The 144179-nt window shown below is 33.7% G+C and overlaps 11 protein-coding genes, 3 long non-coding RNA genes and 1 other non-coding gene across 22 annotated transcripts; 6 read left to right on the forward strand and 9 right to left on the reverse strand.

Annotated features, from left to right (window-relative positions):
- Nucleotides 1–3900: 3900 nt before the first annotated feature.
- Nucleotides 3901–3971, reverse strand: TRNAG-GCC (transfer RNA glycine (anticodon GCC)). The gene has a single exon. It is a non-coding gene; the product is annotated as a tRNA-Gly (tRNA).
- A 2603-nt stretch (nt 3972–6574) lies between these two features.
- On the forward strand, nt 6575–18563 carry LOC144558262 (putative polyribonucleotide nucleotidyltransferase 1, chloroplastic). The gene is made up of 26 exons (XM_078307067.1): nt 6575–7008; nt 7579–7647; nt 8512–8618; nt 8699–8741; nt 8859–8942; nt 9056–9120; nt 9518–9674; nt 10171–10227; nt 10383–10496; nt 10610–10829; nt 11968–12011; nt 12100–12174; nt 12422–12535; nt 12766–12858; nt 13173–13351; nt 13960–14143; nt 15231–15278; nt 15387–15459; nt 15858–15931; nt 16163–16270; nt 16440–16534; nt 16934–16997; nt 17132–17185; nt 17284–17325; nt 17677–18023; nt 18306–18563. The coding sequence occupies exons 1-25, from the start codon at nt 6721–6723 to the stop codon at nt 17944–17946; spliced, it is 2721 nt and encodes a 906-aa protein (XP_078163193.1). The 5' UTR covers nt 6575–6720; the 3' UTR covers nt 17947–18023; nt 18306–18563.
- A 10124-nt stretch (nt 18564–28687) lies between these two features.
- On the reverse strand, nt 28688–30359 carry LOC144558350 (zinc finger A20 and AN1 domain-containing stress-associated protein 9-like). 2 transcript variants are annotated; one of them, XM_078307178.1, is made up of 2 exons: nt 30202–30359; nt 28688–29462 (listed from the first exon to the last, which is right to left on the reverse strand). In XM_078307178.1, the coding sequence occupies exon 2, from the start codon at nt 29440–29442 to the stop codon at nt 28918–28920; it is 525 nt and encodes a 174-aa protein (XP_078163304.1). In that variant the 5' UTR covers nt 29443–29462; nt 30202–30359; the 3' UTR covers nt 28688–28917. The 2 variants fall into 2 exon arrangements, with proteins under 2 accessions (XP_078163304.1, XP_078163305.1); XM_078307179.1 differs by having other exon boundaries at nt 30100–30346.
- A 5277-nt stretch (nt 30360–35636) lies between these two features.
- On the forward strand, nt 35637–39873 carry LOC144558213 (branched-chain alpha-keto acid decarboxylase E1 beta subunit). 2 transcript variants are annotated; one of them, XM_078306998.1, is made up of 13 exons: nt 35637–35887; nt 36125–36236; nt 36380–36415; nt 36508–36567; nt 36979–37036; nt 37236–37333; nt 37638–37727; nt 37929–37997; nt 38292–38378; nt 38494–38589; nt 38773–38850; nt 39135–39221; nt 39640–39873. In XM_078306998.1, the coding sequence occupies exons 1-13, from the start codon at nt 35721–35723 to the stop codon at nt 39673–39675; spliced, it is 1074 nt and encodes a 357-aa protein (XP_078163124.1). In that variant the 5' UTR covers nt 35637–35720; the 3' UTR covers nt 39676–39873. The 2 variants fall into 2 exon arrangements, with proteins under 2 accessions (XP_078163124.1, XP_078163125.1); XM_078306999.1 differs by lacking the exon at nt 37638–37727.
- Nucleotides 39874–44339: 4466 nt separating this feature from the next.
- On the forward strand, nt 44340–50356 carry LOC144558403 (HNH endonuclease). The gene is made up of 7 exons (XM_078307251.1): nt 44340–44875; nt 47544–47598; nt 48053–48127; nt 48265–48356; nt 48765–48846; nt 49468–49551; nt 50043–50356. The coding sequence occupies exons 1-7, from the start codon at nt 44538–44540 to the stop codon at nt 50166–50168; spliced, it is 852 nt and encodes a 283-aa protein (XP_078163377.1). The 5' UTR covers nt 44340–44537; the 3' UTR covers nt 50169–50356.
- Nucleotides 50357–51120: 764 nt separating this feature from the next.
- On the reverse strand, nt 51121–55972 carry LOC144557744 (YTH domain-containing protein ECT4-like). Of its 2 annotated transcripts, XM_078306313.1 has the most exons (9): nt 55732–55972; nt 55156–55232; nt 54925–55069; nt 54759–54808; nt 54001–54519; nt 53282–53818; nt 52561–52773; nt 52139–52285; nt 51121–51647 (listed from the first exon to the last, which is right to left on the reverse strand). In XM_078306313.1, exons 1-9 carry the CDS (start codon nt 55757–55759, stop codon nt 51432–51434), a joined length of 1932 nt encoding a protein of 643 aa, XP_078162439.1. In that variant the 5' UTR covers nt 55760–55972; the 3' UTR covers nt 51121–51431. The 2 variants fall into 2 exon arrangements, with proteins under 2 accessions (XP_078162439.1, XP_078162440.1); XM_078306314.1 differs by lacking the exon at nt 54001–54519 and having other exon boundaries at nt 55732–55948.
- Nucleotides 55973–62412: 6440 nt separating this feature from the next.
- ZKT (protein containing PDZ domain, a K-box domain, and a TPR region) lies at nt 62413–66347 on the forward strand. The gene is made up of 7 exons (XM_078307142.1): nt 62413–62911; nt 63549–63655; nt 63952–64046; nt 64306–64382; nt 65033–65153; nt 65259–65318; nt 66085–66347. The coding sequence occupies exons 1-7, from the start codon at nt 62535–62537 to the stop codon at nt 66223–66225; spliced, it is 978 nt and encodes a 325-aa protein (XP_078163268.1). The 5' UTR covers nt 62413–62534; the 3' UTR covers nt 66226–66347.
- Nucleotides 66348–67140: 793 nt separating this feature from the next.
- On the reverse strand, nt 67141–69425 carry LOC144558325 (putative galactose-1-phosphate uridyltransferase). Its single transcript, XM_078307143.1, has 3 exons — nt 68895–69425; nt 68152–68445; nt 67141–67509 (listed from the first exon to the last, which is right to left on the reverse strand). The coding sequence occupies exons 1-3, from the start codon at nt 69381–69383 to the stop codon at nt 67237–67239; spliced, it is 1056 nt and encodes a 351-aa protein (XP_078163269.1). The 5' UTR covers nt 69384–69425; the 3' UTR covers nt 67141–67236.
- Nucleotides 69426–78323: 8898 nt separating this feature from the next.
- On the forward strand, nt 78324–87111 carry LOC144558326 (casein kinase 1-like protein HD16). Of its 3 annotated transcripts, none has more exons than XM_078307144.1 (17): nt 78324–78526; nt 79334–79755; nt 80296–80421; nt 80915–80988; nt 81087–81156; nt 81556–81611; nt 81947–82018; nt 82104–82198; nt 82416–82479; nt 82563–82692; nt 82937–83155; nt 83850–83980; nt 84120–84294; nt 84558–84648; nt 85142–85299; nt 85686–85874; nt 86788–87111. In XM_078307144.1, exons 2-17 carry the CDS (start codon nt 79411–79413, stop codon nt 86845–86847), a joined length of 2055 nt encoding a protein of 684 aa, XP_078163270.1. In that variant the 5' UTR covers nt 78324–78526; nt 79334–79410; the 3' UTR covers nt 86848–87111. The 3 variants fall into 3 exon arrangements, with proteins under 3 accessions (XP_078163270.1, XP_078163273.1, XP_078163271.1); XM_078307147.1 differs by having other exon boundaries at nt 78336–78526; nt 79318–79755; XM_078307145.1 differs by lacking the exon at nt 78324–78526 and adding an exon at nt 78928–79025.
- A 5785-nt stretch (nt 87112–92896) lies between these two features.
- On the reverse strand, nt 92897–95690 carry EMB175 (Pentatricopeptide repeat (PPR) superfamily protein). The gene has a single exon (XM_078307324.1). It carries the CDS (start codon nt 95656–95658, stop codon nt 92950–92952), a length of 2709 nt encoding a protein of 902 aa, XP_078163450.1. The 5' UTR covers nt 95659–95690; the 3' UTR covers nt 92897–92949.
- A 4375-nt stretch (nt 95691–100065) lies between these two features.
- Nucleotides 100066–100530, forward strand: LOC144558615 (uncharacterized). Its single transcript, XR_013512951.1, has 2 exons — nt 100066–100241; nt 100337–100530. It is a non-coding gene; the product is annotated as an uncharacterized LOC144558615 (long non-coding RNA).
- Nucleotides 100531–110935: 10405 nt separating this feature from the next.
- On the reverse strand, nt 110936–115337 carry LOC144558327 (glutamate dehydrogenase 1, mitochondrial-like). The gene is made up of 10 exons (XM_078307148.1): nt 115258–115337; nt 115034–115162; nt 114267–114380; nt 113469–113690; nt 113112–113186; nt 112756–112872; nt 112414–112664; nt 111829–111904; nt 111657–111743; nt 110936–111299 (listed from the first exon to the last, which is right to left on the reverse strand). The coding sequence occupies exons 2-10, from the start codon at nt 115139–115141 to the stop codon at nt 111114–111116; spliced, it is 1236 nt and encodes a 411-aa protein (XP_078163274.1). The 5' UTR covers nt 115142–115162; nt 115258–115337; the 3' UTR covers nt 110936–111113.
- Nucleotides 115338–120388: 5051 nt separating this feature from the next.
- On the reverse strand, nt 120389–122793 carry LOC144557736 (uncharacterized). 3 transcript variants are annotated; one of them, XR_013512773.1, is made up of 4 exons: nt 122189–122793; nt 121746–122062; nt 120580–121356; nt 120389–120527 (listed from the first exon to the last, which is right to left on the reverse strand). It is a non-coding gene; the product is annotated as an uncharacterized LOC144557736 (long non-coding RNA). The 3 variants fall into 3 exon arrangements; XR_013512774.1 differs by having other exon boundaries at nt 120580–120917; nt 121126–122062; XR_013512772.1 differs by having other exon boundaries at nt 120580–122062.
- A 2589-nt stretch (nt 122794–125382) lies between these two features.
- Nucleotides 125383–127514, reverse strand: LOC144558669 (uncharacterized). The gene is made up of 4 exons (XR_013512960.1): nt 127376–127514; nt 127124–127199; nt 126371–126452; nt 125383–125442 (listed from the first exon to the last, which is right to left on the reverse strand). It is a non-coding gene; the product is annotated as an uncharacterized LOC144558669 (long non-coding RNA).
- Nucleotides 127515–131398: 3884 nt separating this feature from the next.
- On the reverse strand, nt 131399–133265 carry SDH2-3 (succinate dehydrogenase 2-3). Its single transcript, XM_078307149.1, has 4 exons — nt 132937–133265; nt 132478–132716; nt 131869–132078; nt 131399–131767 (listed from the first exon to the last, which is right to left on the reverse strand). The coding sequence occupies exons 1-4, from the start codon at nt 133228–133230 to the stop codon at nt 131608–131610; spliced, it is 903 nt and encodes a 300-aa protein (XP_078163275.1). The 5' UTR covers nt 133231–133265; the 3' UTR covers nt 131399–131607.
- Between the last annotated feature and the right edge of the window lie 10914 nt (nt 133266–144179).

The following is a 144179-nucleotide window of genomic DNA, read 5'->3' on the forward strand; positions in this document are numbered from 1 at the left end:
TATTGAAAAATTTGTTACAAACATATAAACCTGTGTTTACAAAAATTAAAAAATCTGTGTTACAAACATATAAACCTGTGTTTACAAACACATTTTAAAGCATATAAACCTGTGTTTACAAACATTGAAAAATCTTCATTTAATGGATTACTTGTTCAAAATGGAGACTGTATTTTTAGTTATTAAATATCAAAAGTTGTTAATTTGCATAATTAAAATTAGAACCAATCCCCCATCGCGTCCCCGAGCTAACTGGATTTAAATTGTACTTTAAAGTACTTTAAAGTACGTTCAAGTAAGTAGTTAATTAATGATTACATGCTTGTTAATAAGCTGGGGGACTAGCTCGGGGATTAGTGATTACAACTCCTCCTAACAGATTGTCCGCGAAATTAAAGCGCAAGACAAAACCGTGCAAAGCTAACATTTAAAGCAATCAATGTAAAATAGTAATGCGTTAAAACATCGATACGTTAATTAATGACAAATTAACAAATTTTCGTTATTAGCGGACAGTTAAACCCAATTAAACCAGTTCGGGGACAAGATCGGATTTGATGGCTCGAGTACCAGAACATTTCTCTTTTTGATATATTATTTAAAGAGAATTAAATATTAAATATTTATCAATACGTTGGAACGAACTTTTTTTTATCTATTTTTCTTTGAATTGCAACTAATTAAAGAGAAAGGAAAAAAGTTGACAGTAACTGTAGAAAATTAAACGTTCAGAAAAAAAAATAACCTAACAAAAAGAGTCTAAACATTTAATGCAACTAAATAAAACTGGCCAACAGATACAAACCATTATCAACTATAATTAAAGAAGAAGTCAAATTTTTGAATATAGAGATTAAGCACACATTAAAAATTAATTATATAAAACACTTCTACGTAAAATGAAAATAAATTTTACATTATTATGATAATTTATTCTAAATTATATATAAATGCAACAAAATTTATAAACAAAATAGAGGTCAATTGACCATTCTCTCTACTTTAAATCCGCTACCGAACAATATGTGAACAAAAACAAGTCACACAAACAAATATCAGCTACTACCAAGTTTAAAAAAAAAAATCAACGGAAGGGAAAAAATATTAAATAAATTTATTAAAAACCGAAACGATTTAACTAATACAACTTGTGATGACAAAAAAAATTAGGCAAAAAAAAAAACAAATAACAAAATAAACTAAGAATAAGAAATACAACAAAGGCCCAAAAAAACAAACTGAACGAACCCAATACCTATGTAGCACCTTGGGCAATCTGAAAAATAAAAGAGAAATCGATGAAATTACACCAAAATACACCAACAGCAGTAAAAATCATAAAGAGGCCCACAAAACGAACTAAACTAACCCAATACCGAGACATCACTCTTCAAAATAAATAAAAGAGTTAAAGAACAAGGGAGGCCCAAAAAACCAAACCAAAGTAACCCAATACCGAAAACATTATAAAAAAAACAATTGGGTCTTGTCCAAAGGGTTTTGGATAAACTTAATCCAAAGCCGAGCTTAGATTGTTTATATGTATCGAGATTCTTAAAAATATATTTAAAATTTAATAAATTTTAATGATATCGTAAATCTAAACTGTTCGCATAAATTTTATCAACATCAAACGATTTTGATCTGACTTCGAAAAATCCTTCCCAATAGAAGTCGAGAAATGAAGCCCTCAGCAGCACCACACCACAGTATGCATCGTGAACAATACAGGAAATAAATCTACTGCGATTCTATAGAATCGTAGGATCCTGCAATTCCAAATCACACCGTTCATTGGTTTGGGGATTCATGCATTAAAACCAACTGGTTTGGAAATTCGTGCATTCTAAATGGTTAACGGTTTGATTTGGAATAGCAGGGATCCTGCGATTCTATAGGATCGCATCATATTTATGTCCGAACAATGCAATCCAAAATTTTGTCGCAACAATAACAACTACCGTGTATTTGAGAACAAGCCTTTAGTCTAGTGACAAAAATAACTTTCATGTGAAAAGTCATGGATTTGAAACTCACAAAGTGTTTTTTTTTTATAATATAAATATAAGAAAGCCAGTAGGTTAAATCTCCACCATTTATTTTAAAAAAAAAACACCTTGTATCTTATACACATAAAAGAAAAACACTAATCAAAATAACATATAATTTCCTCCCAGTATAGAGTATAGATCATAGTCGCAAGATTTGCGAATAATTTGTTTTTTTGGTGATGACGAATCGAACGCTGAATTATTCGTGAATAATTCGCAAATTTTACAATTTTTTTCCGAATTATACGAATTATTCCGAAACTTTTCCTAAATTTTTCTCAAAACATCTATTTTTTATTTAATTTTGCTTTCTTATGGGACTGAGATCTCTGATCAAAATAATTTTGAATCATTCTCGAATTATATTCGAATTATTTTCGAATCATGAATTTTTAACCTTGCGGAATTATTCAATTGTCGCTGTGGTATAGACTACTCACCCGATGAAACACAAAAAAGCTAAATAGACCACACGAACACGAAATACATAGCAAAAATTGGAGAAAAATCGATAGAGCTGACAAGCTGTCAGTGGTCAAAATTCCAGAGAAGAATTCGTAGAGAGTTTTCTTTTTTTAAATTCGTAGAGAGTTTGATTCGAGAAAAGCCTAATTCTGAATTTTTTATTAATATTAAAAAAATATATTAAATTTCAAAATTTACATGTCTAAGAATTTCAAAATCTTTCCAAGTCGGAAATTAATTCTCAGTTCTAAGAACCGGAGATTAAATTTTTGGTTTTAAGATATTTTTTAAGTAAACATAAATGTTTATAATTTTTTATTTTTTATTGAAATATTAGAAATACTTTATATATTTATTTGAAAATAAATGGAATATTATATAATTTGATTTATTAGAAATACTTAAGTGTGAACTTTTAAAAATAAATGGAATATTAAGTGTGAAAAATATATGAAGAATTTCTAATATAATAACTTTTAAAAAGACCTATATAATAACTTTCTGATTTTAGCAAATAAAATTTCACACTTAATTTTTTTATTCTAAATCATTTATACACATAAAAATTAAAGTTATTCAAAACTTAAATAAAATCACAATTGTATATTTTACATAAGCAAATAATAGATGAGAATAAATATGGAGAAGGAAGAGAGAGGGAAAGAGAGGGAAAGAGAGGGAACGTGTGGGGTTTACAAGGGCATTTTGTTAAGAATTTTGGAAGGAGGGTATTTTGTTCTATGTTTTGAAAAAAAAATGGTACTTTGTAAAAAAATTCTTTTTTTTGGTTTTTTCAAAAATAGAAGAATTCAAATATTTTATGTATTTAATTAGAACTAACTTTTGAACCGAGATCAATAACTCAGATTCAAAACATTTTTTTTTCAATAATACACATAGTAATATTTTAATTTTTCTTACAGCCAAAAAAAATCTGACCTGAAAAATATTGATCCGGATTATTTGTCGCAGTCTTTCTAATATATTTATTTATTTTTTCTAATATTTCAATAAAAAATAAATAAATTATAAACAATTCAATTTAATTAAAAAAAGATACAAACCGAGAATTTAATTTCCAGTTCGGCAAATTAGGAAAAAAATTCTGCGGTTTCGAAATGCTTAGAATCAAAAAAATATTTGCAAAATATTTTTATGAAATTGAAAATTTAATCTTCGATTTGGACATATTTCGAAATTCCTCCACATGGATTAGATTTTAAAATTTAATATTTTTTTTGGATATCAATAAAAAGTTCGGGGAATAGTTCTTATATCCATATAATTAATGGATTCTAAATATCAAACCATCGAATTAATTCCTGGGCCGGGACGGGGAAGTAGGGACCTAAAATTCAAAAGAAAACGCTTGACCAAAAAAGGTTGCACCAGCCGGGAATCGAACCCGGGTCTGTACCGTGGCAGGGTACTATTCTACCACTAGACCACTGGTGCTTTGTTGAGCCTTTTCGTCTTTAACTTTCTGATATCTTAATTTACTCTTCACGATTTGCCGAAGGTTGATTTTTTATGAGCAAACCCTTCATTTAATAATTAATATTCAATTATATTACAAAAACCAAAAGGCCGCTAAAAAAAAATTCTGGGAAGCAACGTTTTAAATAGTGATTATCAGGAAAAACGCTACGAATAGCGATAACTATTGCACAAGTAATCATGTAGTATAGCAACGATTAATTGCTGTGATTGTGTAAATCGCAGAACTAACACAAATCATATGAAGAAAAATAAATTTGAACCATTTTTTCCTCCTGCAAAATTAGTACCTCGTTGGCCATGGGGACACAGCATGAAGAGAGATTAGCAATTGATTTCACTGACAATTATATAATTTGAAAAATAAATAAATTAGACAGTTGATTTAAATTGAAATAAAGAATTCCAACCAATTACCGATCAAGAGAAATAGAAATGATTTTAATTTAGATATGCATGTGAGATCAATGAATTAAATTAAAAGTGAAACATATGGATGTCCAATTCGGACGAGATATATTAATAGCGCGTCAACTTTTGAAAAGAAAAAGCATGACGAAAAGACACGACAATTCAATACGTGACGATGTAGTATTAGATTTTCATAAGTATATATTAATGCTTAGAGCTAACTTTTAGACCAAACTCATTTCCTTGTTGACCCATTTTGATTAAAAAGGAATTTTGTTGGTTTTTCCAGATTGCAGAGACATAAAACAAGCTTCAAAAATAAAAACAATTGACCAAAGAATATTATGTACCATATTATTAGCTATTACAACTACGAGATAACTATAGTATTAATGTCGTCAGCTATAACAGTTGTAGATATGTCTAAGTAATTTTTGAACACATCGCAGCGTTAAAGATCTGAAAATTTTATAGAATGACTATAGTTATTTATTTAAAAACACTAACGGCAAGTATTCTAAATAGCACGATGTTCCTGTTTTATAGACAATTTGCTATTTACAACTAAATAACTGTTTCACATATATAATATATTTAAAATCAAGACTTGTCGCCTTTTTTTTTTGGACAGTGATAATTAACCCCGCAATTAATCCCGCACAAAATGTCAAAAAATTCCAGCTGTCATTTTTTTTCATAAGGTATTAATACTTATGTATAGAAGTATTTATCTCGAAGAACGAAAGTATTTATCCCTAAGCACGAAAGTATTTAGGGGACCATGCACATTTTTTTCATGGAGGGTGGGGGGAATCTCAAATCACATGGGGGGACCATGCACATTTTTAGAGGTGGGTTTTTTTTATCTCATTTCAATCTCGTCCATATTTCTCACGATCTATGAGAAATTTTGCGAATCTAAAATCACGAACGTTTTTTACGTAATTTTCTCTTTCAAATGAGAACCATGATGATATACTTTCGAGCAAGTCGTTATAGAAGTATTTATCCCTCATCGTGCAAGTATTTATACCTATACTTGAAAGTATTTTTTTGCATATAATACTTGTAATACTTGATATTAATACTTTCATATGTCAGTATAAATACTTATAATACATGATATTAATACTTTCATATATCAGTATAAATACTTATAATACTTGATATTAATACTTTCATATATCAGTATAAATACTTATAATAATTGATAGTAATACTTTCATATGTCTGTGTAGGTATAAATACTTGCACGATGAGGGATAAATACTTCTGTAATAACTTGTCCGAAAGTATGTCATCATGGATCTCATTTGAAAGAGAAAATTACGTAGAAAATGTTCGTGATTTTAGATTCGCAAATTTCTCATATATCGTGAAATATGTGAACGAGATTGAAATGAGATAAAAATAATTTGAAATGGGGGGATGGTGGGGGGATGGAATGGGAGAGAGTAATATAATTGTTCTTTTTTTTTAGCAAACCGACAACTTGTAAGGCAAGAGAAATTTAGTTGTTGTTGCCAAAAAAAAGAAAAAATGTGTGTGTGTGTGTCTGCAGTTGAAAAGCTGCATGAAGGTTATTTCTATAAGATGGCATTTCATAACGAGGGGATAATTTGACTTGATATATGATCCAACTTGTCAATTACATTAGGCTGTATGAAATTTTGTTCACTTCGATTAGTTTCGATAAGAATGCTATTTCTATTTCTAATAGTCAATTCCATTATAAGGCATAATATCAAAAGATGAATTGAGAGTAGATCCGACGCCCATTAAATTTACTTTGATTCGATGATTTTAATCACTGTCCCATTTTTTTAATATGTGTGCGTTTTACTTTAAAATTTGTACTTATTTGCTTTAATTTTTGTACACAGAGGTCTGAAAATGAATCCGGCAATATTGAAACTCATTAGATCCAAAAATAAATTCAATAGACAACGAACCTATTCCGTACTTTCAAAAAATAAGTAGACTACATTTCGCACGAGCATGACTAGGGCCATTGGACCTGTTCCGTTTTCTCAAAAAGGTCAGTAATCTACCTTTCGCATGAGCATGACTTAAAAAGCTCAATCAATTGTAAATTCTGTAAAGCAGAGGATCTCTTTGCAATTTTTCTAAAACCTGGTCCCTTTTAACCTTTTGGCGGACTGGATAAGCGCAATAGCGCCTACATTCGACTCCTAAACCCTTCAGTCTTACTTCCCACTGTCCTGCCGCTCGGAGACATTTCGACGAACACATTGCGCGCATTCCCTAACACTGTACCCACTGCTTGAAAGAGATAATGCTCTCACAGCCTAGCCTCTGGGGGAGACCGTCTGCTTCGTATCCTCTACTTCACCTCCCATCCCAAGCTAGCACCTGCCTCTCCACCTCCTCTGCTTCATGCCGCTTCTTTCTTCCTCGGCAGGCCAGGCCACCCTCTCGCTCGTTTAAGCTCAACAGTCTGCCATGGGAGACCAAGCGTTCGAGACATAGGGTTTCAGTAGAGGCGACCAGTTCGGTGGAGTGCACAGAGTACAGTGTTGGTCTGAAAAAGCACTCCGTCAAAATTCCTTTTGGCGACAGAGATGTGAGTTCTATTCATTCCGTTGCTTAGAATCTTATTTTTCACGCTTACTGGCCTGAGTTATGGGTGCATAATGTAATTTGCTAAGAATTTTCATGGAAATATGTTTTTTTTTTCTTATAAAACTTTGAATTTAGTCGCAGTGCTTTCATGGAAAGAGAAAAGCAAAGGCCTTGTGAAATAGGCTTTTGTATTCTGGTCAATGTATCCGACCAAGTGACCATTGCAGTTACACTGTACCAATTACCTCCATAATTTATATTTGCATCATGGTAGTAATACTTGCGCGGAATATAATAACCTTTTCTTCCTAATTGCAATTGGCATGGATAGCTCTTATGAAATAATTTATGTTGAAATTTGGAGTTTCTAGTGAAGAAGTTGTCATCACTTGTCATTTGTTTGAAGACCCACAGTTAGTCTGTTTAGAACAATATGCATAACTAAATGGATTGTTAGGGGCTGAACACCTAAAACAATATTCTTCAGTTATTCATTCTGTCTCCTCTTTCCCTTCTTAAGAGTTTGTACTAATTTTAAGAAAAGCATGCTTGTAATTAAACTTTTGTGTAGATTTTGGTGGAGACAGGTCATATTGGGAGGCAAGCAAGTGCTTCAGTGACGGTCACTGATGGGGAAACTGTAAGCGCTAAATCTCATTTGTTTTACAATGTACATGTTGCGTTTTCAGGTTATGTGCTTTTTCATAACATGCCCAGTTCAATCCTACATCGTACTAGTGAACCTTTGGAATTTTTATGGCTCGAATATACAACCATTACTTCTATCTTCAGATTAAATATTAATTTAATCGTATTCTATTGGTAGTTTTGTTTTTCCCAGTCTGTAATTACTGTTCTTTGCAAATGGCGCCTGACATTCATCTTATTTGCAAATAAAACCCCAGGATCTCGTGTTTTGGACAGAGTGCCTATATTTTTATTGTTGTTTTCAAATGCTCCTAGCTGTTAAAATCAAGTTTAAATTAAGCAAACAAAATTTACTGAGTTGTTTCTATATTTTCAAGATAACTTTGTCAAATGTTTGTTGCCAATCTGTATAATTGTTAATTGCTACATCTGGAGCTTAAATTCCCATTATTTACCTCAAAATATAACCTGATCAATGCTGTCATGTTACCAAAATCTGATATTTGAGCTAATTGGAACTGATATTATAATAAAATCTGATAAGGCAATAATCCTTTGTAATAGCTCCATGTGTTTTACACTATTAGTGTGCTTTATGAATTATCGTGCTTCGAATTTAACTTTTCTAATTGCCAATAGGTCTTATTCTGTCTAATCCGTTCTGATTTCAAACTTAACTACCTGCCAAGCAGTTAATCTAACCTTTTGAGAAGACTGGCTAGGCATCATTGAGTGTTACCTCCATATTTATCTAATGCTGGGTTGTATTTATGAAAGCTCTCTTAAATGTTTGAAGCATGTGATGTTTGTTCACTCATGGATCTAATTTGGAAGGTTGTAACTTTACCTTTGACAGATTATTTACTGTTCGGTTTGCTTGGCTGATGTGCCGAGTGACCCTTCTGATTTTTTCCCTCTGTATGTTCATTATCAAGAGCGCTTTTCTGCTGTAGGGCGTACTAGGTATAATACTTTTTCCTCAACTTTTTTGTTTATTTTTCTTATTTGGTATCACAACATGACATCTAGGATCCTATTTTCAGTGGAGGTTATTTTAAACGCGAGGGAAGAGCAAAAGATCATGAGGTATAGTGTACTACTACAATATAGATGAACATTTTTTGTTGGTGTTTTTTTACTCATTTGCATATTTTTTTTTTAAATTATGACAGTGACTGACAAGCTTTTCTTGTTTTGATCCAGGTTTTGGTTTGTCGATTAATGGACAGGCCATTGCGACCTACAATGCCAAAGGGATTCTACCATGAGACGCAAATTTTATCTTGGGTAAGTGAAATTCTGTGATTAGTTGTACTTTATTCTTTGACATAAGATTTGGCTTATGCACTTGAATACTTAATTCTGGGCCCAACTTTGGGTTAACTAATAATTTGTGACAGGTCTTCAGCTATGATGGTCAACATTCTCCTGATTGCTTGGCTGTGACAGCTGCTGGAATAGCTGTGTATGTAAATAAAGTTCATATTTTAAAATACTTAAATTAAGCAAATAATTGTACCTTATTTTTAAAATTAGCAAAAATTGGACCTTCACCTTCAGACTTACCATGCACCATTCAGGTCTTATATGGTTACGTGTTAATTACAGGACCAGATTTATACCAATGAGATGCCTGCAAGATTTTTTTTTTTTAAAGTGTGGATGGCTTTAATGGGGTTCAGTCATGATCCACTAAGAAGTTTTAGAAGATATAATTGAGCCATACATTAGCTTCTGTTTGCCTGCATGGAATGAAACAAAATCTTAACTAACTGAGAAAGTTCATAACCTGGTTGAGTGTTTTCTTGAAAGACAAAGCTTTTACTTGAGGATTTGGATTTGTTTTTTTATTTTTATTGAAGGGCTCTTTCTGAAGTTCCAAATGCAAAAACAGTTGCGGGAGTAAGAATTGGGCTTATAAATGATCAATTCGTGGTCAATCCCACTAATAAGGAGATGGAGGAGTCTGAATTAGATTTAATTATTGCTGGAACTGATAGTGCCGTTTTAATGATTGAGGTTTGCCATTACTGCTGGTTGCCCTGAATATCCAACAAAAATTTAATCTAAGCTTCAACCTGAGCCGATTCTCTATTGTGCAAATTAACCTTAGGTATAGTGTCAGTGATCCAATTTTGAGTACCTGTAGAACTGAAATCCTAAAGACCAAGAGGAAATAACAAAAAGACAGGAGGAACTACCATGTTGTCAGTACCAAATGGTTTGCATCTGACTAGTTCTGTATGTTACCAAAATCTGATGTAGTGAAAATCCTTGAACAGTACCCACTTATAGATTTGGGTCTTTTTAATGCGTTTGATAAGTTTGTCGTTCGTCAAATTAAAATTGAAAATGTTCCAATAAGTCAATTCTGTCTACTAGGACATTGGTATTCAACTCAACACTGTACTCCGTTTGAACTTAATTAACTTAGCAGTAGCGAAGCACATCTTCTGGGAAAATAATTAATTGTTCAACAAAATTGAATTATTTTAGTATACCATACTTTTCACAGGGCTATTGTGACTTTCTCTCGGAGGAGAGGTTGCTTGAAGCTGTGAAATTAGGACAGGTGTATAGCAATTTTCTTATTTGCTCCTTTTTCTTCATAATTTGTATTTTTATACAAGTGCCATTAGTTCTGTTAGAGTTATAATTCACAATGAAAATATTGCTTTAACCGCAACTAGCTATATTTGTTAACAATGTACATTTATTCAATTTTAGCTTGCAATAAGGGACATATGCAAAGAAGTGGAAAAATTAGTGAAGATATGCGGAAAGCCCAAAATGACAGAAGCCATCAGATTGCCTCCTGCTGAACTATATAGGCTTGTTGAAGTACGGCATTATTTTTTGTTTACTGTCTCTTATAGTTTCTCTTGCATAATTCATGCTTATTAGTTGTTTAAAGCTATCATCATTCTCATTTATTACTTCTAATTACATGTTAGGAAATTTCTGGAGAGGAGTTGGTGAAGGCACTGGAAATAAAAGAGAAGATGCTGAGAAGGAAGGCGCTCTTAGCATTGGAAGAGAAGGTATTAAATATATTATCTGAGGAAGGATACGTATCAAAAGATGGACCATCAAATGCTAATGAAGGGCTAGCTGATTTAATGGAGGTTGAAGATGAAGACGAGGAAGAAGTTAGTGATGGTGAAGTTGATGAAGGTAATCCAAAACTATAGAATGATTTTGCCTTGCAACGTAAACCTGATTTATATTTGGGGTATTGCCGTCCTCCCCTCTCTCCCCCCCGAATTTTTATTTGTGATTTTTTTTGAAGGTTTTTTATCTGTGATTTTCAACCCCTGAACTTTTACTTTTGGCAATTAGCCCTCCCAAACTTATCTTCAAGTCAAATTAAACTTATCTTAGAGATAAACACTTTGTAGTTTTCCGTCAAATTAAACTCTTTCTCTGTTATTTCTTTTCAAATTTGGCTTATATATGTGAGAGCTTCTTTTGTAATGGAAACAAAGCATCTTCTGCTTTGCAAACTAAGCATATCCTTTAGGTCATTTAAAGACATTTATACTATCTAAAACTATGTTATCATAAATTATACTATTCAACATAAACTGGTTGCTTGTAATAAAAAAAAGGACCAGCAACACTTTGGCTTGTATAGTTCAAGTGAGTGAGTTTTTTTTTGTTATGGTAACGAATGCATCTTGTGCTTTGCAAACTAGGCATATCCTCTAGGTCATTGAAGACATTTATGCTATCTTTAATCATTTAAAGAAAAAGGACAGTAACTTTTAGATTATGTTATCATAAATTGTACTTTTATTCAACATAAAATGGTTGCTTGTAATACAAAAGTAACCAGCAAGCTAATTGCTGATGGGAAAGTTTCGATAAATTTTAAATCTATAGGTGATGATCAATTTTCATCATTTTATCAAGATATTTGTTCTTACAAACACTTTGGTCTTTATTAACATTTTACCAATTGCCTAAAAGAAATATTAATTTTAAGTTCCCTATCTCTCTTAACTTTTCAGAAGAATTTTTTTATAGAAATATGTGCCTTGCCATAAGTTTGAACTATCACTGTTACTTCTGTGCAATATTTATCACGACCCAATGAATTTGTGCCACTGGATTGAGGCAAGTTATATGTCCAAAATTACATTGGACATGCAATGTAGCAACTCAACACAAATGAATAAAAGAATTGGAACCCACAGGCTGGATGTACCTGACCAGCTTTATTCTTACCCCTCCCGAGATAGTAACTTCTGCTTCATATCCTACCAATTCCTATACTGGTTTAACCACACATTATTTCCAATGTTCTCAACAGGTGATGTTCACATAAAACCAGTTCCACGCAGTTCTATCCCTTTGGTAAGGTTGACACTCCAATTTTTAGTCAAATCCTATCCACTTTAACTATTCTTCTGTTCTTAGATATGTTTATTTATCTTTAACACAGTTATATTCTGAAGTTGATGTGAAATTAGTCTTTAAAGAAGTATCTTCAAAATTCTTGCGCAGAAGAATTGTGCAGGTATGATATCTAAAATTGTTGTGAATTATATGTTTTTATTTTATGGATCTCACTAGTGTTGTTATTACATCTGTGAATTATTTTAGATTGTGAAATGTCTAGATTTTATCTGAGTGATAGTAACATTTTTTTTTATTCAATTGTGATTCATTCGATATAATCCAAGACTTGTATATTTGTCTAGATGTACAAGTATTATTCATCTATTTACTAATGGTGTTCCTATTTCGTCTTGTCGCGACTCTAGGGTGGCAAGCGGAGTGATGGAAGAAGTCCAGTAGAGCTTCGACCGATTAACTCGCAATGTGGGCTTTTTCCAAGGGCTCATGGAAGTGCTCTTTTTACAAGAGGAGAGACACAAGTAACTGCTTTCATTTTGTTTTCCATAATTATTGAATGTGTAATTATTATTTAGATCCGGTATTGTTAACTTTTTCTTCTCATAATCCACTCCATAAGGCCCCAGTAGAGGAACTAATCAACTAATTAAACTGTAAGCATGTATTGAAATTTGGGACAATCAATCCATGATCTCATGCACTAACAACAGGCTCTCTCTCTCTCTTTTTTTTCCTTTATATGAAACTGCAGTCATTAGCAGTGGCCACTCTTGGGGATAAACAAATGGCTCAGAGGATAGACAACCTTGAGGCCTCTGAGGAAGTAAAGAGATTTTATCTTCAGGTAAATTATTACTAATATAGTTGTTATTTCTGCTGCTGGTGCTGCTGCTCCCATTTGTTTCATTAATACATTATTGTACCTTTTATTGAGAGGATAAACTGTCTTTCTCTATCATTTGCAAGTTTAAAGGGCTACTGCTTGCTTACTTTGTACAAGAACGGGAAGTGCCTATTCCCTAAATGAAACAACCTTACCTATTAATTTATATTATCCTGGCTGGCACTGGTTCCAAACAATATAGATTACTAAGCCTGCCTTACTTGGTTTGTTTAAGCTTTTAGACCTGGGCAGCTAACAAAACTGACAAATGGCAGTACACTTTTCCTCCATCAAGTGTTGGAGAAGTGGGTCGAATGGGGGCTCCAAGTAGAAGGGAGGTAGGCCACGGTACCCTTGCTGAGAGATCTCTAGAACGTGCTTTACCCCCTGATGATGAATTTCCTTACACCATTCGTGTCGAGAGCACCATCACAGAAAGTAATGGCTCATCAAGGTGATCCTTTTTCTCTCCAAAGCGCTTTTTTCTCCATTTGGTGTAAAAGTCAAAGGCAGGTTATAGTTTTGAGCTCTGTAATTAGTATACATCTGAGATTTTCTAAATGAGCAATGCTCCATTACACCACAGTTTATGAGAGAATTCAGTAATTAATATTTACCCTCCAATCTAGCATGGGTAAAAAGTGAATTTTTGCTTTCCTTTTAAGACTACTAGTTACACTACTAAATATAAATTATAACAAAGTTACTTTGATTCTAGGAAACCTCAATAACATAGCATAGCAATCCAATAAAATGAAAATGAATCATCCAACAAAAACTTTCACGTACTGGTTTGAATTTTCGTTCTAATTGGAACTTCTGTGCTTTTCAAATGTTATGCCTCAGATGTAACACCAAATAGTTAAAATGGGATTGAATTAGTTTATAATAGATAAGTGCTGAGATTCAACTTAGGACTCTGGCTTTCATAAAATATTAATTAACTAGTTTGCAAAAAGTTTTTTTATGATAGATTAGGAAGTCATTTAAGTATTAGAAGTTTCTTGTTAAATAGCTTTCGAGAATTAGCGCCCTTAGGCCAATGCTTTTTTTTTTTATCAGTATGGCATCTGTCTGTGGAGGCTGCTTAGCCCTGTTAGATGCCGGAGTACCATTGAAGACCTGGATAGCTGGTATAGCAATGGGTTTAGTCTTAAATACTGAAGAAGTTGGTGGTGATGGCCAACCCCTTATTCTCTCTGATATTAGTGGCTCTGAAGATGCCTCTGGTGATATGGATCTTAAGGTGGTTCCTCCTATCCTTTTGCTTTGCTTTGTTTTAAAATTGTGTGGCAATGTATTTTTTTCAAGTAGCACATTGCTGTACTTTATTCAGCATAAAAAATGTATCATGATGTTTACAGGTGACAGCCAAGTAGGGTTATTTTGATGGAAAAGCTAGATGCTGTTAAATTTTGATGCTTTTACTATTTACTTTATCAAGCCCCCCTTCTTTTCTTTTAGTACCCAAATTGAGTTGTAGGAAAGCTGAGATGATTTGCATGATGCCTTACATGCCTATCTGAGCTAATTATGACTAAACTAGTTTTGTTTAGTATGAATATATGGTGGCAAGTTGGTTTTTTTGCTATGCTATAAATGCTGGTTTTTTTTTTTTTCAAATATAAATTTGAAGAGTGCGGCTACTATGCCATTCATAGCATTTCAGGCTAAGTGTCACCAACCTCCAAAACCTATCAAATGGGCTTCAAATGACGAATCCAAACCATTCATACCGATCTACATCATGATGCAAAATTTATAAATTTTCGACGGCATTTAGTATCAAGTAAGCGGTAAAAAAATGATGAAAAATGAAAGCATTCAAAGTAACTTAAAAACCTTCTTTTCTTTTTACCGCTTGACTTCATAATAAATGAATTTGAAAATTTATAAATTGTGGATGTAAGCACATCACTCATGAAGTAGACCGGTTTGGATTCGTCATTTGAAACCTATTTCATAGCTTTTGGAGTTAGTGACACTTAGACTGAAATGCCACTGATTTCATAGTAGCCGGACTCTAAAGTTGAATAAAAATTCATGTGGATAAATGAAGAAACCTGTTATTATCAACACATGCTCATGGGGTTGAATCAAGCATTTCTATACTATGTTGCTACTATAGTACAAACCACACTAGAAGAATTGGGTACTGATCCTAAACCAATTTTTCTCCCTTTTTTGGTCTTTTATTGATTTTTTGTGTCCACCTTTTGGTTTCTTTGTTATTTATGCTTAGCTTCATACTAGATTCTAATACTTATTTTCAAAGTTGGTGAAGATTCTGGTATTTTAGTAGTATATTTTTTTTTTTATATTATCTTTTGCAGGTAGCTGGTAATGAGAAGGGCATAACTGCTTTCCAAATGGATATTAAGGTCATCTAGTGCAACACATCTTTATACATTCTGCAGAATGTTTTTTTCCATGTTGGATGAACATTGATGATGAGATGGTGTAAGCTTTTATATTTTTCTGCACGGCAGGTGGCAGGAATAACTTTACCTGTAATGGAGAAGGCACTGTCTCAAGCAAGAGATGGTCGGAAGCTTATTTTAAGTGAGTTTGCATTATTGCATTGCAAGATATTAGATTTAATTTTGTGGTTGGGTTTAAATTAGTTTTTAGTTCTTTTTTACTTAATATTTGCAGTGAACTGTTGCAACTTCCAATTTTACAATTAAACACTCAATTACCAGAATTCTGAAACATCATAAACTTCTCTGCTATTAACATCAGAATCCGGATCATGCTTGTATATTATTTAGGTACCACTGACATCTGCTAGCTATTATTTAAATAGGAAAAAAAAAAAAACTGAAACTTTGGTGGCTAAATCCTAAACTCTTGAATAAATAAGTGTAATTTCTGAATAATAATTAACCGGCAGAAGTCATATTTGTCCGCTTCTCTGAAGCTTACTAGTTATGGAGGTTAATTTTTCTCTCTGTTCCCAGATGAAATGGCCAAGTGCTCGCCTCCACCATCTATGACGATCTCTAGATATGCTCCGCTAATCCACGTCATGAAGGTCGTTTTGTTATATTTTTTTACGTTGATATTTATGACCATAACTCATTTTTGTGCCTTGTATCTGAACACTTTTAGTGAAAACTGAACTAAAAGGTCACTCATTGGATACTTACTGAACTCCTCTGGTAATATGTTGGTCAGGTTCAGAACCTCAACTGTACCAATACAGTTGTGTTATTACCTAACATATCTATATCGTTTTCTTAGAGGTTTTTTGCATTAATTGTAGATCAAACCGGATAGCGTTAATAAGATTATTGGTACTGGAGGAAAGAAAATAAAGAGCATAATAGAGGAGGCAGGTGTAGAGTCAATTCAAGCTCAAGATGATGGCACTGTGAGTAGCAAATATTTGTACATTCTTTTTAAGCTGAGTTCCTGCTTTGGCATATGTACCGGGTTCTAGTTGAAAAAATACTTTATCAATATGGTGCTGAACTGATATGGGACAGTCCTTTCAAGTTCTTTTGCAACATACTAATGTTTTATTGGTGCAATTTTTTCAGGTTAAAATAACTGCAAAGGATCTTTTGGGCATAGAAAAATCGAAAGAGCTAATAAATAACCTTACCATGGTGCCTAACATTGGTGATATTTTCAGGTTTTATATTTATCATAATTTTTGATAAATTATGACTCCAACACTTCAGGCCTGATAGACATTGTACCAAACTGTTGTTTATATGTTGAATCTTAAAATCCTTGACCAACAGATTCTGAGAAACAATTCCCCGTTCTCTGCTAAATTTGTATAATTTTTTTGGAATGTCATGTTGAGCATAATATATTGAAAGAACTAACAAGTGACCTTACTTTGGTGCCTAGTGTTGGTGATATCTTCAGGTTTTCATCTTTCTCATAATGTTTGATAAATCATGATAGGCATTGTACCAGACTGTTGTTTTATGTGCTTAATCTTAGTTAATCATTGACTAATCTGAGAAATGATTCCTCATTCTGTGCTAAATATTTACATTTTCTCTTTTGGAATATGGCATAGGAACTGTGAAATCAAGTCGATTGTACCTTATGGAGTTTTTGTGGAATTTGCACCTGGGCGTGAGGTACAGTTATTTAGAATAAATTTTCCAATAACATGGCTCGTGATATCTCCAGGCAATAATTCCAAGCTACTTTGCTGGCTCAACTATTATTTTCTTCACTTGTATATGTTTATTCTTTTTATCTTCCTGGACAGGCTTTATGTCATATCAGTGAGCTGAGCTCAAATTGGCTGGGCAAAGCTGAAGATGTAAGGAAAAATCAGAACTACTAATTCATACTTATACATATAGAACTACAACAAATCAGAGTTAATTTTGTGTTTTTTTCATCATCTCGTATTTGTAGCTTGTCAAAGCCGGAGACCGTATCGATGTCAAGATAATAGAGGTTAGTCTATATATGTTCTTTTTTTCACATTTCTTTCCTTGTATTGCAATACATTCTAGACCAATAGACAGTAGTTAATTGCACACGATTGCAGTAGGTGGAATACCGTTTGATGTCAATAAATGCTGGTTCATTGATGATTATTTTAAGTATGTTGTTTGGTGTGCAATTGATCAACTGAGGGCCGCTTAGTTTGGCTCTGAAATCTATGTTCTGGCTGAGAAAATAAATTTTACAAAGCACCTAGCTTTGACTTGTTTGGTAGCTTACCAAGTGGCAAGTGTGATATATACTTTTCATCTTTTCTCCCAAAGCATTAATTATGGCTCAAATTTTTTTTTTTTTTAAAAGATAAATGAGAAGGGTCAACTACGCCTGAGCCGTCGTGCCTTACTCCCAGAGTCAGAAACTGAAAATGCAACAGCCAAACAACAACAAACTCCTACTGAAACAAGCATCCCAATGAAAGAAAATATAGCTCCATCAAAAAGACCCTATATTAAGAGCAAAACCACCCCTGCCATTTGGAAAGCCCCAGCCCCATTAAAGGAGTCAAACAAGTCGAGGCAAAAGAAAGCTGATGAAACAGAGCCTTCTGAGATGGCTGCTTCCAAGGACTGAGTCGAGTAATTAAATTGAGTTTCTGCATTCATAATCATGCGAGGCTTTCAGCAAGTCAAAGTGTCTCCATGCTTTTGGTGGGTCTTTCTCTCTCCCTGTCAAACACACAAACACAAAATTTCATGACTAGTGCTTTCAGAGACAAAATAGGAAGTTCTGTAAGAAACGGATAACATTTTTGGGAATCTAAATATACCATTGACACAAGAAGTTGCGCAGATTAACCCAATTGAAAACTAAATATAAATATTGGGAGAACCTGTTTGTGATGTGAAAATGGAAAGGGGATATATGTGCTTGTATCTTTTCATGCTACCGTTCTCAATCCTTACTATTTGTGTGCTTGTTGTTTTTTGCAGATTTAACCTTGGTAGGTTTATCTCTCAGTGAATTTACAACGGGATATGTACATAAACAATAGAACAGGATTTTGGGTTTATTTTATTTTATTTTAGAGCTATCGGAAATTTTAGGTTCTTAAAATATTTTTCCCATATTTTTTAGTTCATTCGATCTTTATCCATGATGTCCTTATAATCCTCATGTTTTGGGTATAATTGTCAATCAATCTTCAAGCCGTTTAATTTTTTTTATTCATATTATTTTTCATTTGTTGATATTGGATGTTAGTTTACTCATTTCTTTTGAGCTCGTATCTGATCTTTTTCTTTAATTTCATAATGCAAATGTTGCATTGGGTTCTGCCACGTATTTGTTTTGGGCAGTGCTTTTTTGCTTTAATATTTCAAAATTCAAACCTAAATATAAAACCTAACTGTTGATATTTTTTTATCGTTGGAAATTATGAACGTATAAAAAAAAAATTGTCAACCTTTTCGTAATTTCATTTACAATTTTTTTGAGTTTCTGCCCAGTTTTTGTCAACAGCTGCTCGCTCTATGGGCTTCCTGTTTAAATGGGGTTTTCAGCGTGTAACGAGTTGTATAAGAACAATTTTTTTGTTAATTGATCATATCCGTTAAAAATGGAAAACAATTCTTGAATCTCAATAATTTTATTTTTAAAAAATTATAAACTCTTATATGCACCTAGATATGTGCTGTTAAACTTATGTTGTGTTGTAGGTCGTATATGCGCTCAGCACAATAATTTCAAACTTAATTATTTTTAAACTGAACATACAGATTAGTTTTGAAGATAGTTATAGCTGTGTTTTTTGTTTGCACTAATAAGAATAATTAACTGATGGATATATCAGCAACCACTTTAAACAATGTACAGTACCGAAATCTATCACAATGCCCAACAGTCGGGATACATTACAATGTCAAGCAGTAACAAAATTGAGGCACCTAATGGAGATTGCTGCCTAACAAATCGATTTAACATCAGAAATCAAAGGACCGGAAAATGAGCATGCCTAACATCCTCACCCGCTCAAATAGATGGGGAGATTTCTGAGTCAGTCCCATTTTGGGCCAGCCCATCAAATGGTATACAGGAGTAAAACAAATAATGGTGACGGTTAGAGAAGCCGGAGATCAGACGCTTCGGACAAAGGAAACAACTACGCCTTCGCACAGTAGAATTAGGGGTGTCAATGGTACCTTTTTAGCCGTTTACCCAACCCGTATTGTATTCAATAAGGCGGGTATGGATAAAGTTTTTTTTCTCGTTAGTTTATTGGGTATGAGTATGAGTAAGAATTTTTTTTCGTTAAATAAATGGGTAAGGGTATGGATAATGACTATTTCGTACCCGTTACCCATAGGATAATTATAAAATCCAAATATATATTCAATTCAATTTCCAACCCACTTAAATGTATATTCGTGTTTTTGAATCTTTATTATTTATAAAAAATAATTTAGTTGGATTGCACATTTATTTTATTTTTTTTATTAGAAATGCAATTATATATGTGTTAAAACTAATTATTATACTAGTATTATCCGTTATTCACCCGCTATTGTTTCGTTACCCGATAATATTAACGAGTAAGGGTAGGGTAGGGTACAATTTTTAATGGGTATGAATAGGGTATGAGTAAGGTCAATTTTAATGGATATGAGTATGAAAATATCTTCACCCGACCCGTACCGTACTCATTGATACCCCTAAGTAGAACCCACAATATAGATGCCATTTAGTAATGATATAAGATAAAAGTTTTTTAGGCTGTGTACTTGGATCTTGCGGCCATTTTTATTAATATTCCTAAAACAAATCAAAATTTTAAAAATAACCCTGTTCCCATTTTTTTTTTTTAAAAATGCCCTGACCGCCTGGGCCCAGGGCGGCCCAAAATACCATCTGAGGCGCCAGCCCCTGGGGCGGCCCACAAGCCAAGTGAGGCGCCACACCCTGGGGCGCCTCATTAGGCCTGTGAGGCGCCAAACCCTAAACCCTAAACCCTTAAACCCATTCGTTTTCTGCCTCTGCACTTCCCGATTTGAGAACTTCTCTCGAGGCGAGAAGCTGAGTGAATAGGTATTTTTTAATTATAATAATTAGTCATTACTTTTTAATAATAATTAGTCATTACTGTTGCAAGTACTGTAGCGTACTGTACATTTAATGTAGGAATTTACTGTTGCAAGTACTGTAGCGAACTGTACATTTACTGTTGCACGCACTGTAACGTACTGTACATTTACTGTTGCACGCACTGTAACGTACTGTACATTTACTGTAGCAATTGCTGTACACCTACTGTAGCAAAATTTTAATTTTTTTAATTTTTTTTAAAATATTTTTCAATTAGTCATTTATTACTGTACCCATTATTATGTCATGTAATACTTGTAAATTTTTTTTTTAAATGTAGTTTGTTAAAGAAGAGATGTTAGTTGCACTGTATGTCGGCGGCAAGCTAGAAAGGGATGAAGATGGCGTGCATTACACGAAAGAAGTCGCATTTGGCTTCGAGATTAATGAAAATACCACATTTGAGGAACTGAAGCAGCTAATATACGAAAAGACATCTGTAAACCCCAACAGGTATGAAATAGAATTGGCTACACGGATTGACAACTCACGTGGGGGGGTAGACCTTACTTTGTTAATTTTCCAATAACATATGCCAATTTGTGGAGAGTTGTGTATACTCAATTTGTAGCTTGTGGGGTCCCGGTAATGGACATATATTCGAAGAGGGTTCCCCGAACGAGGGCTGGACCTTCAAGTTCGGCTGGGGCTGGACCTTCAGGTTATGACAATTCGGGTTATGACAACCAGGGGTACCACCAGCACTCCCCTTGTGACAACCAGGGGTACCATCAGCACTCCCTTTATGACCACCAGGAGTACCACCAGCAATCCCCTTATGACAACCAGGGATATCACCAGCACTCCCCTTATGACAGCCAGAGGTACCACAGCCCCGGTTATGACAACCAGGGGTACCACAACTCCCCAGAAAATACTGAAGAGTTACCACCACCACCCAGACAGACACCCATAATCCCTAGATTTCCAACTATGCCAGAGTCAGGACCGGTACCCGTTAATCGAAATGATATTGATATTGATGTTGATGCTATTGATGCCATACCAGAAAGGGAAATGGAAACGGGGGATGAATACCAAGGGGTTTGGGAAGCTGATGACTTATCAGATGGTGATGCAAATGTACCAGGTTTATCCAGGGCAGAAAAATTCCCGATTACAGGTCGGGGAAGTAAGCATCCAGTCGCCACATTCAACGACACCACAGCTTTTGAAAATGCAGACATTAGTTTCTTCGGTCCTTGTGTTGAATACAATAAAGAACTTATCGCAGGGCAAGTTTATACCAACATAGACGAACTTGTAAAGAAAATAAATGAGACTCATGTTCACGGAAACTGAGAATGTATAATACACAAAAGGGACCGAACAATGTTAGTTGTGCTGTGTAAAACTCACCCGCGCTGCGAGTTCCACCTTTTTGCAACCCCTGCGGGTTCAGGGGAAGCATGGATGATTAAGAAGTGTGAACCACCTCATACATGCAAGTCTGCGTCCACAAGGAGAGACCATGCGCAGCTGACTGCATCACTAATTGCCGATGCAATTGAGGAGAACATTAAGTTGGATCCATCGATGAGCATCAAGGCGGTGGCTATGACCGTCAGACACAAATACAAATATGTAATCCCAAAATACAACAGGCTGTAGAGAGGTCGTGAACTTGCGGTTTGCAGAATATTCGGTAGTTGGAAGGATTCATATGGCTATCTGGCACCATTGCTCCAAGCCATGGCAAGTACAAATGTCGGCACCGTATATGAGCGATGACATGGCCCTTTTTTTGATAAAGACGGAGTACTAATAGAGGGAGCTAAACAATTTAAGGGCATAGCATGGGCTTTTGGTGCTTGTATCCAAGCTGTGCCATACATCAGACCCGTTATCAGCATTGATGCATGCTTCATGTCTAGCCGTTACGAGGGGAGGCTACTCATAGCATGCGCATATGATGCTGAGAACCAGCTATTGCCTTTGGCGTTTGCAATTGTTCATAAAGAGGACGGCGAGAACTGGGGATTCTTTATGCAGTTTTTAAGAAGACGGGTGATTGGGAAAGGGAAGTTTTTATGTGTGATATCAGACCAGCACAAAGGAATAAAATATGTTTTTGATCGTGAAGATTACGGTTGGTCAACCCGTACTGGCCAGTGTGTGCATAGGTTGTGTATGCAACACGTTGCGGAGAACCTTTCCAAGGCAACCGGAGGCGACAAGTGGGTTACTGATACATTTAGATGGAATTGCAGAAAGAAAAAGCCGAGAAGGGTGGTAGAGATGACTAGCAGTTTTGCAAAGGTACATGTATTTCAATTGTTTAAATATATTATTGTACTTTAAGAAAACAAATTTTTTTACTACAATTGTTTACTTACATTATTCTATTTTCTTATTTTTTATGTAGTACATGCCAAAGGCAAATCTCTACTTAATGAAGGTGGGCAAAAATAATTCCCGAGATGTCAACGAAGATCCAGCATACGAGAAAATATATCAATCCCGTGATGGAGGTTGGCGTTGGGGAATTATGACCACCAACGGATCCGAGTCGCTGAATGCAGTATTCAAGCAGAGCCGGATGTTGCCTGTGGCTGCAGTTGTAGAGGACACATTCTACAAGTTAAATGCCTGGTTTCAGGAACGGCGTGCTAAGGCCGCAGAATTAATAAGGATGAACCAGTCATTTTCAACAAGGGTGGAGGAGAAACTAAGACGACACAAGGACAAAGGTGCAACTATGACCGTGATCCCGATAGGTAATGATGGAACATAATTCGAAGTGCAAAATCCAAATGAATACGTTCCTACCAGCCGTAAACCAGACGGCACTATGGCGTTTGTCAAGAGGCCTTGCAAGTACGTGGTTAAATTCGGAGATGCCAGGGCGGTAACCTGTACATGCCAAGGACCCCAGCTAAGTCACATACCCTGCAGTCAGCTGATGGCGGTATGCCGAGTGAGGAACTACTGTGAGGATCACTATGTTGCTGACATGTACCGTACCGATTACCTTGCTTCCACTTGGGGTGGATCTTTCCATTCTTATCCCGATCAGCATGAGTGGCCTGCATATGTCGGTGATAGAATACTCCCTTCAGAAGGATGGATAAGAAAGGGCAGGAGGAGACACAAGCGTATTGTAATGACCATGGACGAGATGGGTGGTAGGCGACCGTCGGGAAATCGGACTCGTCGTTCTGTTTCCGACAGGCGCAGGGCAGGTACGTAGAATTGTACAAAATTTATTTATGCTTTAATTATATTACTAACTGAATTGCATTGTTATATTTAGATGCAATAAACGAACACAACGAAAGAGAAAATGCCAGAGTTGTTGCTGAAGCAACCGGTAGAACACTACCCCCTCCTCCTGTAAGCCAATCATCTAGTAGCCAAGCCTCTACAAGTAATGTCGCACTTGCCACTGGTACCAGAAGAACTAGTCGTTTGTTAGGTTTATTCAGACGTGGTGGCAGATAAACTTTCTATTTTGCTCATGTGAATTGATTTATTTGGTTTGAACTATGTTATGAACTTTAATTGCGCTTTTGATTGTACTGTTGAACTTTTTATTGTTGAACTATGTTAAACTATTTTTAGAACTATATATGTATATGTGTATATTATACATATAGTTCACCAAAAAAAAAAAAATCAAAGTTATAAAAATTTACAACATCACTCCGTAAATATATCAAATATTTTATTTTTTGGCATACACATACACATATACATAATATTTTATTTTTTGACATACACATATACATAAACCCTAAACTTTTTTTCACAAAATTATTCAAATCAAAATACTAAGATTTCTCTAAAAAAAAAAAAAAAAAAAACACATGAGGCACCCCAGGGTGTGGCGCCTCACTTGGCTTGTGGGCCGCCCCAGGGGCTGGCGCCTCAGATGGTATTTTGGGCCACCCTGGGCCCAGGCGGTCAGGGCATTTTTAAAAAAAAATTGGGAACAGGATTATTTTTAAAATTTTGATTTGTTTTAGGGATATTAATAAAAATGGCCGTGGATCTTGTGACAATGTCAAAAATATGTTGTAAATTTCAATCTGCATTCATAAACTTGGTCCATGAAGCCACACAGGAAGCTTCCTCCGACACTAACTTCTAATATATGAATTATATAAAAAAAAAGGTTCTTTAAAGGAACCAGAAACGTAAAGTAGTTATGAATCATTAACAACAACTTTTCTTCTTTTTTGACTTCATTACAAAAATAAAATAACTTTCTTCTTTTTTTTGGGCCATCAAGCCCGTAGGTAATTATGACAATAACAATTAATTGTCAATTGCAGAAGCAACCTTTATTATATTTATTTGTTACTTTCTGATTAGGCAGAAGGTGCCTTTACATTATAGCTAATAAGCTAAGATCATGGAATTAGTGAAGAAGCGACGAACATGACTCTTTGTTTATTTAATTAATTCGAGTAAATTCTTCTGTAGCTGAGATGGGGCAAAATAAAATAGGATCATTTTTATGTTTATATCTTGATGAATGACATGAAGTTTTTGATATAAATAAGTTGCAAACTAGTTGTACCAATCTACTTGCTAATTTAGTTTAGAAGTTGTTATGTCACTGTTGGAGAAGTAGGGACTAGGGAACCCATTTTTCTAATTAAACTAACTGTTTCCTACCGGAAAGATTAAAAAAATGGCTGTTCTTCAAAGCTTGTAATTGGAAATACAAATTATTTAAAAGTATTATTTTTTTATGAATATAAACAAAAAATTTGACAACACTCAGACTTCAATTAATAAATAACTCATAGCCTCGCGTTCTATATAATGGTTTGAATTATGGCTATTTTGTATACAATATTACAAGGAAAATTAATGTTACATGAAAAAGGTTTATGATATGTTGAGCATGTGAACAGAAGAACCGGAGAATAGAGAAAGAATACAACGAAGATCCTACAGCAACCACAAAAATATAAATAAATAAATAACTCTCATGTGTGTGCATGATAGAGATGTCTCATATAAAAAAGAGAATCTCAAAAGATCCAAGTCCAAACTAATTAAATACACATCTAAAAAGCTTTAATTTTAGGTTGGAGCTGACAAAGGATGTTAGAGTTAAAATATGAGTTTATAAAACACAGGAGTGCAATTAAGAATAGATAATTTAAATAAAATATCCATAACAAATTATATAAATATTTGTGAAATTAAAATGTGTTTATCTAGACAAGTCAACTATGTTATAAGGTGTATCCTCCTTATGTTTAAGGCTTGAAAAACATTCAAAAATACCATCAAATTGTGCTTCTTTTTTACCGATGGATATCAGGCCTCTTCAGGCTCGATGAGCTCTAGGTCCATCTGATTCGCTTTACAATCCGTGCGCTCGCATCAAGTTTCGTGTGCACAGGCCCAAAAATAAGTCCGATGCCCATCCGTGACCTCCTGTTTTTTAGGGGCACACCCATACAGGTACTTGTTAGCTCGAGGCTCCTTATATCCGGCATAACAATAATATAGTGTATATTTGTATTTTGGTTGTGGGATATAAAAGAAGATAGAGATTTCGAGTGTAATTTTTCTTTGTGGCCTAAATGGTGATTTATGGAGGCCATAAGACATTTATGCGGTGCTTAATGATGATTATATATTACTACCATTCAGTTGGCAAGTTGCGTTTTGATCAGGCCCAAAGAAATAAATTAGATATTTAAAAGAATATGTTACAAAATAAAAAATTATTACGGTAATTACCTAGCAAAGGTTTCACATATATCTTATTAAATTTTATTAAATTTTGAGTTTTATAACATTTTATACCAACAAAAAAAAACTCATTCTACTCAAATAAAAAATAAATAAAAAAACCTCATTCTACTGTTTGGTATTAGCCTTAGCCTGCCCTAGCTTTAGGTAAATAAATCTGCTACAATCCTAAGGGGATTGTAGGGTCCTAAAATTACAAATCCATCCTTTCATTTTTTGAATTGTACGAATCTCTATAAAACTTGTTTTTTATACACGAATCTCAAAACCAATGAAAGGTTGAATTTGGAATTTTAGGACCCTACAATTACTTTAGGATCGGAGCATATTTATTTCCCTAGCTTTAGTCCAGCTTTGCCATTCTGTGCATGCTAAAATTTTGAAAAGGCTCAATCATCTTCTTTTTCTCAATGAACTCGACATAGATCTGTCTTCACAGATCCGAATCGTCTAGTAATTTTTTTTTTTAAGATGAAAAACTAGGGGCACTAGGAGATACGAACACCATGGAGTTAATGCATATCCTCTGCATTAACTCAAAAAGGAATATTTTGTGTTAATGAATCTCAACCGTCTGATTTTAAACAGAGCCAATCTGGCCCCTGCTTATGATATAGGGAGTCCTTTAATATTAGTGCAGATTTAGTCTACATGAATCTTAAAGCAGATTAGATGATCAATATTCATTAACTCAAAAGATTCCCTTTTGAGTTAATGCAGAGGATACGAATTCGGTGGCAGGGAAGTGGCAACAATCGATCCAGAAAACGGTTGCTGCTAGTGAAGCTACGAGAAATAGGATCCCAGAAGAAAGTCGATTGGTGGAGGTTTTAACGAAGAGAATAAAGACTCAACGATGAACTTTAACTAAACCTTTTTTTTTTTTTAATAAAGATTGGAGGTCAAGCCACCCAACTATTTATTACCTTTGTAATATAACAAAAAATTTCCTCCATCTTAATTTCGAACTCATGACCTTCTATATAGAGACCATGTGCATTTGCCACTAGACCAAAGACTAGTTCTTAAAATAACACAAAGTTGAAGAGAAAATCAGAGGTATTAAAGGTGGTTGGTGGGAGCTAAGAGTTCAGCAAAAGCTTTCTTGCATTAGGAGTTCAGCAAAAGCTTTCCTGCATTACAAATGATGATTGGCAATGCAATAATTTTTAGAATATTATGTATATAGTATCTAATTTCTCACCTCTAAATTTTTTTTAAAAATTATAATTGGTTATGATTTTTTTTTAATAAAATAAATAAAAAAATAAGTATTCATTGACATAATAACTAAAGATGTAATACTCAAATGTGTATTTTAAGACATAATAATTTTTACCCACCAATACCATGTCAAACATTTTGCAAATATATGACTTTGTTACCATTGAGTATGGAAATCAAATTCTTCTTCTTTTTTGAAGTGGTAGGCGAATAATTTGCAATATTTTAATAATTAAATAAAAGAGTTTCTAAATAGAGGACAGAAATTGATGTATTTTTCTTAAATTTTTTTCTGGTTTTATTACAATTCCAGAGTACTGTTTTTTGTAAATAAATCTCCTGTTATTCTTGGATATACAGGAACCTGTTATTCCTTTGTCAAAATTCGTACTTAAAAAAATTACTTTATTGAAATTCGTGTATAGAAAAGTTTGAACGGTTCAAATCGTAACATGTTCATTCCCATGTAGTGTTCTTTAGACACCCACTGTATTGTTCAAACCTAAGCGCCTATCAAGTAGAATATTTCATACATCCGTATATTCAAACTTCTTCATAAACCTTGCAACTATAACATATATACTATTATGAGGAACAGCAAGTCATACAACTATACCTCCTAATTGGACAGACATCTGGTTTCGTACAACAAAACATACCTAAAAAGTTTGACTCAGAATCCCCCAATCTTATTTTGACAAATGCTGCTTGTTCAAATCTTTCCTAAGATTTTATTTTGAGACGCATCAGCGCGTACGCGTCTAAAATAAAGCATCTTTTGATCATTTCCACAGCTAAAAGATAACAAGAAAAGGGGCACAATACCTCTTTGTAGCTGTTTAACATTACCTTTTTTTTTCGCTAGTTTTTAAAAAGACAACTAAAAAGTCTATATGTAGCTTCGTATCTGTACGAACACAAATTAGGTAGGAAAGGTATTAATTCAGTTGGGTACGTTGGCACAAATGATTTAGCATAACTCTTTACTAATAAAAAAGAGAGTCAAGAATGCAAAGACTAGAAATGCTGATAACAACTAAAATCATTTATCCAACAGAACACAAATCTCTGATGAGAAAGTATAATAATGCACCATGTATGCAACATCATATTATTTCGATTTTGACGATATTTAGTAATATGACACCACAATTTTATATAATTTAAAAAAAAATGCACTCTTATTTTTCACATGATGCGATTATAAACTGCTAATAGCAAAGGTAACTAGTCTACTATTTTAAGGTGACAAAACCAAAAAAAAAAGAACTGATAAGAAAAGGTGACATATCAATGAACTGATAAGAAAAGGTGGCATTCCAATGAAATTTGCATATTTACATTATTGCATTCTCCAAACTCCAAAGAAACACACACCGCACACCTAATCCCCTATCACCACCCAACTAATCTTTAATCACTAAAAACAACCACCACCACTAAACGAGAGTAAGAGAAATAGATTTAGAGAGGATGAAGAACAAGCATCCATCCAACCAACCAAGGCCATCAAATTTTCTTTTTTCAAATCTTGTCAATTTTTTCAGCCATTACAACCGGATTTTCCTTCGCAATTGCATCTCTGCCTGCTGTTTTGTAGTCGAAAGTGCATTTGTGGGACTCGTAGTACCGATGGGACGGACAATACGTACCACCGCACCGGCATTTAAATCCTGTCAAGCCTACCTTTTTCTTGCAAAGGAAGCACCGGTTAGAAACTGGCTTCTTTGGTTCAACCTCAATTTCTACCTTTTTCTCACTGGATTCTACCACAATTCTTTCAGAAATGCTGGAAGTTTTCAAAGTTTGTGAAATTGGTTCAGAAGGGGCTGCTGCTGAGGTAGAAGAAGAAGAGATAAAATTGGGGCTGTTTTCCATTAGGGATTGAATTTGGGTTTTCATGATAAAATCTCGGTAGCACTTCGAGCAGAGATTGTTTGTACCAGGGCTACCGAAAAAGCCACAATTGTTTATGCATAGAACCGGAGCTTCAGGTTTTTGAAATTCGGTCTCATCAGTAGTTTCCTTTTTCCAGCTCTCTTGTGCCATTTCCGATGCTCTTTTAATTCCTACAAGAATGAAAAGTAAAAAATAATTATATGAAACATTTCAATACATAGAATCCCTTTAACTTCTTCCGAATAGTAAGTTATTGATAATAGTAATCGAATTAGGTACGGTACAGGTATTGAAAGGACAGAACAGATTCTTCGTAAAACAAAAGGCGAGGGTTTCTGTTCAGGAGGAAGAGTCTGTCTCTGATAACATGTCCTTTTTATAGAGAAATTTTGGACGTCGGTAGAAAATTTGAAGGCTATTTTTGGATTTTGTCAAATCTGAGACTAAGAGGTTGGATCTAATTTACAAAATTCATACCACAAAATCTCCCAAAAATAAATGGCATTTTAGCGGATATCCTAAGAACAAGATTGATAAATTAAGTCCTACGAACAAAAAAGGCTATCTAAAAAAGAGGAAACTAAATAAGTAACGCCACCATAGTTATAGAAAAGGAAAGAAAAATTCATCAAAAAAAAAAAAGGAAAGAAAAATTCATCAAAAAAAAAGGAAAGAAAAGGCACGTGCTTCGCTTCAACTAAACTTTCTAATGATAGTTGATATATATATAAAAAAAAAAAAAGCTTTCTAATGATAGTATGATTAAAAACAACAAAGCTAATACAGGAAAGGGCGTAACTAAGAGACCTTTTCGGAGAGTTTCGCCTCCAAACCAAAAAAACACCAAACAGAAACCAAAATTCGTCTCGAAAATTATAAAATGAAGACGAGATCAAATTTCAGAATTACCGATTAATGTAATCCGGAAGGATCGAGAGAAGGCGAGAAGCTGATCGGCGAAATCGGTGGGCAAATTCAAGTGGTTTTATTAGAGAGAGAAAGAGAGGACTTTTCGAGGACTCAACCAGGCTGTGGTTTTAAAGGCCTCGAGGGGTTCTCTGTTGGTTTGCTATTGGTAGATTAAGTTCCTAATTTAAATTTTTGAAAAAAAATAATGAAAGAGAAACTAGTTTATGGGAAGAAAAACCGTAATAGAATAGAAGTCCGACGTGGCCGTTTGTAGCACGGTCTTTCTGGTAAAAGGAGATTGGGAGTTCTCCACTTGCAGAATCTACGCACGTTTACAAAACATGCTCAAGCAGGACCAGAAGGTCCGGGACCACAAATGATTAGATCAGTATTTTGGACCGGAATGGGGGGGTGGATCGGCTGAATTTAGAGGCTTTTTTTTTTTATTTGATTTGTTCAGACACAATAATTGAACCGGTCAAAATCAAATTAATTAATCACAGTAAGATTCCGGCGACAAAAATAGTTTATAAATTCGATTTTTAATAAGTTAATTTTTAATGTACATAAATTTCTTGTCTTTCTGTATAAATCTCTAGCTCATTTGAATTATTTTTCTTTTTTTCGCTTATATATTACTAAAATAAACGAAGAAATTTTAATGTAGACCGATTGGCACAAATAGTTATTTTATTGTATTTTGAAAACAAGCAAGTAGCCCTATCCTTCCAAAGGATTGCAAAAAAAAAAAAATGTTTTTTTCTATATTAAATTGGATAAAGAAAGATGTCATATTAAATGGGTATGAATGGGTGATTAATGAGCGAGCATGAGCGAGTTAGGTATGCTCATACTCGCTCATTAAGTAAATGAGCGGATAAATGAGCGAGCTTTTAATGAGCGACTCACGAGTTATAACTTATGACTCATAACAAAATTATATAGTATGCCCACGCATAACAAAATTTGTTAAAAGTCATCATAACAAAATCCAACAAATTGTCATAATTCATTTAAATGAGCGAGTTGTTATGATTATTACTTGTTTTGGGATTTAGGCGAAGGTTTTGGTTCTGCCGATTTACAAAAAAAAATGAATATGAAACTATGAATATTAGTATATTACACAGGATTAAATGTTACATTGTGCTCACTATATTACACAGGATTAAATATGAAACTATGCTCACTATCTATCAATCTTAATGAGGCAAGGTTGATGTTACACATAATTACATAGGATTAAATGTGGCAGGGATTGGATGTGGTAAATTCTTAATGAGCGAGTTATGAGTGAGTTGGGTCATGCTCATGCTCGCTCATTAAGTAAATGAGCAAGTTGTTAATGAGCAAGTTTAAATGAGCGGATAAATGAGCGAGTTTAGGCGAGCTTTTAATGAGCGAGTTATGAGCGGCTCACGAGTTATGAACGATTTACTCACCCCTAGGTATGATGACAACAAATCAACTTGACAATTTTGACCGGAAAAAAGTAGCATATATTTCTAAAATACGAGGAGTAAAATTTAACCTATACATTATACATATCATATATGTGAAAATGCTTAAATTTTTTAGATATTTTACCATTCATTAATTAAATGATATAAAATTTACAACAATCCATGTATAACAATATTTGATGGAACGTCTAATGGTATTGCCATTGCATGAAAAAAAAAATATAAGGACAAACATGTCCATATGTTTTTAATATCTCTAAAAATTATTTTAGCATGATTTTAGAAGGTGTTTTCAACATTGTCAAGAGCGTCAGTCTGATTATAAATCATACTTCTATATTAGTGCATTCCTTTCATTTGTGTCAACACAATGTCATCATGTCTTTGATTCTCATATTTTATATCCTTTTGTTGTGTTATAGGACTTATTATCATGTTACAAGATATTTCAAAATAGAAAGAGCTATTTGCAATATTCTTTTAAAATAGTTTAAACATTGATTTATTTTAAAAATACCGGACTATTTTAATCTTTTGTGCAAATATATCAGGTGATTGTATTTTTTTTGCCATAGTTTAGATTATAAATTTTGAATTAGAGTAGCCTTTTATGGTGAAATATTAATATTCCGTCTTTTTGGATAAATTTGAGTAAAAAAGTAAAGTAAACATGTTTAATCATTTGTTTGCACAACGATCATTTCCATCGTTTTCTTTTTGGAAATGTCAAATTTCCATTGTTGTTAAATTGCAGAGAAATATTTCTTTAGATCTAAAGAATGGTCAGCAGTTAGTTAAGAATTAAAAAAAAAAAAAAAAAAATCTCACAGTGGGTTCGTGTCCAAAAATCAAATATTTTTCAATAAAAAAAATGAAAAACAAAATCCCTACTATTACCTTTATAAAAAAAGGTATTCTATTGTGTTTTTTTTTTCATGAAATGAACGAGAGAATCTAACTTCTCGTGAATAAAAATCATTTCCTTCTTAATATTTTAAGTGGAAATGAAAACTTTTTTTAATTTGGGTTTTTCTGTAATGTAACAACAGTAACCTCGTTCTCAAATATTCAGCAACTTTATATATATATATATTAACGCATGTGATAATTTGTTTAACAATTGTTAATTTAATAAAATTTTCTAATATATTAAACAATGCCACATCATCTTACAATCTATTCACAATTAACAATTATAGGGTGAGAATTTTAAAATTTTAAAATTATTAAATATAATTGAAATTATAATTGATTGTAAATACGAAGATAAGATAAAATTTGTTGAAAAATAATCGATCAAGTTGGCGATGCGACAAAAAATTATTAAACTGTTAAGATACTCTTAGAAGAAACAGCTTCCTCCGGCGGCCTAAAGAACTTTGTTTTCCTTGGACAATTACTATTTTATCCCCAAAATATGACATGGCCACGTGGGAAGATAGTTTTTGCGTATGATAACGAAAGTGCAAAGATCATCTCGAATGAACAGCTCTACAGCCTAATGAGATCACCTGCTTCTGGTGCAGGAATTTTCTGCTCTCTAAGAGCATCTACATCTCTAAAACTCTTTGAATTTCTAATCTGATGTGACAGTTTCTAAATCAGTTTCAGGGATGCAGATGGGTTTCTTATTTAACAACTTTGCTCCAAAGTTTCTTAATAAGAAACCGTTTATAAACTCTGACGTGGCCAAATAATTCGCTGAAATTCTTTTCTCTTGTAATTTATTTGCTGATGTGGCAATTAAGAAACTCTAATTTTGAGTTTCAGGGATGTGAGGGTTTAGAAACTTTCAGAGATAAAATTTCTAAAAATTAGTTAACAGTTATTTAGAAACTCCAAGAGTTTCAGGGATGTAGATGCTCTAAGTCACTATCGGGTGAGACCGATCACTTTTAATTTTTGAACTGGAGGTGCACCAACTTCTGGAGGTAGAAATTTTCTGCTTTCCAGAGAAGCAGAGACTCGGTCTCCTATACAGCCTTCAGGAGTGCGTATCCTCTGAGATATCTCAATTTTTGCGTGACCGACGTGTCCGGTGCCTATTCGGAGGTGGTGTAGGAGTCAGTGCTATGTGTGCTCTGAGATTCATGCAGAACGTATTTAAACGGTTGGGATTTTCCATAAAGTCACGCAAAGTTTGAGATATCTCAGAGGATACGAATTCAGCCTCCAGTGTCCAGTATTAAGCCGAGCTCTGTTTGAACTCGGAAGATTAAAGAGCCACATCAGACGAGCGTGGTAGTGAATAGTGATGATATATATATATATATATTTTTTTTAAAGATAATATGGATCTTCTGTTTTTCGAGCTTTTGGTTCTCAATATGGGGTCATTGTGGATTTTCATATCACCCAAGATAACGTAATTATTTCTCTTTGTATCCAGACCATTCAATCAAAATTCGTATAAATATTAAAGAGTCTCCGTGTATTATATTATAGATTAAATTGGTCTGAATACTGATTGTATCGTTCAGATCTAAACATAATTATGTTGTTACCTCAGAGAATATGGATTCGTTGTTATCTGATCGTTTCTTTTTAAGTTTTATAGCGCTCACATTAAAGTTCAAAGTTCAAACGCGTTTTTTAGATAAATTATTCACTTGATAATAATATCTTGTAGATCTTAATAATGAATTTTTAAATTAATATAAATAAAGCTAAAAATAAAAAATAATTTGTAACGTATTATTGGACATATAAATAGCGTAATAACCAGATTCATATAGTTTGAAGAAAATCATGTCTATACTATTGATTCAAATTTAAATTTTATTTTGAAAATTGTTAAATTTATCAAAATGAATAATTTTGAAGCGATTCCTCGTGTTTTATATACCAAATAATCACTTCATGTGCATGTCCAAATTTTTATATATAATTTTCATAAAATAATCTTCTATAGAGATTGCTTTAATTTAAGCATTAAATTTATAATATAAACATGAAAATAGATTACGAAAAAAGAAAATTCTCAATAATAGAGAGATGAATCAAGACCACATGGGACAGTACTAATGCACAAGCATTATAATTGAACAAAATAAATTACGGAAAAAATTCGAATACATATTATTTGAATCAAAAAGTTCTGATTTGAAAATAACAACCTTTGCTTTAATTTTTTTAATATAAAGTATATGATTTGATGTAACTTCAATTTGCCACTAAAATGTAAAATTACGTTAAAAACCTTAAATATTAAAGATTGTATGTTTAAAGTTCAATCTTGTAAAAGTAAAACCAGTCTTATTTTGCCTTAGCACTCATTATGAGGATGAGGGTGTAATCCCTTCATTTTTCGTGTCTCTATCGTACCTCTATTTTTTAATTTTCTAATAGCAAAAAAATTATAAAATGTATATATCAAAATAAAACAGTTAGATGTTATCTATATTATCCTCTACAAGTACATAAAAAATTATAACTTTTTGATTTTGGTTTTATATGTATCAATAAATTAAAAAAAAAATCAATATCCAGAATTTATCCACATTGGTGTATTTTTTTGTAAGCTCTTGACACTAATCAAAACAAAACCGAAATGTCGTGATCTTTTACGTTATGACATTTAAAATTAAAATATAAGTTACAATAGTTCTAAAAATAGAGACACAAAAAATAGAAGTATTTGAACTCTTCTCTATTATAAATGAATCATAGTGATAAAGTCTATATAACAAAATGCAATTTTCTCAAACAACCAATTATATTGCACAGCAATAAAATATTATTGTCAGATAACTTTACTAGAATGAAACTATAAATTATTATTAAAAAAATTAATTTTTAGTGATTAAGAATATATTATGATTTATGAGGGAACATTACCAGATTTTCATTTAAAAACAAAAAAAGGGAAAAAAGATGAAAGACCCATCTCACGATTGCCCTCATCGCTTTGATACAGAAAATCCTTTTCTGACACTAGCCATGTATGTTTTCTCATTTTTTTTATTCTAGGCTCATCTTTCGTTGGATAAACACACACAATAAGCGTGAGAATATAAAACTGATACATCACTTGATCACTTCGACTCGTCCAAGAAGATGGCCATGGCTCTAAGAAAATTCGGGAGGGGTGGGGTTTCAATCTGGAGACGAGGTTTCTCCAGTACGGGCGAACTGGAGTCGTCCAGCTCAAGGGATGGGAAGTCAGTTAATCTCTTCACCGCCGTAAATCAAGCTCTGCACATTGCTCTAGATACCGATCCACGGTTACTTTTTGTTATTTATTTTCTAGATACCGGTGATTTTACTAGGATGACTTCCTTGTAGTTAGTTCTAACCCAAATCCCAAATTATAAGTGAATAATGGTTTGCAAATTCCACATATCATGAAATACTGGTAGATTGATCATTGATACAATCAATTCACGAACAATGCTTGACTGCTTAGAATAGTTGCATGCACTTCCCTCGAAAGTATATTTAATCTGATGTCTATGATGTAGATCTTATGTATTTGGGGAGGATGTCAGCTTTGGAGGGGTCTTTCGGTGTACCACTGGATTGGCTGAGCGGTTTGGCAGACAAAGGGTTTTTAATACTCCTTTGTGCGAACAGGTTGAATGTGTTTTTCCTCTCTTTCCAATATATAAATTCAGGCTCAAATCTCATTTGTGTTCTTATATTATTCCAATTCAATTGCAATTTTCTTATCACCTCTTTAAGATGTTGCTTATCAAGAGATAGATGCTTGTTTACAGGGAATTGCAGGGTTTGCAATTGGCCTGGCAGCAATGGTGAGAACCTTTACAAAGCATTAAGTTCTATTATTACTTTTTTTTTCAATGTTTGAATAACATAATAAATAAATTGTTTTTCTTATATTTAGGGAAATCGAGCCATAGCGGAGATACAATTTGCTGATTACATTTTCCCTGCCTTTGATCAGGTATGTTTGTACCTGTTTATTTTTGTTTATTTTATGTTTTTCTTTTATTTAATGCATGCATTGCCTGGTTGTGATATCCTATTTTTCTTGGAAGAATGACAAGGTTCTTATGTCAAACCCTCAACGTAGCACTTTTGCCTGCCTAAATCTCAGTTGATTAAATCCCAACTTCAAATTACAACAACAACAACCAAGCCTTAAATCCCAACTTAAAATTAAAGAAAAAAAATCATTTTAAAAAGGACAAATTGAATACAGATTTTCCAAAAAATGCAAAAGTTTTTTGCTGGAGCTTATTTGGTCCTTGTACCGCAATTGAATTGAATTATAATTATGCTAGAACCCTTAGTTTTAATTGTTTTTCATTATTCTCTACAATTTATTGACTCCGTGATTTCCATTACTCTTTAGCTTGTGAATGAAGCAGCAAAGTTCAGATACCGCAGTGGTAATGAGTTCAATTGTGGAGGTAAATTTCTTAAGGATCCACTTTGTCTCTATGCTAAATTCCCCATGTCTGTACCAAGACTGTCAATTAGTTCTATGTACCAATCAAATCCAACTAAACACATAGAAACAAAGTAACAGTAGAATTCCTATCCCCATCTATTCTAAATGTATAGTAGAAACTTTCTTTATTTATTTGTTGATTTCATTATATGAAATAGGTCTGACTATTAGGTCCCCGTATGGGGCAGTTGGGCATGGTGGCCATTATCACTCGCAGTCACCAGAGGCTTTCTTTTGTCATGTGCCGGGACTTAAGGTTGTAAAATCTTTCTCCTTTAGAAATATAGAACATTACTTATATATGTTGAAGCTTTACCATTTGTTTTTCGGTTCCTGTGAAGTTCCCATTTTGTCCCTGGACATTCCAATTCTAGATTTTTTGTCCTGTCTGAAAAATGGTTAGTGTATCATAATCAGCATTGATTTTAAGTGAGTCATGTTTTCATACGGGCCTTCCCATCACGCTGAGTACAATATGAAGTAGCTCCTGTTGTTCATTTTCACATCCCATAATAGAGATAATTGTTAGGTCTTACTTGTTGTTCACTCACTGATTTCAGGTAGTGATCCCTCGAAGTCCTCGCCAGGCCAAGGGATTGCTATTGGCCAGCATTAGAGATCCAAATCCCGTTGTATTTTTCGAACCAAAGGCAAGTACATTGAATTTTATATTTCGACAACTATGCAAAATTTACCAGTGTGTTATCAATCATATACAGAAAGACACAATTAATTAATTGGTTTTATCACCTTGAGTATTGCACAGATATTCCGGATTAAATTGTTTTCTCTTGATATAAACTCTGCATTTCATTTCATAGTTAAAAATACTCTACATTTTTTTTCTCCAGTGGTTGTATCGACTGGCTGTTGAAGAAGTCCCTGAGGATGACTATATGCTGCCTTTATCTCAAGCAGAGGTATTCACCTTTTGAAACTCTTATTGTCATGTTTATTTAAATGGTGCCAACCAGACCAGTGTATTGACGTTTTTCTGGTACAAATGTTGGGACTTGGCATGGTTAACCTATGCTGGGTTGTTCCACTAAGTTCTGCGAGTGCCCCAACTTAAATAGATAAATTAGAATTTATTTTCGATTGGCTACTGTACTTTGTCCATTCAAAACAAGCAACAAACAAACAAAAAAGAAATGGAAATTAAATCTTAGAGATGAATTTCCAAAAACTAGTGAAAATTTTGAATTTGGTGCCAGGTTATTCGTGAAGGAAAGGACATAACTGTTGTTGGTTGGGGAGCACAGCTTTCTATTTTAGAACAAGCTTGTGAAGATGCCGAAAAGGTTTGGATATTTTCTTTAGCATTCTCCCTTGACAAAGTCAGGCAAGTTTGTTAAACCTTCCATACCAGGATTTAGGATTAATAATAATTTATAAATACGGGGAACACTATTGCAGGAGGGAATTTCATGTGAACTGATTGATTTGAGAACACTAATTCCTTGGGACAAGGAAGCAGTAGAAGCCTCTGTTAGCAAAACTGGAAGACTACTGGTAAGCTAATTACATTTAGTTGATATTATCAGTGTAATGTTCATTATTGTAGGATTGGCCTTGCTTGAGCTTAAAAGTCCATTTGAGTAGTACCAAACAAGTCTGAAAAAAATAAATAATACTTTAGTTTCTTTCTTGGTTCATTTAACATGGGAGTTCATTGAATTGCATGGGAGTTTGCAGGTAAGTCATGAAGCTCCTGTAACTGGAGGTTTTGGAGCTGAAATATCTGCTTCAATTATTGAGCGCTGCTTCTTAAGGGTAAGATAAGATTAATTACTAATCCTATCTTTTATCTTAGCTATAGCAAAGATTTTAGTTCTTTCTATTGAAGTTAATACGTATAACATTTAGTAGCTTTTCAATTGGGATAATTTTGTCAATTATTTGAAGAACTTCACATTTTCTTTTTTATAGTTAGCTTATAACTCAAAATAAGCACACAACAGAACATGGAGAAGAAAAGGCAGGCAGTTTTCTATCTGGTCCATTCTATTATTTGATTTCTATATTTATTTTAGTTCTTTTTTTTGTTATTTTACCAGTTGGAGGCTCCTGTATCTAGAATTTGCGGCCTTGACACTCCATTTCCTCTCGTTTATGAACCTTTCTACATGCCCACTAAAAACAAGGTATTGCATTGCATTACACAGTATCAGTCACTAGTACCAATACCTTACACCTGTCAGGCTGTCAGCTCCTTGTGCTGGCCTGTACCAAGTCATCTGTGTTTTTGTTTCTTTTCTTTTCTCCCCATGCATTTTTTAAGCAGTCTTGTTTTCGTCCATGCATGCGAGAGAGAGAGAGAGAATACAGCTTAATGGCAAAATGCCAGTATAAAAGAATTGCTTTTAGTATGTGGATTTTATTTCAACCTGTAAGTTGGTTTTCTCACAGGAAAACAACCAATAAGGAAATCGGGAACTCATCATTTCCTCGCTTTTCAACTTAGGGAAATACACTAAAGCAATTTCTTGAAATTCAAGTCAGATCGATCATCATTTTTTTTTGTTTTCAAAGATACGGGCATTAACTTGAGCTTTTGCGCAGATATTGGATGCAATCAAATCGACGGTGAATTACTAGAAGCAAAGATATGATGACAGAGAATATGCAAATAAATCGTTTGGAAGTAAAATTGTAAAGTGTCGCACAGATATGTGGTGTACTAGTTGAAGGTCAAAGAAAGTGCCGGAATAAGTTGACCTATGGTCTACAATGCACATATGTAACTAATTAACTGACAATATGAAACAATAATAATTTTCATCATTGATTACTAAATAGCATGCCAAATTTTTATTTAATAATTGGTTTCTTCCATGTTACTTACATTTTCACCTTATTTGCCTGTCTTTTTTTTTTTGAAAATACTGACAGCGGCTGTCAATGTTCCAGTACCCGAAATTATAAAAAATAAAAATAAAAAATAAAAATAAAAAACAGGAAAAAAATACATCCAAATAAGTGTGATAAACACTTCGGTTAAAATTATAACAAAGGCCATGGCTATGAGGCTATAGTCGGTGTTACCAAGCTTGGTTTCGAACAGCCAGATCGCTTTCGTAATCTTTCGTAGTTGCTACAGAATTTTTATAATCATGCACTAAAAGGAAAATTCCTTCGGTTTTGTACAAAGTGGATTTTGAAAAGGCTGACACAGTCAGTTGGTGCTTTCTTACAAACTTGCTAATTGAAAGAGGTTTCCCTCCGAAGTGGACCTCTTCAATACTGTTAGTGCTCAAATTATCATACTCAACGGTCCGGGTCAACGAGAGCCTAACTGCATTTTTCAAACACGAGAGAGGATTGAGACAAGGGGACCCCTGTCTCCTATGCTCTTCAAGACTGATCAAGCCTGACTACCTGCCTCTCATTGCAGCAGTAGAGAGAAGGGTGGCCAGCTGGAAGTCAACACTTCTTTCATTCGGGGGGAGATTGACTCTCGTCAAGGCGGTACTCTCGACAATCCAATACACTTCATGCAGGTGCTGAAAATACCAAAGTGGGTATTCAAGCACACAGACAGAATCAGACATAATTTCCTATGAAAAGGCCACCAGACCTGTAAGCCAATCAACTGTCTAGTTAATTGGGAAATGACCTGTTCTCTCAAGGAGGAGGGAGGCTTAGGAATCATACAATTACAGACACAGAATAACACATTGTTGTTGAAATGGATATGGGTTTTACAAGCAAAACCACAGAGTAACTGGGCACAAACTTTGAGATTACTTTACGAGATAGAAACGGTAATAGACCTAGCAAATTCAGGGGATCAGTCATTGTTCTTAAGAGAACTAACAGAGTTTAAAGATTTCTACATGGCTTCCACTATCACAAACAACAATAATCAGGTGGTATGGAGATGGGAGGCGAGTGGCCAGTTCTCAACTTCCTCAGCCTATAAAATGCTCAGTCGGAATGGTGTCATCTGTAGATATAAAAAAAGACTGGAAAATTAAGGCACCGCCAAAAGTGAGGTTCTTTATATGGGTGTTATTGAAAAACAAACTACTAACTAGGGCGGTCCTAGAAAGACGAGGGTGTCAAACATCGGTAGGATGTGTTTTGTGTGGGACAGATCTAAGGGAAACTGATGTACACCTTTTTTGGTCATGCAACTTTACCTCGGGGTTTTGGCTAGCTCTGATATCTAGATTATGGGGTCAAATACCAACATCTGCGGTGAACTCACACATTCGAGCATGGAAGAGCAATATGTTGATTACTAACAAGGAATTCGTATGTGAGAGATTGTTTGGGCGACAAGCCTATGGTTAATATGGAGAGAAAGAAACAATCGGGTCTTCAATGACAAAACAAAGACGGTCCTAATGCTTACTAACGAGGTGATGACGGATATGCAACAGTGGATTCAAAACTGTTGAGAGAGAGTGATTTTTATTGCATTAAAGAATAGATTGAGCGGTGTAATTAGTGTACATATTAGTTATAGAACTATACCCGTTGGGCACCTATAAATAATTTTTTATCAATCAAAATTGTAAGATGGCAAGTTTCCACCTTACCAAAATGCTTAAAAATTAAACGTGCATATGTGTATTAAATAACTTTTAAGCTCTCTGATGTATGGAATTAACTCACTATTCTCAATCTTAGAATTCATTATAACAAAAAATTGAATTAGCTCTATTCTCATTAACCCACCCTTCCATCCAAATGCACTCTATTTGTGATGTATGTATCTAGCTTTTTGTTCGTTAATAACATTGAACTGCTAAATGGGTGCCAAGGAAACAATATTTTATATTTGTAGTATCTTAAATGTTCGCAGTTTTATAATCCTGATTTTGCGGGCTTTATGTATTTTATTGAAAATTTCATAGGGCTGTCTCTCTCTCTCTCTCTCTCTTCTTTATTGCAAACAACAAAAATTCCCAAGTTTTGTCTATCCAAAATTTCATCGAAAGTGGTCAAAGATACAAGAAGCGTAGAGTTTTATTTGTAAATAAAGTAATACAAATTTTTAGATAAAATTATAGCCTTTAAGAAATGTTAAATTCGTACATCACCAAGTAAATGTGTTAAGTTGTATATCTGATTGACATCATGACAATTGACACGGCATTTTTTGTTGGGATCTTTTCGGGTCCCCTTCAAAGCCAACCGCAGTAATATCTTTTTTTTTGTAAAATAGGGATAAGCCCTTTCATTGCAATTAAAAAGTTCCTTACAGATGCAGAAAACTGAAACCGCAGTAATACCAAGTATTACAGCCTAACAAGAACCGGGTTATTGGGTGATGGGAGGAATCCTAAACCCAATATCTGATGCGATTCTTTGAAATCGCAGGATCTGCTATTTCAAATCCATCAGTTTATTTTTTTGAATGCACGAATCTCGAAAACAGTTAATTTTTATGTAAGAATCTTAAAACAGATGAACGGATGGATTTGAAATAGCAGGATCCCTCAGATTTATTTCCCACGAACAGAGGCGAAAGCTCAATACAGTACTAGGGACCGAACTTTTATATGACACTAAAGAAAAGTAAAAGTTAAATTCATAATGAGCTGAATAAAAAATGCAACGTGGATTAAAACATATATTATGAATATATATATATGATTAGTGATTAATGTTTTGATAATATGATATATGTTTTGTAATTAACAAATTTATTTTGAAAAATGTTTTATCTAATTATGAATGAAAAACTTATTTTTAATTTATGTTATTCTTTACTATAATGTTTTATTTTTAATTATCTGAATTATATTTATATTCGTATTTGTCTAATATCCAATCTGTACCCATATTCATTTAATATTCAAGAGTATTCGTATTCGTATTCGAATCCAAAAAATTATAACGGATAAGAATATAGTTGAACCACTATCTGATCCGTTTCCAACCGTTTGCACCCGTAGCTTGAAGGCACATTTCAACATTGGTCAACCAATGGAAGACGCAATAGTAGAGATTTGGTGGAACCATAAGAAAATCCTAGACCGGAGGAGAAGAATCCACTGGGACACGACACGAGCGGCAGAAACATGAGCCATTTGAATTTTGAAGAGAGCAGAATAGACAGACATTCAGGGGTATAAGCAAACCCGTCCATATCTTAATCAATGATATAGTCATCAATATACACAACTGGTTATAGTGGGGGTAGGACTCAGAGAGGGGGATGGGATCATGCGAGCATCTATTGCTCCATGCTATACTTTTGTGAATTGATAATTGTAATAAAGTGTGCGAAAGAGTGGATTGTAACATAGACAGTGTAAATATTTTTGTTTGTTAATGAAATTATTAGTTGCTTCAAGCCATAATGCAATGAAGTATATTTAAAATACTAACAATTTTATCAGGGGATCAAATAGGAACAACTTAAAATGAGTCCTTTGTATTCAGACTTACAAAGTCCACAAATATTTCGGATGTAGAAAATAAATATATAATAATGATACTAAAATAAATTTAAGTGTACGAATAATGAATGCTAACTTAGTCTATGAAATGGGCTAATGACCTAATGTATATTGTGAATTAAAGTTCTTGTTAATTTGTGTTCATATTTTGCAATGTCAAGGTTCAAACAACATATATGAACTATATATTCAACATCTCCATGTTCAATTGTGCTTAGAGACCAAATTTTATATTTCTGAAAATAATTATTATTATTTAGATAGAGATACGAAATCAATGTTTTAAAAAAAAAAATAACGATTGTGCATCTATATAAAAAAAATAGTAAAATATTTTTAAAAACTGTAAAATTTGGTCTTCACACAATATAATATGCAGATTAAACACAAGTTGTTCGTATTGATAATTTAAACCTTAAAATTGTAAAATATGGATGCAAATTAAAATATGAGATTTAATTCGCGATGTAGTGAAATACAGTGCTCATCGAACATGAATATAAATTGTGATTTGTGAGTTTTCGTCCTATTTTACGTCACGAATTTAATTTATAATGTAATGTTGTAAGAAAAGGTTCGTGATTTTTTGGAGCAACGGGAATATCCCTCCTTCCGAAGAATTCAATCACCTAAGGTAACAGAAATATTCTGTTTAGATCCGGACCTTCCGATCGGGATACCCACGAAATTAAAGGGCCCGTACATTACGCATCGGACCGGAATTAGCCGGAATTCTGATCGGACGGTTCAAATCTTAACAGAAATATTACGTCACCTCAGAGCATACGGATTAGAAATATCAACATGTGGCTCAAAGACAGTCTCAGCGCTCTCCTGTTGCCACACTCCACAGGTTCGTCTTTGATCAACCTACCATTTGCTCTTCTTTCCCTTTTCTATCGTATTTCACATGCGCGCGCATATAGACCCACACGACAATCCAAATTTCGAAAAATCCTTTAAAGAATAAGCGATTAGAAGAGAAATAATTAAAATCAGAGGATCTCATCGGAGCTTTAAATTTTGGCCCTGCTTTGTTTTACTCTAATGGCGAGAATTTCATCCCAAGGAGGCCTTGGGTTGCCTTTCAACTGCGATCTCTTTGCTCAATTTAAGGGCATTACTAAGAGTAAGTTCTTGGAATGTCCAGTCCTGATCTCGAATGGAGGTCATAGAAGTGGGGTGCGGTCTGGTGGTAAATGGAGGATTGGTGCAGTCGGGAAGAAGAAGAAGCAGAGTGGACGATCGAAAGCTGAAGAGAAATATACTGAAGAAGTAGACAAGTTTGATCGAGAACTAATAGATGAAGTCATAGAAGAAGCATCTGAGTTTGAAAGTGATGAGCTTTCTTGTTTTAGAGGCTTGGTTTTGGATTTTTCTTATAGGTTAGTTAATTCATAGTCTTACCTTTTTACTTGAACATACTACTCTAGCACTTATTTAGATTAATAGAAAAGAAAATAAATAATTCAGTATCCAGTACTTGATTGAGAATTGAGAATTGAGGATTGAGGATTGAGGGGACCGATCTGCTAATGGCTGTGTAGGGAAAAATATATGCTACCCATTAAAAAAACCTATACTAAAAAAAAGTCAATATTATATATATAGAGTACGGCTAACGCGCTTCCTCTAGTATATGGGCCGAAATGCTTCCGGTGGAAAGTTGAAATTTCAAAATCCAAAAAGTCGATCTGAACCGTTCATCTTCTTCTCCATATTAATATCTGCTTGGAGACCAAATTTTACATTTTTCTGAAATTTTTTACTATTTATTAAGCCATTTTGAAAATCGCTGATCCAACGGTAGCTTCTGATTTTTACTGTTTGGTAAGCCACCGTTGGATCAGCGATTTTCAAAATGGCTTAATAAATAGTAAAAAATTTCAGAAAAATGTAAAATTTGGTCTCCAAGCAGATATTAATATGGAGAAGAAGATGAACGGTTCAGATTGACTTTTTGGATTTTGAAATTTTAACTTTCCACCGGAAGCATTTCGGCCCATATGCTAGAGGAAGCGCGTTAGCCGTACTCTATATATATATATATATATATACATATATGAGGAGGGATCCAATTACACCCTTTTTTGATGACACCAGATTACATCCTATGTTTACAAAGTCTAAACAGTCGATCCAAACCGTTCAACATGATGGACATGTTAAAATATGCTTGCAGATCAAATTTTACATTTTTCTGAATTTTTTTACTATATATTAAGATGGGTACAAAAATTCAACGGTCTGAATATAGTGATTTTTTTAAATACTTAATAAATAGTAAAAAAATTCTAAAAAATGTAAAATTTGATATGTAAGCACATTTTAACATATCCATTATATTGAACGGTTTGGATTGACTGTTTGGAATTTGAAAACTTTGAAAATAAAGAGTGTAATTCAGTGTCACCAAAAAAGGGTGTAATTGAATACCTCCTCATATATATATAGAGAGAGATGGGCTATGGTGCATTGCAATGCATAGACACCCTTGTGCATTGAACCATAAATTATCGATTCAAAGTCCAAATGACCGATCCAAGCCGTTCATCTTGTTCTCCATATTAATATGTGCTTGGAGACCAAATTTTTTTACTATTTTTTTAGATTTATTGAAAATCTGAAAATCCAGATGAACAGTAAAAAAACAGTAAAAATTTCTGGACCACCGGATCAGCGATTTTCAAAGTGGCTTAATAAATAGTAAAAAAATTCCAAAAAATGTAAAATTTGATCTCCAAGCACATATTAATATGGAGAACAAGATGAACGGTTTGGATCGGTCATTTGGACTTTGAATCGGTGATTTATGGTCCAATGCACAATGATGCCTATGCATTGCAATGCACCATAGCCCATCTATATATCTATATATATAGAGAGAGAGATGGGCTATGGTGCATTGCAATGCATGGAGGGGTTTGTGCATTGGACCATAAATCTAAAATCCAAAATTCAAATGGCTGATCCAAACCGTTCATCTTGTTCTCCATATTAATATGTGCTTGGAGACCAAATTTTATATTTTTCTGAATTTTTTTTACTATTTATTAAGTATTTTACAAAATTGTTGATGCAACGGTGGCTTAACAAAACAGTAAAATCAGCAGCCACCGTTGGATCAACAATTTTGTAAAATACTTAATAAATAGTAAAAAAATTCAGAAAAATGTAAAATTTGGTCTCCAAGCACATATTAATATGGAGAACAAGATGAACGGTTTGAATCGGCCATTTAGATTTTGAATTTTAGATTTATGGTCCAATGCACAAACCCCTCCATGCATTGCAATGCACCCCAGCCCATCTCTCTCTATATATAGAGAGAGTTAGGCTGGGGTGCTATGGATAGCATAGTGGCCTCTATGCTACGGCTCAATATTCGAGTTTTCAAAATCCAAACGGTCGATCCGAACCGTTCATCTTATTCTCCATATTAATATCTGCTTGGAGACCAAATTTTATAATTTTCTGAATTTTTTTACTATTTATTAAGCCACTTTGAAAATCGCTAATCCAACGGTTTTACTGTTTTGTGCAGCCACCGTTTGATCAACAATTTTGTAAAATACTTAATAAATAGTAAAAAAATTCAGAAAAATGTAAAATTTGGTCTCCAAGCAGATATTAATATGGAGAATAAGATGAACGGTTCGGATCGACCGTTTGGATTTTGAAAACTCGAATATTGAGCCGTAGCATAGAGGCCACTATGCTATCCATAGCACCCCAGCCTAACTCTATATATATATATACGGAGTTGAAAACAGTAGAAAAGTAAAGTGATGTAAAATGTATGACCACACTAACATGGTATGGCTGTGGAGTGGCAACTGCTGATTACTCCAAGGCCCAAATGAAAAGTAATTCTGGGCTTTTAAATTTCTTCTCAACCAATTTTTGCAATTTCAGAAAAATAGGAACAAAAATCACAATCTTTTGTTCTTCTATTCACTTGTAGAAGAATTACAAAGATAGCTTAGCTATTATAGGGATCAAGTAAATTATGGCGCTGACCGAGTGTTTTTTTTTCTTTATTATTTTATGTAGACCTGTGAACATTGTTTGTTGGAAACGTGCAATCTGTCTTGAATTTATGGAGAAGGTTAGATTATTCATTTTGTTTTCTATAAGAAAAATAGAGCATTTAGAAAATAAGGGTCTCGTGCCACAACATTTTGGTGTCACAAATTGATCTCATTCTCCTTCATGAGGAATGTGTCCACAAAGAATATTGTAATATATTATTTTATTTCATACAAGACCAATAACTCCTAATATAAATGGATCAAGTTAACTGAACTAGATATGCATTTATTGTTAGGTCTCTTGATCTTGTACACAATGTACTAAAAAAACTGAAATTTTACATGGATGAATCCCTCAAGAAGAAGCATAAATCAACTGTTGATTCATCATTTTGATTTTAAAATAGAAAAAGGAGATGGCGGCAACTTTTTGCACCAGAACCCTCTTAAAAACTTAAAATTTATGTTTTCCATGCTATAGTATGCTTCTATTATCTGTCTTTTTCTGTTTTGTTTTTCCCTTTTTTTCAGGCTGATGTATTGGAATATTATGACCAAACAGTATCATCTCCTAGTGGATCTTTCTACATTCCAGCTGTGCTGAGAGTAGGAACCCTTTTTATCTTAAGTTAGTTATTGCACAGTCTCTGGAAGTCCTTTTATCCAAATTTTGAAAGTGAGACTTGATTATTAGAACCTTTTTTCAATGTGGAAGAACTCTTTATTATATATTTCCTTTACAGGTTCCAAATTTGCTTCAAGCAGTTAAAAGAAGAACGGTTACGCAAGCCCTTAGTAGGAAAAATATACTCTTCAGAGATTCATACACCTGTCAGTAAGTGTCAGTTTATGGAAACAACAACTCGTTCCATTTTGTTTATATATCCATAAGCTATGTGCTCTCCTTTGATAAATTTCCATATATTTATTGGACCTTATTGTAGAACGTTGACAGGGCAAACAACTGTGTTATTTTTGGTTAAATTAGACCTGAGTTAATGCACAATTAAGGTTTAAGTGAGACTGAAACTCAGTCAATTTAACAAAATTTTCCCAAATAGAACTAATGGTTCGAATAATAGACTAGTATAAGTGCCTTGTGAGTTGTGAGGATAAGAGTAGCACAGAATGGTATAAAATTAAACTTACTGACGGCTTAATTTGCAGATTTTTAGGTCAAATGTGGTCAAATTTAGCCTATATTTATTCAAAGTGAGACTTAGTAAAGGGTTGCAACATGTAGGTATTGTTCTACACATGAGAACTTGACAGTAGACCATGTGATGCCAACTTCACGAGGTGGCCAATGGACTTGGGAAAATCTGGTATAACCCTCTCTATCACTGAGCTTGTTGCTTGAAGTTTCAAAAAGTTATTCCCTGTTTAAACATAATTGCAACAAAATTTTGAAAGTATTATTTCATAGTTAGATGAAAGCTTCAAATATTGGGTCTCGGTTCTTCTGGTTGGTTGCACTAAAGTTTGTTAAATTTTGACGCCATAACTATTGGTGAGTTGGTAACAAGAAAAGTAGGGCCCTACAATTCAAAATCAGGCCATACTATTGAAAATAGATCAGATTCATATAAAAGAGACCCTTTGAATTTCAAACCAGATCGATCCTGTTTGTTCGTTTTATATTAAATGGTCTGAATGAAGCCCTACTTTTCTTTTTAAACTGGGCAATAAACATATGTTCATGGAAAAACACAGAAAAAGTTCCAGAAAGCAAATATACCTGGTTATACTGTACCAGGTTGTACAGGACCTTCCAGGCTCATACTACGAAAAAGGCCGGTTCCTAGAACTAAACTGAGTTTTCAATCCTTGACTTTATTTAATTTCATCTGAACAAGTTTCCTAATATTTTCCCTTTTTTCTCTTATTTTGTTTTGTTTTCCCAATTAAATTATTTATTTATTTTTTAATAAAATTGTTTGCTTGAGGTGGCGGCATGTGAAAGCTGCAACAGAAGAAAAGGGCGGAAAACCCTGGAGGAGGCAAACTTGAAATTGCTCAGAACTCCAAAGGTAGCCATTAAATTAACCTCTCCTTTTCTTTCAGCAAAGGATTAGTACCCACTACCTGCCAAGTTGTAGGGAACTAGCACAGACCATTATAGGTGAAGATAATTTGAGATAGCCAAAAAGAATGATCGAAAGTCAATATAGGAACGTACAACAAAATATAAAATAAAATAAAATAAAAACTTATGCTGGTAAAGTACTCATTTGTAATTGTATCAGTCATCATTGGTGCTTCTATTGATTCCCAAAGGTGTACTGTCTTGGATGTTTGTTTGATTGTGAATATGGCAGAAGTGGAGATGTTCCTTGTTGGTACCATATATGTTGATGGTTGCTGTAAATGAATTTCTTTCGGTGTCCCTTGTGTTTAATTACTACCAAGTAGTTGGTTTTGTTGAGACATGAAAGGCACAGTACCACTTACTACAACCTAGCTACTTCCCAGTGATAAGAAGAATGATTGGCCTCTTATTGTTCAATTTGTATAATTGCAGGCCCCTAAAGATTTTGACATAATGGCAATACCGCTGACGTTATCAGCAATGAAGATGCTTAGGTCGAGGAAAGGTGTCCCTGATGAGTGGGCTGCGTATCTTGGAAAGCCTAAGTTTACCTTTTGAACTTTGTAAAAACCTACTAATTCATTTGCCATATATAGACGGATGATTGCTGCTGATCTGCTCGCCAAAAGTAATTAAATAATTAGTTATCAGAAACCCTATAAATTAATATTCAGAATCCAACTGTTCTTTCTCCCTCTTTATTTATATATTTTTAATGAAGGTTGGAGGTCTAAGTCACCTAACTATTTAATACCCACAAGGCATTTCTTATCCGGATTTCAAGCCCGCAACTTTCCACACGGAGGGAATTGCCTTTGCCACTATACCAAAGGCTAGTTCTCTTATTTTTCTATATTGATTCGAAATAATTGTAGAATACTCATCAAAACATAAATATAAATGACACCTCACTAGTCACTAAGAAGAGCTAATTGTGCATCAATGTATGATGAAAAATTTAATGTTTTCATATTGAAATAGGCAGAAGCCTTTTTATCTCTTTTTACTTGCAAAAAGAACAATAGTTAAAACTATATTATATCGAAGTACCAAGCTAGTAAGATTATCCATAACATCTTCAAAGTGCCTTTTTCTAATTTACCTATAATTTATTTAATAATTCAGAAAAGCACATGGGGATTAAGTGCCAAATTAGAACTTCTCATTCCCAGGGGAAAACTATATCGACTTGAAAGGACGCAAGGATGAACCAATATCAAAATATTTCATGAGAAGATAATGCAGGATTAGTGTAAAAAGTAATGGCAACAGAAGTTTAAATGGAAAAGTTTAGACAAGTCAAAGAGGTACTATTGACGATGCTACTCAGTTACCAGAGTTAGGGGTTCCGACATCTATTACTAGTTATGATGTTTCAAAAAATACTTTTACTGAGCGCATGATAAACATGATCCCAAATCTGTATCGTCCAATCTGAAACAAACACTCAAGATTGCAACAAGTGCCTATTCAATTAGCATTAGCAGTTTGGCACAAGTACCTCGACAAATGCAAGATAACTCAAAAACTTTACCTCCACAAAAGCCACTAAAACACATCCCCGTCCTTGCAGGCACTAAATCTCATACTAATAACACATTACACAAAGCCACTAATGGAACTAGCATAAAGGAACACTGCGAATGCAAAGACAAAAACAAAAAGCTATCCTCAGAGAAGAGGATGAACTAAAAGAACAAGGCTACTTGATATTTCTACCTCTAACCACTACTAAACTAAACCAACTTATAATAATATTAAATCAAAGGATCTAAAATACCCCTATTGAAAATTGCTAACTATGCCTCAAAAACCACCAATCTAGCAACCATTGGCCACAACTTTGGCAAAGGGTAACTTCTCTGGCGTTGGCTTGGCATCTTTTGATGCATTGACATTTTCTTTTAGTACATTTTGTTCTCCATTTGTAGCCTCAACAGACTCTCTTTGTGACACACAACTTAGTTCTGAGGGCTTCCAAGAAAGAGATTTAAGGTTTGCAACGTCCTTCTCATTTCTTTCCCCATCCGGTAGGACCTGCAAAAGAGTTAAAGTAAATGAAAATGAGGTAAAATTGTGCCTGCTATTACTATTGGTAATAAATGATGCATTTAATTTTGATCTGAACAACCTTTAACTTAATCTGATGGACAAGATCAAATAATTGCAAATTTACAATTTTCCAGTAATAAGAGAATCTCTACAAATCAGGACGAGCCGGGATTCATGTATTGCAAATTTCTCATTTCAGAGGTATCCTAAGCAAAACAAGGGCTCGGAGTGACCTAAAATTATGCATATTTACCTCCATCTAAAAGCACAGAAATTACAGCTAGAGAACTACGACGGTTAAATCACGATCTACTTGTTGCAAAATTTTCCATTTCAGAGGTTTCCCTTGCAAATTAGGCTCAAGTGACTTAAAATATGTAAATTGATCTAACCTAACCACACAGAAAATGCAAGTTGCAAAACCACAAGAGTCTGCGCTGTCAGAAGATGTGAATTCACCAAATTAGCAAATGTACCTTCTTAAGAAGCTGCTGTTGCTTGGCCTTTCTATCCCGCATGATTTTCTCGCGGGTATCATAGAAGGGAAAATCTTCTACAATAGAAGTTTTGTTGGCATGGCTCTTGAATAATTTTAACATCTCAATTCCTTGCTCTAGCTTCACCTACAAGCCAAAACATGTAATTTTTCAGCATGAAATCCCAACTGCAATATAATATTAAAAAATTAACCTAGCAATACCCCCAAAAATAGACGATCACAATCAAACAGATCTAGACTGAGTTCAATTATCCAGCAATTAATCTCTAGTGGTTAACTGAGCCCCAATTTAACTAACTTCACCCTAACCTCCCTCCCAATTGAGCAAAGAAATGATGCAACAAGTAATACTAAAAAGACAACAAAAAGACCAAACTTGTTATTAACCCCTATTCTAACCTCCTGGGTATCTCTGCTGTTGGTAACAGGCTTATTCTCATTATTCTCAAGAATAATGTGCTTGAGTATGTTATTAGGAACATCTTTGACTATATGCCATTTCAGAGGGAAGCAACCACTCCACTTGTCTTGTTGCCAATACTCTAAGGTCTTGTTAAAATCGACAGGGCCCACCATCTCTGCTACCCCCACAAACTGCCCACTTGTGTTCACCTAAACAAAAGAGAGGAGAGAAAAGGTAGCATCACTAATCTTGGAAACAAAACAATATCTTTTATCTTTTGGGGTCTACTGATTAGACTAGGAGACGAACTAAAGAAACTACATTTTTACAAAAAAACGGCACAAATTTCTTGAAATCTGAGCACACAATTTTTTGGTGTACATGCAGATATAACTCAACAACAAAACTATAATTAAGTTGACAAGTACAGCAATTACTACTACTTTTCTATATTAAATAAACAAAACCTTTTCACAAATGCTAAGCATACAGATAAATATAGAACCAAATCTTATATGGTAAACTTAATTCAGATCTACCAAAATAGGTGAAAAAAAGATGGAAGGTACTTATTTGCCAGGCATCAGTTGCAAATGTTGTATTTTGGTAAAATACTTTCAAGTTAGTGGGTATTATTTGCCAAAAGAAAAAAAAGATATGAATTCTGTGTGTGCGTGTGTGTGCGCGTGTGTACTCTTGAACAGCTGTCATACTAACCGAAAAGAAAAGGAACACCGGGCAGCTGTCAGCTTTCTCTTTATAGGCCGCATCAAGCTTTTTATTTCCATTAGGTGTGCTGGCCCATACACCATACTTCACACTCTTATGTACATCATCCTCGCTATATGACTTTATCACAAAAAACTTGGCATCCACATAAGTTTCTTCAAAATCCTCCCTGTTGTAGCAATCCTTCTCAACTGGAAGAGCAGACCCATTTTCAGTACCCCCATTCACAGACAGACCAGTCTGAGAAGTTTGGATTTTGGGCCTGCCAGTCCTGGGCCCACGATTGAGCTCACTAAGCCCGTCAAAGTTTTCATTGCCAAAGTAATTAAAACCATTACCCCAGCCCTTGGGCTTCTGCTTGTTATTTACACCCATTAGCGGACCCCACCCACCTGCTAGCCTAGACCCATAAAGGTTGGAGCCAAACCCAAGACCCGGGGAGAGGGTATTGTTGGTATAGAGGCTCATGGCATTGTATGGGTACATCCTGTTCATGTACCCTGGAGTCGTCGGCCTAGAGGAAGGCTGAAGAAATATAACAATATTTTATTAGATGTGAAAGTTCAAATAACATGATAAAAATTATATGCAAATATATATTTTTATATCAGTTATTGCCAGATATGCTAAGTACTAAACACCCCCCCCTCCCCGGCCTCTCTCCCGTGCACACACCCAAATCACAGAAGTGAAATTTGCAAACTTACCATGTAATGAGGAATGGGACGAAGATTTTGATTCCTCCCTTGCAACTTGTTACCACTAAACCCAGTAGTAGAACCAGTACTAGTCGCAGATGTTACATTTTGCTTGTCAGAGAAATTATTTGCCCCAGACCATGGTGAGTTCCTCCCTGCACGTGTTTGGTTTTGATAGCTTGAGGAAGCAACCCCATTAGCTGAGGCAACTTTTGCATAAGAACCCTTTCTCATATTCAAATTTCCATTCATGCTATTAGACCCAGGATTGGCCGCATCAGCAGAAAGAGTGGGTGTGTCAGACACCTGAGAAGTGGATACCTCACCTTGAGTAGAAGTGTTGTTTTTCTTGGTGTATGTAGCTTTCTTGTGAATCTGCGGCTGGTAAAATGAACCGGGAAACTGGTATTGTTGGGTTCCATAATAGGACCCATCATGACCCAGTGAGGGGGCAGGGGAACCAGGTGACGTATAAGGGGCATAAGAGGCATAACCGTACCCGCTGTGGTACATATCTCCATATACTCCCTACCAAAACAAGTAAACAATAAAATGAAAATGAAAATTTGGATGTGCGTGTGTGTGTCTACGCAACAATATTGACCTTAATTAAATCATAATATTGAGGCAATGTAAAAGATCTGGTCAAACCGAAGCCACTAGTGAAACCATTGTACTACAGGTACTGAAGCCTGATACCTTATTAGTATTTTGTAATCTGCAATATTAAGGAACTCAAACAAACGATAAATATTAGTTGGACTTACCGGTGAAGGTAGCTCCCCATCACTCCACATATTTCCTGAAGCACCATACACTGAATTTCCAGAAGAAAACAAAACGAAAAGTAGAATTAAGCTAACCATTTGTCTATGGAAATAAAAAAGGAAAAAAAAAATTACGACAAGCCATATAGTAACAGATATAACTCACTCCCATAGTAATAAGTTGCAGCTGGGTACCCTCCTGGCACATAATACATGCTTGAATCTGCAGACCCTTGGGTTGAAGGAGTCAGAGACCGGTCAGCTGGTACTGGTGGAGCTGGTATAGTGCTGCCACTACTAGTATCAGCCGGCTGTTTGGTCAAGAGGAGAACAGATTAGAAAAGAGAAGTTTATTATTATCAGCTGGGAATAAATATAATAGAGGGTATTTTCTTGCCTTGTCAGTTACAGCTGGAGATTCGCTCTTTTGGGTTTTAGTGTCCAAGGTCAGGTTTTGTAGCAGATCAGTGGCTTCTGTGGGAAGATGGTCAAGGTAAATCTACAATACGCAACTTATGTCACAATAAAACTAGTAATGGTTCATGGCTTTCAATACCAAATCATCCTAAAGCAAAGCTAACCATGCAATCAACCATTACCAAAAAGAAAATGCAGCGAAGTAATATCAAATTAGTTAAAATACTGACAATACAAGTTTATCAGGGGATCAAAAAGAAAAAACTTAAAATTAGTCCTTTGTATTAGTTTTAGCAAACTCGCTTCAGGTGGGATTCGAAATCCACAAATATTGCGGTTGCAAAAATATAAATAACAATGAGAAAAGGAGAAACTATGGAAAATCTTTTTTACTAAAAACAGCTTAAAAGGTATAGCATGCAGAAATAGATCAAATATGATCTAGCTGAATAGCTAAACAACACGAGATCTGGCAAACTCCAGAAAAAAACTGAGAAGTACGAGAATGGTCTAAAACCCTAAATCTCTGATCCAAGTAGCTCTTAAAAAAGGATACGATCTGAAGAAGGAGAAACAGTCGCCATGGTAGATCTCTCGAGAGAGTTGACGAGCTCGAAAAAAGAAACCCGAGTCAAGTTGGCGAGGAAGCGTAGAGGAGAGAGAAAAACCCTAGGAGTAAGAATAGCAGGAAGGGACTGAGCAGACGACGCGCCGCCACTTGAAAGGAGAGAGACAAAGGAGGGAAAGAGAGAGAAAGATGTTGGGTAATATAAAAGAGCGCTTTGGTCACGGAGAAATGGTGATTCAAAATTAGCACACGGCTCTCGTATTGTCCACCGATCCTGTGTGATCACAATTCGTGCAACTCTTTTTATGTGTTAATATATTTCTTGGAAAGTATATTGGTTTTTTCGGTGTGGATGTCGACAGAATTTTTGCAGCGTGATATGTGGCTCTCTGGATTAAGTGTGAATTAGCCTTGGAGGGTAATACTAATACGTGCCGGGAGACGGGGAGAGAGCGTATTGGTCGTTTCGGTGGGTCCCCCACGGAGAAGTTGATAGGGCGTTTCTTATCAGAGAGATTTGTGTCTGAACCTGGAGTCCTGGACCACCGGGTCCAGGTGGAACTTAAAATATTGTACGATATTAAAACAAAAAATTATCCTTCAATTAATTATATTAAAAAATAATCAATATTTCCCTGTTAAAATTCAGAAGGCCATAATGAAAATTTTGATTGCCTGTGACGGTATATTACGGACAAAATTTATTTATACCACCATCGAAATCAAATAAATTGTTCGGATTACGCAGAAAATGCATGATGCATCGGTTCAAATCAGTGTTTTAAATAGCGCGCTATAGCGCCGCTATAGCGTTTTCCAACCAAAAAAGCTATGGCGCTATGCCCAAATAGCGCCGCTATAGCGCGCTATTCCGCGCTATAGCGCCGCTATTTGAGCATAGCGCAATTTTTTTAACCCGTACGCTATTTCGCGATAAACGCTATTTAAACCATTGGTTCAAATTGTTATTGCTCCCATCTAAATTAATCGGTCATTTCATATCTTTTGTTGCCAGCTAGTTGTTGAATAATAAAAATATATTTGATTGGTGAATTTTTATGTGCGGATCTAGCCCGTTAAATTTTATCGAGATCTATGCAAACTCAATCTCAAAAATCTCTCCTTATAAATCGACAATTGTCCATCCGCACCTAATACGATGATCACTCGTAAGTGGTGTCTAAAAAGTAACTTATTATTTGGTTGGAGTATTCATACACCGAAACATATAGTATTTAAAGTAATTTTGAAATTCATTAAGAATAGATTAATGTGAAATTTTTAATAGTATTTTTCATGTTAAGTAAAAAAAAAATTGTAAGCATGTTATTGTTGGTTTTATAGATTTCTCGTATATTCAATTTAATCTAATTCGAGTGTCATTTTACATACCATCAAGACAATAGGATCTGGACGCCAAGGTAGACCACCCATCCGATCCGAATTCGGGTCAGATTCTCTAAGTAACTCAAACTTTACTTTGTGTTTGGCTGGGGACAGTCCGATTAGAATCTGAATTAATTCGGTGCAGATTAAAATTCACAGAATTTCTGTAATATTCGGACGTGTGAATTCCAAAGTCGGACGGTCCGGATGCAAATCCTCCAAAGTCCAGGATTTTAGGAATATTTCATGTGTGCAGTGTGCGAATCTGCATCACCCCAGGTACCTGAGGTGCAAGCGGTGAATCTAGACCATTCATTTCACTTGACACGAATCTCAAAGCAGACCCCCTCTAGCCTCAACATGCACCGGATTGAGTTTGATATGAATGAAATTGATCTGGGCCGTCCATTGTTTTGAATTGCACCTCTGGTGCCTGGGGGGATACGGACTCGCAGTGTGCCCTCCCGAAAGCAAGTTTTTTGTATTGTTTCGGTGTAGCGAATAATTTTACAAGGATTTTACCTCAGTTAATCTATTCTCCCCGTATTATTTTTCGAATGAAGATTCTTCTTAGAATATTTGATGGTCACATCTTGTGGCGAGTGTGACGAAAATCAGAATACCGATTTGGACTCGTATTCGGACTCGAACTCGGTACGGGTTAATTATTCTTCACTCTTCTTGAATAGCTAGGCACAAGTCTCAATAATGGGTCTCACTGGTTTATCATTTCCTGTGATAATTAATTGTATAATTAAATTATGTTGTGTTTTCTATAAAACTTAATTATGTTACTATTTTTTAGGTTTGACTATTTTATATTTTCTATGTTGCTTTAATTATGTTAGAGTTTTCAAGAATTAGTCATTATGTGTTGTTAGTTTTTAAGTTGGACTTTTTGGTTTTTCTAAGTTATTTATTATAATAGTTGTATTATAAAAGAGATGGCATGTCATCTTTTTTAAGGAAGTTAACTTTGATCAATATATTTTTATATTCTCACCTTTTGCTATTTAGCATTTCTTTATTTCTATTCCACTAAACTGCTTTCGAGATCTAACACTAGCGAAGTCAAGATTCAGGATCGAGATTGAGTTAAGTGGTATTAGAGCAAGTTCGACAACCATCTTCGCGCTTGTGTGAAGTTGTATCCCCAACAACTTCCTCGTTTGACAACCACTATCATCAACCGTTCTACTCAACAATCTCAACAACAACAATGACATATCCGAACCTTGTTGCCATCCTCGAGCGAATGCAACAAAATCATAATGCGTTAATCGAACAAATGCAGAAAAAGCATAAAGTATTGATCAAATGCATTACCGGAGTCAAAGAACGCCTTAATCCCAACAACATGACAGACCAACCTCAACCGCAACAATCCATCTTCACCTCCAAATCAAATGTCAACCATTATAATGAAAGAGTTCCAAGAACAACCAAATGAGCTTGAAAATAAGCTTGTCACATGTGAAAAAAGTCAAGGTTTGTTATTTAACACTCCTCCAATATTTGATGAATGCTCCGATGATGAAGACAACAACACTTTGATGGATGAATCTGAGTCAAAAATAGATACTGCTGAGAACTCTTCAAACTTCAATGAAGACTTTATTGGTGATTTGCGGATGATTTTGAGTAATCTTGCAAATGCTTTGTCCATGGAGGTTAGAACTGATCTCTTGTTGCAAACAAAACATGTGTGTTTGATCAACAACGGGGTCATGAGTTCTGGCTACAATGATCCATTCTTACAACTAAGTTTCAAATCAGAAAATGCAAAGTTTGTGGTCAACAACACTTTTGCGTTTACCGTGAAATTTGAGTGTGTCATGCTGGACAAAGAAACCAAATACAATCCATTGAAAGATTGAAGTCGACTCTAATTTGTTGATTTCAAAAGTGATGCAACGAACACATGGCGATTATTGGCATTTTATATTTGTATCAAGGATCTGATGAAACACATGCATAGAAAACCCAATTTGAAAGATGATTACAAATATTTATTGGTGTTTGATATGAAATTATATTGTTTGAAAGAGATCTACAGGAATAAGAACAAGAAGAGTCGAATTCAAGATGAAAATTACAAGCTCGGGGTCAAGCTTTCATCAATCAGGGGAGTATGATGAAAATCAGAATACCGACTTGGACTCAAACTCAAACTCGGTACAGGTTAATTGGTCTCCAATCTTCTTGAATAGCGGGCACAAGTCTCAAAAATGGGTCCCACTAGTTCATCATTTCCTATGATGATTAATTGCATAATTAAATTGAGTTGTGTTTTCTATAAAACTAAATTATGTTACTATTTTTTATGTTGTTTTAATTATGTTAGAATTTTCAAGAGTTAGTCATTATGTGTTGTTAGTTATTAAGTTAGATTGTTTGGTTTTACTGAGTTGGACTGTTTGATTTTTCTAAGTTATTTATTATGATGGTTGTATTATAAAATAGATGGCATTTTATCTTTTTTAAAGAAGTTAATTTTGATCAATATATTTTTTTTTAGAGAGATTTATTTTCGTCGTTTTGCTATTTAACACTTCTTTGTTTCTATTACACTAAACTGTTTTGTTTTCGAGATCCGTAACTAGAGGAGTCAAGATTTGGGACCAAAATTTGCGTCAGAGTGATTCATGTAAATTGATCGCTTTAAAGACCTTTGTCGGCTTTAAAGCTGATGGGTCATGGGTGGATAAATTGATCGCTTCATAGAGTCACGGACCGAATAATCTCATGTGAAATGTGCCGCAGTCAAATTACCCTTATATATTACATTGAATTATGAAATGGGATCATGAAGATGTTACACGTGCAATAAATAAAAAATATAAGAAATGGGATCATTAAGATGTTCAGTTGTGGGGATGTTTATCAAAAAAATCATTCAGAGATCTCAGTTAATCACATGGACAAATAAAGAGAGGTATAAACTGGACGAACATATGAACTTTTTAAAAATGAATTTTTGAGACGTGCTAAGAAGAAGCTTGTTATTTATAATTGCTAATGCCAAAGATAATGTTTTAAAATTTTCACAGTAAAAGGCAAGGATTTTTTAACTGAGAAAACAGCAACCTCCTATGTACGTAAAGAGCGTTCTCTTTTGACACTAGAATGTTCTTGTTGAATATAATTTTTAGAGTAGAACTAGAATGTTCTTGTTGAATTTTAATAATAGAGGAGAAACTGCATGTGAAATAATATTGATTTCTATTGAATTATCAGAGTTGTATTTCTATGTATTGATATTGATATCGATCTCGACTTGATTATCATTTCTGTTCTCTATTTGTAATACATATTGTCTTTTTTCTATTTTTAAAACTACAAGAAAGGACAGACGTTTGCTTGATTAATCTTATCCTCTTGATCAATGACGAACGACTGAGATCACACCAAGTCTCTGAGTAGGATACAAATCTGCTGCTATTATGGAGGATAGCAGGACCATGTTATTTTATAGAGAGACAGAAAAGAGAGGAGAGAGATAGAGAAATTGTAGCTAATTTGAACTTTGTTGGATAAGCTTAATTCTAAAATATATTGTACTGATTTCAAATAACAAATTTAAATTGTTGAAACCGATATGCTTCATGACCGATGCGCTGACATATCAAATTTATAATTATTATAAACATATTTATGAAAAATGAATGCATAAAAATTAACTTATAAATTATATATTTTTGACCGCTTTAGTTTATACTAATTAATTCGGAAAATTAAGAATTTGACATGTAAATGTATCACTCGTGAAATAGATTGGTTTTAACTGTTTAGATTTGTCATTTGAAGTCAATTCGATAGGTTTTGAAGTCAAACTGATTAAAGAGCTTGGTGAACTTGAGAACACGTAGTTCTACTATTTATTTTAATATAAAATATAAAATGAGGATAAAAGATGATTTGTGAACACAAAGAGAGAAATACATAATTTATAATTAAGATTAAATACGAGAGTTTGTATGGTTTAAAAGGATAGAGACGTTATTTAGAATTTTAAAGGAAAAGTATATAATTTTTAAGTTTAAATTGAGAATTTTTATATTTTAAAAAAGAAATATAATAGTCTGAACTTTAAAAAGATGCATACTATTAAAATTTGAAAATACCCGTTAAAATTTAAAGACTTTTTTTTTTGCCCTTAATAAATTTTACGAGGTAAGATTATAATTTTTTTCTACAGGTCCACGTGCGTAAATCCACGTTTACGGTGAATTCATATCGCCTAAAGTAACCCAAATCTTGAGTTTAGATCTGCACTGTGAACTGTCAGATTTGTTTTGGCACGGATGTTAAAGAGTCCCGTTGCTTCTATTTTGGGTCGGATTGATCGGATGGTCTAAATATAAACACAAAATTTTACTTGCTTCAGTTCAGAGGATCCGGACTCTGTCTCCGGTGCGGAATGAAATCTGCTCCTTTTCTTGAAAAAAGGAGGACTCTCCTATTCTCCAATCCGAACCGTTGAAAATCGATCAAACGGGTTTAATTACATCTGATTTATTTATGCTTTGAGATTCGTACCATGTTAAAAAGAAATTGAAGCCGTTTGATCAATGTTGAACGGTTCGGATTGGAGAATAGGAGGGTCCTCCTTTTCTCAAGAAAAGGAGCAGATTGGCTTCCCTCCGGTGCGTGCGGTTCCACGTAGAGGTGTTCATCGGGTCCGATTTAATCGGTTTTAAATTGAATCGAGAGAGTTTGAATTAAATGGTTTAGTTTTTTACAGTTAAATTGATCGGTTTAGTTCATTTTTTAAAACTAATTTAATTGTTTAGATTAATTCGATTTAAAAATTTTAAAACTAATTAGATCGAACCGATTGAAACTTTTAAATATGTCTCCATCCGACTCACAAATATTTTACAAAATTTTTAAATTACGACACAATAATAATATATACTGTTTGATTCAATTTAAAACTCGTTAAATCCAAAAAAAAAAATCTAAATCCATCTTAAAAAATAAACAAAATTTATTTATTTTTAAGAATAATTTTCTTATTTCGATTAAATCAAACAAACTCCAATTTAATTTATTCGATTCGATTTTAATTCAGCTAATAAATTTATTTTAAAAATTAAATAAATTTTAATTTATCTATTTTATTCAGATTTTAACCGAACTAATGAACAACCCAATCTCCACGCGGCAAAATAAGGTGACATGACGACTTCGGATCCAGAATATGCCTCCGTTGGTCAGACTCCAGCAATTCCAAAGACAACCAAGTGCTTCTGTGGTCTTTATTTCAAGTTTTCTTGGTGCTACCACTAAATACTAACCACAGAAGCATGCTCTTCTTTGATCCTCCCTCTTCACCATACCCGAAAGGAGAAAGCTACACCTAGGAGGGGAGAAGAAGAAATCAAGGAGGAAAAGAAAAGGCAATGCCTCTCACTTCTTCAAGCAACGCATCCCTCTGTTCTTCACCTTCTCTCTCTAAGCCAAGATTTCACCTCTCTAGGCACCACTCCACCAAATTATCTCAGTCCCTGTCCCCCCAGCTGTACATTTCATGTACCGATTTGCCAAACCACTCAATCTTCGCTGTTAGAGCTTCACCGGCTACCGAATCGCAGCCTTCCAAATCAGAAGGGGAAGGAGAGGATAATTTCGAGGAGTATGAGGTGGTGATAGAGAAGCCGTACGGATTGAAGTTTATGAAAGGGAGAGATGGTGGCACGTACATTGATGCAATTGCACCGGGAAGCTCAGTCGACAAGGCCGGCGTGTTCTCAGTTGGAGATAGAGTGATTGCCACAAGGTTTCTGCTTTGATTAACAATTTATTCTGTTTCCTTTAGTCTTGGCTTACCTATGAAGTATTCCTCTATCCTTTTATGCTGGTAATTACTGGTTTCCACTGATCAAATGGCACAATATGAAGTTCATGCTATTTATAATTATTAAGGAGCTGATACTGTTTTACTTCTTTCGAAGCAGTGACAATAGACATACCAGACCATCCATTTTCTTAGTGCTCAGCCCTCGAAAATTTTCAATTTTAGAAATGAGCTGCCTGAGCTTTATTGTTATGGTAACCGTTGAAAATGGCTGTTAGGATATAGTTTATTCCTACATAGCTAAATAAGTTAAAATTAAGTAGCTCTACTTTATAAAAAGAAACAGTAAGTGGTTAAATGCTTAATTTTCGGAAGCTAGGGAGTTCAATTTGCCAAAATTGAGTTGGCTGATCACCGGAGAAATAAATTAGGAAAGAAAAGAGTTAATAAATTGCTTTATTCGTACATGCCTCAAAGGACTTTATTTGTCAATTTGTTCATATGCTGTTTTGTGTTTAACTGTGTATTGATACATTGTTCCCACCTCCAATATAAATAAATGTAACCTCGCTTTTAAATTTTAATTGGGTAGTAGTAAAGTGTGTTTTTTTTAAAACAGCGCTGTCTTTGGGGAAGAGATTTGGCCTGCAGCAGAGTATGGAAGAACAATGTACACCATCCGTCAGAGAATTGGACCTTTGTTGTTGAAAATGGAAAGAAGATTTGGTACTTGTCTTTTATCCTTTGCTAGAGCTTATTATGTGCCATATAAATATCTAGCACAATTCCATGCACCAGTATCACCGTATCACCAACCTGGACAAAACAAAACAATTCCGAGGACTACAGAGCTAACAGTAAATATATGCAGATAAAACTTTTGCATTCTTTCATGTTCTAAATTGTGCTTCGATTTTTGTGTTTTTCATGGAGCTAGGTGTCACTTTCTTTTAAATCACGAATAATTTGTCAAAGTTTGAAAGATCACTATTTAGCACTAAGTTCTGCAAATGCGAAAACAGGAAAAGGGGATGGCGGAGGTGAACTTACTGAGAAAGAGATCATAAGAGCAGAAAGGAACTCTGGTGTTATTAGCAATCGAGTTAGGGAAATACAAGTGAGTATAATTTTACCTAGTTATATTTGTTACCGGTGTCGTGGTGCTAACTCTGTACCTGTGAGAGTCGATGTTTCCTTCTCTTTTTTCCTAGGCAAATTGAGCCCGATACATTAAATGAAGGCCAAGGTAAAAAAATCCTTTAGTTGCCTTTAGTCTGGTTACTGTTGATTCAGGGTAATATGGTGATTTAGTGTACCACCTACTGGGGATTTAGTTTGATTTGATTTGATCTTTTGCACTTTTCAATAATAATTAGATGCAAAATGCCATGAGGAAAATGGAACAGAAGCAGAAGCGGGCGGAGAATCTTCGCGAAGGTTTGAAGCTTTACAAGTAAGAGTTGAAATACATTTTTACACAATATATTTTAGTTTTTTAATATCTCAAATTAAATATAGCTCAATAAATTATAATATCTGAAGTGCAAAAATGGGCTAAACTTAGTTAGCTCATGATAAGGAACATTTGTTTAACCCCTATTTGACATGGAGAATATCTGAAGTGCAACCACAAAATGCGGCTTTAGTTGACTTCCAAACAAGTTCAGGAATGGTGTTTCCAGATTTTTTGTTAAGAACTGTGTCTAGGAAAAACAGTTATTGTCACATGTGAGTTATTAATTTGATTCTTGACATCAGCAATTTCAGTTAAATAATGGCATCAGTCTTCTTTATCAGTTGAATCATGTCAACACTTCTAATGTTGCACAACATATGGTTTCTTTCAGAATTTCGAGAAAAGTAGTTAAATATCATACAAATTTTAATAGAAAGGAACTCTACGCCAACTTTATTAAGACAACCATTTTATTATTTGTTGTTGAGATGTGTTGTACAGGAGACTTTATTTGTTGTTAAGACAACCAAGCTATTGATTTGTTGAAGTTGAGACTGTTGGAAAGCATCAAACTTGTGTTGAAAAATGAAAGCAGAATTTTAGTGACATTTCTTATGCTCTGTAATATCTTCTTTGGTTATCACAAGGGCCGGCAAATATGAAGAGGCATTGGAGAAATTTGAATCAGTTTTGGGATTAAAACCAGAAGGTGACGAGATCTCTGTTGCAAGTTATAATGTAGCTTGTTGTTATTCCAAGCTTAACCAGGTAACAATCTCATTTTACTCGCTCAATCTTTTCAAACGGAATAAATAAAGTAATAATTAAACGGAAAAATAAGTAATGCGGAATAAAATTATATTCATATGTCAGTTGCAAGCTGGACTATCTGCACTTGAAGATGCCATGAAGGCAGGATTTGAAGATTTCAAGGTAAATGTCCACTGGACTGAATTCTTGGTTTTTCTGTTGGAAAATTGTCATTGCCCCTACATGAAAATATTATCAGTGCCTCTTTATTACCACAAATCTGATGCTTACCTTGAAAGCTCAGAAAAAACCCATCTCTTAGCTTCTTCAGATTCAGAAATGACCAAAGACCCCTCCCTCGTTTATAGAGAGATGCAGAGTAAGGAAAGGACAGGTGGAGGATTGTGCCTAAATATTAAGAAGGATAAGCCCCCTTCCTGGCGGTTTTTGGTGATACTTTCTAGTGTTTAGGAAAATTTTACAGATATTGCCCAGTTGGAAACCCCCTCAAAACTCGTCCCTGAATTTATGTTCAAAATTTCCTCAAATGATCCCAGACTCCCATACTTGTGGTATAATTGGTTAAAACAAATTAAAATAATTCATGGTTCTCAATTAATCTGTGATCGAGCTATATGGCAGAGATTTCTAGCTCACCCCTTGGAAGAGGATTTTGTTTGATTATCCTAATAAAACGGGAGAAGAGGGATGTGTGCATGTGCGTTTGTTTGCCTCACATGCTATGAGACATTTATGTCTTGTATGGGTGTTGTGTGATTTTGATTATTGAAGGGTCTACCCCTTCCGAAGAGGAAATCCCTTTGGTTTTGACGGCCTTGTACTTTGCAGCTTCTTGAATATGTGAAAAAGAGGATTTCTAAAAGATGCAAAATACAAATCATGTCTATTTGTCAAAATAGTATCTTACAATAGTATTTGCTTTATTTAGGCCATTAGGAACGACCCTGATCTGGCAAACTTGAGAGCTTCTGAAGAATTTGAGCCTCTTATGAAGAAATTTGATGAATCTTTCATCAACGAGAATGCTATCAATGCCATCAAATCATTATTTGGATTTGGCAAGAAATGAAGCACCTATTAAGTTAACTATCTGTTCAACAACATTTTTGCCTTGCGGTGGTTTCTTTTTAGCCTGGCATGTACATTCAGTTCAAAATACATAGTCCGTGAGAGGAAAAAAAAGTTACTCCAGTGGTATTTTTCCATGTCTAATAAGAAAATAGAAAAAGAAAAAGGTAGGCGTCAAAAATTGAGAACAAACAGGAATTTTTTTTTTTTTTTTGATGAAAACCCGTGGGGCAAACAAACAGGAAGTTAACCTGCAATAGATGACATATTCGGCAGAAATGGTTTAATTGGGCAATAATGCCTAGCTTATTTCGTGCCACTACACCAGTTCTATATTTTTCTCATTTACGATGTTTATTGATTTTCGTTATTATTATTTTTTTGGATAAAAAAATCTGTGGTCAAGCCATCCATCTATCCAATTATCAACTGTTTAATGTCACAAAAATCTCACATCCGAATTTTGAATCTATCAACTATTAAATATCCACAACCACCTTCCATAGACCAGTCCCATCCGAGGATTTTGAATGTGGGAGTTGGGACTGCCTTTTGCCACTGGGCTGGTTAATTGTTATTATCTATTTTTGTACATTCGTATTTATAATTTTTCCAAACACAGCCAGTTCATGATGTCATCATATATTAAGGAAATTAGAGCGATCACATGTCACTCAGATTCAGGAACCAGTGCATGAAGCACCATTTTTGAAGCACGAAATCAATTACACATTCAAATTTTAGTTGATGTTACTCACATATTTCGGTATTAGTTTCTTGGAATAATTTATTCATCAATTTTGTTTTATACATGCACTTATAGCGATACTCATATTATACATCAGGGCGAGATTGAGAACATTCACGAAAAAAAAAAAAAAAGATTGAGAACCGATTAAACTTGTGCATACATCCATTTCAAACTTGACAAAAGAAAATATATAATGCAAAATCGTGTAGTCAATAAACAGCCGTATTTAATCATGAAATTATTTATTTGAATAAATTATGCTTAAAATTTAGAACCTATCTTGCAGTCCACTTCCCGCAAAACCTTGGCAGCATCTTCAGGAAAAACTGGGTTTATATAACAGCCTGTACCAAGCTCAAATCCGGCAGTGGTGCCCAAGTGGGGCACTATTTGAAGGAACCAATGAGAGTAAGGTACACAAGAGGGAGAGAGGTCAAATGGGGCAGTATGAATTACAAAATTGAAAGGAGGGTCGTTTAGCTGCTTCGCCAACTTTTGAAGCATGAGCTTTAATAGACCCCCTAGATCCATTGCCTGTCAGAAAAAAAAAATGTATGTAAATATTTGAGAAAATAATTTCACTAAAGTCCTCGAGTTCAGAAATTGAATGTACCGACCAGGAACCATGTAAAAAACTCTGTTTTTATTCCTTCAATCATTTTAAATTGTTACAAGGCTCACAGGGTTGACATGCAAAAGATCACATTAAATACTGCATACTCAGAAGCTGTACCCTGAGCACAAGTGATAAAAGATCTCATAGACCTCTCCAATTTCTTTTGAAAACCATCATAACTAAAAACTTGGGGGTACAGGTGGTCCTCACTGTATAGTATTGGTACAGCATGCTATTAATTTGCATTTACACCCAAACAAACCAAATTTGCAACAATTAAATCTAGTCCACCATTCAAAAAGAATTTTCAGTTTACAACAGCAAAAAGAAAAGAAAAAAACAAGGACATCAAATTGTCAAACTATCCCTATACTATCCAGTGCATATCACACCATATGAGTTACAGATAGGCCTAAACAGTATCAAAGCATATTGGTGGTATGTATATTCTTTACTGGTACAAAACAGTAACAGACTTGGTATACCAATCCAAATCAAACTGGAAATACTCTAGAAAGCCAAGACAACATAATATAACCTAAAAGAAAAGAAGCACTGACCTTAGCACAGTCCAATTCATGGAAATATGTACTATGCTCCCTAGGCACAATCCAAATCTCAAAAGCATATGAGGCTGCAAAGGGGGCCATTGCGAAAAAATGGGTCGACCCATTTATCATCAAGTTTTGATCAGACTGAAGGTCACAGACACTACATTTTTCAGTTAGGTCAAAAATCTCCTTCATGCAACTAAGCCGAGCAGTGACTGAAGGTGGAATTACAGGAATGCCCACGATTTGACTGTGTGAGTGTGTCATCGATGCCCCTGCTGCTGCTCCGTGGTTTTTGAAAACCTTCATAGGTCAAATAACAGGAAAAGGGAACCAAAACAAATACATTTAGAAGTAGCATGGCTATTATAGTAATTAATAACTTAGTTCAATATAAAAAAATCTATTTTCTCCAATTAAAAGCCATTTGGCATATTCAGGAAGAAGAATCTTAATTGCATGATGGTTTATGCAATTTAGCAATGAACATCTTATAATAAATGGCAGCAATTTGTGCTGAGAACCTTCACATGTTCATTAGCAGACTGATTGATCTGCGAACAGTGTGTGGTATCCTAAAATTAACAACATTCTAAGATTAACAAATTGACTATGAAATATGCAATTAAACTTCTTTGAAACAGCGAAAACAACACTCTACTCGCGATTTTTGAACTCTAACTAAATCTTAGTAGTTAGCGCATGAACACCCAAAACCAAGAAAACAAAGCTAATATACGGATCAAACAGACCTGCACATATTTAACGGATCCAAGAGCTTTCAGCTGCTGGACGCGCTCCACATATACAAGCAAAACCTCACCAACGGCCTCCGGTTCAAGATCACGCATGGTAACTGCATGATAAGGGGTCTCTATAACCACATCATGGAAACCAAAACCAGTGACCTGACAAGGCCCCACTGCATGATCCGACCCGGTATCAGGCGGATTCACATCGCGGCGCAGTGCCGGATATAGATTCTCTATAACTCGAATTTTCCAATCGGACACTAGAGGAGGGACGCGAAAGATCTCTGGGGCACACTCGTTCTCGCGTCCAATGCAGAAGGGGCAAGAACTAGGGTTGGGATTTGAGTTGGGGTTCGCGCTTTTGGATTTGAAGTCGGAGGGGCGGCGCGATCGGGCGGGAGAGAGGACGACCCAGCGCCCGAAAACAGGGTCTTTTCGGATTTCGGAGCTCCGATTTGGAAGCTGAGCCTCCCCCTCCGACGACGACATCAGCGTAGAGAGATGGGTCTGGGATCGTCAGTGATTGTTAATTTTTTGTTGGAGCATATTCCGGAGTATGGCTAATATAACGCTAATATATTTCAGTCTATGCAAAGCTAACTTCAAAAACTATCAAATCGATTTCAAATGATGAATTCAAATAGTTCAAACCAATTTATTTTATGAGTGATGCATTTACATGCAAACTTTTTATATTTTCAAGTTATTTTAGTATCAAATCAAGTGAAATTTTTTTTGAAAAATAAATATATTAAAATTAACTTAAAAACTCAAACATTTGACCGGACTTGATATCAAATAAACTCAAAAACTTATAAATTTACATGTAAATACACAACTAATGAAGTAGATCGGTTTGAACGGTTTTGATTCACTATTTGAACTCGATTTGATAGGTTTTGGAGTTTGTGTTATATAGACTGAAATGACACTGATGTTATATTAGCCATCGTCTGCATTAACTCAAAAGAGCATCTTTTCAATTAATAGATATGGGCCGTGCGATTGTAAACGGAGCCCCATCTGATCCCCGCCTAAAATATGGGGGTCTTCAATATTAGTGCGGATTTAATTTGCACGAATCTTAAAGTTAATCGGATGGTCCATATGTATTAACTCATAAAATTTCTTTTTGAGTTAATGCAGATTTTTAGGCTGTGCTCCAGTATCGTCTCATTAAAGACGGCCATTTTTTTTAATACCCCGAAAAGAAAAGAAAAATATAAAAATAACCCCTGTTTTGGGTTTTTTTCATATATGCCCTGGCCGCCTGGAAATGGGACGGGCCAAAATTTTAGCAAACCGCCCATCGTATGGGCGCTCATGCCATTACCAAACCGCCCATATAATGGGCGGTCCACTTTTTCTTTTCTTTTTTTTAAGTTTTTTTTTTTTTTAAACAGAAATTTTTTTATTTTTTTTATTTTTTGTATTGAAATATTAGAAATATTGAATATATTTCTTTAAAAATAGATGGAATACAATATAATTTGATTTATTAGAAAGACTACAACAAATAACCCGGATCAATATTTTTCAGGTCGGATTTTTCGCGACTGTAAGAAAAATTAATATATTTCTTTATGTGTTATTGGACAAAAATAAAAATGCTTAGATTCCGAGTTATTGATCCCGGTTCAAAAGTCACTTCTATGTAATCTAGAAAATATTATAATCCTTCTAGGACATTTAATTTATAAAAAGTTGTATCTATTTTGAGAATTCTTTTTGAATAACAATTATTAAATAACTTAAAGTTTTTATTTTTTTTTCAAAAATAGATACAACTTTTTATAAATTAAATGTCCTAGATGGATCATAATATTTTCTAGATTACATAGAAGTGACTTTTGAACCGGGATCAATAACTCGGAATCTAAGCATTTTTATTTTTGTCCAATAACACATAAAGAAATATATTAATTTTTCTTACAGCCTCGAAAAATCCGGCCTGAAAAATATTGATCCGGGTTATTTGTTGCAGTCTTTCTAATAAATCAAATTATATTGTATTTCATCTATTTTTAAAGAAATATATTCAACATTTCTAATATTTCAATACAAAAAATAAAAAAATTCTGTTTAAAAAAAAAACTTTCAAAAAAAAAAAATGAACCGCCCCAGGCTTGGGCGGTCTGGGGTTCTAATCTTTTTTTTTTTTACGTTTTTTTTTAAACAGAAATTTTTTTATTTTTTTATTTTTGGTATTAAAATATTAGAAATGTTGAATATATTTCTTTAAAAATAGATGAAATACAATATAATTTGATTTATTAGAAAGACTGCAACAAATAACCCGGATCAATATTTTTCAGGCCGGATTTTTCGCGGCGGTAAGAAAAATTAATATATTTCTTTATGTGTTATTGGACAAAAATAAAAATGCTTAGATTCCGAGTTATTGATCCCGGTTCAAAAGTCACTTCTATGTAATCTAGAAAATATTATGATCCATCTAGGACATTTAATTTATAAAAAGTTGTATCTATTTTTGAAAAAAAATAAAAACTTTAAGTTATTTAATAATTGTTATTCAAAAAGAATTCTCAAAATAGATACAACTTTTTATAAATTAAATGTCCTAGAGGGATTATAATATTTTCTAGATTACATAGAAGTGACTTTTGAACCGGGATCAATTACTCGGAATCTAAGCATTTTTATTTTTGTCCAATAACACATAAAGAAATATATTAATTTTTATTACAGTCGCGAAAAATCCGGCCTGAAAAATATTGATCCGGGTTATTTGTTGTAGTCTTTCTAATAAATTAAATTATATTGTATTTCATCTATTTTTAAAGAAATATATTTAATATTTCTAATATTTCAATACAAAAAATTAAAAAAATTAAAAAATTTCTGTTTAAAAAAAAACAAAACTTAAAAAAAAAGAAAAAAAAAAGTGGACCGCCCATTATATGGGCGGTTTGGTAATGGCATGAAGCGCCTATACAATGGGCGGTTTGCTAAAATTTTGGCCCGCCCCGTTTCCAGGCGGTCAGGGTATATATGAAAAAAATCCAAAACAGAGGTTATTTTTATATTTTTCTTTTTTTTTGGGTATTAAAAAAATGGCCGCATTAAAGAGAAGGGAGGGAAGGAGACGAAGGAGAGGCTACCCTCGTTCCTATTTGAGGTAATATTCTCATTCCTATTTGAGGTAACTTTTCCTGTTCTAACTCTGAAGAAAATAATTGATTCTGCTATCTCTAATCTCATCTTTTTCTTTTATTCCTTTCTTTCTTATCATGCACACACAGATTTTTTTTCTAATATTTTTTAATGAATTTTGTTAATGTGGTATTCACCAAATACTAAACCCTTAAATTGTACAACTTTAAACAATACTAAATTCTCTAAAAAAAAAAATCCAATTAGCTAATTTCTCCAATTTTTTTTTTATAAAACTGAGTTTTCAATAAAACAACAACCCTTTCTTTTTTATGATCCTTTTACAAAATATTTTTTTTATTGAAAATCATCAAACAAAATATCCTTGTGGGCCCAACTTTCTCCTCCCTCACATCAGCATTCTAATACTTGCAGTTATTATTGTAGCGCAATGAAAGTCTTGGCATAGTGTGTATTGTGCCAAAACATCTCTGTCAGCATATTAGACATCTTTACTATTATTTTATCTTCAAAAAAGAAACTACCAAGAGGATTAATTTTATGTACTTAGTGAAAAAAATATACGCCAAACAATCAAAAAAGAAAAAATAGCACCTGTTGGCTGTTTGGTGCCAGGGGTGAATTTATGTATGTTGTAAAGGGTGCTAAGCCACCCTATGATTTTAAAATTAGTAATTATGTATATTAAAATTTAGTTGAACTTTTGAGTTTTTTAATTTTTATATACTCTAGCTCCTCTCATAAAATAACAAATATGTGATGGTAGTCTAGTGGTTTGACCTCTAATTAGTGGGTAGAAGGTAATGGGTTCAATTCCTACTAACTACAATTTTTTTTCCCTTTTTTACAATATTACATTTTATAAATTAGCCTCTCTTATTCAAATTTTATAGTTCCGTCCCTGTTTGGTGCAGTTTGGTATAATATACCGATGAATGATATGAATTTTAGTGAGCAAAAGTTCCTTAGTATTGAAATAGTTTAACTAAACACCTTGGCTACTTTCCTCTTTCTTGGCACCATTTGGTAAAGGTATTTGGTACATAATCAAAATCAAGACTTAATTAATTTCAAAGGTCAACATTTAAGCAATGAAAAGGTCAGGTGGTCAAATGAAAAAAATTATGGACAAGTTGTTTATATCAAGAGTTGTTAGTTGTTATACAATAATTATCTTTTTCTTAGAGGGATTTTATATGTATTATTGACAATCAATTAAAGTTAAGTTATAGCTAAGAGTACAGTATTAATATTATTAGTACATGATATATAAATAAGAATTTAATATTAATGATAAATATAATGAATATTTAGCCAGAATATGATATTGAGGAACTGAAAATTAATTGACAAGTGGGACCCATCAATTATTCATTTCAATAAATTTGTTTGTCCGTGAATCGTGATCTTTTTCTTAATATAAGGAATTAGATTATTATTAAAGAAGTCATCATGCCTTTTATTAGGCAGTTTTGTCTTGGCAATTTGAAAAAAAAAAACATGCTCTACAATTGCTGTTAAAATAGAAAGAATTAAAACAAAACTCAACCCGTTAATTATTGAATTAGTTTTGCAACTTTTCTAACTCATGACGTAAGTAAGATGCACAGTGACAGAGGAGAGCAATTAAATCCAATTTAAATGGACTAACTCCGTACAATTTTTAATACAAACACATGCAGACTATTTGCATACATCTTGAATATTATATATAATTACCACTTTAATACTTAATGAGTTACACGATTCATCTATGCTTGACAGCAAATATAATGATTTCTACCATATATTTGTTTGACGCTAGTAGGTCAATCAAAATTTTATAGAACATTCGTGATTCGACAAAAGACAAGAGACTGTTATTTTATGAACTTATGATACACGAGCAGAGTTAAAATGCACAATTAGTTTTTTGTATCCAATTATATCTTATATCTCTATTTTTATTTTTTAAAGTTCAAACAGTTTATTCAAACCGTTTAATATAATATATATATTAAAATTTACTTAAAGATCAAAATTTATATTTTTTGAAACTTTTTTATTATTTTTTTAAATAACTACAAAATTATTGTTTTTTTATGACCCAGAAGCATTAATTTTGTATCTATCTAAAAAAAATAGTATTTTTTTGTTTAAAATATATAAAATTTGACCTCTAAACACATTTTAATATGGAGATCATTAAAACGGTTCAGATCGACTCGACTGTTTAAACTTTAAGAACATAAATAAAGATGTAAGATATAATTAGAACACAAAACTAATAAACTAATAGTACATTTTAACCGTAATATAGTATGGTGTAATTCTTTGAACCACCGGGCCCCTTAATTATACCATTTCTCTAAAATAAAGTAAATTATATATATATATATTGCTTGCACTGTATGTATGCTCAGATGCCATTAAATAAAATATTTATTGATATAAAAATGAATATGGCTCAGCTCAACCGTGGCACCATGCCAATAAATAGCAAGGAAGTGTGTATTTGCTGTGGCTTGGGGTGGTAAACTTTAGTACGAAATATTTGTATGATTATTAATTTGGCGTGAACTATAACAAAAGTATTTGGGGTACTCAGTTGACGGAAGGAACGACCCGTCACCCGACCTATTTGGACTTTTTGTTCGATATATATATATATATAGAGTACGGCTAACGCGCTTCCTCTAGCATATGGGCCGAAATGCTTCCGGTGGAAATTTGAAATTTCAAAATCCAAAAAGTCGATCTGAACTGTTCATCTTCTTCTCCATATTAATATCTGCTTGGAGACCAAATTTTACATTTTTCTGAAATTTTTTACTATTTATTAAGCCACTTTGAAAATTGCTGATCCAACGGTGGCTTACCAAACAGTAAAAATCAGAAGCTACCGTTGGATCAGCGATTTTCAAAATGGCTTAATAAATAGTAAAAAAATTCAGAAAAATGTAAAATTTGGTTCTCCAAGCAGATATTAATATGGAGAAGAAGATGAACGGTTCAGATCGACTTTTTGGATTTTGAAATTTTAAATTTCCACCGGAAGCATTTCGGCCCATATGCTAGAGGAAGCGTGTTAGCCGTACTCTCTCTCTCTATATATATATATATATATATATCTTTTGGAAAAATTTGCCAACAGAAAAAGGCGAGGCGCCACTTCTTTTAGAATGAATTTGTGAGGAAATTTTACAAATAGTCTTACTTCTCAAAATTTTCAAACAAAATATCATTTTAAAAAAAAAAAAAACTAATAAAAGAGAAGGATTCAAATGCCTCTATTTTTTGTGCCTCCATCGTGTCTCTATTTTTTAAAACTTTAATAGTTCAAAATTTAAAACTTAGAAGTGAAAATAAAACCGTTGAATGTGATCTACATTATTTTATCTATGCACGTATAAAAAATTATGACATTTAAAGTTTATTTTGGTTGTCATCAAGAGCTTGAAAAAATGTACTAATGTGGATAATTTAGAAACGTTTATTTTTCAACTTATTAATTCATATAGAAACAAAATTGAAATGTGATAATTTTTTATTAGCACATAGAGAAAATAACATAAATCACATCCGTCGGTTTTATTTTGACTTTCAAGTTTTAGATTTTGAACTATTAAAGTTTTAAAAAATGGAGACACAAAAAACAGAGACATTTGAACCCTTCTCTTAACAAAATATCTTTATGGGATCCCTATTTCCCCTTCTTTCTCCTCTCTCCCTCCCTTCTATTTGCTGTCATCAAATTTTAGAACCTTTCACTTTTTATGTCTGTCTCTTAATCTCTAAATTTAAAATTTGATGACATATTTGCCCCTCTTAGCATATGTTCGTCCCTCTAAGCACCCGATAAGTTTTCGCTTGATGATGGATGGAAATCACAATCAGTTAGTATCTCTATTTTTATATTTTGTATCAATTTATTACTGGTTTATGATATTTAGTTCTTATCTGCTTGGAATCTCATATGTGATTATATTTATAATCATTTTAAATTTTAAATTTTTTTTATTCAAAATATGTAGTCAAACGAAAGGATTTAATACTATGTTATTTTCAATCATTTTCAATCTATAGTCTAAAGAATTTAATCTGTAGATTTAAGAGTCAAAGGAAGGGCCAAAAATTTCCATTTTTCGTAAAATCTAATAAACAACGAGAATATATCTATAAAATTTAGAGTGAAAAAAGATTTCTAATAAATTTTTTTCAAACGAAAGGACACATAAAAATAAAATATAAGCTCAGTACATGATTTTGTATTGTAATTCTTTTGATTATTATCTACTTTCATAACAGTATAATAATATTTATATTTTATCTTTATTGGCATTGGTTGTTACCTAATTGAAAACATATATTTGATAATATTAATAAAAAAATTGTTGCATGTTATGCGCTCATTAAAGTCCAATGAGAGAGGAGATGTTAAAATTTGATGAGAGTAAATAGGAGGGAGGAGAAGAGAGGGGGAAGAAGGGAAGTGGGGACCCACAAGGGCATTTTATTAATTATTTTAGAGGAGAGGTATTTTGTTTGAAAATTTTGAGAAGTAAGGCAATTTATAAAATTTTCCAAATTTGTGCTGTTCAGATCTCTAGCAGATAAAAATATCGATCAACAATAGGAAGCGAGGCGCCACTTTTTATAATTTGCTTCTCTCAAATTTCTTTAAAATAATTCTGTTTTATCCCTTCGTCTCTAGTCTCCAGCCCTCTAAAAATCTATTGACTACAAGTCAACGATGCTAACAATTTAACCATTGTTACCGGTCTCTGGCAAACCCAGGATTTTCGTCAGGGGGCAAAAAAATATCGAATCGGGTTTAAGTAACTAATTAGATTTAAATCCATTAACTAATTAGGTACTTGATAAAAAACAATGGTTTAATTTATACTTTCTAATACTCTGATTTGTAATTTGTAATTCTCTAACCTATAATATTATTTACTAATCATAATTCAAAAATTAACTCGAATTACAAATCAAACATTCAAAGGAGAGTAAAAAAAATTTCAAGAGAGAAAAATCGATCGGAGCATCCCGATCTCCACTAAAACTCAAATTCAAGGGGAGCAGCTGCCCCTAGGTCTCTCTCTTCTGAAAATCAAACACCTCCCTTTTATCTTCCCCAATCGACAAAAAGAGAGAGAAACAAAATCTAAGACAACACATTCGGAAAAAAGAAGATCAAAATCTTATTAGTAGAATACAATTTGTCAGATACGGAAGAAGAGGTGAGATAGATCAATCCAATTAGACAAAATCCATCCTCCGCTAGTGCTCCGCTACTAACGGTCGTGATTGGTCTATTTCGCCTCTTCTTTTGAATCTGACGAATCATATTCTTCCGCCTCTTCTTCCAGAAGATAGAGAAGATTACATGGAATTGTCACGAGTCAATTAGATATCGTGATATAGCATATTACTTTAATATTTGAAATCAAATCTACTATTTTTCTAGAAAAGTGAAAACATGTTTTTTTTCATCTCACTGTCCAAATGTTTTTCAACAATTCAGATTTGAAGATAAAATCTGCTATTTTTTTTCTCTTTAAAAAAAAATATATATATATATGAACTGTTGAAAATATTTAAACACTTAGATGAACAAAAAAAAGTTCCTACTTTTTGAAGAAAAACAACAGATTCTCACACCTAATACCTAGCTAAGTGTTAATTGGATATTTATAAATGTTAAGAGGGACTAGCGACTATCTAGTTGTTAAATAAACCATCATATACGTCAAATACATATGTATTTTTAGAAACAACTCAATTTTATTATTATTACATTTCTAAAGTTGCTAATTTTTAAATTTATTATAATTGACAAATCACAAATATATTCATTTATTTAACAATTCAGTACTCCTCCTTTGTAATTAGACACTCATTTTTAATAATGATTAATATCTAACTAACTACAATGAAAAATAAAAATATTCAGAAACAATTTGAGTGGACAGTACTCCTAACCCTTTCCTAATATAAAATGCGATAAATAGATCAGAACCACATACAATGCGATGCATGCGCTTTCATTCCCGTGCTCCAATTGTAACCATTACATGTGATTTAAAGCTGTTAGATTTGGATCGAACTTATCTAGAAAAAACTGTCTAATAAAATTGTTTAATTCGAAATCAGCGTTTAATTTTAATCGGACGGTTGTCACGATTTTGGTGCATTGTTTAATTTTAATCGGACGGTTCTGATTGTATTACATAATCGCTAGTATAGATGTAATTTGTGCGTGCATGAGCTGTTCCAGTGCCAATAAGAAAGACGGAAAGATCCCATTCTGAAATTATTTTTCTTTTGATATTTCTTTCCTCACAGCGGCGGGCAGCACACCAACACACCATACAACCAACACGAAAACAAGAGGGACACAACACGACCTCTCTTGTAATATAATCCAAGAACTAAAATCTCTCCACACGATTTTCGATAGAAGTCTCCTCCACCGATCGCTCGAATCTCCAGTTCGATCCAAACAATCCAATGTAATAGTCTCCGATCCCTCTTAAATTTCCTCCGATCGTGTTTTTCATCGGGTTTTTTTGGTGGGAGAATCGACCTTTTTTTTTAGATATAGCTTTGCTGGGTTTTGTAGTTCATCGGATGTGGAATTTGATGACTAGTAACTGGGATGAAACACCTCTGATGTTATAGCAGACTTCGTTTCTTTGTTTGTGACATTTTTTTTTTGGGTGAGAGATTGATTTTTGCTGTAAATCATTTAGAAATATAAGTGGGTTAGTTGAGCTAATTTGGTTTTCTTGTTAATTTTCGAAGGAAAGTATGCATTTTCGATTTCTTTGCCTATAGATTTACTTATGATTAAGGAGATGAGTGATAAAAGAGATAAAAAAGATTAATGGGTTATTTCTTATTATGATAAAAGGCTACAGTCTTCATACATCCGTGAAAATTTCAACAGTAGTTGATGGGGACACTCTTTCTTTTCTCCTGTATTCGGTGCATTCGATTCGTTGTCAAAAGGTTACTGTGACAGAAAGTATCTCTTTCTCTTTATAACAGTTATAGGGAAATATACCCCCTTTGATTGTTCAGCTCCATTTTCTCCTTTCATGGTCAGAACTGATGTGTTAAATGTGGCATTGTTAAAAAATCGACCTAGAATGGTGCTATTGTTTTGCTTAATTTTCATGTTTCATGCCTTTCATAGTTCTGCCTGTTGCTCAAGTTACCGACAACGGCTTCTTTGCAAGGGTCATATTAATGTTTTTGCGTGTCTCCAACCTCAGCAAATGCTTTTGTATAACCCAAGCAGTTTCGGATTGTTGCAGTTAAAGATCAGGAATAGAAGGAAACAAGGGGATACAAAAATGAGATAACGTAACCCAAAATTGCATGGGGAGAGACAATGCCAGAGCTGAGAAGTGGGACCAGACAAGCGCGGTTACAGTCTAACAACAGACTTGATCAGCAAACGCCACCAACAGCCAATAATAAGCGGCCACCAAGGCGCGGGGCAGGAAGAGGCACAAGTAAAGCAGCCGCACCTGCTCAGACCAGAGCTAGAAGGGGCGGGAGAGGTAGAGGCAGCCCGGTTATTAACTTGGAACCCGTCCAACCCATTAGCAGGGCCCAAGACCCAGCATTGAACCACGAAGACCAAGAGAGGAAGGAATTGAGGATGGACGGTGAGAGTCCCGAGAAAATTGTAGGGGCTGAGGAAGATGCAAGCACCGTGCCTGTACCAGAACGGGTATGCTTTTAACTGAATTTTAAATTTGATTGATCTTTAACATATCCTTTTATTTCAAAAGCAACCTGTAGGATTGACCTAAAGAAAGAAAATGGAAAGATGGCTTTATATTTATACCTGTATAAACTAGTACAAGAATTTTGATCTTTAACAGTCTTCATTTTAAATGCAATGCATACAATAGAAAAATTACAGCAAGTTGGTTATATGCCATTTCAGGAAGGAAACATTCTGTATTATTATATTCTACATATTTCTGATCTAAGGCTGATCTAAGGCATGCTTTTTATTAAGCAAAAGTTATTTGCGAACCATGCTACCAATACCATGCTGATCAGGTTTGATACAGTATGTAGCCAGATAAACTTGACCCGGATCTCATTCTTTCAGTTACTAATTCCTGCCTTCTCTATTTTGTTTGATGTTTAAATTTCATTCCTGAGGCTCCATTGAAAATTTGTTTACTTAATTATTAAATTTCTCTTTCACATAACCCAAATGAGAGGATAATTGTTTTCTCTCTCTTTTGTTTGCTTGCAGGTCCAAGTTGGAAATTCACCAGAATATATAACTGATCGGAAGTTAGGTAAAGGAGGTTTTGGCCAGGTCTATGTAGGAAGGAGAGCATCAGGTGGGACAGGTCGCACAGGCCCTGATGCGTATGAGGTAGAACATCCATTATTAAATTAATTTGAAGCAAATAAGAAAATAATTAATGACCATTCATTCTGGGAAGGGCAGTGCTGGCGGGATTAAGGGGAAATTCTTGTTTTGATGTTCTTAGTCTGGTGGGATTAAGGGCAGTTCTGGGCGCTTTATTCCTGCTTAGTTTGCAAATCAAAATGCTAAGCTTCAGTAGGTGCCTTTGTATTCCGAGTTCTGCAGAGAATTTGGTGGCTTTAGTCTTAAAATTCAAGGTTCTAAATAGCGATTATTGTGTCATCGCAGAAAGACTAAAAAAACATCTATAGCTAGCTATAGCGTCGAAAACGGCTGATAGCGCTATAGCTAGCTATTTAGAACCCTTTAATATTTGTAATTCTACTACACTGTTTATTCCTAGTCAAATTCCCTCAAGAATACATTATTTTGAAGTTCCAGTTGGAAAAAATATCTATGCTTTTCATACCCATTTTACAGTAGCATTATCTTTGAACAGGTTGCGCTGAAATTTGAGCATAGGAGCAGCAAGGGGTGCAATTATGGTCCCCCATACGAGTGGCAAGTTTATCAGTGAGTATTATTGTACATACTTCTCTTCTTTCCTTTTATATCTAGCTGGGTTTTCCATTGTATTTCTGATTGTTTATTATTATAATCTTTGTTTGAAGCACACTTAATGGGTCTTATGGAGTGCCTTCAGCTCACTACATGGGCCGTCAAGGGGACTACTACATTATGGTAAGTATCTGTTTCCATACCTGTACATTTTAAGAATCCAGGAAGTGATGGCAAATCTGGAGGAAACCTGATTGAGGCAAAGAAAGAGGCTTCAAGATGGTTACCATGGTGAACAGATAGCTTTTTACTTAATTAAGAAAAGGAAGCGCATAGGGTACCTCATATCTATTGCTGGCCTACTTAAAATAAAAATAAAAAATGTACCTCATATCCAATAGGTATGGTACCAGCGCACAAATTATCAATTAACAAACAACTAAGAAAACAATAGTAAATTGAGTTGAAAGGATACTGGCACTGGTGGAGGCATTACCTGATGATTTTGGCCGGTATAGTACTGTGGTTTGGCGGTAGCTATTGAGTTGACTGACTTATAACTAACATACAATTATTTTTTAGGTTATGGATATGCTTGGACCCAGTCTATGGGATGTATGGAATTCAGTTGGTCAATCGTAAGTTAACATCTTAATTCTTAACTCAGAACATTTAACTTTTATGATTGTGGGCTGCCACCATGAAAAATATTATGTATGCGGGTCATGTAAACCTTCTCCGTTAAAAAAAATAATAAATCAGGAAAATTTATGATTTGGTATGACCCACTCTTGTTCAGGCATCAGGAAAAAAAAAGAGGTCATGTGAGTATATATGTTGCAAATGTTGAGAATATTCCTATCCCTAATCTGTTTTGAAAGCACAAAACAGGCACGGCAAGAATATGAAAGCATATATTGTGAGTTTGAAAATTGTTGTTTCTGAAGGCATATTTTCTTAATTCAAACAATAGGATGTCACCTACTATGGTTGCTTGTATAGCTGTGGAGGCAATATCCATCCTCGAGAAGCTTCATTCCAAGGGGTATCAGCTATAGTTTTGCTTTTGTTTCTCTCCTTTTTTCCCTTTCAATTCCTAAATCAAACTGAACTTTAATTTATTCTGTCAGATTTGTGCATGGAGATGTTAAACCTGAGAACTTTTTGCTTGGTCAACCGGGCACACCTGATGAGAAGAAACTTTTTCTTATTGATCTTGGGCTTGGTAAATCTTTTACCATGACATTATTTGTTTATTTACTTTTTATCTTATTGTTTTTAAGCAGTGAAAATATAAGCAGGACGGCATTCCAATAACCTTAACCTTGAGTCAACTCTCACCTGCATTTTTGCTATTTAAGTGGTTCTCTTTAATTAGGAATCTCAGAAAATTTCCTCTTTATCTGATTAACTTCTCTTGGAATTTGTGGGACCTATTTCAGCCTCAAAATGGAAGGAAGCATCAGGTCAACATGTCGAATATGACCAGAGGCCAGATATTTTTCGGTTCGTTGTGCTTTTTCTGGATCATCCAATATGATTTTCCTTTCTTTATTTTTTCAACTTTAAATTTTACTTTCTTCTTTCAGGGGAACTGTAAGATATGCTAGTGCTCATGCCCATTTAGGCCGTACTGGTAGTAGGAGAGATGATTTAGAGTCCCTTGCATACACTTTGGTTTTTCTAATCAAAGGAAGGCTTCCTTGGCAAGGTTATCAGGTAAAAATTAGTTCTTTGGCACTGATTTTGGTATATTCCGATTATTAATATATTGGTGTTTTTATGCTAATATGGCCATTTGACATGGAAATGGTATGGCAGCTGGGTGTAAATAAAACGAAAAAAAGGAAAAACGTCCAACTGTTTATTTCCTTTTCTTTTTGAATTACTCTTTTTCTTCATTTGTGAGTAAGGTAGTTCTAGTTAATATCTTGCCTAATTTCTCTTTGAATTTGATCTGCAGGGAGACAACAAGAGTTTTCTTGTCTGCAAGAAGAAAATGTCAACTTCTCCTGAGCTGTTGTGCTGTTTTTGTCCTCCCCCATTCAAACACTTCCTTGAAATTGTAACAAATTTGAAGTATGATGAGGAGCCAAACTACACCAAGCTTGTATCCCTTTTCGATAGCTTGATTGAGCAATGTGCTGCTTCAAGGCCTATCAGAATTGATGGTGCTTTAAAGGTTCTCTCTTGGTCTTGCTATTATGTTTTAGCATGAATCAACATCTTGACATTGTGTTTACAAAAGGAAGGAAATTTAGTCCTTGAAATTGAGAAATTCTCAATGATTAATTGACAGGATTAGGTAATTCTGGCCAATTAGTTTTTCTTACTCCGAAGACCTTTGCTAGTGTTATTCCATTCTTTTGAGACCAATACTCTCTCCTAAGTTTCTAAATTAGCCTTCTTATCTCTCTCTCTCTCTCTCTCAATCTTTTGCCATATCTTATTTCTAGTATGCTATGATGCGCCGTTATGAAAGAGGGGAATACATAGGAGTTAACATGGGTTTCTGTGTTCATAGTTCCCACCATATTTTCTACCAAATGCAACCAATAGAAATGAACTCCAGGAGGGGGTTGGGGAGGGGTCATAGTGACAATTTTAGCATGTACTGCCACATTTTCTGTTCAATTACTCTTGAATAAAGTTGATTTCAAGGACATTATGCGAGTGGACGTCGTGAAGATGTTTAACTATGAAGTGTTCCAATATAAAGTTGCTGCTTGCTAGAAAAAATTAGGAAGAAGCCAATGTTAACCTTGCTAGTGTTAAATTTCCCAACTTAACAGTCCCTAAGAGTTGAATAAATATTGTTTAATCTTTCTTGCTCCCTTTTTCTTACGATTTATGTTCTTTGGGAAAAAACATTGTAGGTTGGTCAGAAAAGAGGACGGCTCGCGGTAAACCTCGAAGAAGATGAGCAGCCAAGGAAGAAGGTCCGATTAGGTAGCTCTGCCACGCAATGGATTTCTGTTTACAATGCTAGGCGTCCCATGAAACAAAGGTTTGAATTCGGTTTTCGTATTTTTCATATTGTTGCTCTTGTTAATTTTTAAATTACTATGATTACTATTTCTTCAATATTGGAAACAAAGCAAATTGTTTTCATTGGGTAGTCTTTTTACTTTTTCATTTTTTACAAGGTACCACTACAATGTGGCTGATTCGAGGCTACAACAGCACATAGAAAAAGGAAATGAAGATGGTTTATATATCGGTTGTGTGTCTTCTGCAGCTAATTTGTGGGCTCTTATCATGGATGCCGGTACTGGTTTCTGCTCCCAGGTTTATGAGCTGTCCCCTCTATTTCTTCACAAGGTGAGATATACTGGCAATACACTCCTTTTCTCACTGTATACAGCAGGACTTAAGATATAAACATGTTATTGATTAAATGCTGATATATTTAGTTTTGGTAATATGTGCAATCTATTAAGCGATAGTGCGATGAGTGATGACCCCATTTGACATTACTTTGGTCAAATCAATACTAATGGTTTTATTAGGTATATATGACAATACAATGGAAATGTCCTAATGGATCCAAGATAATCTTTCTGCATCTTTTGGAATTTGAACAGGATTGGATAATGGACCATTGGGAGAAGAATTATTACATAACTGCTGTTGCAGGTTCTTCAAATGGCAGTTCATTGGTGGTCATGTCTAAAGGTATGTACAAGTAATATTTTGAAGATGAATATCTGAAAGCCAAACTCTTCAAGGATCTAATTATGCTCACAAAGGAACAAACTAAAGGCAGTTGTCATCTTTATTTGTATATATGGATGCACTCCAATAACCGCAAGTGTGGGTAGAGGAACACACTAGCTCATGACCCTCAGCAACACACGTAAACAGAAAGTTGGCTGCTAGCAACCACAGCTGGATTTAATAAATAAAAAACAACAACCACAGCTGGAAAACCATTAGTGTACCTCCAGGGTACCATATGTTTAAAAGGGTAGAATAGGTAATAAAGGGGTGCCATCTGCAAAAGAACTATGGTGTTGCTGTGGTTTTTAGCTGCGGCAAGCTCCCCAGCCCCCCTTCCCCCCACCAAAAATATACATATAAATGATAAAACTAAAAAAGTATCATATGCATGTTTGTTGTACTCTACCGATGTTTTAAGCTATTCTTGAAGCGGGTGTTATAATTGTAGGAACTTCATACACACAACAGTCATATAAAGTGAGTGAATCTTTTCCTTTCAAGTGGATAAACAAGAAATGGAAGGAAGGTTTTCACGTCACTTCCATGGCAACAGCTGGCAGCCGTTGGGCTGTTGTCATGTCTCGGAACTCTGGTTTCTCTGACCAGGTACCACTTATTGCCATTGCTTTTCTTCACCTTTAAACCACATTGAATAATTTAACGGGCCTATGTGAATATTGAGGTCGCAACTGGGATATTTTTATGTCTAGAACCAAGTTTAAGCAAAGCAAAAGATATTAAGACCCTGAACCTTTTTGGACAAACTTAAATTGGTTGTATCCATAGTTATTGCTATTGTTGAGTCTTACTTGGAAGAATAAAATTGATGGATGGTTGTAGCACTTTCTGTAAGATACCTTTGCCTTGACATAGTTAATTGTAAAATAAAACAGGCAAATGCTAAATTAGGCTTCACATACCTTAATCCCTTCCGACATTCCTAGTTTTTTTATTTTTCTTACTTGACCCTTTTGTGCTAAAATATAATGAAGGTAGTAGAGTTGGATTTCTTGTACCCAAGTGAAGGAATTCACAGAAGATGGGAAATGGGTTACAGGATTACCTCAACTGCTGCAACACCTGATCAGACTGCATTAATTTTGAGCACACCTAAAAGGAAACCTGTTGACGAGACTCAGGAGACTCTTCGAACCTCTGCCTTTCCTAGTAACCATGTGAAGGTATCTTTAGCAATAAAAATATCTTTGATGGTATGGTTAGCTAGTTATTGTGATCATACTTGACCAGCATGACATATATTAATTCTGTTAAGCCTCGGAAAAGAAGAGTAAATATGGAAGGGTGAAAAAATAAGACAGCATGTTGTAAAAGTGGTATTGCATGCTGGCCATTTAAACCGGTCTGGCACTGGCTATCAAAGATGGCAATGAAGGCAGAAAAGTGAAATAAAGCTCAGAACTCTAATAGTTAGATTCTGGACCTTTTGCCTGTTACTTCAAAAAAAAAAAAGGCAGATTCTGAAAGTTAAAAGAGAACCAAAAGTAAATTTAAGAACTTTTGGCAAATTAGGCCCAACATTTGTGGTTTGTTTCTCGTATTTGCAGCTGACCTCCAGTATTCATGAATTAGCACATAGACCCAACTTTTTGGGGATCATTTATTTTCAATTTAATAGCCTTTTTCAATTTGAATAGTGCCATCATATTATTGTCATGGATATGGTAAGGTTTTGAAGATTTGCCTTTACTTGAATAGTCTGATAAGCAATTCTTTTTTTGCTGGAACCAACATAGGTGTTAAACCAAACATTGTCGTAGTTTTGTTAGAAAGTGATTTTTATAATTTCGCTAACAACAAGCTTAAATTCCCTTTAATGATCTGGCGTTGATTTTAAACCTTGAGTAGTAGGGTGAGTGGCAAATATGAAAAATGTTGGGTTTTTGCTAAGTCCATCAGAATATTGGATGTAGTTTGCAAAAGTCCTAAAAGTAAAGTTCCTTAAACATGGAGGGATACATATCTTGTATTGACTACTATGTAGTATAGATTTGTGCATTTTAATTAGTTTTGGCAATAATTTCTGTAAATCCACGAGTTAGAAGCAACATCATACTTGATGAAATATTTTTTCAGGAAAAATGGGGCAAGAACCTTTATATTGCTTCAATCTGCTATGGTCGAACTGTCTGCTAATTACAGATAAAAATGTTTCTTCTCAACTAGAAGAGAATATCACTGAAGACCATCAATATTTTGCCAAGGCAGTATGTTCTCCAATGATTATTTGGATATCACATTAGAGCCTTGGAGCAAAGGCCTTCTTAAAATTTTCTTGAGTTGTAAAGAAAATTACGGAAGTTCCGTAGTGTGCAAGTATAGCTCAGCTGTTAACATTTTTCTCTTCAACATTTCAATGCAACTTCTTTTTATTATGGAATACAGGTTCATAATTTCTTAGTCGATAAATTCATATAATATGTCCGAATTATTTCTTGCTCCATGTCGGCATTGAAGGGCAAGCATGGATCGTAGAACGGGTAACAAAAACAAAAATCCAAGTATCCTATTGTTGTTGTTTGCGTGTAAAGATTAAAAAAAGTAGAATAATTATATGAAATCCTTCACTCCCATTCTCTATCATTCTCCTATCAAATAGATTTGATAGATTTTAAAGGTAGGTTTTTTTTTTCAATGTCGTTCACATTTTTCACGATTTATGAAAAATTTTGCGAATCTAAAACCACGAACGTATTCGACGCAATTTTATCTTTCAAATGAGATTCATAATAACATATTTTTGAGCTCATCGTCACACAAGTATTTATACGTTATCGTGCAAGTATTTATACCTATACTTGTAAGTATTTATCTCTAATCATGGATCTCGCATCTCCTCATCGTCTCCCCATCTCTTAAACATCTTTTAACTTCCATAAACTAACTAGTTTAATTAAATTTATTCAAAACACTGTGGTCTTCCAAGTTTAATTAAATTCATAGGTATAAATACTTAGAAGATAATAAATTAATATTTGCAAACTAAGATATTAATACTTGCATGTCTAACTTGATATGACTATATGGAGGAACACTTAAACTACATGGGGAAAAGAATCATACATGTTTTTAGAGGTGGATTTTTTTTTTCAATGTCGTCTACATTTCTTACGATTTATGAGGAATTTTGCGAATATAAAACCACGAATGTATTCTACGCAATTTTATCTTTCAAATGAGATCCATGATGGCATACTTTCGGGCTCATCGTCACACAAGTATTTATACCTAGAGTTTTGCTAAACCCGTTAGGGGTTCAACCCGTTTTACCCGGTCCGTACCCGTTACCCGAGGTACCCGTACCCGTACCCGTTGCCCGGGTACAAACGGGTAGACGGGTACGGGTAATAAACGGACCGGACAACCCAATTTGAAAAAAAACCCGTTGTACCCGTACCCGTTTACCCGTCTACCCGGACCCGCCTACCCGTACCCGTCTACCCGCCTACCCGTACCCGACCCGTTTCAAAATTTGAATTTCAAAATATTTTTGGCGGCCTACTTTTAGAATTCAGATTCAGTGCAATACCTGACTGAGTAGAATGAGATCTGAGCCGTCAATTTTAATTTGGCATGAATCTCAAATTGACCCCTATAGAATTCAGATCCAGTGCAATACCTGACTGAGTAGAATGAGATCTGAGTCGTTAATTTTAATTTGGCATGAATCTCAAAACGGACTCCTATATCTAAACGGACTTCGGGATATGTCCTTTAACTTGGCACGAATCTCAAAGCATAAAAATTCAGAAAAAACAGAAAAGAAAAAAAAAAAAAAACCCGCCCGTACCCGGGATACCCGTACCCGTCAACCCGCAACGGGTACGGGTAATAAACGGGTAGGGTAGAGGTTTTGGGAAAACTACCCATCTACCCGTTGCGGGTTGTACCCGTACCCATCCTACCCGTCTACCCGCCCTACCCGTTACCCCTAACGGGTTACCCGGAACGGGTCACGGGTAACCCGTTTGCAAACCACTATTTATACCTCATTATGTAAGTATTTATACCTATATTTGTAAGTATTTATCCCCAATTGTGGACCCCGCATCTTCGCATCAACCTTCCCCAATCGTCCATGCGTCAACCTTTCTCTAACAAAAATAGTTGATCATATAGATATAAATACTTGTAATACTTGATATTAATACTTTTAAATGTCAGCAGTGTCATATGTGATAAATATTAGGTATAAATACTTGAATTACGAGGTATAAATACTTGTGTGATGATGAGCTCGAAAGTATGTCATCATGGATCTCATTTAAAAGATAAAATTGTGTAGAAGACGTTTGTGGTTTTAGATTCGCAAAATTTCTCATAAATTGTGAAAAATGTGGACGAGATTGAACATATAAAATTGAGAGAATAATGGAGAAATGAAAGTGGGGGGACAATTATCAAGGCCAAAAAAGTAATGCCACGGGCTCGAGTTGAGACGTTTACTCTTTCTAACGTGAGAGGTAAACAAATGTAAAGTGAATTGTAGTTTGAAAACTTTTCTTTTATTTCCTTTTTATGTGGTTTTTAACAAAGGATATTCTTATGAAGCGTTAGTGGTTTGACAATACCTTAGTCGGGTAGCTTGTGCCTTGCCTGCCCGTACCCTATGCCCGGGGTACCCGTGTCCGAGCCCGGGTATAGGTCGGGTAAACGGGTACACGGGTATGGGCAAAAAACGGGCCGGTCACGCTTTTTTGGGCAAATACCCGACCATAGCCAGGCCGACTTATACCCGTACCCGTATACCCGACCTATCCCTACCCGGGTACCCTACCTGACCCTCTTTATTTTGAAATTCAAAATTTTCAAAAATCCCTCCACTTTATTTTTAAATTCTGTTTTTTAAATTCTGTTTTTATTTCTGTTTTTTAATTTCTGTTTTTTAAATTCTGTTTTTTATTTCTGTTTTTATTTCTGGTTTTTAATTTCTGTTTTTTAAATTCTGTTTTTATTTCTGTTTTTTAAATTCTGTTTTTTAATTTCTGTTTTTTAATTTCTATTTTTTAGATTTATTTTTGAAAATGGTAGATTTATTTTTTAATTTCTGTTTTTTAAATTTATTTTTAACCTATTGAAAATAAATGAACGTTTACAAAATATATTATCAATTTAAAATGAACGTTTAGAAAATATATTATCAATTTAAAATGTAAACTAAAAATTTCGAGATATAAATAAATTATGAAACTATATAATTAGAATGAGAATTTGAAAATAAAATAAAATGACTCGTGTAAAGAAATAAATAAATACATTTGTACTTAGCCGAATAAACATACAAATTTTCGCAAGAATAATTGTTATATATAAGTTACAAATTTTATTTATGTAGGAATTATAAAAAAAGAGTTTGGCTAATATAACACTGGTGTCATTTTAGCCTATATAACACAAACTCTAAAACCTATCAAATCGACTTCGAACGACTAATCCAAACCGTTCAAACCGATCTACTTTAGTAGTTGTGCATTTACATACAATTTTTTTTATATTTTCAAGTTATTTTAGTATCAATTCAAGCGGTAAAAATATTGAAAAATGAATGTATTAAAATTAACTTAAAAATTCACACATTTGACCACTTGACTTAATACTAAATAAATTCGAAAAGTTATAAATTTTGCATGTAAATGCACAACTAATGAAGTAGATTGGTTTGAACGGTTTGGATTCACCATTTAAAGTCGATTTGATAGGTTTTAGAGTTGGTGTTATATAGGTTGAAATGACACTGATGTTATACTAGCCAAACTCATTATAAAAATGTGACTTGATAATTTTATGTATATATATATATATATATATACTATTTGATATTGAACTATTTAGATTTTAAAAGTCGAATTATAAACACGAAATAATATTTATACGACACTTTAAAAAAAAAAAAAAAAATACCCGAGACCGGACCGCCCTACCCCTCAAGGGTACAACGGGCACGGGTATAGGACGGATAGGGCACGATTTTTGAAAAAAATACCCGAGATACCCGTCTACCCGTGATACCTGTGCCCGACCTCTACCCGTGCCCGTGCCCGTGTATGCCCGGCCCGCCCTGCCCCTACCCGAGAGCAGACCTCTATGAAGCGTACATCTCTTCAGTTAGTTTCTCGTTCCTTGTACTTCATATCAAAGTACTTCGACTCAAGTTCTATGCGATTATGCTTTTGGGTCAGATTTATATTGACAGCCAACTAAAATAAATCAGGACTCGTTTGGTAAATCAATATATAAATGGGGGTAATTTAAGAATACGGTGGAAGAGTGATATAAGGGTGGTAGTTGGAGCCATATAAAATAACCATCAAAATAGTGTTTACTATGTTTGGCAATAAAAGATTAGATGTCTTCATTTGTTTTTGTCTCCACTATGCCTAAAAAGTTTAATAATTCAAAATTTAAAATTTAAAAGTCAAAATAAAACCGTTAGATGTGATCTATATTATTTTCTCTATGTGCTCATAAAAAATTATTACATTTCAATTTTGTTTTTATGTGAATCAATAAGTTCAAAAATCAACGTCTAGAAATCATCTACATTAGTATGTTTTTTACAAGTTTTTGATGACAATCAAAATAAAATTGAAAGGTCATAATTTATTTTGATTTTTAAATTATTAAAGTTTTTAAAATGAAGACATTGTGAAGGCACAGAAGATGAAAGCATTTGAACCCTCCGAAATTTTTATTAATAGGAAAAATAATAATTAAATATCGAGATTGAACAAAGCTTTTGAAATTTTTTCAGAAATAGGGAAAACGGTGTGGGGCATCACGGGCACTGGCCGTTCTGGGGCATCACGGGCATAGTTAGTGCCTAATTAACCTCAATAACTGATATAACTGATGAACCGGAAAAAACCAAAAAAAAACCGGTCCGTTATGGAGTAAACCGGACATTGTCCGTGATGGCCCATAACGGACAGATGCTTATTTAATTCTGGGGAAAAAAGAAGAAGTCATTGTAACGACCAATATGTGCATTTAAATAAGTGTCAGATATGCTTATTTAAGATCTCAAATATGCTTATTTAAACTTGTGACCACATGTGCATTTAAACTTTAATTTTTAATACTTCATATCTTAGAAGGGTCTGGGATGGCTTCAATTATTTTTTTTCCTTGTCCGTGATGGCCCATCACGGGCATCTTTTTTTTTTTTTTCTCCATCCGTGATGCGTAGTAACGGACAGCTTTTGTTTTTTATTTTTTCGTTGTTTAAAACATGGCCGTATTGCCCCATCACGGACAATGTCCGGTTTAAGCCATAACGGACCGGTTTTTTTTTTTGGTTTTTTCCCGGTTCATCAGTTATATCAGTTATTGAGTTTAATTAGGCACTAACTATGCCCGTGATGCCCCAGAACGGCCAGTGTCCGTGATGCCCCATACCGTTTCCCTATTTCTGAAAAAAAATTCAAAAGCTTTGTTCAATCTCGATATTTAATTATTATTTTTCCTATTAATAAAAATTTCGGACTCCCCCATAAAAGATAATATAGTATTTGACAAAATCATCTTATTTCCTCTTTTCTTTGATGTTTCATTATTCTAACCACTTTTTTTTTTGGGATGGTGAAATAGTACAAATTTAATACAATATAAAATATAAAATTATGTTTGACAACAATAAATAAGCATAATAATACTGTATTACTAGTTATATAGGGTGTCAGACGGTTCCATATCCTACGAGGTAACAGAATATTTATGTTTAGATCCGGATCGTCCAATTAAACTTCAAATCAATCCCGTTTGAGATGAAATGTATGGAGTCCTATAATATTTATTCGGATTCTGATCAGATGGTCCGGATCTAAACAGAAATATTCTGTTACCTTAGGTGATATGAATTCGTTGCCAGGCAGCCCCTGGTAGAATTATAGCAAATGCATTCCGCATACATAGCTGGCAGCTGCTAGCATATAGCAATAAGCAAATTGTATCGGCACATCAGTACATACTTTGTTTTGTTAAGAAGTTCAATTTGACAATAGAGCACTGCTCCTCTCAAGTATAATATACGTAGTACCACCCTGCAATTGGGCATTTATAGTTCCATACCATAGTTGTGCTTACCAGTTACCATTAAGCACTTCTTACCAGGTATATACAAAACAAAGAGTTAATACTAATGCACTAGCACGATTAGTGTATATACTTATATTTAATCTTGCCAGAAAATAAATGAAATGAAATTATACATAATAACGTATACAAAGTATAAAACTAATCTTACCAACGATCTCTACAAGAACACACTCCGTTCCTAATAAAATGAAACCCATTTGTATCTCTAACCAATATCTCTCTACCTGTTAAAATTGAAGCAAGCTTTATAAAGGAATGGCAATCCCCGCATAACCTAACATTCTTCATGACACGTACCACATCACCTTGCCCAGTCACCAAGATACCATACATTACTGCCAGCTTGGCACTATGGTAAAGCAAAAAATGCTCCTTTTGGTGCTCTTCCACCTCATGGAGCACAAAACTTGTGTCAGGCTCGTATCCATTTTTCATACACTCCAAAATCAACACATCCAACCCTCCGTAAATGTCTTTGGACCGAGGATGCGTTCTATCTCTTGTGTAGAATCGATGCACCATGTTGCTTTGGATCAACCAACTGCTGACAGGAATCTTTCGCATCCCCTTACTTCTCATTTCTTCCCTGACTCTCTCTGAGCAATACCACCTGGAGGAAGCAGCATATAGATTTGATGCCAGTATAAATGTAGATTCGTCTTCTGGTTCTAATGCAAGTAGATTTTGCATAGCTATTTTGGCGAGAACTGGGTTTGATTTCAACCTACAAATTTCGAGTAAAGACCTCCAAAAAGATGAGCTTGGCTTGAAAGGGGCATTACATATCAGCTTTTCAACTTCATCAAAACAGCCCCAAAATCCCAAAACCTTGACCATGGCTGCATAATGTTCATCTGAGGGCTCTATGTTATACATATTTTTCATGGAAAATAATATTTCCTGACATGTATCTACTGAACTATAGCCTGTGTATCTACACGCTGATATGACTAGCACAAATGTGAGAGCATCAGGTTTGAACCCTAGCTCTTTCATCTCTGACCAAAGATCTAATACCCTATCGCCCTGACAATAAAGGAGGTATGCAGCCATCAATCCATTCCATGAAACTTGATCAAGACTATGCATTTGGTCAAACACCTTTCTTGCATGCTCCAGATTTCCACACCTCGCATACATGCTAACAATGGCATTGCCAATGGTGGGATCAGCATAAGCCATGCCATATTTAACAGTCAAACAATGCATCTGCTGACCCATTCCATCAAACCCTAATGCACCACAAGCCCCGACAACTGTAGCCATCACAAATTCATCCATAAACAAAGAAGAGGATGGTTCAAGCTCCTTACAACATGAGATAAAGTGCTTTAAAGTTTTTTCAGGGTGACCATCTCTTATATATGAAGATAGTATGGAACTAAAAGCAATGTTAAAGTCTTCTTTGTGAGACCATTGCTTAAAGAGCTTATAGGCATCTTTAGTTCTACCACATTTAGCACACATGTCTACTAAAGCCGAATGGATCCGAGGACCCAACTTGCACCCGCACTTGACCACAAAACTGTGAATTTGCTCACTTCTCTTTCTATCCCCAGTAATTGCAACAGCATTCATACAACCTACTAAGGTGAAGTCAGAAATCGGCACTCTGTTCTTAAACATTTGTACAAACAAATCCCAGCCCCAATTCCCTTCTCCATTCTTGCAAAAACCAGTTAAAAGAGAATTAAATGTAATAGAGTCTCTCTCAGGCATTTTGTCAAACACCTCCATGGCCAAATCAAACAAACCAAGATTTACAAACCCATTTAGCATTGCATTCCATGCAGTAATGTCCTTGGCCGGCATTTTGTTGAACAGGTCAACCATATCATCAATTGACCCATGCTTTTTATAAAACCCTAAAAGGGAAGTAGACACACTCATATCAACCTCTAACCCTGATTTTATTGCACAAGCATGTATCACTTCGCCTTGAAATGCACCAAATCCCTCTGTAGCTGCAGTTAAAAGAGTAGAGAGAGAGTAATGGTCCCATCTAATCCCACTCATCCGCATCTTGAGAAATTGATCAAAAGCTTCTTGATATCTCCTCTCCTCGACCAAACCAAGCAAAATGGCATTCCAAGAGGAAGTATCTCTCTCAGACATTTCGTCAAACAGAGATAACATGATATCATAACTATCATATTTAGCATACACCCCAAGCAAAGCATTTGTCACGTGTAAAGATGAGTTCAAACATGACTTGATAGCAAGGGCATGCACTTGACGGCCCAATGAAAGGTTAGGCCTTCTTAAACAGTTAACAAGCAATGCAACAAGAGCGAAGGAATTGGGGAGTATACCCAACCGACGCATGCGGCGAAAGAGGCCAACTGAAGCACGGGAACCACCATAAGAGGCCCTGTGTTTAAGAATGCCGCGCTTACTGGCATATGCCGAGATAAGGAGTGAAAAGGAGACAACATTAGGCTCAGGCATTCCATCAAGCACCTTGCAGGCATCTGTGAGAACCCCGAAAGATATGTAACCTGAGATAAGGTGATTGGTGACAAAGACGACATCGCTGGGTTCCTCTCTATCAGAGATTTTGACTAGTAATGCGTGAACTCCACGAAGAAGTGGGAGGTCTTTGTGGCGAATGGCGAGGCGGAGAAGGAAAATTAAACGGCTACGAGGGTAAGGGGAAGAGTGAGGTACTGCAGGAGTGGTTTCGAAGACGGGAAGAGGGGTGACAGTTTGGTGAGGGGGCTGAATAAGAGGCGATGGAGGGGCATTGGAGGCACAGGGAAGAGAAGAGAGGGAGGGATGCGCTTTGGTTTTTGAGGGTTTATTGAAGGAAGAGCTGATGGGGAAGGAAAGGGAATGGATAGTTGTGGTGGCCATTCATCTCTATCTCTCGCTGTGCACAGAATAAATGGCATGGCCACTTGGAGAGGGGAGGGTTTTGGGGAACTCTGGATGTATTTTGGATTGGAAAATTGCAGAAATGGCCCTTGGGTATCAGTAAAATTGTTTTATTTAATTATTCGATTTTTAACAGGCTATCATCTTTGATAAAATATAATATGAACAGAAGATTTTGTCGTCAACTAATCATATAGATATCGGGTCAGAATTATTTTATAAGATAATTAATAAAACTAAATCATGTATGATAATTCTCCAATTTAAATAGTTTAATAACTTTAAATTAATGGAACATTTTGTATAGTAATATTCAATTAATTTTTGATGTAAATATTTGGTTGTATTTTCCGTATTGATATACTGTAGTCTAAAATGGTACATTTAATTGTTTACAAATTATTTTGATTAAGATTATACAATTTATATGGAGTAAAATTAGGGTATTCTTAAGTTCACCAAGTTTCTTTGTAAACTCAACTCTAAAACTTATCGAATTAGCTTCAAACGACAAATTTAAACTGCTAAAATCTTTCTACCTTACGAGAGATGCATCTGCATGCAAAAAAATCAAACTTTTAAATCAATTTAGTATAAAGTCAAGCGGTCAAAATTAGAAGGTTTATAAATTAATTTTAATGCATTTATTTTTTTGAATTGTTTTTGACCACTTGCTCTATACAAAATTAGTTCAGAAATTTAATTGTTTTGCATGTTGACGTATCACTCATAAAGTAGATAGATTTCAACATTTTGAATTCGTCGTTTGAAGCTAATCAAATATGTTTTAGAGTTTAGTTCACAAAGAAGCTTGATGAACTTAAGAACACCCTAGTTCTACTCATTTATATGATAATTTTCCATTTATTACACTTACCCGTATCTAACATATTATTATATAATATGTCTCTGTATTCCAAAATTTTTGTAGTTATCATCTCAAACTTTTATATTTCACACTTTTTCACTGTTTTTCCAAAAATTCAGTCTGCCACCATTTTTTTTGGGATATGTGCACACAAAAAGACAGTATGTGCACGTGACAAGTTATCAATTTTGCATCTAATGGTAATAAAGTGTGAATTATGAGAGTTTGAGGTGGAAACTAAAAAAATTACATTAAATTCAAACTTGTGTGATGCCTGAAGAACAAAATTCACACACATGCCTGAACTTCACTTCTTCTAAGACGGTCCGGGTGATTGCTTAAATCTTCAAGAAGTAACTGCTTAGCATAATACGCATTGCAATCATTATATTGGATCCAAATCGAGTGATCAGTGGAAACTGCTTGAGAGGATATTGCCCCTGATTAACCTAAATCTTAAATCCAATTTTCATTCATTCTAACTTTACTACCCATTGATTCAATTCTGAACTTCGTTTTGTATTGTCTCCACAAAAGTTTTACAACCAGGTGCTAGTTCATATTGTTTTGTGAGTGAGTCTATGGTACCATGCATATCACGGGTTGTTACCGTGCTACGGCTCTATATTCGAGTTTTGAAATCCTAACGGTCGATCCGAACCGTTCATCTTGTTCTCCATATTAATATGTGTTTGGAGACCAAATTTTACATTTTTTGAAAAATTTTTACTATTTTTTTAGATATTTAGAAAATCACTTGATCTGAAAATTCTGGACCATCCAAAAACAGTGATTTTCAATAAATCTAAAAAAATAGTAAAAAAATTTCAAAAAATGTAAAATTTGGTCTCCAAACACATATTAATATGGAGAACAAGATGAACGGTTCGGATCGACAGTTAGGATTTGAAAACTTGAATATAGAGCCGTAGCACAGTAACAAATCGTAATATGCATAGTACCATAGACTCACTCTTGTTTTGTTTAATTTTTAAGGTAGAAACAAAAATGCTTTCAGAGGACAAGAGTAATCAAGCAATCACCAAAACTCATTTCAAAGAAATAATATACAATCTCCTATGCACAAAGTATCATGGAGAAATCATGGCATAAACATGCTACTACAACACCTGGGGGGTTCCTCTACCTAGAATAACATCTACAAGTAATCTGAATTTTGTTTGAATGAAGAATTTACAAGAAAAAGGAATTTGCATCATCATTATTGGATGGAACAAATGCATGGTGAGTTTCCGTCATCATCGCCTTGGGATTCCGAATCACTGTTTTGCACACCAAAAAAATAAGTTTGTCAAATGATAATTCTGAAATTTTCCAAATGTGGAAAAAAAAAATCGTCTAGAACCAACAAAGGCCGTATCAAATTATTACAAATCCTACTATAATACCTATGACAATTCTGAAATAAACCAAACCACATGCTGCACATGTTTTATGCCAATGTTGGAATCTGGATAAACCAGCGGTTAAATTTTATAATAAGTACTTCCCATTTGAATAATGCAATGTTCAAATCAAAGTGTTAATGAAGACGGGCACTCTAACATTGTGTTTCTGAAGGTTGTTTAATTATAAAAATAACTTTTGCATAGATTATACATAATAATCAGCCCTCAGCCCAATTATACATTGTTATAAAAAAAAATATTACTTGTATCTGGCATATTTCACCTATTTGAAAGAAATAGGTGAAATATTAGACTTTATACACCTTCAAGTTTATATGACAAAAGGAGGTTTTTCGAGATCCTTATACTCATTATGCCTAGCATTGAATAGATTGGGTATTGACCTTATCAACTAGCTAGTAAATCATTGACAGGTTTTATTAGATCTTGTATCGAAAATCACATCAAAATTATATTAAACCGACTATTTGTCAGGCTAATTTTATCCCTTATTTCCAATCTAATGATCTATGGAGTAAGACATCGATTTTTGATCCTTATACTCATTATGCCTAGCATTGAATAGATTGGGTATTGACCTTATCAACTAGCTAGTAAATCATTGACAGGTTTTATTAGATCTTGTATCGAAAATCACATCAAAATTATATTAAACCGACTATTTGCCAGGCTAATTTTATCCCTTATTTCCAATCTAATGATCTATGGAGTAAGACATCGATTTTTGAATTAGACTAATCATGTTAATTGCATAATAAGCTTCTTTCAAAAACATTAGTGAGTGTGTAAACAAAGTACTCTTCCAACTAAGCCATACCCCTTGTATGAAAAATCTTAACAAAATATAAGAGTTATCAAAATTTAGCTCAAGATTCATGGATCTGAAAGCAATTTGATGCCTAATTAAGTCATCTATGGGGCTATGCCGGAATTTATGAAAGATAACAAATAGATTTTGTTTGATGCTGATATGTTTGAAATAAGGAATGATTACAAAAACAATAAGGATCCTGAGACTAGCAGTTGGAAACTTAAAAAATAATGTATATGTAACAGGAATAAAAAAAATGAACTCTTAACAGATATACTATTTGGGTTGGATAAGATAGAATTATTATCTATTAAAGAAAGATAAACTTGTTTTAGATACGAAAAAAACACATTGAAGCACTAAACTAAAGTATTTCTCTCAAAGTTGTTGTGCCATGGAACACTTAAATTGTACTTGTTAAAGAAAAACCCTTGATAAATATTATAAATTTTTATATTATATATCTACTTCTAGGTGAGTGGTTACTGCATTAGCTATAAGAGGAGATACATTATACTTGACAAACAAAGCAATATTACCACACTTACATATACATCAATCTACCATAAGGATCCCGGATGAGGAGCAATTTTGATTGATTTGATCTGTTCCCATATAGTTTTGCTGTTATGAAATGTAATAAAGCACAATTATGAAGTTCACTAAGGAAATCATGAGCCTTTTTTCCTTTGGAAAATTGGTCTGGAGATGTCCTCAAACAATTTTTTTTTTTTTTTTTTTTTTTTTGCGAAAAAGAAGCTGAGTAATCCAAAATTTTAATAATCATTACAGATAATAGTGCACAGTAGACATCAATATACTTTAGGAAGCTAATAATTTCATGCTATTTTTCCAGTTCACCACAAGATAAATTGAAGTACTGGCACTTCAGTAAGAATACCTATGACTATTGATTATGAATTTTACTAGAAGGTACAAAGTCAAACAAAGAAAGAGCATACATACCTTGGCTCATATTCTTTTATCTCCAAAAGCTCTTTTCCTAACGAATCCTTCCATTTCACATTCCCCTTTTTCTCTCCATCTGATTTCTTCAAACAGCTCTTTCGAACTTCCTCTACACTCAAAACACCAGTCTTTCCTTCTCCTGATTCTGAAATTGCTGCTGAATCCGAATTTGGAATTGGGTTTGCGCAGGAATTTTGGTTTTGGTTTGAGTTTGGGATGGGGGCAAGATTTGGGGCATCTTTGGTTCTTTCCAAAGAAGGAAGATAACAACAAAATAGAGACCTCAGACAGTTAAATGGAGCGCAGTAGCTCTCACGAAATGAAATCCTCATGAAACAATCTAGAATTGAAGAGAACTCAGTTCAGTGTCACCTAAATCTCCTTTCATGTCCCAAAAAAGGGAGAAACCTGGCTTCTAATTTCTGAAAAATAACACAGCAATACCTCAATTGAAAATTAAGAAATTACTGAGAGAAGCACACTCGTATTTTCCAAATTTGTAGAATCTGAAAAACCAGTGACGAAATAGATAAATTTCTTTTGTACCTCTACTTAGACAACCAAAAAAAGAAAAAAAAGAAGGAACACTCGCTTGCTAAAGATAATCATACAAGGATAAATTTCGATCCGAACAAGAACCCGATGCCAAAAAAGGCACAAAAGGTCGAATTGTGGTCTCAAAGATTCGACCTTTCACCACCCAAAAGAAGGGAGAAGCACATCAAAACAGAGAGAAGAGACGGTTGGTCTGATTTGAAAAGAAAAAAAGAAAAGGTGCGAGATAAAGCGAAAAGGCAACAGCAAAGGATTGTACCTATGGCTTGCCTTGTCGTCTATGTCACAAAAAAGGCTGTTTCTAGGGATAATTTCATTTTCCAGTGAGGTAAGGTAGTAAGGAAAGAGAGCATATCAATCAAGCAAGGAATTTGAGATGAAAATTAAAACTACCTCCGTTGCTCGGATAGTTACCTCTCGTAAAAGGGTAAGGTGGACATAATCATGTGCATTTATTTTTATATTATGATTGCTCTATTACAACTTGCAAGTGGCCATTTAACATTTTATTATTTTTATGTGGCCTATGGCTCTCAAAAGTTAATTAAACTTTGTAGAATCGTAGTACTTTTTTTAGGACCATCATCAGTTACGAATTATTGAATCTATCAGGATTTTTTACTCTTGTCATTTGCGGCAGTTTTGTAAATAAATAATTCTATCAGGATTTTTTACACTTGTCATTTGCGGCAATGATGTAAATAACGGTATGCTTCCATTCGCTAATGAGTAATTGAGAATAATTGAAAATAATAGAAAAAATCTGTGATAATTTGATCATCACCAATAACTAATTGGCCGATTAATCAGCCTAAATGGATGTTTTTTACAACACTGATTTGCAGTTGAAATTTTTTATATTTGTTTTATATTTTTTAAGGAGTGGTAATTGAATCTTCTTATATCTACTTCTTGTACTTCATATTTGTTCGAACATTTTTTTTTAATATTTATATTTAATGATACAAGTGTTTATATTATACGTTTACAAGAAATATAAATTCTGAAAGTTGTACATTATTTATTCAGCAAAGTTAAACTTGAATTTCTTAAGAATTTAACAATATGTTAAGTATAAACTACATGTGTTCTTGGCGAAATCAGACTTTCGAATTATAGGTGCCAATCAAATAAAAATTTTCTGCGGGAATGGAATCAATTTGACAGTACCATGATATTTTACTCTAAATTATATAGAAAATTATATTTAAATAAAAAATAGAGATCAATTGAAACTCATTCCTTGTTCTTCTATTTGCCCCTATATGTGTGAAGTATAAACACTTATATTAGAAATAAGAAAATTAGAATACTTTGAATAGACAATATTAATACTTGTGAATTTAACAATAATAACAGTTATACATTTAAGGAGTGCAGAATATGAGATGCAAGAATATTTTATTTTTAAATGACATGTTATATATTTTTATGCTAGTTATTTTATAGATGGTAAGTTTGTTTTACAGTTATGATAACCGGCTTAATAATTCTCAATAAAATAAAATAAAATTTTGATAATTTTTTTAATCTAGATAAGTCGTTTATCAAGTTGGTACAGACTAAAAATAATTATTCATATAGGCATATAAAAATGTTATCAAGCACTTTTTATAAACATTTTATTGTCGATTAATTATTCTTTAATTATATCAAATTTGATATTAGTCATATAGAAATGATAGAGAAAATATTGTATATTTTTTTTATTTAGGTACGCAATGAATCTGTACATAGTTGTAAAATAAATTTGGCTGTCTATGTCAATACGTTAATTTTTTTTTTTTTTAAATTGCTCATTTTTCTTGTTCTGCGTTTTTAAATTGGTACATCTAGAAAAGCAAATCACTATCGGACCAAACAATAGTTTACCGTTCCTCATCTAAAAAAGATTCCAAAAGATTTCATTATGGATAATTAATCCCATGATCCTATCTTAATTTTTTAAGTGAAATTATCACCACAGAAGATCCAACTGTTATACTAAGTGCACTTCTAATTGCTCAAAAACTAAAATTAAATTGCAATTGAAAGTAAATAGATGAGTTTAGAGAAATTTGATACGCGGAATGTTAACGGAGTTCGGCAAAACAAAGGCCTACGTCTCCGGGGCTTCGCAACCTCAAGTGGTGCGCATTTCTATTACCCATACGAAAGGATTAGAACTTGTGAACCGTTAAACCCTTACACATCAAGCGGGAAGTCAAACGGCCAACTCAAAGAGATGAGAACAAGGTCTCTTAGTTCAAGCTACTCAAGATAAACACTCAATAGATCACTCTAACCTAATCTAATTCGAGATTAGTGAAGTGGGTTTGAGGTTGTTTGAGGGATTTTGAAGTTTTAAGCTCTCACAACAATGGAGTAAGCTAAGCTCTCAGAAAATCGCTTTTTAGAAGATTAGGGTCGGCTGAGATGGATTGGGAAGAAAGCTCAATCCCTAATTTATAGAGTCAGCTCAAAAATGAGCTGTTTGAGCTAAAACGTTACAACGTTTTATCTCATAATGCGATTTTAGGTTTTCAATTTTCTGACAGCTCAGCTAATCTATCCAAAATGTTATAATGATTGTCTAACGTTTCTATAACGTTTTGCACTGTAAAAATCTTGATCAAAAACAGGAATTTCTGAAGCTCAGAATTAATTAAAACGTTATAACGTTTCTATAAACGTTACAACGTTTGTGACTTGATTTTGAATTTGATACAGCTTTTCTTAACGTTCTGACATTCTTGAAACGTTACAACGTTTTGGAAAAACGTTACAACATTTCAAATTGTTTTTGTACAACTGTGCTTCATCAGTTCTGACAATCCTAAACGTTATAACATTTCTATAATCGTTACCAACGTTTTAGATTCCTTCTGCGTTTAGATCAAGATGTGCTAAAAACGTTACAACATTTTACCAACGTTTTAGTAACGTTTGTCCCTGTTTAAACAGCCTCAAGCTTACTTTACTAAGCTTCTGATTTTACAATTTATGTTCTTGATAAGAGTCTTCATGATTTCTTCAGTCCAAGTATTCCATAATGCAATTTCATTTGACTTGAACCTACATATTTTTTAAAATAGAAGAAATCGTAAAATTCAATAATTGTATGTTTTTGCAAATTGGTCAAATAGACAAAAAAAATTATTGCATGAAGAACACCAACGTCACTACAAGTCTATAAGTTTCCCTGATATATACTATTTATATATACTATTTCAAGTAGGATTAAAATACACCATTAATTTTGCGTACAAACTATGTTCTATATTTTTATTTTGCTTTTCAAAATTTGAATCGTGGATTAGAATTGTTCGACATAATTTTCATATTAAAATGTGTTTGGAGACTTGAGGAACAAAACCAATTTTACATCATTTCGTACCAGATAGCATATGTACTAGTATTTACATTATTACAACCGAAACTCCTTTATAAAAGTAGATAAAAAAAATCCAAAAAAAAAGCAAAACCAAAGGTTATTGCGCTTAGATCAATAGATAATGAGCCTACATGATTTTCTATGCTCATACTCAGATTGGTAGGTTGTGAGCCTGCATAATTTCTTATTGCTAGCACAAAGTAGTGTTGTTGTAATCAAGATGAGACAGGGGCATCCATGAGAGCTTTCATGCTCACATGGAGTTTATGCTTGAGTTGTTAAAAAAACACAGAGAAAGAAAGTAGGAAGGAAAAAAAGAGAGAGAGGAGAAGAAGAGGAGGAAAGAGATCACTGTCAGCACATCATTATTATCACTAACTATAAACATACTTTTTTTAAACGTAGATATAATAGATACTATAGGTGGGACGAATTTACAATACTTCCATCCGAACTCGTTTAAACAAGACGAGGCAAAAAGCAGCAAGGCGGAGCGACGAGTGGTGGGAGTTGCTTTACGACTCTCAAAGCGGCCAAAAAAAATCCTCATTTTTCCGCTATTAATTATAGTACAAAATAAATTTTCTATTTTCTGAGAAACTTTTATTATTTTTGTAGATGGATACAAAATCACTGTTTTCAAAAAAATTTGGACCATTCAAAATAGTGATTTTGTACCTATGTTGAAAATTTTCAAAAAAAAGAATTTAGCCTCCAAATACATTTTAATATAGATATCGTATTGAGTAGTTCGAATCAATTGTTTGGACTTTAATTTTTTTTTTTTTAAATAAGGATGTATAGTATGATTGGAGCACAAAACTAAGAGCAAAACTAGGATGTGATATGCTCACTAAGAGGGGTTAGTGAGCACACCTCCAAAAATACTATCGTATTGACTTTGAATTACGAATCCAAACCGTTCAAATTCAAGTACTTCGTGAGTGATGCATGTACATACAAAAATTTTAAAGTTTCGAATTCATTTAGTACATGGTCAAGCGGTCAAAAAAATGATGAAAAATTAATACATAAAACAATTAAAAAATAACTTATAAAATGTTTATTGTTTTGACCGCTTGATCATGTGTTAAATAAATTCAAAACTTTAAAAATTTTACATGTACATGCATCACTCACGAAGTACTTGAATTTCAACGGTTTGAATTCGTAGTTCAAAATCAATCCGGTAGTCATCTGAAGATGTGCTCACTAACATCTCTTGGTGAGCACATCACATCATAATTTTGCTCCAAAACTAATAGTACATTTTAAACCTAAATAGAGTTAGAATGAACGATTTAGTTTCAGTCTCCCGCAGTTAATGTAATTTATTTATACTAAATTAAACTATTAATATTTAGATATGATCTACAAGTAAATGTACCATGCATGTAAACAATTATTAAGATTTCGTGCATATTTTTTTCATTCATTAATAATTTAAAATTTGTAATATACGGATGCTTGACAATCTTTGATGAAATATGAGATAGATTTTAAATTTTCCACAATATAATAGGTAAGCAATGATATAAGCCAAAAATTACATGGACAAATTATTTTTAATATAGTTTGATTTGATTGAGAAATATTATTGAAATTGTCAGAATAATACATTGGCGAAGCAGCCGTCATCTTTATCGATAAAGGAAAATTTTCAAGTTCCCACACCATTTGAAGCTGACATTTTTATTCTCTTTGTTATTTTATGTGAATTAATTATCTCTACTATCTTTGACATTTTCTACTGATAAAGATATGACTATAAACTATGATTTTCTTTTGCTATTATTCTTCCATAGCAAATTATATTTCCTTAGTTAATTAGTAAGATGGTGTACGGCCCAGTACTTATCCTCTCCGGTACGGGAAAATTCAACGTGTCCGTTGTTTGTCTAGTTTACAGAGAGTTTTTTTTTTTTTTTTTTTAAAAACCCAAAATTAAATTCTTCAGAAAAATGGAATGGTCATTTCATTTTTTTTCGAAAAATAGATGGAACCGTGGTGTATGATTTCACCAGGTGCAGGTTTTTGGAAGCGCACTATTGATGTGGTTTCAATTTCAAACGTTAAATTCCATCTTAAGTCTTAACCACACATTTGCCTTAAACCTGCTACAAATTGTACGTCAAAAAATTGTACTATTGACGTGATTCCATTGTCTGTTTTTACTTTTTAGTGCAACTACAGTAGGTTCCAGTTATTTTCCAGAGAGAAAAAACAATCGATTCTTTTTCTGAAAATTTGTTATTTTTTTTTTGCTTTTTATTCAAATTTGAGAGTTTATGTTTTGCAAAATATTACAAGTTAGAAGATAAGTAGTTAATTATAGTATTCTGTGTCTTTCTTTGGAAAATGAATGTAGCAATGGAATAAATTCTGAAAAGAACAATATTTAACTGCATTAATTTTACTGCAATAACTTTTATTGAGAATAGAATTTTTAAAATTGTAGCTACTCAAAAATCAAAATTTCTGAGTCCCGTTCACGACTCTACAGCTTCTGCGAAATTTATTTTTTAAAAGAAACTTTTATTGAGAGTAAACGGTCTCAAAATGGTCTCTTAAAAATCACCTTGCTATACTTTATTCAATTCCTATTTAATTAGCAAAAGTGAAGTAAATTCTTAAAGCAGCACTACTTGAGCTGTGAAACGCAATATTAAACTCTAAGATATTAGAAGACTTCTCAAAAGTCTTTAATTGAGTCTCATAAACTATTAATATTAGAGACTTCTGTTCTTTTCTTATCACTTAAAGGAAGAAAACTCGTATTGCAGTGTGGGTCCAAATTTAGAAGACAATCATTTCATAAAACAAGTCATTTTTAGCTACATCGATCAAATGTTACTTTCAATGAATTGTTAAAAATGCTAATCCAGAGTCCAGACAAACATATGGTCAAATATTAATGGGAAAAAAACAAGAATCGAATATACTACAATTCAACTTAAATTAGATAAAATCAAACCTAATTAGTTAAATTGACAACTCAAAATCAGGACAAATTAAAAAAATTACCAAATCAATTCCTTTTATTAAATGGAGAAAGATCAAAGCTGTTCTCTCTTTTTTAACGATGAATAAGAATATCAAATTCTAATTTTTGGATCAAACCTCGTACCTCCTTGGATGGATTTAAATTTAGATCTCGTTCCTTGCTTCAAATTAGATTGATATATAATTATGTTATTCAAATTGACATATTAGTTATTAATATAACATATTTTGCTTATTTTTTAAGTGTAATTTTTTTTTTCAAATTTTTATAAATCGATCGAATATTAGTAAATTAATAAATAAAATCTACAATTGAATGAATACCAATTAAAATCTGAACTATTTTTAACTGGATGTTTTGTTTTCTTTATAAACTGAAATAGTCAGTCTAAATATAGAGTCCGCTGACGCTATTCGATAATGTCATGTCTGACAAAACATTTGGAGAATTTCGCTTGTTATTAATGACAAACCTACGCTGATGTACATTGATGATTGAACTATTGAAGATAATTCCTTTTTAGAATTTTTCGCTGAATGATTCAAACGTGAAAGGAGTCGCTTTCATGTACCTTATCGAAATCCGTGTGGCCAAATAGTAGCAATCCTAGTCCAGGGCTCCAATGCATCCAGTTCTTTGTCATCTTCAAGTACACAGCTTATATTTACGACTTCGTACTATAACATCGCGGAGCTTTCTTATTGGCTAGTTTCTATCCAGTACCTTAATACAAGACCTCAGGGACAAGTAGAAAGCCGTATGAAGTGTTTGGTAGATGTAATTATCTTCAATTTGTTCCAGAAAGTACAAAAAATACACGACGACGATGATAACGAGCAATTCCTTTTTTAGGAAAATAAAAAATGAAATTATTGATAAAAAGATTGATCGTTTTTTTTTGAAGACCGAATCGTCTGCTCCCCGGGGGTAGGAAATTCCTGCCCTCAGAGTCTCTGCGGGTGGGACCTCATTTAAAAACAGTAACAATAGTTAAATCCTAAACAGTAATCGGTCCCACTCTAGACCCACCCGCAGAGACTCTGGGGGCAGGAATTTCCTGCCCCCCGGGGGGCAGACGATTCGGTTTCTTTTTTTTTTTTGAAAAATATGCGGAATTGAATTATTCGTTCGGTTATGTTGAATTTCACAATAACTACATTAATTGTCACAAAATCAAAAAATGGTTCGCTCTCAGTGCCAACTACACATGGACAACATCAGCATTTAATTTAATAAAATCATCAATAATATTAATTAAAAAAATCGAACTGAACAAACTGAATAAATTTCGGTTTGTTCGCTTGAACTGAAATATAATATTAATCATAAAAATAAATATTTTTCTTTATTTTTTAATTTTTTAAAGATAAATTTCAAAATTTTATTTGGTTTGATTAATCGGTTTTGAGCCGAAATAGCAATATACATTATGCCGTAACTTTTTGAATATTTTAAATATTTGGTTTAGACAGAAATGAATTAATTTTTTTTGATCAATTCGGTCTAATCAGTTTTAAAATTTCTAAACCAAATCAAACTAAACTATTAAACCGGTTTTGAAAAAATGAACCGAACTTATCCTTTTTACCGAAAAACCTAACTGTTTAAATCGTACTTTTGCGGTTCAATTTAAAACTGATTAAACTGGATCCGATGAACATCTCCACCTATGAGTAAAAAACGCTACAAAATTCAAAACCTACTGAAATTGAATTATTGATTCGGTCCTAAAAAATATTCAGATGGGAGCAAAATCAACTGTTCAATTGCATCTATTTTCAAAAGAAAACAATAATCAAATATTTTTTCCTGACAATTTGATTTTTTATTCTAGCACGGAGCATCCAATTTATTCCTATGTTTACGGTGTTAATGCGTTCAAATCAATTCGAGCATCTCACGTGGTTTTGGATTCTCATAAAATCCCTATCAAAGGCGTGTCGACTTCAGAGTAGGGCTGAGCAAAAGAGTTCGAACTCGTAACTCGCTCATCTACAGCTTGCTTTAACTCACTCATTTACAACTCGAGTTGGCCAACTCGTTTAATAAATGAGCTGAGTTCGAGTTGACCCCAACTCGCTAATTTATAACTCGAGTTATATAAAATTACATAGTATTGGTCACAATAAATCTCAAAATAATCAAATCAGAATCTCTAAACTGTTATTTGTGCTTTAAGATTCGTGCAAAATATATTTGAACTTGTGTTGTAATACTATCACTGGTTAAACGAGTTGTGAGCCAACTCGAGTTGATAACGAGCCGAATTCGAGATGGGGGTAACTCGTTCAAACTCGGCTCATTTACAACCCTACTCCAAAGAAAGAAATACAAACGCCCATTGTTTTTTTAACCCCACCATACTCCTTTCAAAAATAAATAAATAAATTGATATTCAAATTTACGAATAAAAATTACAAAAATTGATATATTAATAGGTAGCAGACAATGCGTCAATATAGAAAGCTTTAAAATTGATGATTTCTTTTTGTGCAAGATCTAAATATTTTAAAAGATAATCATTTCGTTGTAATTTATACAGTGTTAAGATTACAAAATTTATGTATTTAATAATTTATATAAAAGTTAAAAATAATCCTGTTATTTATTAATTACATTGCAATAGCGTAAAAAATTGTGAAATTTATGATTTTGTTTTTGTCTAAGATCTAAAGACCGGAACACCAAGGACTTTTTTTTATCGGTTCATCTTATCACACAAAATGAGTTCGTATTTTAATTACCATGTCAATGGTCCACAATAAAAAAAAACTTTAAATTTTAATTACTGATTAAATAACGCTTCCGAAAAACTGAAAAGTTATTCTCAGTATTAGTAATCATAGTTTAATGAGGATCACTTGACTATGGTTATTTGTCAATTTTGACAAATTCTTATTAAAAGAATCAAATAAATTTTTTTTTTAAAAGTGTTATTTGACATGTAGATATCCTAAAGGCCAAATTTCATAGAATTTTAATATTGTTTATTGATGCATCAATTATCCTTTTAACAGTTGCAATTTAAATCACTTGATGCACAATAAAACATTTACTAAATCTCATCTTTTTTTTATAAAAGTAATACGTGAATAATATAGATCATACCTATAACATCGAACTTTAAATTAATTTTTTTTAAGTTATGAAAATAATAAATTATCAAGTACCCTCTCTTGGTTTAATTACCTGATTTTAACATCCAAAGGTAAAACTATCGGGACCTAAGTTCTCGGCCCATTTAAGAAATCTCAGGGCCCATTAGATCCCATCGCGGACCTCACTCGGCCTGGTTCGGATGTAGGGAAATTAAATCCATGAACTCATAAATCATGATTTACTCCGACAAACTGGCATCACCTATCCATCGTTCTCGGTTTTAGAAAAAGAAAACTATCCACACCAATTAGAATTCAGATCCAGTGCAAATACCTGACTGTGTAGAATGAGATCTGAATCGTATTTGTCTAATATCCAATCAGTATCGGCATACCTATTTGTCTAATATCCAATCAGTATCCGGAAAATTTTAAAAAATATGGATATAATTTTACCACTATCTGCTCTGTATCTGCTCCTTTCACCCCCTACTCTGGAGAATTTAACACCTTGGGATAAAAAGCCGTTTAATCAGTATAATTACAAGTTTAATTGTGTTTTCTAAAAGCTTAGATAAAAAAAAAAGAAAAAAAAAGAAGAAGAGGCAATCCACTCTCCATCCAAGTCCCGGTAAAAAAATGAAGCTTGGCGCACTCCAGGTGAATTTTGGAGGTGGCACTGACTGAGCCACTGACAAGTGTTGCAAGTCAGCAGGTGCAGTGGGAATAATCGGATTTTAAGCATCAATAATAATATCAATAGCAGGGGGCTTGATAAGTTAGTTGATAAAAGTATATTTTGTTGCAATAAGTATAACAATTTATGGAATTATGAGGTTCCATTTGTAAATTTAGAGGGATCAATTTATCCCACATTTGTACATGCGGCTTGTCTTTGCGTTAAGGATTAATTAGGTTGCAAGTGCAGCTTATAGTTCATGACTTGATCGGATTTGATTTAATTCTAATTCGAGTTTAATTCACTCTATTAGCTAGCTCAGGATTCAAGTTTGATTTCAGTTTTATTTATAAATTGGTTGATTTGTTTGAGTTCGATATGAAAGAAAAAAAAAAAAACTTCGCCATCCTCAAGGTGTGTGTGAATGAAAAGGTCGGCATTAAAGAAGATATAGAGGGAGACAGAAACATCAAGCTTAATATCTCTTTCCATTTCCAACCAAATATTCCAATTCATGAAGACAAAATAGCAATTATTAATAGCCCAAATCATTTCCAACCAAATATTATCAATAGCATTTTGGCCCAAGATAGAAGAGAAGAAACTAAGAAGAAAATTAGAATTAAAAATTTGATGTTAGACGATGATCACGCTCCCCATCCCCTTAGGACAGTGGCACGAGCAACACGGTTGACACCTAATGTGAAGGCTCCCATGCGAAGGTCACAATCATGACTTTTGCACATTGATTTCAAATCCTTGAAAGCCCTTGTCATGTAAATTTTTAGTTCATTGTTCACTTTCTTTTCATCCCACATGAACCCTTGTATATTCTGCAATAAAAAATAATGCACATTAGCTTATATCCAGGTAATTTCGCATATGTTGAAATTTAACTTTATGTGCACTCTGCAAAAATATATCATGCATACCAGTACTAAAATGTAAAAACACCGAAAATTATTATCTTACCAGAATAGAGGACCACATCCTTCCCTATTTTATTTGAAATAAAAAAAACCCACAATAACCCTCCCTCAATTTTTATCTCTACACAACTGAGCATAGGAGTATTTGTGGTATATCAAGCTTTAGAGGAGCATAAAATATTTTTGTTATGCATGAATATGAATCGCATTTTTTTTTCATACAAATTGTTCCCAAAAGTAAAAGGAGGGGAAAAGATTAACCTGAACCCACTCAAAGTAACTAACAGTGACACCTCCTGCATTTGCATATATGTCGGGCACAATATGAACACCCCTTTTAGACAGTATCTGTTAAGTAAATTAATAAAACAATCTTAATTTATAATTTCTCCGGTGTTCCTAAAATTATAACTACCATTAAAAGAACACTTACCTCATGAGCTTCAGGGTCAGTTGGATGATTGGCCGCCTCAACAATAAATTTCGCTCTAATGTCATTTGCATTTTCCCTAAAAAAGTATTTAGTTGTAACATGGCTTGTAAATAAACAATAATAGTATCTTTATTTTGAACAACAAATGCCTAAATTGTCTAACTTCTGTTATTTAGATTGTGTTGAAAGAGTATATCAGTGAACACTGTCCATTATGGTTGATGATTAAGCTATACACACACAAATGCAGTTAAATTTAAAAGTAAATCAGATATGATATTACAGCAAACCGAAAGTCTGTTATAATTGTAAATGATAGGCATTGGTGTGCATGTGCCAGGAAAAGCCAAGGACACCATCACATAATTAAGGTCCTAATACCATCCCTAACTAGTGTATGGGTTGACCATCCCGAAAGCACCATTTACTTCAAATTGTGCAATAAGACCTCGACTTAAATCAATTTGCTTCAACTGGCAAAGATTATAGTGGAGCTGGAGCAATTTTAACCTTCAATATGCAATATGCAAAATAACCTTGGATTGAGTGTTAAAAGGAAAAAAGATTAGGGAAAAAAATATGTACTTGTTAATTACTCCACCAAGTGCAGCAGGAATAAGCACATCGCAATCTTCGATTAGCAAAGAATTTGGATCAAGTGCATAGGCTCCTTCAAATCCTCTGATGCCACGATTCTTTGCAGAGTGTTCGAGCAATTTGGGAATGTCCAGGCCTTCTTTGTTTTTAATTGCCCCAGTAACATCACTTACTGCAACTACTTTTCCACCGGCCTCACTGATCAGCCGGGCTGCCCACGAACCCACATTTCCGAAACCCTAATAATTCAAATAATATCATTTTGTTACTGAAGGTTAATTTCTCTTCCGATGATATTACATATCACCCATAGAAAGGAAAAAGCCTAACCTGAATAACAAAGCGCTGTCCAGAAATGGATTTGCCGTATTCAGACAATACAGCCTCTGCAGCAAATAGAACTCCCCTTCCTGTCGCCGCATCTCTCCCCAGAGATCCCCCTAGGTCCTTTTTATTAAAATAAACATATAAGAAAAATGATGATATCATGAGACACTAAGAACTAAATATACAAAATATGATTATGGCCATATTAGATTTATGCATTATGGTGATGAATTATGTACTTGTGAAGAAAACATTAAATTCTATCTTCTATTTCAATGTTTTCTGATAGAGTTCAGTTCTACACCTGAAGATTATTTGGACTAAAATGCCAGATCAAGGTTTGCATAATTGTAACTCACAATTGGCTTTCCTGTCACAATTGCGGGAGAGTAACCGTGGAACTTGGAGTATTCATCGAGTATCCAAGCCATTGTCTGCTTGAAAAATAGAAAGAGATCAGAAAAACTGTCCAATAAGATACAGAAAACAAAATATTATGTAATGTTATCTTATTATAGAAAAAAACATGTTGACATATATGTAGTCTATAGCTTCCTTCAAGAACCAAAAGATCAGACAACTTATTAATCAAGTACAGAGCCAACAAAGTACTACACGTCAGTACCTGGCCCGTAAAGTACTCAAATTGCCAGAGAGACTAATTTGATGTAATCAGAAGAAAATGAAAAGAAAAATAAAAAATTAAAAGAGATGACCTGAGAGTTTGTTCCCATATCAGGTGCGGGTACATCAGTGTGGACGCCAATCAAATCATGTATCTTTTGGGTGAAAACCCGGGTCAACCTCTCCAGCTCTGAACTACTCAGTTCTCCCGGAGTGCACCCAATACCACCTTTGGCACCACCATATGGGATGTTAGCAACAGCTGTCTTCCATGTCATCAACTGTGCCAGAGCATTCACCTCATCAGGGTCAACCTGGGAGATTCAAAAGAAATATTATATTTAATTAACTTTACCAAGTTATGTGATCATTGATTTTTTTTAAAGTTGGGTAATGATATCTTTGTTGATTCTGACTTGTACTCCTCTTTTGGTATTTAAGCGTGCATAAAAAGGTGCATTGTACCAGCATATTAACTCTAGTGCTCAACTGCTCATATACTCTTATTTTAACCAATGAGAAATGGTGAGGACCTAATTAGAAAGTTCTTCTTTTCATACTATCTTATTATGGCATACAAATCAAAATTTTGCATCATGGCACAAAATAGACTCAAATTGACAAGTAGATCTAAAAGATTTGGTATGGAACTTTCACCAATAACTGCTTTCTAAAAACAAGTCTGGTTATAAAGGATGCTGACCATGTCAGTTACAATATTTGCATTTCAGAATGGAGAAAGCTAAAATTTACAAATAGACCCCTAAAAGTTTGCATATACAAACATATTGCAGCAGGGACGTTTTATTTTCCTTCTATTATTTGAACTACAGAGCCTCATATCTGTTATTGTAAAAGCATAAGAACATATTCAAATTCAAGAAGATCACCTCAGGATGGTATCTGATACCCCCTTTCATTGGACCTCTGGCATTGTCATGCTGCACCCGAAATCCTACATAGGATGCCAATGTACCATCATCCTTTGGTATAGTACACTCAACCTGATAATTATGAGATATGAAGAAAAATATCTTCATCAGATATTCGTTAAAGATAAGAAAAGGACCAAGACAAACCAGTTTTACTTTTCTTCCAGAAAAATTAGTATCAAGAACAAGGGATCAACAAGCAGACAACCGTAATAACATAACTTTGCTGAGAGATCTTCCTCTAAAACTAAGAGTCTCAATTATAGATTTCTTGAAGAAAAAGAAACAACTAGAGATCATTTATTTCTCAAAGGAGAAAGAAATAAAAGACTATAGGTCAAGAATCCTAGATAAGAAAAAATAGCCATATATTCCCAAAGATACATTTACAATTAAAATCCTCAAGTAGCCACTGGAGAATGCATTCTAAATCTTGAGGTTCTAAGTAAATTTGAGGACAGTAAAAGAGAGGTGGAAACATCAAATGTTACGGAATAAAAATGAAATCGTCTTTTAAACAAGAAGATCATCCTATATGAAATCATCATCGCAATGATAGGAATAACTACTAATGTGAAGAATGATTGGATAGTATCTGTATAGTCATAGATGAGCTATTAAATATATTTTTTGAAGGTTGGAATGAGCTATTAAAAATTGAAAAACCACATTGAAACACTCGGAAGTCGGAACTATGTTTCATATATAAAAAAAATCGCAAAAACCTTGATCTCTCTGAATGGGATAAGCAAGCTCTTTTCTAGCTTCGAATCCAGCCCCAAAATCTTAGCGGCGCGCTTGAAATTTCTATTGGTTGCTACCAACGCATTCATCCTGCTCGGCGAAACGCCTCACTGAAATCCACAGAGCTTAGAAATTACAAGTGTTTCTTAGCTAATTTGGAGTAGGATTGGACAGATCACAGATCAAAAGAGAACAGAACATGTACCAAGGTGATTAGTGAAGAAATTGATTGAATTTAAGAGAGTGGATTAATATGCGAGGAGTATCTGATTCGTACAAGGTTCTAAAATAAGAAAGGGTATCTTCCGAAAAGGCAATTCATTAGGTATGTTTGGATTTGTTGAGATGCTACGCTGTAATAGCGTCAGCAATATGCATTCAAATAATATTTTTATTATTTAAAATAATAATATTTTTATTATTTAAAATAATTAGAGTAGCTGTTATTTTTTATTTTTTATTTTTTATAAATGTTGAAAACTGAAAATAGCTATTATTCGAAAATATGAAAAGAGAGGGAAAAATAATTTTTTCTCGAATTTTCGTCAACACACTTCCGAAATAACAAAATTGACATTATTTTATGTTATCTCTACATTGTGACAATTCGTTTAAGACCTCACTTACCTATATTTTCTCTTAATTAGTACATTGTTAACACTATTATTTATTAGTTATAACTATTCACTATTTCAAATGTGCAATCCAAACAACATTATTACTAATCCGAATAGCACCATTTTCACACTAATATAAAAATCACTATTTTTTTCTCTATTCTTATTTACTATTCTCAAATTTCACTATTCTAGCTATTTTAGCTCTCATCCAAACGTATAACAAGTGTGAAGATTTTAGTGTAATCACTAATCACCGTGGTGAAGGTTTAATTTTGTCTAAAGAAAACGACTTCTATGCTGTAGTCATAGTCAGGGCTGCAAATGAATTGAACTAAACCGAACTGGTTTGATTTGTTTCAGAATGAACTAATTTCGAATCGAAATAATTGTGAACCACAAATTTTTCGAATCGAAGTCAATCGAATTACGAACTACAATTTTTTTTGGCAGCCCTAATTATATAGTTTATGCATTAGTTTTCTTCTCGTAAAACAAAATTCACACGATTTATTTTTACCTTTTACGAATTCACACTTATGGATTATGGGCCAGCTTAAGATTCTCTTACCTTTTATGTTACTGGATTAATTAAAATCACGGCATGGACCTAGTCAAATGGAACTTATTCCATTGTTAATTTGTTACGCCCTAAAACTTTTTTTCATTATAAGTTATCATTATATTAACAATTTTGAGCTCTGATATAAGTTTGGTTCATGCATTATTAAAAAATTGATGGTTGAATCCATTCGTTGTATTATTTGAGATTCGAACCTAAATAATTCGCGAATTATATCCAATTTGAAATTGATTTGAATAAGATTCAAACCGAACTGGTTTGATTTGTTTCAGAACGAACTAATTTCGAATCAAATTAATTGCAAACTTTTTTTTTTCGAATCAGATTCAAATCGAATAATGGACTTCAAACTTTTTGTACAGCCCTAGTAGTCACTACTCACCGGTCTTTTTTTTTTCTAAACTTTCACAGAGATTGTGAAGTTCTGAGAGGGAATCAAACTTTTAATCTTTAGATAACTAACAATTTAAAAAAAAAAATTCTAACCAACTATACTATCTCCTCTTTCTCCACTACTCACTAGTCTTAACACTAATATTTAGGAAATCAAATCTCCTTCCCACAAAAATTCTGTCCAAAGAGTCCGCCCATTCATTCATTTTACTGTTATTCTAATTTAAATGGTCAATATTAATATTAAAGTATGAAGAGTATTTTTTTAAAACTCAAATACACTTTATATTTTAATTATTATCATTTAGATTGAAGCGTGTATGAAATGAATGAACGGATGGACATGTATTGAAATTTTTTCTGTCAACATATGGAATAGTGAAAGAATAGAAAAATATATAATTTGAAACAGAGGATGGTTCAAATGCATCCAAATTTTTGTGCACCCAAATGCACTTTATCATTTTTCTCCATTTTCAAAGTCCGAATAGTCAATCCGAACCGTTAGATGCGATCTACATATTAAGATGTGCTTGGAGACCAAATTTTATATTTTTTTGGAATTTTTTTTACTATTTATTAAGCCACTTTGAAAATCGCTGATCCAATGGTCCAGAAAATGTAAAATCAGCGATTTTCAAAAGTGGCTTAATAAATAGTAAAAAAATTTCAAAAAATGTAAAATTTGGTCTTCAAGCACATCTTAATATGTAGATCGCATCTAACGGTTCGGATTGACTATTCGGACTTTGAAAATGAAGAAAAAGAATTTGAAAGATATGGTGCATTTGGGTGCATTTGGGTGCATTTGAACCCTCCTCTTTGAAATATATATTATTATTTTTTGAGTAAGAATAGGAGTCATGCTCCTATTTTATTAACCGCAATTGGTTACATGGTTTCAAGAGTTTTGAGAAATAGCCCTTTGACGGATTTACAAATGGTTAAAGAAATGAAAAAAGAAAAGAAAAAAAAAATTTCTATAAAAAAATCAAAACAGACTTCTTGTAACTTCTGAATTTGAGAATTTCAACTGAATCATCACTTCTTCTGCTAGATCTTCAATCGTTTGAAACTGTTCTCGAAACAGTCTTGCACAGCGCTCTCGCCATATTATAAATATTGCAATTAGTAATAATTCCCTGAATTCCTTAGGCTTCTTGTTATCAAGCAACGTTACTTCATAGTCTGCATCTCCATTGAATTGTGATTTGTGCACTATGTTGAGGAAACAGTAGGTTGAAAATCTAAGTGTATAGTAGTTTCGAGAACACACATTCACTAAATAGATGCATAGAAGTTTCTTGTGACCCTCAACACAGATAGCAAATGCTGACCATATTGAATCCCCTTTTATTTAAATTTTCTGTGGTCAAGATTCTATTCAACAATAATAACCATCCAAAAATTCTGAACTGTGATGGTGCTGGTAACTTCCAAAGGCGATGCAATTTGCTTTTGATTCTTGGTCCATTTTTTAGCACATAATAAGCAGATTTGACAGTGAACAAACCGGTTGAGTGACCCTTCCACATTGCATTGTATATATTTTCTTGTGACAACATTAACCTTGACTGGTCTATTATTTGATGAAATGCTTCAAACTCAGAATGAGCTCTTTTAGTGGCGATCGATCTGAACAGGTTGCTTGTGTTTGCAGTATGGAGTACCTTATTGAGAGACACTTCCTTGCTCCATGAAAATGTATATAAAGCTTTGAACCGCAATTTAAGGATTCCTTCTCTCCAATCTTCATCCCATAAACTGATTGTGCTGCCATCTCCCATTTTTCGGATCATAAAACATGCATTGACAAAATTGTAGTACACTCTTCAAATGGCCCGACATTTTTAAAAATACCATTTTCGGAAAATTAATAAATCAAAATACCATTTTCAGAATTTTTTATTAAAAACAGCATGGCCGCTTCTGTAGAAAGCGGCCACAATCGGGCCGCTTTGGAGGGCAGCGGCCACTGGAAAACAGAAATTTTGCTTTTTTGCTTTTTTTTTTTTTTTTTTGGAAAACAGAATTTTTTTTATTTTTGTATTAAAATATTAGAAATGTTGAATATATTTCTTTGAATATAGATGGAATGCAATATAATTTGATTTATTAGAAAGACTGCAACAAATAACCCGGATCAATATTTTTCAGGCCGGATTTTTCGCGGTTGTAAGAAAAATTAATATATTTCTTTATGTGTTATTGGAAAAAAATAAAAATGTTTAGATTCTGAGTTATTGATCCCGGTTCAAAAGTCACTTCTAGGTAATCCAGAAAATATTATGATCCTTCTAGTACATTTAATTTATAAAAAGTTGTATCTATTTTTGAAAAAAAAATAAAAACTTTAATTTATTTAATGATTGTTTTCAAAAAATAATTCTCAAAATAGATATAATTTTTTATAAATTAAATGTATTAGAAAGATCACAATATTTTCTGAATTATCTAGAAGTGACTTTTGAACCGGGATCAATAACTCAGAATCTAAACATTTTTATTTTTTTCCAATAACACATAAAGAAATATATTAATTTTTCTTACAGCCACGAAAAATCCGGTCTGAAAAATATTGATCCGGGTTATTTGTTGCAGTCTTTCTAATAAATCAAATTATATTGCATTCCATCTATATTCAAAGAAATATATTCAATATTTCTAATATTTTAATAAAAAAAATTCTGTTTTCAAAAAAAAAAAAATGGAAAAAAGGAAAATTTATGTTTTCCAGTTGCCGCTTTCCACAGAAGCGGCCATGCTGTTTTTAATAAAAAATTCCGAAAAGGGTGTTTTGGTTTATTAATTTTCCGAAAATGGTATTTTTAAAAATTTCGGTCAAATGGCTTTTGAAAAAATATGAATCGCACAGCCCATTATTTTGTGGCATATAAAGCACTTTGATCATGAATTTCCAGTGCTTATCTTCCTTTTTAACCCATTGCCAAATCCATTTGGCTAACATCGCTTGATTACAAATTTTAAGACCAAAATAGATTTTTATTTCCTACATGGAATAGAGAATTAACTCACAAAAGAATAAAGAAAGACCCAAATATAAAAAGCAGAAATTTGACTACGAAAATTCAAATTCAATTTTACTTTTTTCAATTCCACAATTTCACTTAATTTTTTTCTTGTTCGACAACGACAATAATATATCATCTATTTCACTTTGTTTCTGTATTCTACTCTTGTAGAACATGTCAGATATTGCGTTTCTTTCTATTTTAGTCTATTCAACATTTATCGTTGTTATTTTTTTTAATTATTTAGCTTAAATATGTTATGACTCAATTTTATTATTTAAATTATTTGAATAGATTTTGACTAAATGCTCAACGGAGAATTAATAACAACAAAGATAAAACAAAAAATAATAGAAATGAACTTTGAAATTCGACCAAACTAAAAATAAATATATTATAATTTAATTTAATGACTCAATTTGTACGAATTATTTATCACAAAATAATTTGATTAACTGATAATAATGAAAATTGGACCAAAACATTTTTTTTAATGCAGAGATCTCTCACCTTTGTTGTCGCTTATTGAGTTTCCTCGGCTACCGTGAGATGCACATGATGCTTAGCAATTTGTCTTATACTAGCAGAATGCCTCGCTTTGCTTCGGCAGTGATAATCGAGATAAGTTGTGTGAATTGTCAATGATATAATTGAAAATAAATTTTTACTCATGATGCAAGTGTTAGTTTACATATGGTAGGATAGTACAAAAGCAAAACCAAAACAATTTTCTATAGTTGCTTGAGATTATTAGTCCATGTGTTTCTTGAACTAAATAGATTGAGAGGTTGCTTTTTGTCAGATACTTGTAGAATACATCTTGGCAGACTATCAGCTATAACACCACTTCCTCAAAAAGTAGAAACTCGTAGAATACATCTTGGCAGACTATCAGCTATAACACCACTTCCTCAAAAAGTAGACTGGAACCAAACCCTTATTGCTAAATACAATTAACCTGAATTAACAAAAGGTTTCAGAATATATTGAAGAGCATGGATCACCTAAGGTAAGAGTCCATATCTCCTTAGGTAACAAAATATTTTTGTTTAGATCCGGACAATCCGATAAGAATCTGGGCCAATCCGATAATTTGGGAAGGTACATATCCCATGATTTATTTCATCAACAATTGACAGGTAACAAAATATTTAATAGAGGTACATATTGACAATGACCATTGACACAAAATACATCTTGATCAGCCATTGACAAAAGTTACTTTCCTCTGGGCCATCGCCTAATTAATTTTCCAAGTAAGACATATGCTTATATCTTAAATCTATGTTAAATGGTTGATGAAATAATGAACATTTGAAAATTTCTACTGATGACCTTTAAAAATTATATGTGATTTGGTCAATTTTTTATTTAGTATCACAGAATGAAACAAATAGAATTGTATAAATACTAAAAAAATGACAATTGTTTTTAAATAATTAAATTACCTCTTAGACCAATGCCATGTGTGATGTACCAATAATCCTCCTTATCATTGACTGGTACACATCCACCCTGTATGTCCTCGAGATTGTACTGATGCAATTTATTTGAGAAATTGTGGTCATTCTGAAACTCGGCCAAAACAATGAATAATGGAGCGTTGTGATTCTGCTGTCTGGCTCAACAGTAGCAACTCCGCCAACCAGTGAGTGCACACCATCACCTTCTATCAGTATCTGGCATTAGCGGCTTGTTAAAGTTTCACAGTTGTAGGATGCATACACTATATGACTAGAGTGTATTTAATAATTAAACATGTATATGACAACTTGTGTTGATATTTGTCAGTTCAAACATTAAGAATGGAGTGGATACTTAGAATGTAACTTATTTATTTAAGAATATTTTCTAAGAGAAAAATATATATATTAGAGTGGGATACACATTAGAATAGACATTCTTAAGCTAATGTACCATATTGCACACATGTTCTTCTAGATGAGAGCACCTTGCCAATACTTCCAATGTATTTTTCTTTGAAATTCAACTACTGAGTACACTATAAATAATAATTTGCTTTTAGAATTGCATCACTGAAAAACAAAGATTAATTTTGCTAATTTACCTCATTTCCAATCTGCATGATATTCTCCTTTTAATTCTGCATGCTATTCCATGCCTAAATTTGTAAAGAAAATCAGAATGAGCATAATCAAATTCATTTTCCAAAATCATAAGATTGATAAAAAGTTAAAAACAACAACTACAATTTACTGCGGGGAGGACGATGGGAAAAGGGAAAGGGTGGGTCAGGGGAGATGAAGAGAGTTCCATGAATGTAAGGAGGGTAGCAGCACCAATTTCTCTCCAGTTGGCATGCTCACCGATGTGCTCCTCCTCGGGTACTGGTAAGACCTCCAAGACTCACCCAATTGTCATTTCCTATGATCACGAAAAAAAAAAAAATTTGGCACTCAGCTTCTTATCCAAAAATATAGTTATGAGATTTGCAAATCATGATGTTATACAGACAATTTTAAGTGGAAAATAATGGGCAGAGAAAAAAACATCATATCTCCAGAAATCTCGTTATTGATAGACTTAAGTAGCCTTCAAAATCAGGATGAGAATAGCATACAGATTAAGGATACAAAAGGAGCAGCGAGATATCCGATTATCTTCAAGTTTTCATTATTGCACTCGCAACTACACACAAAACTGTGCTTCTGTAATATCTATCTATATCACATCAAAAAACAATGACCAATTTTGTGAGTAGATGGTTCAATCAGTGTATAAAATATTTTGCATTATGTCAAAAGAAATGAAGTGCAAACTCAAATATATTTATCCACTCAGATTTCAAGACATAATATTGGAAATAATTACCAACCTGGAAAGTAAGCATGAATATACCAAAACAGAACGTGGTGGTTACTACTTTGTTTGCTATCACACGACCCATGCCGTAAATCTTTCTTGCATCTACTAAGTAAACAATATCAAAAGAGGACAATTCAGACATCAAGGTACCATTTTTTCATTTGTAAAGCAGAGGGCCAAATTTGTTAAAAGATGTAGATAAATGAAGATGAACGGATATCTAAGACCAATTTGAATGTAAGCGATTGGGAAATTAGCTTAATACCTTTCAAAATTGAGGGCGATTGTGAGAAAGCTGCGAGGTGACATGGAGAAAAGGTGACCGATTGCGAGCTAAGCGGAGGCGGAGTGGTTGGATGGAGGGCTTTCTTCTCTATACCGATCCTCGCTACCACCGCCAGGGTTTCTTCTCGTGTGTTAGTTCTGCGCCTCCTTCCAAGCACTCGCGAGAGAGGGAGGGCGACATATGAGCAGTGACTGGCCGTATGGGCGGCCGCTCCTTGTTTGGCTTGTGAAACCTTGCAATCTCGTCTTGCGCCATCGCAAGAGGAGAGCGAGAAGCTAGGTTGGAAATGAAGTTTCAAAAGCTAGAAAAGAGAAGAAGACCGGTGGAGCCCAGAAAGTTCTTTGTAAAAATCTGAAAATAATTAATTACGCTGGAAAAAAAAAGGACACATGTCACAAAAATAAATCGAACGAAGGACACATGTCACAAACTTGTGTAGATAAATCAACCCCTGTCAAAAATAAATCGAACGAAGGACAATGGAGGTGTTACTGTAGATGATACAAATCAACCCCCGTCAAAAATAAATCGAACGAAGGACAATGGAGGTGTTACTGTAGATGATACTGTATCTATAGATAGATGTAGGGGGTAAAATTAAAAAATTATCTTCTGTGGGTCCCACCTGTCACCTTTTAGCAGAGAAGAAAATTAAAAAATTATCTTCTGCGAGTCCCACATGTCCCTTATGTAGTTAGATGGGCTCCATCTCTCAGTCTTACTGTAGCTATCACTGTAGATGTACTGTAGCAAACTCCAACCAAGATTATATATATATAATAGATATGCTGCAAGACAGGGAGGTCGTTTCGTTTTATCATATAGTAATGCTTCTCAATGGATTTTTTATTAGCTCAAATTACTTACCCAGAATTGAATCTATATTAAAAAATGAAATAAAAAGGCAGCTTTTGTTTGTTGAATGTTATAAATGTCGGTGCAGAGGTTATTTACTATGTGAGATATCTTATATTGGTTATTTTAAAATTAATTGGTCATTAATTTATCTAAAGTTTTGAAAGAAAGAATCAAAAATATATTCGATGTTAATGACTTGTGATGTCGCGGTTATGAATCCATGTAATATCCCTTGTTATATCAAGTTGGAACTAGAGTGGGAAAAATGATATGGCGGAGGTGGCTCTATGACGGAATGGTATGGTTACGACAAGTATGTCACTTGCGTATCATGATTCGCGTGTCTCGTGTTATGACCATCTTTTGAAATTTTGGCACGGCACTACTGGGGTTTAACAATTCAAATACATTGATTAACTTAAGATGCAAAAAGAGCGTAAAATAAAAATTTTACTTCTAACATAAGCTAAAGATTAAACGAGGTATGTCAGGAAACTTTCCAAGGCGGTCCACCTTCAGTATTCCTTTGACATCAAAATTCAATTTAATCATTTTACAGATCTACTCTATAATTGATTTCTAAAACTTTAATCTATTTACAAATTAAATAGATTAATATAACATATTTATACATTGTCTCCAAATTCCAATTGGAATGCAGCTGACCGAGAAGACCGAATCTGAGGAACGTCTGGCCTTTGAGTATCAGACGTCTGATACTTCTATTGGTTATCCACCAGTACTAACCAGAGAGTGGTTTATTTCTTTTGCCAGAAATACCGTAAATCGCATAATTATGCAAAAATACTATTCACCGAGAAAATGACAAAATAACAATATTTAATAAGCAAAAACAGAAATACCGCGACTTTCGCAAATATATTATTTCTGGATCCCGTAATAATTGCAACCGAGAAAGAGAGAAAATAGATTACCGAATCGATTCGATATCTCAGAAATTAGTGATCTTCTCTCTACCTCCACCCCTCAATTTATAGGCATTTGAGGAGGTTCGGCCTATTTAGAAGAATGCCATACGAGAGATCATAAACATAATAAGATGTTTATAATTTAATTATAAAAGATATAATTAATATAAAGGTGATATAAAGATATGTAGAGTTGACACAGTCAGCAACACAGCTGATCCACTCACAAAATCTCTTCCTCAAGCCAAGCACGAGATGCTTAATGCTTCTATGAGTCTGGAACACATAGAAGATTGGCTGTGTAATTTTCTCAGGATCTACGAGATCTTAGAGAATATAGAATTTTGTATATAAGTAGGGCCTACGATGATTGGCTCCTAGCTTAAGTGGGAGATTGTTAGTTTGTAATAATCTAGAAGTCAATAATACGATAATTTATCATAAAGCTTTGTTCATGAATTGAATGTTTATTTATATATCATTTTGTTGCCTTGAGTATTATTGAATTTATGGATCATTTCTGTCACACCCCGAGGCCCACGAGGCGTGACAGATGCTCCTGTCGTAGGCATACGGTTGCCCGTATACCTACTAGGCAATTACGATATGATAGAAAGTAAAACATAACGCGCAAACAAAACCAATAAATAACATAAACAGATCACAAATCCCAGCTGGTCAGGTTACAGTATACAAAACCCGTATCTCGATGGATACGCATCACAAAATGACATAGAGAATATATATATATAACCAAAACATGACTATATACATAATCTCTAATGTCACAATACCAGACAAGCTAGGCAGCGGTGAAACCAGGGCCTACCGACCTCGTGCCTCTCCCGGATCAGCCGAACCAGCACCTGAAAAATTTACCCAAAAGAGGGGATGAGAAATAAATTCTCAGTGCGATAAATTGCCACAAATCGTTCCTGGACTTGCAATCACAGATTATATTCAAAAATAAAACACAAATAAAGCTTCTATCAGTTTATAACCATATATAAACAAGAATGCATAAATCCAACAACATACATCCAAATGAAATCACAATTCAGAATTGTCAAGATGAAATTCAATCACACAATATTTGGTTTAACTCGGTTTCAGAATATCTGGTAGTAACTACAAATGTTCCACCAATCTGGACCCCAATTCGTTCCCTCTCATCTGTAGGGTTACAGACACCTACAGACGGCTGCGCCAGGTAAAATCTTTTCTCATGACACTCATCTGTAGTTACAGGCCTAACTGTTTAATTAAAAGTCTGGTTTCAATTCACATCCAGAAAATCCATATAAAGCAAATTGACCATCCAAATGCATTACCCCCTGGGTAATGCCTCTGATGCACAAGTCACATATAACCACAATCATAATACAAAGTCACTTACCCCTCGTCCCAACCGGTACTGGGAACTGCCGAGGGCCAGACGATCTAAAGCTTTAGAACACTGGGCATCAAAGTCTCTGCAGAGACTTTGACAAATCCGATTTCACCCCCTGGGTAACGTCATCACGGTGGATAACAATAATACCATATCCACCAACCAATGGTGATATGAAGCACGGTGACTTTAATTCCAAAATCAGATCATTCAGATCAACACAATTAATAACCATACCAGCATGCAAATCAATCAGATAAAACAATTCAAGTTTCACTTATTTGGGCAATGCAATGCATATGCAACACAATCCGATAATGCAATTCAATCAATAATCAACATGTCAATCGAAACACAGTTTAATTCTGAATATAAAATATCAAACAAGTCCAGAAACCCCGCACCTGGTTATGAAAAGCGTATCTCGCACTTATAGTTCGGACGTCTCGAAAGATCCCGCAAAATCTTGCTCAACCGAGCCTACACCTATATTAACATATATACTTAATTCAATATTTGTTCGACGATTGATATGCTTACTTGAGTGATATTATTTTCTATATACTTTCCTTAAGATAATCCATTTTGGAATAAGTGATCAAGCCTTTCTCAATAAATATTAAGCCTTTCGAAGACAATATTAGCACTTCATCAAAATATTATGACTTTGTTTAATTATCACCATACACAATAAATATTAAGCCTTTCGGAGACAATATTAGCACTTCCTCAAAAATATTATGACTTTGTTTAATTATCACCATACTCAATAAATATTAAGCCTTTCGGAGACAATATTAGCACTTCCTCAAAAATATTATGACTTTGTTTAATTATCACCATACTCAATAAATATTAAGCCTTTCAGAGACAATATTAGCACTTCCTCAAAAATATTATGACTTTGTTTAATTATCACCATACTCAATAAATATTAAGCCTTTCGGAGACAATATTAGCACTTCCTCAAAAATATTATGACTTTGTTTAATTATCACCATACTCAATAAATATTAAGCCTTTCAGAGACAATATTAGCACTTCCTCAAAAATATTATGACTTTGTTTAACTATCACCATACACAAAAGAGGGAACAAAGAAAAGAGATCAACACCAAATTAATTTCAGATATTAAGAGAGTGAGAGAAGAACTTACCAATCAACACCTTTGTTTGTTGGATTAGACTAGACAAATCAAAATATTTCTCTAATTTTCGGATTTGAACCAAACCCTAGATAGAAAATCAAGATTAAGATAGAATTGAGAAGAGAATCACTAAATTAACAACCTAGAAGCATAATGGAGATAGATTACTCATCATTTATACAAACATTTCAGATTTGAGCAAAACCCTAGCAATAGAGATAAAATTCAGATTTTAGATGAGAGAGGAGAGAAAGGGAGTACCAATGGGGAAGCTAGATGGCCACTAGAATGAGAGATTCTCAACAATTTCCATTCTTTTCTTCAATTTCTCAAGGTTTCTTGGTGGATTTTTGAGAGAGAAGAGATGATCTCTCCTTCTCTTTCTTTTGGCAGCAAACACACAAGGGAGCAACGAAGGGAGAGAGAAGGTTGAATTGTTTACATGCATTTTGGACATTTTTCAAAATAGACCCTCCACTTGTTTGATATTACTAAAAGAAGAATATACATATATAGATATGTATATAAAAATCTCCATATTTCTAAATAAATCTTTAATTTATGTAAGGTATAAATTTCAAGATTTGATTAAGTCTGACTGTTTCGAAATTTCAGACTAATGTTATGTTATAATTGTTTTAATCTTCAACTCCTAGTTCAACAACAAAATATATATATTTTTTTTATTATGTTTTAAACATTCTCATTATTATTATTATTTTTCTATTATAAAAATTTTCTTAACGTAACAATTTCGAGTTCATGACTGAAATTGTGAAACTCCATAATATATATGATATATACTCTTAAAAAGTCACTGACCAAGGTAATTAGCAGGAACACTAATTACCGCGATAAGGTTAGTATGTGGATTAAAAGATGGTTAAGTTTTAAAAACCACCTGACACGAGATGTCATTTTAATCACATAGATACATGTTCTAGGAACATGGTATTTGACAGACCCCGAATGAAACATTAAATAGAATTGTGTTCGTGTCATTTATGTTTTCATTCAGTGTCAGGTTCTACAGTACGAGGTATTTATCGTTCCCACTGAGAAATATGTATGTGTGATTGTTATCTAACGTTGTCCGTAAAAAGTAGTCATAACTGTAGCTTTTCCATATGTATAGCTTAGCTGAGGAAGTGATAGTTTACCAAGAATACTATTTGTCCCTCGTATTTTATACGAGCTATAGCATCACTGGGCCCCTTGATAGAGTAAGATTATCTGCTAGCGGTATAATTACAAGAGTAATTATATTTGATAATCTACTCAAGATCAAGAAAAGATTCAGTTAACAAGGATGACACACATCTACCTTGAAACTAATCTGATAGCTATGAGACAGAAGAACAAACACAAGTAAATTGTTTACTGGATCGTGATATTGTACTGTACCGCATCATCTGTGTAATTGGATGGTCATGATGTATACTGCCAAATACTGCTCATGATTATAGAAGTTAAAAGAGTTTTAACTCTATTTACCAACATAACACAGATCCTATTGGGTCACACCATATAGGAGTTAACCAGAGAATCTTATTGTGATTGATTATAAATTGGTTATGATCAATAGTAAGATGGTTATAATTAATTATACGTGTTATCATTAAATTATAAATGTTATGTAAAAATAACAAGCAAAAACATTGGTTAATTTATAAACGTGTGTGACACGTTGTATAAAAGTTAACCGGTTAATTTATAAATGTGCAGGACACGTTGTATAAATTACCGAAAAAACAACCGCAAGAAATATAATTGTTCAGAATAATTATACAAATATTATTTGTATTCGGGCTGAGGGCATTCGGGTCTTTTCAGATTCGTCCTTATCCGCATGACACGTCATCGATCCTATCCAGATGACACGTCATCAATCCCATCCACATGACACCTTACCCCCTAGGTGGCATGCCTTGTCATAGGGGTATTTTGGTCTTTTCACATCATTTTAGAGGCTATAAATAGAGGGGTGCATGGAGAGAATAAAATACTAATTCATTCATATCGTTTCGTGTCGAAACGAATCGGTATTTTCTCCCTTTCTCGGTTTCTCTTCCAAATAGTGTTTCGGTTGAGAAAAGAAAGTTATACGTAGTTGACGTATAATCTTGCGGGTTGTTGTGAACTATATTTACGGGATTGATGAATAGTGTTTTTCCCGAATTTTGCGGTATGTCAGTTTTTCTTATTTGTGAAACTGAGTAGGTGAAAATTCGTATTTACGGGTTTTCGTCTTTTCCCCGTGAATAGTGTTTTTGCATAATACCGCGATTTATAGTATTTCTGGCAAAAGAAATAAACCGCTCTCCGGTTAGTCCTGGTGGATAACCGATAGAGGCATCAGACGTCTGATGCTCCGAGGAGAATCATTCCCGTGATGGAGCTCTACTCGCTCGGTCTGCATTCCAACTGTGATTTGGAAACAAGATATAAATATGTTATATTAATATATTTAATTGGTAAGTAGATTAAAGTTTTAGAAATCAATCATGGAGTAGATCTGTAAAACGGATTAAATTGGGTTTTGATGCCAAAGGAATACTGAAGGTGGACTGCCTTGGAAATTTGCTTGACATACCTCGTTTAATCCTGAGCTTAAGTTGGCCGTAGAAATTTTTGTTCTACGGTCATTCCGCAGCTTAAGCCTAAACCAGTTTTGGTTACCCCGAAACCCAACATTACCACCCTAATAGAACACTCCAATTGAATGTGTTTGGAGCACTCTAGTAGTGTCTCCATATTGCAAAATAATAGGGCATTTTCAACCCTAATTCAACACTCCAATTGAATGTGTTTTGAGCACTCCTATAGTGTCTCCATATGACGAGATAATATGGTATTTACAACTCTAATACAACAATTCAATTGAAGATGTTTGAAAAACTCTAGTAGTGTCTCTATATGACAAGATAATAGGGCATTTACAACTCTAATACAACACTCCAATTGAAGGTGTTTGGAGCACTCTTGTACCCTAATACAACACTCCAATTGAAAGTCTTTGCAGCACTCTAGTAGTGTCTCCAGATGGCAACATAAGAGGGGAGTTGTAACTCTAATAAAACACTTCAATTAAATGTGTTTGGAGTACTCTCATAGTATTTCCAGATGGAAGGATAATAGGGCATTTGCAACCCTAATACAACACTCTAATTGAAGGTGTTTGGAGCACTCTAGTAGTGTCTCAATATGGCGAGATAATAGAGCATTTACAACCCTAATACAACACTTCAATGGAAAGTGTTTGGAGCACTCTAGTAGTGTCATAATTAGTTTTATCATGAATTACTAATTAAAATGAATTTTCAATACAACTTTCAAATTGTATCAAACAAACGGTTAAAAAGTTTTATTGACGATTAATATAAGATTCTTAAAATCATTAAATTTCTTTGTAAACTTAATTCTAAATCTATCGAGTTAACTTCAAATAACAAATTTAAATCGTTAAAATTCATCCACCTTTACAAGTGATATTGTGTCTACAAACAGAAAATTTTAAAGTTTTAAATTAATTTAATATAAAACTAAATAGTTAAAATTGGAAGACAAATTAAATTTAATACATTTAAATTAATTTTTTTTTTTACCCTCGACTCTATACGAAATTAATTCAAAAATTTTAAATTATCACAGACACATCACTTATATGCGTACATCACTTATATGCGTCTAGTATGGTATATCAGTTTTAATGGTGTAAATTTATCTTTTAATGTCAATTCAATAAATTTTAAATTTTTGAAGTTTACTAAGACTTTGGTGAACTTAAGAACACCGTAGTTCTACTCTTTTATTGACACCCTTGCTGCTTCTAAATATAAGTAAAAAATTATGTTGGGAATATTTCAAAGAAGAGTAAGACTTGGATGCTATGGATAGCGTAAGAACTTCCATACTACTTCCATACTACGGTCTCAAAAATCTATCATATAAACTTCAAACTTCAATTTAAATAGTTCAATAAATTGATTATATAATAAGCTTGTAAGTTACTAATTTTTATTATTTTTTATAATTTATATAAAATGAACTAAAAATAAAAAAATTATCAATATTTTAGACTATTTTTTGTCATCTTTCATAAATCATAAAAAATATTAAAAAAATTTCAAAAATAGTAAAAATTAATATTCTACAAATTTATTATATAACCAATTTATTGAACTACTTAAATCAAAGTTTGAACTTCATACGATTAAATTTTTAAATTTTTGAAGCCGTAGCACGGATGACCTTATGTTGTGCATAGTCTTCAAGCCTTACTCTTTATACGACACTAACCGAATTATGAAAACAGGACTTAAGCAGAAAAGACATTATAAATCATACTTTGCCCAAAAGAAAAAGGAGAGAGGATAGGAAATATTATAAATCAAGAAACACAAGTTCTTTCATTAGCCAACATCTCCATTACATGGAGGCGGCGAACGAGCGATTTTCTATCTATACCAGATTAGGTACTGCATTGAAGCAGGCTAATGTAATTGGTGACTCATGCGCATGGCAGAGATGGCCCGTTCTGGATCAAGGCTCTTCGGACATGTTGCAGTGCAACTTTTAATAATCCTGCATCTATACAACCTGTGCTCGTCTTCTGTTATGGCCTGTAGTCTCTCTATGCCAAAATTGTCACGGCTTTACAATATTAAAGTAAAAAATAAATATAGTTTGTGAATACAATCTATATATGATATATGTAGGTGTACTGAAGTAGTTTTCTCTTTGTAGAGAATTACCTATCAGAGACCCATCGATACATGTTTATCAGAGCAGCGGGGCCCAGGAACTCTTCTGAGTTCCACCAGTAGGCAGGGCAAGCGGAGCTGCAACATGCACATAAGATACATTCATAGAGGCCATCCAGTAGGCTTCTCTCGCTTGGTGTTTGGAGGTACTCTTTTCCCTCTGGGGGTGGCTTCTTGGTCTTGAGCCACGGCTCAATTAGTCTGCAATTATGCAATTACGAAGAAGTGCAATGCAGTTCTACATATCACTATAGTTTATCATAATATTTCTACTTGTTGAATCAAATTATTTGATGGTAACTAATACAATTACAAATTGTTAGAACCTCATCCCCAATTTTTACTTTCTGTTCCTGATGGAGTTCAACTGTACTAGATAAGTGTGATGCATAAATTGGTAATTACTTGAAAAAAGTAATGTTGCAAAGATCCAAAGAAGTACATACCATATATTTTAAACGGTACTTGTATAAATGGTAGTAATTATTATAGCACAATAAATCACAATGTATCATGTAATAAAAACAAGATCAAAAGCCCACTTATACTATGCTGTATTCGACAAGTAAACACAATATGGTTTCAGCAATAATTGCATACTTGTACTGCTGGTAGAAGTTTGTGAGATCAACAACAAGATCCTTCATGACAAACATATGAGGAAGGGGAGTGATCATGGTTGCCTTTGACATATTCGTGTCTATTGGCTTCAGACATGCTACTGTATTGACTCCGTCAATGTTCATTGAGCACGAGCCACATATTCCTTCTCTGCATGACCTTCTGAAGCACAGAGTTGCATCATGCTCTGCTTTGATTTTCATCAAAACATCTAATGCCTACAAATTTCATTGAAGTTCAACAAAAAAATTTCAAACTGAACCTGCTATAAATTTATTTTTGCATTTCCAGCATTATTTCTATCTCTTTCATAATGAATTTAGCAAGCAGGAAACTTATATTGGAGTTAAAAATGAATCCCCTGCAAATTTTACCACCCAAAATTTGCAAAACTGAGACTACATTACATGAAAATTGATGAAATGGATGATTTCATACCATGGGTCCACATGTAGACAAGTCGACAAAATACGACTGGAGAAAAGGCTTGTGCGGCTTATCGGGGTTCCACCGGTATATCTGGAACTCCTTGACTGCATTCTTCTTCTCCTCCATTTTTTCTGACAAACCACCAGTGTTCTCTGATGCCTCCCTGGCATTCACTCTAGCCTTTGGATGCCCTTTTAGTATTGGAAAATCCTTATCCAACGGCTCCTCGCCTTTCACAAATTTTGCTGCCTTCTCTATTCCATCCTTTACCCAGTTCATCAGGGTTCCTCTTCTCTTCCACATTTTTCTCAATTTATTCACCTCACAGTTGCTAATTGTTCTTCGATGAAAACCCCCCTCTTTTGTGGGTTTTGAGTCGGATGCTGGAGGGAACCACCGCTAACGATCAGCTGCGCACGTGCAAGGTTCATCTTGACACGTGGATTTGAAATATAGAGACACGTGTCCTCGGTGGCCGAATAATATTTCATATTAACCAGTTGTTGGGTAAGTACAATTGGGTCCATAAGCCCATTATACAAGATTGTTTATTTCTACTTGGGCTTGTTAAGGTGCGAAAATGGATTTGATAAGATAAACATTGAACCATTTATTTATAGGCTTTCTTCTTTTTCTTTATACTTTTCAGTTGAAAAGCCTCCAACAAGAGCATCAAATTGGGCCCAAGAAAAGCCTTTGTGGTCTATTCATCCTAAATTAACAAACTTCGTTAAAGAAAACGGATTGATTTTACAGTAAACATCTAGTTCTGCCTTTACATAAAGCAAGAAACGTGCAAGCTGTTTTTAAATTAAGAAAATGCATACATAACCCTTTTTCTTCCTTTTCTTCTTCATCCCTTTTTGCCTTTTTTCAATTTGGGAACAGGTCGTTGGTGAATCAATGTCCAAAGAGGTTAATGTGGCACAAGTCTTATCGTGTAGCTCACGATAAAAACAGTGTCAAAAGCATGTCGCCTAGTATACAACCTCCAAATATGCTAAAAGAAATATGTGTTCATAAAGCTCAAAAAGAAAGCATTAGGATCATGCATATGATGTCCGCAGAATCCAATCTTAAGATTCAGCCACTCAACATCCATGTTTTTGGACATTTCACATGTCGGCTTACTGTATAATAATCTTAAGCAAAATTTCTTGCCTTTTCGCATTAAAAAGGTTATTGCTTTACTTCATGTACAGTTTTAGTTCATTGTATTGATGGTTCAGTTTTTTGTCAGATTTTAGGAACTAAGCTTGCCACAGAAAATCAAGTTAGCTTCCCTTGGAGATTCTAATAGTTCAAACTTCAAATAATTGCAGTAATACTTTTTTTTTTTGGCAGTAAGCCTGTGGGCAGTATTTATACTTTATTTGATCTTTAAATTTTCATAGGGTATCAACTTAACTTAATTTGTCAATTTATATAAGATTCGCACTTAATCATTATAAATTTGAATTTACACCGTATTCACACTTTCAAAGCATCATTGCGTACGGGCGCACTGTATATTGTTTACAATTATGAGGCATCAAATTTTTGCTATGCATCAATAATTATGCACCGGCGAGGGGCAGGTACAGAGGTGAAAACAGAGCAGATATTCATATTTTTTTCTAAAATTTTATAAATATAGATACGGATTAGATATTAGACGAATATGAATTACATATTAGACAGATATGGATCACATCAGATATAGAAATATTATTAAAAAAATACTAAAGTTCGTAATATTTATCTAATTATAATGATAAATAACATAATTTGTTCATAATATAAACTGTACGGTATATGAGGAGGGTTCAAATGCCTCCATTTTTTGTGCCTCCATCATGCAACTATTTTTTAAAACTTAAATAACTCAAAGTTTAAAACTTAAATGACAAAATAAAACCGTTAGATGAGATCTATGTTATTTTCTCTCTGTGTCCATAATAAATTATCACATTTTGATTTTATTTTTATATAAATCAATAAGTTGAAAAATCAACATCTAGAAATTATCCACATTAGTATACATTTTTACAAGCTCAAGATGACAACCAAAACAAAGTTGAAATGTCATAATTTTTTACACGTGCATAGATAACATGATGTAGTTCATATCCAACGGTTTTATTTTGAATTTTAATATTTAAATTTTGAGTTATTAAATTTTTTAAAATGGAGACATGATGGAGGCACACAAAATGGAGGCATTTGAAGCCTCCTCATTGTATATATAGTATACAGATAATTGAAACGTAAAACCATATATATATTCATATCAACATAGATATTTAAATATTGAATATTCACATTTAATTTTTCAAATACAGATCTAATACAAATTATATATTATTTTACACGGTTTTCATGAATGCTGCTAAAGCATTGCACTTCTTACAGAACATGAATGCGGCTAAAGCATAAGGTAAGTAAGCACATAAAGAAAATTTAGTAATTTCAATTCTTCGAACATTATTATTTTTATTTTTTTTGAGGAATTCAAATTTGTTTGTTGCTCAATGACGCGAGGTTTTCCGGGAGGAACCGAATCTCTGCCCACACAAGCCCAAAAAAAAAAAAAAAAATTAATGATGTGGGCTGGCAAAAAACTTTTATGAATTTTGGGGTGAAAACGATCTGGATAATATTTGATTCATATTCGAAAATTTAGATGTGGATATTTGATATCTGAATATTCATATAAATAAAGATACTAATATGATTTTATATTTTAATTATCTGTATTCAAATAATAGATATATATCATATATTTTAATATATATTATGAAAAAATTATGTTATTCACTATTATAATTAAATAAATATTATGACTTTTAATTAGATAAATATTACGATCTTTAAATTTTTTTAATATTTTTTTAATATTTTTTATATTATTTTAATAAATATTCAATCTGATTCCAACCCGTATTAGTATCCGTCATATTTGCTCTGTATCTGTGTCAGAAAATTAAAAAAAAAAAACTATGAATATGGTTTTTTACTTTTTACCACTATTCACACTATATCCGCTCCGTTTTCACCCACGATTGTACCAAAACACACACAAGCTGAAAATAGTTAGCTTAAGTTCCTAAATAAACAAGATTTTTTTTTTTTTAAATTTAGCAAATTACACGTTTTAATTAGTAATTCATGAAGACGAACATAATTTTTGTACAATTTTTTAATATTAATTTGTTTTATATTACCATTACCAATTTATTGGTTAACTATATAATGGATAAAAACAAAGTATAAATAAATTTAATACTTAAAATAATAAAAATAATATATAAACAAGACTTGTTTAATTTTAAATAGATATTAAAACACCTCTATCTAGGGCTGTAAATGAATCAAACCGAACTTACTGCAGTTTGAGTTTGAATAAGATTCGAATCGAAATGGTTTGATTTGTTTCGAATCGAATTAATTGTGAACTACAAATTTTTCAAATCGAAGTCAATCGAATTACGAACTACAAATTTTTTTGGCAGCCCTAGTTATACCAGTAGTTTATGCATTAGTTTTCTTCTCGCAAAACAAAATTCACACGGTTTTCTTTTACGCCGTTGAATTGATTAAAATCATGACATGGACCTAGTCAAATTAAACTTACTCCATTGATAATTTTTTACGCTGCTGAAACTTTTTCCTATTATAAGTTATCATTATATTAACATTTTTAAGCTGTGATATAAATTTAGTTAATCCATTAGTTGCATTATTTGAGATTCAAATCTAAATAGTTCGTGGATCAATTTCGAACGAATTATACCCAGTTTGAATTTAATTTGAATAAGATTTAAAACGAACTGATTTAATTTGTTTTAGAACGATTTAATTTTGAATCAAATTAAATTCAAATTAAACTCAAATCAAAATCAAATCGAATTATGAACTACAAATTATTTTGCCACTCAGACCTCTGTCTCTGTGTGCCGCCTGGACACAGAAACCGTATCACCCCAGGTACCTGAGGTACAAGTAGAAAATACGGACCGTTATTTTAGCTTGGCACAAATCTCAAAGCAGATCCCCTACAGTCATAATAGGGATCAGATTGAGTTGGATATGAATGGAATTAATCTGAACCGCTTAATTTTTCAAATTGTACCTTGGTACCTTGGCGGACACGGACTCCTGGACACAGCCAGGGAAAGCGAAGAAATAAAAACGGTGCCTTCTGTTATAGAAAAAAAATATACTCTCGAGTCTTGAGTGGGTTTTACGCGGTTTTCTCCTTCTGCGCGCTTCTTTCTCTCAAGCCCTTTCTCAGTTCTCACCCTTTTTAGAGATGTCTCAATCTTGGAAATACCCACCTTTTTCTCTACGATCTTTCTCTCTCCTTTCCTTTGTCGCTCGGGCTGCGAGGTGGCACATCATGGGCCGTGGATAACACAAGCATCAGTGGGAAAATCTTGCGACGAGATTCGAAACGAATCTACCGATTTATTGTGTTAAAACTGTACTTTTTTTAAATTACTTGTAGCGGCTTTCAGAGAGTTGATAGATGTATGGCAAAGTATCGTTAAACATTATTTATTGTGCTGGAGAAGTACTTAATTTTGTGGTCTGTTACAATACTGGTAAGACTGAACCTCGGCAGAATGTTGAACCAAGTAATAATTTCCAAAATTATTTTTCTAATCAACTCTTTTAGGTTCACATTCATAAATTCCTTTCAATCAATACTATGAATTTGAATTTTGATGTGTAGGCTTGAAACCAATGTGTATTACTGGGTATTGAGATGGATTGTTTTTTACAGGAACAACGCTCTTAAAAAGGTACCTAATTCTTTTTGCTGGAGAAGTACTTCATTACTGGAAATGTATCTAAATTTTCTGGTCTGCTGAGATACCAGTAATGGTTCAGGGACTGATAGCACAATAAGTTTCAATCATGTTTGCGGGTTTGCTGCATCAATTTTGCTCTTAACACTGGCAATTCCGCACATGCAATTTCTGATGAATTCTTAGAAGTAGATGTGAAGATTTCAGTATAAGGGGTTAATAAACCAGATATTTTTTATCCTTAAGTTCCTTGTACACATGTAAAATTCAATCATGTTGATTTAATTTAATCAAGCAGAAATATAACTTTTCCTTGTAAGTATTGGTAGTGGGAAAAGTCGAATGCCGGGACTTTCATAAAACAACTCGTGGTTCTATGGTTTTGTAAAGTTTTAGGAAACCGCGGCATTCTAGGGGAAGATGGCGGCGTCCCGCATCCGATACCCAATTGTAGCATTCCGATCCATGCATACCACTTCAAAATTTTGTTCAGATTATGTGTGAATCTTAACGAGAATCAGACAGTTCCGAATGGCCACCGGACATCCAACGGTTCCCATTCTAGAACCCAAAAGGCTTGTGGTAATCACAGTTTTTTTTTTTTAGCTGTGCAATGTTATACAATGTAAATTCAACACCATTACCAGATGTAGTCTGCCAAGTTGTAATAGAGCATATTGGGATCTGTTATATCAACTATAAGAATATGGACAGTTGGCAGGATAAGTTTTGATTCTCATCAAGATGGACAGCGCAGGAATCAAGAATTTTGCAGGAAATTGAGTGCTGCTGATTCCATTTTAAAGAGCATCACCGTTAGATTACTGTCCGGAATAAGAGGAAGAGCATGACATTTGGATTTAGATCAGTGTTCTAGATAGCATGCTATAGCAACGCAATAGCGGTGTTATAGTGTTTTCGGACCTTGAACGTTACACTATGAGATAAAAGCGCACTATTTCAGCTACGATCACTATAGCGGTGATAGCGGTCCGCTATCTGCGCTACACGCTACGCACTATAGTGCACGCTATTCTACATAGGCTTTTATATAAATGCTCAAACTAAAAATTAATTTTAAAGATCAATTTTTTCAAGATCCATATTGGTTTTGCTTTTAAATAGAAAAAATAGATAGTTTATTCCATGATGTTTTGTTTTTTTAATAGAAAAAAAATATATAATTTATGTCATGATACTTAAGTTATTTTGAATGAAAAAAGATAGATAGTTTATAATATTATTAGGGATATTTTGAATAGCAATTTAGACTTTGTATTGGTTCAATATAAATATACTAATTCGTTAATCAATTTTGTGTTACTTATTGCTCTATCAGTTTTTAGATAATGTTGATAATTAGTATAAATATAAAATATAATTTTTTAAACAAAAAAGTTACGTATGATAGCTTTTCTATAGATACGTTATTCGCAATAGTTTTTTTTTTAGCCTTTCTGCTATATATGACGCGATAATAGATAGTACCATGGAGCACATTTCAATATGGAGATCATGTTGAGCGGTTCGAATCGGTCGTTTGAATTTTCAAAATAAAAATATAGTATCATAGAGGACCAATGCGTTTTACTCCATGAAGTAGTGTAGCTCATATCTCTCTCTATATATATATTTTGGAATATTGTTCCCCTCCAAAGTCTAAAGACTCCAACCCCCCTGCACACGCACATAAGAAACTGTAACATCAGTCGTGAGTCTCCTGAGTTCCTGACTGTAGAACGATTTAAAATTGACAGGATAAATTTGTGATATGAACTTGTAGAATTGATATTGTCTGTACTAATTTATGTAAACTGTTTACGTAAGGAAAGTAATAAAGGTTGTTTCCATTTTCGTACCAAACTATTTTTAAAAAAGTTTCAGCAAATTGATTCGAAAAAAAAAAAATCAAACGGTAATTTTTTTTCTTACTATTTTCTCTTTTCATATACGTCACGTGCTGACCTGACCTGATATGTCTGTACATAATTACATGTGTTCGTAAATGATTATCCCAATTATAATTTGAGTCGTTAGATCAATATCGACGGTCCAGATTAAGAGACTAAAATATGGATCTGTGTACTAGATTCGTGCATTCTACCGGTTGGTGGATTAGAATGCGTCTTCCTATTGTATGATCAAATTAGACGGTCAGGATCAGCTGCGTAAGAGATTAGCATACAGCATACAGCATGCAGCATGCAACTGTCGGTAAAATTTCCGGGAAACCATTAGACGGTCCTCATCTTGCACTTGTCTAGAACTCAGACCTAGACAAAATGATATCGAAATCTGCCAAACAAAGATGGAGACAGACTAAAGCTAGGTTTGACCTCGTCAAGATTTATAGGTGGGGTTTTAAACAAATTGGTGTGCATACATATCGTCTCGAGTCCGCATCGTCTGCATTAACTCAAAAGAGTATCTTTTGAGTTAATATTTTTGGATCATCTCATTTTAAACGGAACCAATTCAGACTGTGGAAACCAATTCAGTCACAGTCTGTAATTCAAAAATTCTTTAATATTAATATGGATCTAATCGATATGAATCTTGAAACAAATCGAACGATCTAAATACATTAACTCAAAATATTCTCTTTTGAGTTAATGCAGAGGATACAAATTCTACCCTCTTAGTCTATATTCTGGTTAAATCCAGACTGTTCAATCAGAATTCGGGTTAGTGAATAATCTGGTTATAAATAAGAACCACCGTAAACTACAGGTTTTGTTTCAGATTTTTGGGTTAGTGATTGAGAATAGTGCTAACCCAAGAGATTCAAGAATAGCACTAACTTTGGCTATTTTGGATTAGTAGAAATGTTGTTTGGATTGTATGTTAGGAATAGCAAAGGCCAGCGGGTGCTAAATCGCTAACCCAACGTTTTCACAGAATAGCGGAATAGAGTTATTCCTACGCTATTCTTAATTTTAGTTTCACGTTTGGATGACTCTGCTCTGAGAATAGCTCTATTCTCTGAGCATCCAAAGAGAAATGCAGTTATTTTCAACTGAACATGGTTTTAGATTTTGTGAAAATTCTGAAACCACTAAAAATGTTTTGGGTACCAGATTTTCTGAAAAATTAAGAATCTGAAAAATAATTGGGTTTTAGATTTTTGTACCGATCCAAAATTTACTCATATTTGTTAATTTAATAGAATACTTTAGAATTCTCTTATAAAAATACGTTGTCTTGTAGAAAAAATAAGTTCAAGGTAAACATTTTTTTTTCTCGTTGTTTAATAAAGCTAGACACCACTTTGTTATTCAGAAATGTGGGATAAAAAAATGACATTGTGATATTTTTTTTTATGGGTGTAGTATCTTTTTCTATTTTTAGTTTAATCAAGAGGAAGATATTAGAAATTTGAAGCACAAGAGGTAATTAAAAAAAATAAAGTAAATTGGGAGGAAGGAAAAGTCTTACATGGAAGAGTCTCATAGGATTATTTTGTCAAAAAAAATTGAGAGGAGATATTTTGTTTGATTTTTTTCAACAAAAGGTTAAAATATAAAAATTTCCCACTAATTTACTAATTTTTAAAATATTATTAAAGACTGAAATTTGAAAATATAAATATAATATTCATTATATAAATAGAGAAGCGTCAGGCAGAATTGAAATAGTTTGTCAATGCAATAAGAACTGGCTATAAATATTGAATAATCTGGTTTTAATTATAATTTTAGGGCTCTAATAAACTCAATTCTTTCATGATTGATTTTGAAGGAATTAAGTGTCCTAGAGCAAACCTGATGTTGCTTTTGATATGGATCATAGAATGATTGATAGAAGTCAATTCATTGCTAGAAGTTGCATTACTTGTGGTTTATCTAAGTGTTTAAATTGAGTGGCAGCCACACTATAAAAGTAATGAACTTTAAAGTATCCCTAGCCAAATATAATCAGCAAGGAACACTGATTGCACGTGAGGCTAGTGTGACGATTGAATGTTGTGATTTAAGTTTACGGATCAACTCGGACTTGCTGCCGGTTCAATCTCACAGATGCATATAAGTTTTTATGTGTTGTCGGATTTGACCACGCGTGAACATCACAGTAGATTCTGTCTTTTTGTCATTGATGGTTCACGGTGTTGTTGTCTTAAGTCTAAGAATATGGAATGTCTGCTTAAGGAATGTGCATTAGTGGTTGGTGTCCAACGCTCTCTGTAAAAATGGGTTATTCAGACATCTTCCTTGTGTGCAGTACTTACGTTGGGTATGACACATATGTCAACAGGACTAAATATCCCTTGCTTGCATTCTGGTGTATGCGGTAAGCTATGATATCCATGGGCCCCTTGATAAAGATAATATTATATGTGCACAACCTGATTGACTAGCTGCAATCACGTATTATAATATAATGCTCACGTGTCAAGAAACGTAATCGATGATACAGCGAGAATGACAAACATCCTATCTCGCGTTCTTCAGAGGATAGTCATGAGATATTGAAAACAACACAGGCAGTGTTATGCACTATCTAAGCTGATCTAGATCCGAGCCCGAAGTCGAGCCGTGCCACCACGCCTTAGCCGAGCTCCTCGGGCCGTGAGCCTTCACCCAAGCTGCACCTAGCTAGGCCGAGCCTTAAGCTGCCTATGTCGTGCGTCGTTTCCCATAGCCAAACCGCCCATGTCGTGCGGGTTTGGATCCGCCGTTTCCACTTCATCTAGATCAATTTCGACTTGATATTTTTGAGGTGATGTAATCTAATCCGTATTTAGATTTGGACTTATGGATGCGCCTCCTCGCGTGGCTAAGGGGCCTTGTGTCGCCGCCACATCATCTTGCCGATCTTGATCTCTCTCTCCTTTTTGCATAAGATTGATCTAGATTTTGATCTCTCCTTACCTCCTCGATTCGAGTTGATATTTGGATAATTAAGAAGCGTGTGAAATTGTGTTGATGCGCAATGCGAATACTCTTCAAATTGTTTTGAAGTAGTGTACAAGCATTCGAATTCGCAAGAGAATAGGATTGTAGAACTAGCATTCAACCTCCATCTTTTCTCGACTAAACCTTGGTGTGCAAAGTTTGAGATTTCATATTTTGGAAACTAGCGAGGCGACTAATCAAGGGTGACCATGGAGCTGGCAACATGTCTCCCTCCATTTAATAGAAATGTATGTGTTATAACACTTTGCTTGATTGTTCGTGTGGAACGATTCATAAACTGTGTGGGATTGATTGCATGTTCTATCATAAGATCGTCTATAGATGCTAAAATTTTTTAAAATGTACATGCTAGCCTATAGAATTACCCAACAGATTTGACTTTGATACGATAAAACATAAAAAATATGGAACAATACAAAGCATTTTGCAGTACTAAATAGGTTCAATTGCTTCGCAGATTGGAATAATCATTGTACGACCGCTACTTAGAATCTCATTAAACGCAATGAAAACGTTTTACACGAGTTGCATGAATAGAAAAGGATAGAGAGAAAGAAGGAAAATAAAATAAAATGTGGGGAAAAGTTTAAGATGCTTTAGAATTCAATTTATATACCTTATTAATCAATTTAAATGCTTATGCTGTATCTAGAATGAAATTTCATCGATGTTCGTCGGAACTCTATCAGGAGTTTGGCAAAGCTTTATCAGAGATATAAACCGTATTAACTAATAAACGAAATTGAAAAAAAAAAAAAATTGACCCGGTCAAAATAATGGATAGAAATAATAGTATTAATTAATATATCAACTTTCAAAGATAAGTATGAAACCCATGAAATTTATGGGCTAATTGACTCAATAATATAAAACAATATATTATAATACAATAATAAAGCAAAGTTTGAAACATATATATGTCATTAAATCTGGTCAATTAGCTGATAATATTCGGGATCCTTTTTTTTTTTTTTAAAAAAAAGAGTAAAGCCTTGGTTTGCTAATTTCAAAAGAAGAGGGACAAAAATGTTAAACAACATATGCCAAATAATCTAATGAACTGTACCTATTAAATTATTTTAAAAAGTTGACTAATAGACGAGCAGGTCAGGGTTGTCCGCTAGAGAAAATGGGACCAGAACCGGATTTGAACCAAAAACATGGTTCTTCTGCTCGGTTTGGGGGCCAGCCACAATTAATTGCCAATATACTTTTGTATTTCTACTGTTTATACCTTCAAGCGGCCTGTTATCGTGTAATTTAGTATACTAATGAAAGAGGTCAACGCAAGTAACTCAACGAAAGCAAAATAAAGAAATACAAGTCCAATGTCTCGTCTTATGTAAGCCTTTCTATATACCTCCGGTTGTACGCTCCGATTACAACTGCTCTTCTTAAGTCTTATGCTCTCCATTTTCTACGGGAACTTTTAACTCAATTTGCTATGATTGATATCACTCAAAACAAAAATAATTGAGAAAGAGCTGTAATGATTAGGTTTTATTGGTAAGAGAGGATGATAAATATTATTAATTGTTGTTGTCATTAT

The sequence above is a fragment of the Carex rostrata genome, chromosome 8, assembly GCF_964058835.1.
Source record: "Carex rostrata chromosome 8, lpCarRost1.2, whole genome shotgun sequence".
NCBI classification, from domain to species: Eukaryota; Viridiplantae; Streptophyta; class Magnoliopsida; order Poales; family Cyperaceae; genus Carex; species Carex rostrata.

Coding starts and splice junctions, on each gene's coding strand:
- LOC144558262 (XM_078307067.1), top strand. CDS start 6,721: ATGCTCTCACAGCCTAGCCTCTGGGGGAGACCGTCTGCTTCGTATCCT. Junction 10,497..10,609: donor AACTATATAGGCTTGTTGAA/GTACGGCATTAT, acceptor ATTACATGTTAG/GAAATTTCTGGAGAGGAGTT. Junction 12,175..12,421: donor TGCGCAGAAGAATTGTGCAG/GTATGATATCTA, acceptor TCGCGACTCTAG/GGTGGCAAGCGGAGTGATGG.
- LOC144558350 (XM_078307178.1), bottom strand. CDS start 29,442: ATGGCACAAGAGAGCTGGAAAAAGGAAACTACTGATGAGACCGAATTT.
- LOC144558213 (XM_078306998.1), top strand. CDS start 35,721: ATGGCCATGGCTCTAAGAAAATTCGGGAGGGGTGGGGTTTCAATCTGG. Junction 36,237..36,379: donor ATACTCCTTTGTGCGAACAG/GTTGAATGTGTT, acceptor GCTTGTTTACAG/GGAATTGCAGGGTTTGCAAT. Junction 37,334..37,637: donor GTCATGTGCCGGGACTTAAG/GTTGTAAAATCT, acceptor CACTGATTTCAG/GTAGTGATCCCTCGAAGTCC.
- LOC144558403 (XM_078307251.1), top strand. CDS start 44,538: ATGGCGAGAATTTCATCCCAAGGAGGCCTTGGGTTGCCTTTCAACTGC. Junction 47,599..48,052: donor GTCTTGAATTTATGGAGAAG/GTTAGATTATTC, acceptor CCTTTTTTTCAG/GCTGATGTATTGGAATATTA. Junction 49,552..50,042: donor AATTGCTCAGAACTCCAAAG/GTAGCCATTAAA, acceptor GTATAATTGCAG/GCCCCTAAAGATTTTGACAT.
- LOC144557744 (XM_078306313.1), bottom strand. CDS start 55,759: ATGGCGACTGTTTCTCCTTCTTCAGATC. Junction 55,233..55,731: donor TGTTTCTCCTTCTTCAGATC/GTATCCTTTTTT, acceptor ATCTTCCCACAG/AAGCCACTGATCTGCTACAA. Junction 55,070..55,155: donor CTCCAGCTGTAACTGACAAG/GCAAGAAAATAC, acceptor TTGACCAAACAG/CCGGCTGATACTAGTAGTGG.
- ZKT (XM_078307142.1), top strand. CDS start 62,535: ATGCCTCTCACTTCTTCAAGCAACGCATCCCTCTGTTCTTCACCTTCT. Junction 64,047..64,305: donor ATCGAGTTAGGGAAATACAA/GTGAGTATAATT, acceptor AATAATAATTAG/ATGCAAAATGCCATGAGGAA. Junction 65,319..66,084: donor CAGGATTTGAAGATTTCAAG/GTAAATGTCCAC, acceptor TGCTTTATTTAG/GCCATTAGGAACGACCCTGA.
- LOC144558325 (XM_078307143.1), bottom strand. CDS start 69,383: ATGTCGTCGTCGGAGGGGGAGGCTCAGCTTCCAAATCGGAGCTCCGAA. Junction 68,446..68,894: donor GATCCGTTAAATATGTGCAG/GTCTGTTTGATC, acceptor TGACCTATGAAG/GTTTTCAAAAACCACGGAGC. Junction 67,510..68,151: donor ATGAATTGGACTGTGCTAAG/GTCAGTGCTTCT, acceptor TTTTTCTGACAG/GCAATGGATCTAGGGGGTCT.
- LOC144558326 (XM_078307144.1), top strand. CDS start 79,411: ATGCCAGAGCTGAGAAGTGGGACCAGACAAGCGCGGTTACAGTCTAAC. Junction 79,756..80,295: donor CCGTGCCTGTACCAGAACGG/GTATGCTTTTAA, acceptor GTTTGCTTGCAG/GTCCAAGTTGGAAATTCACC. Junction 83,981..84,119: donor AGGCGTCCCATGAAACAAAG/GTTTGAATTCGG, acceptor ATTTTTTACAAG/GTACCACTACAATGTGGCTG.
- EMB175 (XM_078307324.1), bottom strand. CDS start 95,658: ATGGCCACCACAACTATCCATTCCCTTTCCTTCCCCATCAGCTCTTCC.
- LOC144558327 (XM_078307148.1), bottom strand. CDS start 115,141: ATGAATGCGTTGGTAGCAACCAATAGAAATTTCAAGCGCGCCGCTAAG. Junction 113,187..113,468: donor ATATGGGAACAAACTCTCAG/GTCATCTCTTTT, acceptor TTTTTCAAGCAG/ACAATGGCTTGGATACTCGA. Junction 111,905..112,413: donor CTTGGTGGAGTAATTAACAA/GTACATATTTTT, acceptor ATACTTTTTTAG/GGAAAATGCAAATGACATTA.
- SDH2-3 (XM_078307149.1), bottom strand. CDS start 133,230: ATGTGGAAGAGAAGAGGAACCCTGATGAACTGGGTAAAGGATGGAATA. Junction 132,717..132,936: donor TGTCTACATGTGGACCCATG/GTATGAAATCAT, acceptor TGAAATTTGTAG/GCATTAGATGTTTTGATGAA. Junction 132,079..132,477: donor AACTTCTACCAGCAGTACAA/GTATGCAATTAT, acceptor GCATAATTGCAG/ACTAATTGAGCCGTGGCTCA.